This window comes from Crotalus tigris, unplaced genomic scaffold (assembly GCF_016545835.1).
Source record: "Crotalus tigris isolate CLP2741 ecotype Arizona unplaced genomic scaffold, ASM1654583v1 scf7180000017611.44802233496:7321179, whole genome shotgun sequence".
NCBI lineage: Eukaryota > Metazoa > Chordata > Lepidosauria > Squamata > Viperidae > Crotalus > Crotalus tigris.
The window spans coordinates 5,572,911-5,717,089 of record NW_024096511.1 but is presented as its reverse complement, the minus strand read 5'-3'; the positions used below and the strand labels follow the sequence as shown (position 1 = coordinate 5,717,089).

At 37.3% G+C, this 144,179-nt stretch overlaps 1 protein-coding gene across 2 annotated transcripts; it reads left to right on the top strand.

Annotated features, from left to right (window-relative positions):
- Positions 1–77,240: 77,240 nt before the first annotated feature.
- RSPO3 (R-spondin 3) lies at positions 77,241–133,514 on the top strand. 2 transcript variants are annotated; one of them, XM_039325139.1, is made up of 5 exons: positions 77,241–78,567; positions 110,729–110,920; positions 112,263–112,409; positions 113,317–113,514; positions 132,141–133,514. In XM_039325139.1, exons 1-5 carry the CDS (start codon positions 78,468–78,470, stop codon positions 132,323–132,325), a joined length of 822 nt encoding a protein of 273 aa, XP_039181073.1. In that variant the 5' UTR covers positions 77,241–78,467; the 3' UTR covers positions 132,326–133,514. The 2 variants fall into 2 exon arrangements, with proteins under 2 accessions (XP_039181073.1, XP_039181083.1); XM_039325149.1 differs by having other exon boundaries at positions 78,350–78,370.
- Positions 133,515–144,179: the final 10,665 nt, after the last annotated feature.

Sequence of the window (144,179 nt, the reverse complement as noted above, 5' to 3'; positions counted from 1 at the left end):
TCACACAACACCAAGCTGGCAGGAATAGCCAAGACTCCAGAAGAAAGGCTTAAGATACAGAAGGATCTTGACAGACTTGAACAATGGTGCTGTCTAACAAAATGAAATTCAGTGGTGAAAAAAGTAAGTTTCTACATTTAGGCAAGAAAAAACAAATGCACAGGCATAGCATAGGTGATACCTTGCTCAATAGTAGCAACTGTGAGAGGGATCTGGGAGTCCTAGTGGACAATCACTTAAATATGAGCCAGCAGTGTGCTGCAGCTGCCAAAAAAGCCAACACAGTGCTAGGTTGCATTAACAGAGGGATAGAATCAAGATCACGTGAGCTGTTAATACCCCTTTATAATGCCACGGTAAGGCCACACTTGGAATACTGCATCCAGTTTTGGTCACAATGTAAAAAAGATGTTGAGAGTCTAGAACAGTGGTTCTCAACCTGTGGGTCGGGACCCCATTTGGGGTCGAATGACCATTTCATGGGGGTCGCCAAACAAGGCTGTCCGCCATTTTTTCCCCTTTTCTTTGGCCACGCCCCTGGCACCCGGTGATGTATAAGTGGTTGGGGGTCACCACAACATGGGGAACTGTATTATGGGGTCACGGCATTAGAAAGGTTGAGAACCACTGGTCTAGAAAGAGTACAGAGAAGAGCAACAAAGATAACCAGGGGACTAGAGGCTAAAATATATAAAGAACGGTTGCTGGAACTGGGTATATCTAGTTTAACGAAGAGAAAGACAAGGGGTGACAAGACAGCAGTGTTCCAAGATCTCAGGAGTTGCTACAAGGAAGAAGGAGTCAAGCTATTCTCCAAAGCACCAGAAGGCAGGACAAGAAACAATGGATGGAAACTAAGCAAGGAGAGAAGCAACCTAGAACTAAGGAGAAATTTCCTGACAGTTAGAACAATTAACCAGTGGAGCAACATGCCTCCAGAAGTTGTGAATGCTCCAACACTGGAAGTTTTTAAGAAGAGACTCGACAACCATTTGTCTGAAATGGTATAGGTTTTCCTACTTGACTAGGGGGCTGGAGTAGAAGACCTCCAAAGTCCCTTCCAGATTCTATTCTATTCTATTCTATTCTATTCTATTCTATTCTATTCTATTCTATTCTATTCTATTCTATTCTAGACCTACATGTGAAATCATAGCTATCTTTTTGCTAAACAATAGGTGAAATAATCTAACCTAATTCTTTGCCTTTTAGTTGTATGACAGAAAATATATTTTAGAAAGAATTCTTTGATGGATTAAAGAAATTCCTTTCATTTCCACCTTGAAATTATCAAAGGAGAGCCTGGAACTGGATGGTGACCAGAGCAGTGGTGCTTGAGGGAAAATGGTTTCTGACTCACTGTTGGATTCGTGGGCTAAGAAACCACACAGGAAAATTGCACATAGTGCTCTGGCTTAAATATCAGACTTAAAATATCAACAGTGGAAAGCAAGTGGTGTGGGTGGCTGACATGTCAGCAGCCAGAGTAACAGATGTTAACTAGTTGGCAGCTAAATGACAACAGATGTTAAGGCAGTGGCAACTATTAAACATGTCCTGTCCATACAGATATAACAGAAGAAACAGAACATATGATGCCATCAGCACATCAAATAAATGTGAGGAAAAAGCATATGATTGTGATTGTTGGGGGCAGGTGAAAGACTGGCAAGAGGGCATCCTTCCATGCACATATGCAGCAATAAAACACATGCAGTTTTACTGAGGTGTTTTATCCCAGTCCCTCAAAATTGTTTGCTTCATTTGCAAGCTGGTGAATATATTTTGCTCTCTCTTTTTAAAATTCTTCCACATCACATTGTTTTTATTGATCTTGTTAATAATAACATCATTTATCATTATTATTTCAAGCTATATACTGCTGTTCTGTCCATCAGGAAAGAAACAATAAACTTACCAGTTTGCAGGCAAGAGTTTAATGCTCTAGGAGTCATCTTCTTCTATAAAGGGAACAGACCGGAAAGATTGAAAAAGTAAAAGGCCAAAGTGCAAAAAGAAATAAATAAAAGACACATCTTCATTCCATAATAATAGAATGAGTCAGGCACTCAGAGAAAAACAATGGAATACTAGAGAGCCACAATTATGTGAATTGAAGCACTTTGATGCACATCTAAGAGCTAAACTAGACTACATGTAAATTGCATGCCAGGCTGTTCCAGTTATTGATTTTATTGACTTAATTGTAAGCATATGGTGCCCCAGCTTGGATCAGGATTTCTGACTGGTGAATGGAAAGCCTAAAGTGTTCCTCCAGCCCAAGTTTTAAAAATGTTTCACATTCTTCATGTAGATATTGGATTAAAAACTCTGGGTTGGCATCGTTTACTTTTGCCCTGGCTCCCGTATCAGACTGTGATTCTAGTCTCCAATTGCTTCCATTCTTCTCGCAAGACAAAAGAATAATGTCCCAAATTTACTCAGCAAATTTCCACGGTTGAGGATCAGCCTGAACTTGGGGCTCACCTTGCCTAGTCCACCACCTTTGATGTTTTCAAATTGTGGTGTTGGAGAAGACTCTTGAGAGTTCCTCGGACTGCAAGGAGATCAAATCAATCAATCCTAAAGGAAATCAAGCCTGACTGTGCTTTGGAAGGGCAGATATGGTACTGAAGCTGAAACGCAAATACTTTGGCCACCTAATGAGAAGAGAGGATTTATTGGTAAAGACCTTGAATTTAGACCCTGATGATTGAAAGAAAAAGGAGAAGGAACAGCAGAAGATGAGATGGTTAGACAATGTCATTGACACAATGAAAATGAATTTGGGCAAACTCTGGAGGATAGAGAGGCCTATGGACCATACTGTGGGAAAGTCTTCTATTAGCCACATTTTTTTTTTACTGATTTGATCACAGAGTTATGTTATTTAGTGATAGTGGTTTCTTCTAAGTAATCAAAATCAATAGCTTGTCAGGATAATATATTACACTTTAACACACATATCCCTGCCATGGAGACAAATTAATTTTATATATTAAATTAATTTTATATATTTATATATTTTTATATATTCCAAGGTAAATAATAATGCAATCATATCCCCTTTCTCCAACATATCATACTGAGTTTATATATTATATATTATATTCTATAATTAAAGATACAAAAGTACTGTAATGTGAACTTTCATATTTTTCTTACTGCATGGTGCTATTATTTTGCTGCAGTTACAAACTTTTCTATCTTAAAATAATCCTGGCCTGCCCAACTCTTAAGAACATTTGATTTCTCAAGGAAAGGAGATTGTGGATTCCAGCATTGTCCAACTTAATGGTCCTGAAGAGAACTATCTCCTTTCTTCTGCCCTATCCCCAGCCTCTACGAAAGGCAGACGAAAGTTGGGCCAGGGAAGCATAGTAAGGACTGCTTTCTGCCAACCTTTAGTGGAAGACAGGTTCTCTTTCTTATACAGTTAGTCCTCAACCTATGACCATAACTGAATCCAGTATTCCTGTTGCTAAGCGAGATAGTTGTTAAGTGAATTTTGCCCCATTTTAATGACCTTTCTTGCCACAGTGGTTAAATGAATCACTGCAGTAAGCTGGTTGTTAAGTGAATCTGGCTTCCCCATTGACTTTGCTTGTCAGAAGGTCACAAAAGGTGATGCCAGAATACTACGACCATCATAAATATGAATCAGTTACCAAGCAGCTTAACTTTGATCACGTGACCATGGGGATGCTGCAATAGTCATCAGTGTGAAAAACAGTTATAGGTCACTTTTTTCAGTGCTGTAACTTTGAATGGTCACTAAATAAGCTGTTGTAAATGGAGGACTACCTGTCCTTCATGAGATTTTGTGTGCTATTGGAGTATCTAATAATTTCTATGGTGACCACCACAGAAGAGCACAGTTTGGTGAAGAGAGAATGCTTTAATCCGCTTGAGGTTTGAATGACAGCCATCAGGCAATGAAGATTTCCATATTACAGTATTCTTCCTGTGCACCATCCTGTCTCCCATTTCTTATTAGAATATGCTGTAGATCTCATACTTAAGTGTGTTTATTGATTATTTTTCATGAAACATTTTAAATTTTGGTTTTTTTAAAACTCTTAAGAAAAAGAATAGCCTTGGCATCTTTTTGCAATTTCCAATTCTCACTAATTAGGGATAATTTTCCCATTAACTGAATCCCTTTTAAAAACAGCCACAAACCTCTGCAAACCTCATTATTAAATTATCAGCTCTATGGGGTGTGTACTTCAATGTATTTCCCCATCTTTCTTTTGATGTAGAATTATGGAAAATTCAAAAAGTGGCCATGCTCTTGTACATTATTTGGGTGGTCTTCACAAAGGTACCACTCAGTTATGGTTTATGTTATCAAAATTGTATGGTTGCTATTTGCATGCAGTTAGTTAAATGCCACTCTGTTAATATTCAAAATGAAATTGCTATGTGGCAGACCCATAAGATATGATTATCTGTAATCTGGCATGGATTTTGTCTGAGAGTTAGCAAAACTAATGGCAGAACTGTGAGCAGAGGCAGAACATATTCATTCATTTACCCCCTGACAAGAAGTTTTACTGAAGCCTAAGCTTGTACAGACTATTAAGGAACAATCTATAAACCAATTCCTCAAATACAAACACAAAGAAGAGAGCCATTCTTTGTGTCAGTAGTAAAAGAGGGAGATGTCAATGTAACAGATCCACCGTCTGTTCCCTGTCATTGGTAAAGATGTCAGTGTAACAGATCCATTTTCTGTTTCTTGCTAAAAATCCTGGGAATTGTAGTTGCTAAATGTACTGAGTTTCCCAAGGCCAGTCTCTAAGTACAGCTCTAAGAGGTCTCAGAGAGAATACTGAACTTGTAATCTATGTCCAATGAAACAGCCACTGTACCCCAAAACCTTGGATTTAAATTATCTCATCTCAACTAATTGCTTTTTTTGTTTCCATCTTTGATCTCATAAGCCTGCCTATGGCCTGCCTGCCTTCTTTAGAGGGGCTATTCAGAGTTCTTGCTCCAGATAATTAGTTTTGAATAAATTAAATCAGTTATTTATCATGCCAAATATTAGATAAAGGATGCAATCATTATTTGCAAAGTCCAAGGGGAGTTTCTACTTAATGAAATGACAAGCTAGCATTAGTCTGGATAGGATAATGTTTTAATGCGGCAATGTTGCTCCATTTTTGAAGAGAGGATTAGCTAGCATTTATTTAACTTGTCATTACATCATAGTGCAGAAGCTCACTGTGTAATTCTAGAAATAATAGCTACCATTTGTACATATACCAATATTCAGACATTCCTTTCCTTTGCCCTATCCTCCAATAAAGGTTTTGCTTGGTGAATGAAAAGTCATCCAGGGTAAGCTTGTGATGCTAGAGGAGGGGAAAAAAAAACATTTCTCAATGCATATCTTTGATTACAGCTGTCCATCCATCAGACTTTTTGTTTAAATTTTTAATTACAGGCTTTGAATTGTAATGATCAATACATTTCAGACATTTGCAACAATATTAGGGTTTTTTTCCCCTGCCCAGCTTTCTTCTAATCTTGCCATCCAGAATTAGGATGAGTTTCTCTGTGACAAAATCCACTTTGTGTGATCCTTGCTGTTCTATACAGTTTTTTTTCACAGCAGGGATCCTTTCCACAGCAAATATTGTTGGATCAGAAAAGCCTATACAATACCAATCTTTGGTCTGTTTTTGTTCAAAGGTTACACTGACAAAACTCAGAAGCAAATTTTTCTCCATTTTTCAGTGGAAGCTAAGAAAATTGGGCATTTTATACTCCCATTAGGCCCTATTCTAAAAGATACATTTACTTACCTATATACATACATGCTCAGAATCCTATTCCCTTTTGAGGTCAACAATTTTGTGCAAAACATAGAAGATAAATAAGAAATAGTTAGCCATAGACTTATGCCTAACATAAGTCTCCCTTCTTTGCCTCTACCATCCACAAACTATGTCATACCTTGCCTTTTATTCTTTAAATTTCTCACTTCTTTCTTGCATGACCAAATCTTCTCACTGTATTTCAAGTAAACTGGTTGTTTACTGTTGTTTTCCATCTACATTAATTCAGCACCCATTCTGTTCTGACCCTATTTCTCCTTGTTCTACCAATCAATCTCACAGTGTGCAACTTGCTTTTATGTTTCTCCTGACATATGCAACATATAACAAAATGGTTAGAAGCATATTCTTATAAATATGTGGTTTTGTTTCTGTAGACAGGCTTTCCTCAGAACAAACCACATGCTAACCAATACTTTCCACCAGCACTTGCATGTCTTAACATTTTTCTATTCATTTTCCTACCTTTTGAAACCATTCTACCAAGTTACAGAGATTCATCTACTTGCTCTAGTTTTTCACTACTTATGTATAATTTATAATCATTCCATTTTCCTTGGCAAACACTATCTTGGTCTTTGACAAATTAATTTTCAGATCCATACCTCTTTTAGCATCATGCAATCCATCTAATATTTTCTACAGCTCATTCTCAACAAACAATAAAACACCATTTGCTAGTGGAAAATACACATTTCCTATCAACACACCTCCAGTACCATTGCAAGGATTCTTTTATTAATGTATCTTCTTGCACAACTAAGGAGACCTTGTGCATCCTTCTCTTACTCCCTGCTCAGTTGTTGTATCATTCAAACAAGCTTGCCATTTTATCTCACCCATGCTTTACCTACCTCATATATTATATGGTGGAAGTAAAGTCATCTTAGGACTTTCAGCAACCAGCTTTCTATTTTTCACCCAGGCAAAAATTCCACATTTCAGTTCTATTCATTTAATCATGCACTTTCATCAAATCAACAACACACAACTTTCTTTCTAACATCTCTACATTTCTCAATAAAGAGCAAAATGCGTTCTTCACACCCTTGCTGGGCCTGAAGCTGCATTGCATTTCGCAACCTCTGAATTCTTTTAGTCAGTGTTGCCAAACACTTTCCCAAATAGCAAACTAATCCCCCTGAAGATTCTGCATTCACTCTTAGTACTTTTTCTATTGTCATTGTTAAGTGAGGATCACGGATTATTAAGTGAGAAATCTCTTGCAACTTCCTGTTGGCTTCTATCAAGCAAAGTCATTGGAATGCTGGCAAGAGTTGCAAGTCCCTCGTGGCTTGCAAGCAGATAATGGCTGCTGCAGTAAGGCACAAGTGTAGCCCTGGTGGGGGTAGCTGCTGTCAAGTGCAAGAGAGCATGCTGGTTGGGGGGGCATGCGCTACGGTCCTGGGGCAAAAACGTGGAAGTAAGGGAGCAACATATAGGAACAATTTGCAACCTTCCCCACTGACTCTGCTTGTAGGAAGCCAGCAAGTAAGCTTGCAAATGGCAACCATATGACTATGGGGACATGGCCAATATTGTAAATGCAAGTTGGTTGCCATTAGGCACTGTGACCTCTTTGAAAGAAAGAAAGAAAATTTCTTATATCGGAAGACAACATATACAGCATATTCATTGATCTTTTGGCTCAAGAAACTCTAGGTAGGGTGTGATGACAGCAAAAATGCTTGAGAAGATGTCTAGAACAGGGGTGTCAAACTCGCAACATCACATGACGTGTCACGACGTATTGTGACTTTTTTTCTATTGCCGGCAATGGGGTGAGCGTGTTTCACCCTGATGCATCTGGCCCATGGGCTAGCAGTTTGACACCCCTGGTCTAGAAGATGTCTAGAGAGATGCCAGATGCTGACATAAAGCCAGTAATGGGTTCTCTATGCAAATAACATATAAAGTAGGATAAATATTTACTTTATGTATTTATTAAATTTCTATGCCATCTATCTCTCCTACAAGGTGACTCTGAGTAGCTTACAAGTTATAGAAACAACTGAAAAATAATTAAAAGATTTAAACTAATAGACATTATAATATGATTAAAAACTGCAAAAATTATTCACTCTAATAATCTAGAATTCCTAATACTGTGTTCTGTGTCAATCAAAAATATTCCTTTCTATGTATTAACATATTCTGAGCAGCACGGTGGCCTAGATGTGAAGACAGTCTCCTCACACTCAAGAGGCTGAGAATTCAATCCTAGACAGTGACAAATGTTTCTCTATCAGGGGGCAAAGAGTAAATATCTGCTGTGAACTCCACATTGGCATCAGGAAGGGCATCCAGCCAGTAAATGCCCAGCTCCATTCAGTTGCCCGGACTTCATCCCGATAAAAGAGATTACAGGGTCAAAAAATATATATTAATATATTCCATTGACTCCAGAGTAATTCTGATTTCTAAAGGTGGAAAAAAAAAAACCTTTCCATGTTTTCCAACATTATGTTTGTTCCCAAAATCTGTACCAGGCCTCTTTGCCACAATGGTGCCACCACTCTAGTTATGAAGAAGAATCAGGAAAATGCAGGACAAGGCTATCCAGAAGATGAAGTTATGGTAATCAATGTATTTCCACAACCTTCCCAAATATACATTCCATTATAGGCATTAAAACTTAGTATTTTAATAAACATATTCTAGCATACTTTTCAAAAGTAAAACAATTGTGCAATAGGGTACACATGAAAAGCATTACAAAGACTGAGGCCATTTCTGTTTTGGTTCTGTTTATTTATATTTTTCCAGACAGTGTTGGTTTAGCACCCTGGTAATATTTTGTTATTTTTTAAATTAAAATTTTTATAAAGCCATGAAAAGAATAATGGAATCAGCATGCGGTAAAAATGAGTAGTCATGCAATAAGGAAACATGTTGAAACAAATGATACAAAAATATATTTATTTTGTTTACACTGTTAATGTGTTTAGTTTTGAACCATTCTTTTACCTTTAAAGCAGAATCCCAGAGGATATCATTTATCTACAAACCTAGTAAAACTTTTCAAGTTTCTAAAAACATAATTAAAACAGTAAAACGATAAAAGAAAACCAATTAATAAATGTACACCCCCCCTAGAATATCTAGAAGAGGCACTTGAAATCAAATCAAACAGCTTCTAATGTAAAATTGTATAAAAATAATTATGAGATATTATGGTTAAAAGTTCAAAAGGACTTAAACAATTGGAAAAAATTGCAATTATCTTTGTTGGGGAGAATTGCAGCTGTTAAAATGAATGTTCTACCAAAGTTTCTTTTCTTGTTTCAAATGATACCAATTTTGAAAAAAGATGCCAATTTGGATGAATGGCAGAAGGGTATTAATAAATTTATTTGGGTGGGGAAAAAACCAAGAATTAAACTTAAGATCTTACAAGATGCACGGGAAAGAGGACGACTTAAGGCGCCTAATTTGAAATTATATTATGATGTGGTGGTTTTAACACTGGTTAGTGATTGGCTTAATTTAAGAAATAAAAGTATACTTCATCTTGAGGGATGGGATTTATTATATGGGTGGCATGCATACTTAATTTATAACGAAGAAGTTGACCAGGCTTTTAAATCTCATATTTTAAGAAGTGCTTTATTGCGTGTCTGGAAGAAGTATTATTATAAGTTAAATTACAAAATACCAATCTGGGGGATTCCTGGGCACATGATAGAGGGTGTGAAATTGGATAGGACTTCTTATAAGGAATTACTTAGATTGGTAGGGAATGAATGGCAATTAAAATCGTTAGTTGAGTTAAAGCAAGAAAATATCGTACAGTCTTGGTTTCAGTATAATCAATTGTTGGCTAGGTGGAAGTTAGATCAAAAGGTTGGTATTACTTTAATGGATGAGAATTTGGTAAAACAGATTAAAGATCAAAATCGAGCGCATATAAAGAAAATTTATAATGCTTTAATAGAATTGGATTCGGAAATGGATTTAGTTAAAGATTGTATGGTAAAATGGGCCCAAAATATTCAAGAACTGATTCCATTGGATATATGGGAGGTAATTTGGGTTAGAAATGTAAAATTTACCCAGGCCCAAAATTTAAGAGAAAATTTTTACAAAATGTTTTATAGATGGCATCTGGATCCTAAAAAGTTGTCTTGTACGTATCCTAATTTACAGCCCAAATGTTGGAGATGTGGTAGCTTGGATGCTACTTATTTTCATATCTGGTGGACTAGTAGAAATATAAAAGCTTTTTGGATTAAGATTTGGTGGAACATTCAAAAGATTTTTAGGAGAAAGATAAAGTTTACTCCACAATTATTTTTATTGGGTGTTATTGTAGATTGTGATGCTAAATAAATTAATTTGATGTTGAATTTGATAACAGCTGCAAGGGTATTGGTAGGGCAATATTGGAAGAAGGATTGTTTGCCTACTATAGAAGAATGGATGCTTAAAGTCTCAAATTTAGCAGAAATGGCTAAGATTTCTGCTTATTTGAAGGATCATTCACAAGAAAGATACATTTCGGTTTGGAGAAGATGGATAGATTATATTCAGAATAAATATGGGACTAAAAAGTTCCACTTACTTTAAGAGTAAATTTTACAGTATTATTATTATTAATAGTTTATTATAATGGAATTTTTATTAGTTTTATTATTATTTTTATTAGTATTGTTTAACAATTTGGATATTGTATTGTTCAAAAATTAGGATGTTAACTTGTTTATATTAGTACGTTTATTTTTAATTTGTTTATTTTTATGTTAAAGGGGAGTTAAAGAGCATTATGGACTTGGTTATTTACATAGTTGGTTAATGTTAGTTAGAGTATGATTATTATATTTTTTTACCCTGTACTCAACTCTGGGAAGTGGGGAAGGGAGGGGGGGTTAGGGTGGGTGGGTTTTGGGGTGTATATTGTAACTTTTATAAAACTTTTCAATAAAAAAAATAAATCAAACTGAATACAAAATTATAGAATCAGTAGGCTCAAAGGTGTCTCTTGCCATAAAGAATATAAGTAGTCCTTGACTTACAACCATAAATGAACTCAAAATTTCTATTAATAAACAAGACAGATTTTAAGTGAGTTTTGCCCATTTTTCAACCTGTCTTGCCACAGTTATTATGTGAATCACCACAGTTCTTAAGTTAGTAACCTGGTTGTTAAGTTAATCTGACTTTGCTTGTCAGAGGTTTGCAAAAGGGGATCACATGAACCTGCGACACTGCAACCATCGTAAATGGATGCCTGTTGCCAAGTTTCTGAATTTTGATCATGTGACCACAAGGATGCTGCGACGTCGTGTGAAAAACAGTCATAAGTCACTTTTTTTCAGTGCCATTGTAACTTTGAAAAGTCATTAAACAAGTAAGTCAACAACTACCTGTATGTAATATTCTTATGTTCAAACCAGATCAAGATATATAATGCAAACATGCCATTGTAACTTTGAAAAGTCATTAAACAAGTAAGTCAACAACTACCTGTATGTAATATTCTTATGTTCAAACCAGATCAAGATATATAATGCAAACATGCATACATGCACTTTGACAGAATGCTTCCCTGTCTATGTTTATGACCAAATGAAACGGCATGGTGATTGAAGTCACCCTTTCTTCCCTTTTCATGAATGCAAATATGGAATAAGATGTTTAAATTAATAAATACATGTCATTTTGAGAAAACATTTTATTTGACAGGTTCAGTTGTATTTATTTAATATTTAGTGGTTCACTAACAGGAATGGAAGCAGTTAGTTCCAAGAATAATTCCCACTCTTTCCAATCTGAGTGTCAGATAAATTTGGACCTGGCCCCAAAACTATAAAATCAGTACAAGAACAGAGTCAAAGAAACATATTTAACTTTTGCTTTTATTTATGTCTTATTCATATTTTTTCAAAGGCACTTTGAAAGATTCTTTTAATGTCAAATATGAGAATGAGATGAATACAAAAAGCCTGAACAAGATTTCATGTATATCTTAACTATTTCATCAGCAGAATCTGAAACAAGCCACACTGGGGCCAAAATGACAGGCACATTATGACATCACTGAGCAAATAACACAAATATGATCTGACATTGTAACTACAGTGTGCATAATTTGCGTGATAGTGTCATGACACACATTGTCAATTGCCCCTTTTCTCCTCCATCAGAGGCGCCCATGTTTCAGATATCTTTTCAAAATTGTAAAATCCCGCAGCATCAGATAAACAATGGCTGATTTCTCCAAAGCCTAAATTGGAGTATATTGCAAGGTATAGTGCAGTGATGGCGAACCTTTTAGAGACCAAGTGCCCCAAAACTGGCCCTGCCCCCGCTCCACCCCCACCCCACCTGCCTGCAGGGCCACTCATCGCCTCCAGGGCCTGCCGTAGATCACCCAGCAGCGCCATGGCAGCCACACCCTCTGCCCGTGCCCCGCAGCATCAACTGTGTGCAATGGGGCATGAGGGCAAAATCTTGTCCACTCTGCTTGGCTGCCATGTCCTTGGCTGCACTGCTCCATGTGGGCCATGCACAGGGGTGACTCTTCTGCAGGAGAGCTGCTGGTGAGGAGGGGGTCACGGGGAGGCAAGGCTGGGGCAATGGCAAGCGTGCCCAGAGAGAGGCTCCGAGTGCCGCCTCTGGCACCCGTGCCATAGGTCCGCCACCATTGGTATAGTGGATGAATGAAAGACTTAATGGCCATAGTGCCTACTGAGGATTCTGGTTTGAGGCCATGTATTATACTCAGTCACAGAGTAGATTGATTGCATTTTATGAATCAAACCTATTGTTGCTTATATAATAATCCAAAGTTAAGCAAACTATTAATCTGCACAGTGTAAACTCTAGAAATTTTAGAACTTCATTGGGAAGACTAAAGGTAGTCCTTGACTTACCACCACAACTGAGCCAAACGTTTCTGTTGTTCAGTGAGATATTTGTTAAGTGAGTTGTGCCTCATTTTACAACTTTTCTTGCCCTAGTTGTTAAGTGAATCACTGAAGTTGGTTAAATTAGTAACCTGGTTGTTAAGTGAATCTGGCTTCCCCATTTACTTTGCGTGTCCGAAGATGGCAAAAGATGATCACATGACCCCGGAAAACAACAACCGTCATAAATATGAACCAGTTGCCAAGCATCTGAATTTTGATCACATAACCATGGGGATGCTGCAAAGGTTGTAACTGTGAAAAATGCTCATAAGTCACTTTTTTTCAGTGCCGTTGTAATTTTGAATGATCACTGAATGAACTGTTCTAAATCGACCTGTGTTCTATTCAATTACTTATCTGAATCAGTTCCATGTGTCACTTTATAACAGTACAAAGATTTAATGAATTCTTTTATATGTTCAGAGATATAATACATTTTTATTAAACCGTATTAACAAATTCAGCTGAATTGCTCCTTTCAATTCAAATTGGATCATAGCTGACTTTCACATCCATAGTGAATCCCCTTGCAATGTTTCATGGAAGATTGATGTCAACTATCAATGAGATATCTATCCCTTACATTGATATTAGAAATTTATCTTATTCAGTGGATTTTTATTACTCAAAATTGCTATAATAATAAGTTGAATTACAATCTCTAAAGTGAACATTATGCTACTTTTCCATTATATAGACATTTTCTTGATTTCATCATTGGTTTCCAATCTTATGAAAAGAAAGAGGAAAGAGGAAAGAAAAATAAACTTAGCCAAGGTGATGATTTTTTTAATCTGCCATTTGGTTGGCTCATCTAGTTAAACTGCATGGCTGTTGATACAACACTCTGGAAAATTGCTTTCTAAACACATTCATAGCTTTATGAATGAAATGTTTAGCGGTTTTGTGTATATATTTGTAGGCCAATATATATTCAGGCCTGTATTGTGATAGTGTTTTTTCTTCTCTCTTTAACAGCACTTACATTTGTATACAAATTGGCAATACCTCTGACTGTTAAGCTATTTGCCTGAATTATTTCTATAGTAAATCTCTAGAAATGTCCACTTAAGCAGAAAGGGTCATAAATATCTCATGTTAGGCATAAAATGCAACAGAATTTTGGAAGTCATAATTTAATGGATCTTACTGTTCTGTAAAAGTGAAGCCTATGGGACGAGGGCTGAAGTAAAATTTATCCAAGTGAGCTACAATCTAGTCCATCTGCAAGCAATAAATTATCCCCTGTCCCAAGTGTGACAAATTATCCAAAGGATTTCTAGTGATTAAGGACACAAAGGTATAGATATGGCTGAGGCCCAAGTAAGCCCTAAGCAATTAGCAGTGACTGGAAATTGTCAACTATTCCTCTAAACAGTTCATAGTTCCTTGTTTTCACATTTGCCAGCGTACAAATTTTCTGAAGTCTCTGTGGTCAAGCTCAGATCTATGAGTCCAAATCTCAAGGACAGAGGCCTACAAACTGATCCTTGAAAGTGAATGGGTACATTTTCATGATTTCTACTAGCAAAAGGTCAGGGTGGTGGTATACAATGTGTGCAGTAAAGAGCTTAGGTGAATTTTGAAATGACACGCGGCTTTATGATATTGCACCGGTTCCAGTGAAATTCAAGGTAAGGCAGAAGGGATTGGGAGAGTCAGAGGCGTAGGGTTAGGTTATGGTTGCTTCCTAGCAAGCAAAATTTAAAATGCAATTTGTTGGGGTAGTGGAATTAGCAAAAAAATATCCATGGTAAGTGTTAAGTCCTTCCAACAATGGCAAATGATGAAGACACATCTTTCACAGAACACTTCTTTATTTCATTTCCAGCCAACATCAACAACGAACAAAGGCACGCAGGCCTCTTTTTATATGTGTAGATCCCTGGGCACAATGGCAACAACCCAGGTGCTTTCGCGCCTTGCGCATGTGCGCAAGGCTGGCACCACTCAGTCTGGTCCCGGGCAGCTTCTGGAATGCCTGGGACCGTTGCAATGTCCCGAGCCTGCTTTTGCATATTGTGTTGTGTTGGATGAACTTTGGATTTTGGAGAAGCTAGATTATTTTGTACATGGATTTATCATAATCAAAATAACACCACTGACTACTGCACAGGAAAAAAAAAAGAATAGATTTCAGAAGGCCTTGAGGCAAGTAATGTCTTCCCTGGGGTGGTATAACTGTGACTACTTCCAAACTCTCTGCATTCTGATGATGAGGTTCTAAAACTTCCTTATTTGCTGCCCCTACCAATTTCAACCCATTAAAAATTAAACTTTTCCATTTCCATACCTACACGCCACCATTTACATATCATAACTATATACTGTCAAATATTGTACTGTATAATACAACACAGTAAATAAATATTGCAGCAAATTGATGTTATCCATCCAATTTCTGTTTCTAATTCCGTCACCCCGATATTGGAATGCATGTGTTTTCTGAATCCTGTATTCAGTAGCAGTATTTTGTATGGAAGTATATACATGCATGGATTTTTTTAAAAAAAAATCCATGACATGTCCTTAATAGCTCTAGTTTAATAAGTATTCCCTGTATTTCATCACTGTATATATTTACACTCCTCAGCTAACCCTTGCTGTTGATTCCACATGGACATGTTGGTAATGAAGCAGATAACCAGACTTTTTTTAATTGGAGTAATGATTTAATTGCTTTTGCTATCTTTGGATCAATGCATCATTTCTTGCTAAATATTTTGGTAGCTTCTGGACATCAATTAAAATATTTGATGAATGCTTAAACTTACGTTTATGTTCCAAAAATGCCCCATGAGACAGTATGCTTTTCTTATTGGAAGTAGTTGCCAAATCCAGGAGATAATATAGCTAAATTTGTTTTTTTGTGCACAATCTCCACCCTCATATTAGTTCATTCAACTGGATGCGGTTATAGGTAAAACAGACAATGTATGACACCTGATTAAAGTTATATCTGGGCCTTTTTCAAACCCCATATTATTACAATTGTCAGTGTGTTTATGCCACTATAGAACATAAACAGTAGCATATGTTTAGCTCCTAACTACCAACATATGTGGATCTGGAAAGTTTTTCCTGAAGTTCTTGAAAAGTTCAGACAGGTATAGTCTATAGGTGAATGTTAGTTGGAATTACATCTGTCGGTTATATCTGAATGGCAGTACTAGTTCCCAAATGGTTTCTGTGTGCTATTCCTTTTAATGTAAAGCCTTAAATGGCCTTGATCCAAGGTTTGGTAGAGATTTTCTTCCTCTCCCTTCCCTACACCAGAGACCTGGTTTTGAACTTGGGTTTATCAGAATTTAGACAGAAGGGAAAAGAAGGGTTTTCTTAGTGGGGACACCCTTGCAATCAGGACTTCTTCCCATCTGTGCTTTGTTTTTGAAAGAAGCACTGCCCTTCCCTTTTATATCTGCAGCAAGAGGGATATACTTTTAGTTATGACAGCTTATCATAATATTCTGCTGCAGTGGTCTTGGTGCTGTTTAGATGTTAAGACATGGATCCAAAGAATTCCTCATTCATAAGGTAAAAAAAATATTCTTTTCTGGGCTATCTTCTTTATTTTTAGTTGCTGTATGACACATGATATGTTTCTCCAGAGAATCCTCTTTGTAGGATTGGTTTCTATTCATTTCAAACAGATTTTTGGAAGCTAACTCTAAAAGTTACAGGTTTGGTTTGGTTATAGTGGTGTTGTTTCTTTTTTTAATTGCCAATAGGCTTCATGGAAGATGTTATTGTTTCTAGTGTTTGTGGGATTTGCTTGTTTTGCACTGAGTTTGCTGTAGTTCTTATCTTAAAGCTATCAGTGCCTGATACAGCAAGGAGTTTTATTTTTCAGGCAGCTTGCTGAAGAGCATGACACTGATTAGGGCTGAGAGGAAAGGAGTGGTTCAAGGTTGCCCAGCTGGCTTTCACTGCATAAGGGAGGACTAGAATTTAGCCTTGTCTCCTCCGAGTGCAGCACCATAAGCCTTACACCAGTGTTTCTCAACCTTGACAATTTTAAGGCATGTGGACTTCAACTCCCAGAATTCCACAGCCAGCATTGCTGGCTGTGGAATTCTGGGAGTTGAAGCCCACATGCCTTAAAATTGTCAAGGTTGAGAAACACTGCCTTACACTATTCTGGCTCTTGACACACCGAACAGACATCAAAATAAAAATACTTGAAGTGGGAAAAGGAACAAGAACACTTCCAGCCACACGTTCCATTCGTATTATGACTTTTCCTTTTTGCTGCTGTAGAAGATGCTCTTTCCTCCCCCTTTAATAGGAAGTCCTTACCCCTGTAAATTGCCTACATAATTGGCCACATGCCATGCAAGGGATGGGAGAGTATGGTTCACACAGTCCCTTAGCTGATGGTGCTGCTGAATCTGGCAGATAACACAACCTACCACAGGTGATCAGAGGGGAAAGGACCACGTCTGCACTAGATGGGCTACATGGTGATCCATGCCTTGTCATCAGCTCTATTGCTATCAAAGTACTGTAAAGTCATGCATATAGGAAGGATGGCGGGGGCAGGGGAGGGGGGAGGAAAACACAAAATCCACAGAGGATCTGCAAAACCCATATCAGTTGGCCTTAGCAATGGTCTGGGGATGAGAGAAAGATGTCAACATTTAGAGGTGATCTTCAAGAAGGATTAGCAGCTATGTTGTTAGTGGGATATGTTGATATGGTTGATTTCTAGATGCTGTTGCAACATACTGCTGATTAATGACACTGATATTGGGGGGGGGGATATATTTATTGGAATGTTAATTATAACCAGATGACCTCTTGAGAGACATAAGTTGCTAGTTTATTTTCAGATGGGAAAGATCTCTTGTTTCCTAGAGGATGAAAGCATCTGATCTGGAGCAAAATTGAAAGTTGAATGCTGCTTTTTAAGATATTTACCTTCATCGCCAGAAAGAGTTAAATTTCATTTACAGAGGTCTTTCTACCAAGGTTGGTGATAAATTGAAAAGAAAAAAAAAAAAGAATAAAAGATTTTTCGACAATAGGTCATTATTATTATTATTAAAATTTATATGCCGCCCAATCCCTAGGGACTCAGGGCAGTGTACAAAATTAAAACAACAAGTATAACAATTAAAATTGAATACATTCACACAGCATGTCCCAATCGGATCCTGGCCGCCCTGGGATCATCAACGCCAGGCCTGCCGGAACAGGAGAGTTTTAATAGCTTTCTTGAAGGCCGGCAAGGTGGGAGTAGTTCGAATCTCGGGAGGAAGTTGATTCCACTACGTCGGAGCCACCACAGAAAAGGCCCTTCCCCGGGGGCCCGCCAGCCGACATTGTCTGGCCGACGGGACCTGAAGGAGGCCCAATCTGTGGGACCTCACTGGTCTCTGGGAACTATGCGGGAACTCATAACTTCCTATAGCAGATTGCAAGCTGGGATGCCTGTATTATTTGTCACATCATTTCATAATGAGCTAATTGCATTATCCAGTGCATAAAAATAAAACAAAAGACTCATCCAGTACTAATAAGGAGACAAAAACCTAATATAAAAATGGGATGTAAGCTTTCCAAGGCCTGTTCTAGCAGAAATATCTTCGAAGTGTTTTTTTAATGTGCTCAAAATAGACACTTGATTTCTGCATTCACGATCTCTAACCAACCTGCAACAGCTAGCTAAACAGGGTGTTAAGGCCGTTTTGGATGGGATCCTACTCTTCTAGACAGGTTGCATCTTCATGTACATTAACTGTTCCAGATGATTAGGGAAGCTCCCTGTGGTTTCCAGCCCCAGTCCTCAACAGATCACTTTTGCTTTTTGGGACAACTTGAATTTACAATGCAGAACTGACAAGCCCAAGACTCTGAATGTATAACAGGGACTGGAGAAAATAAATTAGATTATCAGCTATGGTTTTTAAGGTAATCACCCAAAACAGTGAAGAAATCGCTAGTTTGCATATTATCTCTTGTCTTCAGTTCACTGGATAATATGGACAAGATTTTTGATAAAAATACAAACAGTAAAGCAAGCCTCATTTAAAACTAAACATACTAATGTGGTCCGATCTTAGGGAAGTTTCCTCTTTCAAGTTTTCTGTATATTTTTGCTGCCATTTAGTGGTTATCCAGGTTTTTGCAGCCAAAATATCACAGCTCAGGAAAGACCCATAAACAGTCCACATGACTGACTACAGGTTGTCTTCGATTTACAATGACAACTGAGGCCAAAATTTCTGTTGCTAGATATTTTGCAAGCAAGGCAATTGTTAAGCGAGTTTTGCCCCATTTTACAACTTGTCAGAGTTGTTAAGTGAATCACTGCAGCTATTAAGTTAGTAACATGGTTGTTAAGTGAATCTGATTTTGCTTGTCAGTGATGACATGACCCACGGACACCGCAACTGTCATAAACACATGCCAGTTGCCAAATGCCTGAATTTTGATTACCCTGGGGATGCTGCAATGGTTGTAAGTGTTTAAAAATGTCACTTTTTTCAGTCTCATTGTAACTTCAAACAGTCATTAAACAAATGATTGTAAGTCAAGGATTACCTGTCCCCCAAACTATGAATACCATCTGGTAACTATTATCATATTCCCATGATGTTGCTTTTGTCTCATTCATGGACTACAACTGAGAGCTGATTGAGTTTTAATATAGCATCTTTTTTCCCAACACTGCTTTGGCTGTGGTTAAGATTTAGGATGCTTCCTCAAAGACACGGCTCCTGACACAGTCGACAGTGGGATCTGTCACCCAGGTTCTACTGTCCATTTTACATTCATGAGTTCATTACCCCTTCATGGCTCTCCAACTGGGAAGTAGCCTCCATGGCTATTTTAGCCTGTCTTCCACAGTATCTGCCTGAAAAATGTGTTTACTAGCACTCTTCAAAGCATCTGATATATACTCTTTTAAAATATGGGTTTAGCACAGACGTTGAAAGAATGCTAGACTGTACTTTAAGAAGCAGGACTAGGGGTTTCTTGGGGAGGGAGGAGGAGGAGGAATAATTATCAAAGGTCAAAGGACAAGATAAGAGTGGGAAACTTTACTTTGTGGACTACTGTATTTTTCTGAGCACCCAAGATGGGATATGCAATTGCAGAGAATAGTTGGGAAGATGTGCTCTTATGTCCTCTAGTGCATTAATTACTGTGATTATCAAATATAAAGTAGAATCCAGGAAATAAAAACCATATCAAATTATTTTTGGAACCTTGTACAATGTGTAAAGGCATTTCTTATTCATCATCTGGAAAAGTCCTTGGAAAGCAACACTTCGGAAGAAGATAAAGAAGTCTTCTGATTTTTTTTTCCTGAATTAACAAGTAGTAATAAATGAAAGAAGAAAGAAAGAAAGAAAGAAAGAAAGAAAGAAAGAAAGAAGAAAGAAAGAAAGAAAGAAAGAAAGAAAGAAAGAAAGAAAGAAAGAAAGAAAGAAAGAAAGAAAGAAAAGAAAAGCTGTCTAATGAAAATTTAATGTCTTGGGAATAAATTGAACTTTGCAACCAAATGCCAAAGTGGTGTGCAAAGAATTTTCCCCAAGGTTCCCAGTCCCTTTCCTCCCAACTCTTATTCATTTTACTGTGCATAGCTGAGTGCAAGCAATCTGTGCTTGGCAAGCATAAGATTCTGGCAGCATGTAAATCACCTCTTCAGCCTAAACCTTCCCCTGCACAAATACACCCCTTCCACTCCAGTTCCACATTATATGGAGGTTAGTTAATCCAACCTTTCCACTTTAGGAATACAAAGTAAGTGAAACCAAACAGCATGAATGCAAGGCCAGCTAGTTTTGAGCCTTTACTTTGAAAAGGGGCAGGAGGAGGGGGATTAGATATACAGTGACTGCTCTAACTCTGAAACCTTTCTTCCTTTTCTTTTCTGGACTATATAGAAATGATTGAAATTGTCTCCGCTCAATGCAGAATGCAAAGCTTTATCCATTGAACCTTTGCCAAATTTTAGCTGGAGTGAAATGAATCACTCCCTGTGGCGGAAATATAGCACCTGAAATGCACCCCAGCCTCTTTGTTTGTAGGCAGAGTTGGGCAATGACAGGTCAATGACATACACAGTGGAGCAGCATATGCTTCAAAAATCTGGCAGAAGTGCTTTGGATCTGATGTGAGCTTGAGCACAACCCCTTTCTCATTTGTGCTTATTTCTTTCCCATTAGAATTCCATAAACCCTTTAAAACTAGAAGAGAGTAAGTGCACAACTAGCAAAGGTACAAGAACGCTTGGAAACAAATTGTCCTTAACCATAGTTTGTTGACTAAGCCATAATTGGCTGAGTTTGCACCCCAACCCTAAATTATAAGCAGTGAATTGTAAAGCACAATAGTTCAGTTACACTATACTCTACACTATTCACTATACACTATACAACCAAACCTAATCACATTGTAACTTATATAACCTATTAAATAAATTGGGCCATATAATAGGATAAGTCCTTCATTGTGAAATGAGCTCGGATGGTGTAACATCTGCAATACTAAGAAAATATGAGAATAGAATAGAATTTTCTTTCATTATGGATAAAAAAAAAAAGTCCCAGCATTTTATAAAAGGTGAGAAAAGCTAGGGCTTTATCGTCTTGCATCTTTCTGAAAATGGGATCTCCCAAAACTTGTTTCATCTTTCTTCTGGTCTGAAATACACCCTCTTGATTTTCTCCCATAGAATAGCAAGGAGAAGGCCATCATTCTGTTTGCTAAAGGACAACCTTCATATGCATGCTGCCCCTCTGAGTCTGATGTCCAGCACAAAGAAAATAGTGTCCAACAATCAAGAAAGTGTAGATATGCTTATGAGGAGACAATAAGCATGTCTACATTAGCCAATTACATCATCATCTAGCTATCATTAATAAGAACAGATTTATTTCACTTTGAGAAGAACTGAATGATGCTATAAATCACTAACCATGGAAATCTTCCTCATCCCCTATAAAATGGCTAAGGCTTGGAGCAGGCAGTTTTAAAGTGCTTCATCCCCATGGTTGAATACATCAGTCACTGGGGCAATTCCCCCAATGTGGGCAGACATAAATCAGCCCAGTTCTGTTGCCTAATGTGTAGATTCTGCCTCAAGCCCCCACCGGCATACTTTTGCTTCAGGAGCAAGCGGCCCACCCATGTAGTTCTGTGGTTCACCATTTGGGGATTTGCTTCCTGTCCCAGCAGTGGCATGAATCTCTACTTTTCAAGACATTTTCTTTCTGACCTTATGCCTATAAACATTTGTGGCTAAAGTAGGCCACAGTGGATGCATCTTTACGTCTTTTAAAAACTGAAGTCCACTGGATTCTCTGAAGTTGTCGCTTTGGAATACACACAGTTCTCTACTTTGAACACTTTGAAGTCCTACAGTAACTAAAAATGGCAGAGTAGTTTGAGTGTATTCTTGGTCTAACCTTGGCGTGTGCTTCCTCTCATTTGGTACAAGGCTTATGAAAGTTCTCAGTGCCAAAAAAATAAACAAATCAGATAGTTCTTTGTCACTCAGACATTTGATTCTGGATTTGGCTTAGAAAGTGCTGGTGTTACACCCATGGTGTTGCACCCATGTGGCTTGCATTCTTCTGTAATATTTTTGGGGGTGGACAAATTGTTCATCCTAATGTCATGAAGTCTCAGTGAAGCAAAGATTAGGCTGGAATTATGAAGAACTACAGAGAAAAAGCCCAATCCTGGGTTATGATAGGTTAAATTTATATACTGCTATAGGAGAAATATATATTACAGATGATCTTTTGCTCTTGGGATAAGACAGTTAACTAAGATATGTAGACTTTGATTTCAATGATTGCATTGTATTGAAAGATTTACATTAGTAAATCTTTACTAATTATTGTATTACAATAAATTAGTCCTATACAGGTGGTGCACTGACTTTACCTGTCAGAAGTTCATAAAAGTTGATCACATGACTCCTGGACACTGCACTGTCATAAATATGAATCAGCTGCAAAGCATCCAAATTTTGATCACATGACCAAGGGGATGCTGCAATGGTCGTAAGTGTGAAAACTGGTCATAAGTCACTTTTTCAATGTAACTTTGAACGGTTATTAAATGAACTGTTGTAAGTCGAGAACTATGTATATTTTCATTTTCATTGTGGGAAAATAATGAATTGATGTGAAAGAACAAAGTACTTAAAAATCTTGCTCCAATTTAGATGGGCCTATACCTGCTTCTCTTCATCTCCATCTTTATTTCTATGCCCATCTCCATCTCCATGTCTATCTCCATCTCTCCTTTCATTTTGGATGATCTCCTAAAATCACCCCATACAGGATAGTTTTCTTAACACTAATAGAATGGATCTTTTCATCTTTTTATTCTGTTTGATGAGATTTTTGTTTTGCACTGATTATATTTCCATTTGTTAGCTTCTCTGAGAGGTTTATCCCTGAGAGCAAAATTTTAAAAAATATACTAAGTGAAATAACATTTTACTACCAGAGCAAGCATTTGAAGCAAAGTGCTGCCGTTTCTATTTTATAACTGTAAGACTGAGGTTGGAAAATGCTCAGCTGTTATGAAATGCAAAACTCTTTGGGAAATTTTCGAAGGAAACATATTATTTAGTCGATGTATATCTTGCCTTTCTGCCCAGTTACATATTAATGCCAATTAATATGTAACTGGTTTTTGAAAACAAGTAGTCCAGTCACTTCTTCCAGGTAGTATTCAAATATTATAGGTATGGTTATATTTTTTAATGCACTAAATGATATACATTCCTTCACATTCTAACAAGATGGCTTTAAAAAAAAAACTAGAGAGAGAGCACAAGCCCAGATGTATGTAACCAAAAATAAGACAGACTTCTTTTATTCTTGCCTTATAGAGAAAGAGGACTCATGGTAGATGGAGTTTTTTTTTTTTTTTTTTTTTTTAACGTCTTGTTTTGTTTTAGCCAGAAGGCTGCCTTTCTGTTTGGTTAGCCCTTGGTTATTTTGAAAGACAAAACTCGGACGGCTTTTACTATGCAAATACAATTAGAATTCCAGCAAGCCCAGTTTGCATTCTTCTAGCTACCCTCAAAATTCCTACAGATGTCTTGGTTTTGCCAATAGGGAAAATAATAATTAAAAAAAATTCTAATCATTTCTTAAGTTAGATTGGGTCAGAATGGTGTTGGTAAATCAAAAAGAAGAAAAGTTCATTTTAGATGAATAAGAAACCCAAAGGAGGATCCACTCAACTGAACTTCAGAGGAAATGAAAAATCCAGTTGCACTCTATTAAGAAAAAGTTGGCAACAAAACTGCCAGTGACGTAATGCCTATGGCAGTACTCTTTAAACTAAATTTGGAATACTGCTGATAGTCCCATAGTAGAGCTATAAAATGAGTGCATAGAAGAAAATTCAACACTACCAGAAATTTGGCACACCGCTGCCATTTCTCCTTTTGAACTATTGAAAAGATGGACAAGAAGAAATATCAAAGACATTGGTATGGAGAAATAGCCTTCCCTCAATCATAGTATTGAGTCTAAGGATCACTCGCTATACTTGATGGATAATAGAATGAGGACAGATAAACATTGCTGGGAGTATTGTTAGCTTTGTATTCTCAGGAAGGAAGAACTCATCATACACATCTATGGCAAAAAAAAAAATATTTCCTTTTTTGTGAACAGGAAGAGTTTACCCACTTTTTAATTTCACCATAACATTCTTCATCATGTATTTTCCTTGCAAGCTGCTAACCGCTTACTGGCTTATAGCACCTTCTCTGTAGCCAAGGGTGAATCTGGCAACAGCTTCATCCTTCCTAAGTTCAAGTTTATTGTGGCCACTAAGCAATGTTTTATACAAATCTAACATTATGAAGTACCAAGGAAATTAAACACCAAAGGAAAAGGTAAAATATATGTGTGTGAAAAGAACTTAAGTGCAGTCCTTAACATTCTAAAAAGAAAATAACATTAAAAAATAAGATGTTAACATTTGTTTATTAATAAAAAGTAATTATTTGGGTACTAAATTCTCCATCTGTTAGTATGTTAAGAAAACGTTATAAACTATAACATCCCAGAAAATCAGAGGTGACAGGGAACTTCCATAAAATCAAAATAAATCAATCAAGGTTGATCAAGGGTAATAGGGAAGCATAAAATCACATACTGTAGAGCAGTGGTTCTAATGCCGTGACCCCATAATACAGTTCCCCATGTTGTGGTGACCCCCAACCAGTTATACATCACTGGGTGCCAGGGGCGTGGCCAAAGAAAAGGGGGAAAAAATGGCGGACAACCTTGTTTGGCGACCCCCGTGAAATGGTCGTTCGACCCCAAATGGGGTCCCGACCCACAGATTGAGAACCACTGCTGTAGAGTGATAGTCTCTCTAGCATTTTTACTTCATGGACAGGTTCTTATACAAAGGGAGACTTTACTAAAAGTAGGGATGCAACGAGCAAAAAAATCATGCTTTTCCAGACCTCCTCCTGCACAGAGCCTTAGGCACTCCAAGAGACACTACTGAGCTGCTTGTCATGTACTGTAAGAGCCATAATGTCTTTCTAGGTGGCATATATGTTTTTTAACCCTGATTTACTTGGTGGAAGTTCTTGACCACAGCTAATGAAATCATCCTTGAAAATCCCTATATTAATAACTGCCTGCAAATAGAAAAGAGCGACAGCTTGTAAAAGATGGTTAGAATTCCCTGCCACCACTACCAGCCCCCTCCAGTTTGTTAGTTTTTATGTTCCCAGGTATTACTTAAGCATTGTTTTAAAATAGAGTCTCTCGCCTATGTATTCAGTGATACAATCATTGCTACTATCAAATTCATCTGCCAAATAGATTAGGCTTCTGAAAGACAGGAAACTAGAATAAGAGTCAGCCTCACAGCAAGCAATAGATTTTGGAGGTTGATTCCAGTGATCAAGGTCCAAAATATTTCCCATTTTTCCTGTTATCCCTTGTAGACTCCTATGCAGCTCTGTGAACTCATTGATCAAAGACTTTTCCATTTCCTTACTCTTCATTTGTTTCCATAAAAAGATTTTCAATACTGCTTTCAAAATATGATCTGCAAATTAAAAACATATCTCCACATATTTATGTTCATCATTTGAAAGCCAGATAGGGAAGGCTTACTTTGGAACCAATCTTTCCTGCTTTGTTTAGTTTCTCTCTTATTCATTTTGCATTTAAGCCCTGAACATTTGTTGAGGCTTCTGTACTTCACATTATATGTCAGTCACCAGTCCAGGTTCCTCAGCTGGGACTCTGCTCAAGTATTAGGAAACTTTGTTTTCTTGATCATTATTGCTTTGCTTTTTAGTGCCCAATGGCATTCATATGCATGCAGGAGCATCAGTTCATAAACTCTCTTTTTAAAATCCACAGCTCTAGAGTTGTATGGACCAGTACAGGGCTTTTTTTATTTTATTTTATTTTATGAGACTTATATACCGCTTTAAGTGCAAGCACTCTCTAAGCGGTGTACACAAGTAAGCAATGTATATATATATTTACATTGCCCCCAACAATCTGGGTCCTCATTTTACCTACCTCGGAAGGATAGAAGGCTGAGTCAACCTTGAGCCGGTGAGATTTGAACCACTGACCTGCTGAACACAGTCAGCTAAAGTGGCCTGCAGTACTGCACTCTAACTGCTGCGCCACCTCGGCTCTCTTTTGTCATAGAACGCCCAGAAAGGAGTTCCGGCACCTTTTTTGGGATGGAACCTTGCAGGGTAGGCAAGGCGGGTTGTATGACATGTGTGAGTTCTGGCACCTTTTTTTTTTTTTAATGCCGGTACATAACAACTAAAACACTGTAAACATTCTGGAACAGACAAAAATCTTCCCCACATTTATGGGACTGCAAGCAGCTAATTGAGTTGTTGAGCTTTATGGATTGTGGAAGGCAGACCCTTTAGTAGTTCATTAATTTTGGGACATATTGGGTCTGATGTAGGTCCCTTTTGAAGACAATAGGCATCTTTCATGGACTTTCAGTGGGGTTTGGATCATTCATGGCACTGAAGAAATCTGCTTAGGAAGCAGCTGTGGTCAGATTAACCAAAAGTGTGTGCAATACATTTGGAAATGACTGGAAAGCCTCAAGAACACCCACATAATGTTAACTAATTGCATGGTTGAGCAGCACACAAGAATTGGAAGAGTCCAATGGAAGAACAGCATTCTGCGTTTTTTGTCCAGGGATTTTTTAGACTTGGTTAGAGGTTTCATGTTTGCCTGGCACCTTTCTCTTTCATTTCAGGAAAGGTATGGAAGATCTAGGTACAAAGCCCTCCCTAAAGTTTAGATGGTTCCATTTACTAGGCCTGTTTATCAGGTAGAACACTGGGTTGCAGATTGGACAGAATGGTTTGCTTACGAGCTGGTTAATAGTAAGGTTAAATATTTATTTCCTCCCCAAGTGATAAAAAGTCCAAAGGCAAGACCAGAAGTTTTAAGTTCTTTGGTATGCATAATACTGGAGACAGATAATATGTCCATAATATTTAGTGACTTATGAACAGCATGGTGGTGAAAAATGTGTTCCAATTAAACACCCAAGACACCTGTTAATCTTACATCAAGCATCAGCAACAACTTCAACTTTCCCTTTTCAACAGCAGGAGAACAATACAGGCTTGTGTTCAAGTGCATAACAAGAAATGAAAATAATTGGCCTGGCCTGAATTTTTACATATCATATGTTCCATGAAAAAAAGGGGGGAAATGTACTAAAGTCTAGACAGCCTGGTACTTTCCACAGACTTATCCCCTGCTCTAGAAAAAGGGGAGTTGACAGAAACTTGTCAATTTCACCTTTATTTGTTTTTGTCTGGGACACTGAGAGGAAGAGGAAAAAGCCATTAGAGCAGTGGTTCTCAACCTGTGGGTCGAGACCCCATTTGGGGTCGAACGACCATTTCACGGGGGTCGCCAAACAATGCAGTCTGCCATTTTTTCCCCCTTTTCCTTAGCGGTGCTAAGGAATAGACTCTCTTGAATAGAGTTTAATTCTAATGGCTTTCAAAAGCCAATAGGAATTGTCCAGGCTGTCTCTGCCCTGCTGAGCCCGCCAAAAGTCCCAGTCTGCAAATGGTGCTGCACCAGTTGAGTAGTCCTCGACTTATGACTGGTTGAGTAGTCCTCGACTTATGACCGGTTGGGGAGTCGTGGCATTAAAAAGGTTGAGAACCACTGAATTAGATCATCATTCCATTTATAGAATATGCCAGGATGGGAGAACCGTGAACAGGGGTAAAACAATCAGTGGGAAATGGTGTAGCCCAAACTTACAGAGCTCTAAAATTTCCAGCTAAAAGTCAAGCCCATGATAGTTGTTCCTGTACTATATCTGAATTGCAAGTAACCTAATGTTTGTTTTTCAGCTCTTTATAAGAGCAGTTCCAATACTTCTTATCTCCTTTTCCATATAGGGCTGTAATCTGTATATGATATTTCTAAGCATTATTTAGTTTGCATGTGAAATTTCTGTAGGCAAGCTGTTCCACTGGTTAACTGATCTCACTGTTAGGAAGTTTCTCCTTAATTCCAGGTTGCTTCTCTCTTTGGTCAGTTTCCAACCATTGTTTCTTGTCCTGCCCTCTGCTGCTTTGGAGAATAGTTTGACCCTCTCTTCTTTGTGACAGCCCCTCAAACACTGGAATATTGCTATCATGTCTCCCCTATTTCTTCTTTTCTTTAGACTAGCCAAACCCAAGTCCTGCAGCCATTCTTAATATATTTTAATTTCCAGACCTTTGGTCATTTTAGTTACTCTTCTCTCAACTTTTTCCAAGGTCTCAACATCTTTTTTGTAGTATGGTAACCAAAATTGGTTGCAGTATTCCAGGTGTGGTCTTACTAGGTATTAATACTTCACGTGATCTTGATTCTATGCCTCTTGTTTATACAACCCAGGATTGTATTAGCTTTTTTGGTTGCTGCTGCACACTGCTGGCTCATAGTCAAATGATCGTCTACTAGGACTCCAAGGTCCCTCTCACAGTTGCTATTTTTAAGCCAGGTCTCGCCTAATCTGTACTTGTACCTTTGATTTTTCCTTTCTAAATGTAAAACTTTGCTTTTCTCCACATTAAAATTCATTTTGTTGAATAAAGCCTATTGTTCAAGTTTGTCAAAATCTTTTGGATACTGAGCTTGTCTTCTGGGGTATTGGCTATTCCTGCCAGTTTAGTGTCATCTGCAAATTTGATGAGCTCCCCTTCATCCTCATCTAAGACTTAATGATAATATTGAAGAGTACAGGGCCTAAGACGGAGCCTTGTGATACCCCACTGCTTACTTCTCTCCATGTGGATGTAGTGCCATTGAGGACTACTCTCTGAGTATGGTTTGCCAGTCAGCTACAGTTCCATCTGGTGGTGATGTTGTCTATCCCACCTTTTTTCAACTTACTAAGCAGCAGGTTGTGGTCTACTTTGTCAAATACTTACTGAAGTCTAAGTATATTACGTCCACAGCATTTTGCTGTACTTCATACGCTTCTTCTGTACTTTATTTGTGAACACTTACTACTCTTTGGGGGGCAAAAAATCAAAGACAGTGAGACAAAAAACAAAATGAAGAATGACCATTGGTTATAAAAAAATTGAGTCATATAAAATAAGGATCCTCAAAAGCTTCTTATTTACCATGGTGGTAAAGTCTCGTTGCCTTCTCTATAATACTGGTACAGTGGTAGTTCTACTTTCTGATTACAGGACGTTCTTGAGTTATAGACCATAATTAAGCCCAGAATTACAGTTGTAAGTTGTGATAATCATTAAGCAGGTCATCACATGACCCAGCCAATTTTATGACTCTTTGTGGTGAGTGATAAGTGAATCCATAGTTCACAATGGACAGTTTTTGCTGAAAACTAGAAGTAAATGCTGATTTCTGGCAAAAAAAAAAAAACCCTTCATAAACCGCAGGATGCTACCAACAATTATAAATGTGGGCCAGTTGCCAAGGGCCCAAAATGCAATCAGGTGATCTCAAGGGTGGTGGCACCCATCAGAACTTGGAATCTGTGTCTATTTTGGAGGGTCCATTGTAACTTTGAATGTTCTCTAAGCAGCCTGTTGTAAGCCAAGAATTACCTGTTCTATTTAATAATATCATCTGGTAATTATAATAGAAACCCAGAAACCTGAAAGTGAGAAAGCAGGAATACATTGTTATTTCCGAAACAGGAGCCCAAGACACTAGTTACAACACTGTGTAATTGCAGGGCTAGCCATGTAACCCCTGTGTCAGGAATGTACCCTGATCTGGAAGGTTGCAAACGTTTCTGGCTGCTGCACTTCATCCTCCAAAATAACCCTCATCAATAAGCCTTTACCAAGCTGTTCAAATAACAAATGGGAGTTCTTGCACTCCAAGGAAGTTGACTTTAGAAGCTATGAATGCCTTCCCCCTCTTCAGCCCTCCCTTGCTTCTGCCCATAAATAATGTGGGAATGTCATGTGAGACCAAATGGCACGCTCTGGACTTACAAATGCAGAGAAATGAGAGATACCATTGGATCTAGCTGACAGCACCACAGGCAGCTATTAAGGCCTAATCCAGGGTCAGTTTTCTACCTCCCCCTGGCAAGCCACCAGCCCAATTTGCTTAACTTCTTCCTTGCTGTGCTGCTCTTTTGTTTCAAACTATGCCGGGGCTTATCTGAATTACGGGTTAAGTCCCAGTCAGATGTCTTCCATTCGAGGCCACCATGGGAGAAGGGAAAGATATTCTCTTTCCAACAGAAAGCAAACGGCAAGCAGAGGCAAGGTGGTATCCATTTCACCCAAATGCTGTTTTATGTTACAGCTCTTTTGCAAACTTCTAATTGCTCCGTAGGACTGACATTTATAGACATCCCCCTGTTTTAAATGAAAACACAATACTGAGGTCAGGAGGAGGTTTGGGGACAGCACAGATCCCAGGTGAGGGCAAAGGAGGAAATTGCTTTAAAACTCCTAAATGCCAAGTATGTTTTCAAGGGGGAAATGGGGAGAGAGAGAAAGTCATGGGGAGTGTGGAAAGACATTAATCACAGCCCCAAAGGCATGGAGGAATATTAATGACCTTCTCTATCCTGAATATTTAGCACTTAGAGCAAAAATAATGTCTTTCATGATTTTCATATTATTTATTCATCTGGTCCTGGAAAGAGACAGGCCGAGCTCCAGAGGGGATACATAACATCCATTGGTGTGCTATATTTTTCCAATTGTTTTTGTTCTTGGGACCTGCTGCCAAGGAACCCTCAAATTGCATCCCAAAGTCATCTGAGTTGAAAAGGCAATTTAGGAATTTGGCACTGTGGGCGATTTTTGAAGGGAAATACGAAGTTTTCTTTTTTTTAAAAAAAAAACTCCCATAAATCTCTGTTTGTGTAGTTTTGCTTTGAATGTCTTGGGTGCTAAATTCCCCAAACTGGTATATTGTGATGCTGTTTTGATGGGTTGAAGAGGCTAATCCATTGAGCTGCATACATTGCAATCGCATGGCAACCAAATGTCTTCTGAAATTCCCTCATTCCTACAGCTAAAAAATGAACAAGAACTCTGAGGGGTTCTTGGTGTTCTCTGAGTCTGGCTGGTTTCTTGCAGACATTTCATTATCCCAAATAGGTAACATCATCAGTGCTAGTAAGGAGTGAGGTTTGCTCTCAGTTTATATGTTCCTGATAAAGATTATTTTATATCCCCATTTCCATTTTACTAAAACCAGATGCCTTGTTAGCATGAAAAGTCTGCTATAGTGCTGATTATCTAATGCTAATCAGCTGGTGAATCAACTCTTGGAAGCTAGAACCATCTTTCCTGTATAAATGTTGAAGATAGCTATTCTGTTTCCAAACCAAGGTTAATATACATATATCCAGAAAATTATTACATATGGCTTTCCATTAAATTCAGAAGTTAATCAGCTCTTGGCCTCTCCAGTGGCATTTTTCCCATGCCAATACACATTACTCTTTTTATCACCCAGAATGCAACTTTGGTGAAAGAAAAGCAAGGAAGATTGTGCTTTCCAACTGGCCAGCTGGAAGAAGTATCATTAGCTCAGGGTGAGAAAGTGAGGATGCTCACCGAAGGTTGCACATGAGTGCAATTCCACCAATATTCGCTTCTCTACTTTGTCCAGTGTAGACTCACAAATATGGAAGCAGATACAGTGACCATTTTCACATATCTTCCATCACCTCCCCCAAAAGCCTGAATATTCTTACTTGGTTCCTTCCCAAAAGTGACAGAACAAGCCATCAGTGTATTGTTCAAATCAGAATTCTTAGTTGGCATATAGTACTAAACTAATCAGAAGAGTTTTGGACAATATTTGTATTTTGACATGACTGTACAAGCAGTACATTCTGTTCACAAAGAGCAGTATCTTTTGAAACATTTCTAGCTTACATTGTCAGTATTTTCAGATTCCATGTTTACAATGGGAAAAACCTGATATGTAGCAAGGATTTTCTGCCTATATTTTATTGCCTTTTCGGCACCAGTTTCCTGGTGTATTGTTGCTTGAATTATATATATGTTATTGTATATTTGTATATGTTAAATCATTTTGACAAAGATTTTCTTGGGTGGTATTTTAGTTTTAATTTTATTCCTTCTGAAATTGCCTTCAATTAGTGTTCCTTTTTAATGGCAGGGTTACAAAATAAATACTTCCAATAAAAGCAAAGCTAGAAAACAGCTAATTCCAGATGAAATATGTCTTTGAGTCTTTTTGAGGAAAAGTTTCTTTGGAAAGCTTTAATACAGTAATAGCTCCAATGTTCTGTTTATGGGACACGTGTGCCTCTAAGAGTTTATGACCTGCTGAATTACAAACTGGTGGGAGAACCACAAAGTCAAAAGAGCCCAATCAGCTATACCACATATTATAAACAGAAGAGAAATTAAATACCTATAGTATTTGTGCAATCAATTTGGAATGATTAGATTTGGTCTCAAAATAAGACTTCCAGAATGCATGAATCACAAATTTGAATACAACCTCAATTCCCTTTGTGTACCAATCATTTTTTTATCAATTTGGGAAAAATGAAATGAAAGGAATCTGAAATGCCACTATACATTTGTGTCATCTTCTCATAAACATATAATAGAAGCCTGCACAATTCTAAAAGAGTTTTATATCTCTGCACTCAGAATATAATAGGGGCAACAGGCCAATGCTGTTAAAAATTCATTTCCATAATAGTATTTGGCTCATTTCTACAACATTAAACATTTCAGAGGTGATCAAAAATAGAGATATGAGGATTCGTTATCTGATATATCTGATGAAAAGCATATTTATTAACGAGACAGAGACATCAAATCTAGGGAATATTTTTTCCTGCTATCTTGGAGAAACAATTTTTGTACATCAAATTATTATTGTCATCAAGTGCATTTCAAGTGCCATATTATTACTATTCCTTGTCTCTCTTATGTGCTGCTGATGCATTTTTTTCACTGCTTCATTTTTCCTTTGCTACAGTCCATGGCTTAGGTTGTAATCATTCCTTTCTCGGTATTTGCAGTATGGAAATATCATGTTCATGTTTTAAACTTTCTATGGAAAAATAGAATGTGTTTTAGCATATAGTCTTTTATTATACATTTGTAAGTCTTTTAAATGTCCTGGTTGCTTTAATCTTTGAGGGAGATGGGCAGGCCAGAAATACAAAATATAAATAAAAATAAATAAAATATTTTGAAAAGGAGGATTTGTGCTTTACAAAAGTCCTAGTATACAGGGATGGCAGGCACATGGATACATAACCTACATAGATGCATATGTCAGATCTAAGTAAAAGATCATGTATATTTTCTAATAAGTGGCATTGAGCTTTTGTGCTGGTTTCCAAATGTTTCATTACCAGGCTAGGTAACATCTTCAATAGCTTTTAGGGGAAGTCTGCTTCAGTGCTCTTCTATTTATAAGGGCTTCAAGTGTGGGTGTGTCAAGTAGGGTCTTGTGATGAGCTTCTCCCCAATGACTCATCACAAGACCCTCACTTGACACACACACACACACACACCTGAAGCCCTTATAAATAGAAGAGTACTGACACAGACATCCCCTAAAAGCTGCTGAAGATGTTACCTAGGTCTTGTATTGAAACGTTCGGAAACCAAGCCACAAGCTTTGAGAACGAACCTTCACCCTCATCCTACACCCGAGCTACAGATATTCACCACTATTGCATAGAATGAAGTCTTTTCAAAGCACTATTGCATAAACTGGGCATCTTATTCACTTCAGAACAGTTTAGGCACAAATGGTTGTAAGCAGTGCTATGCATAAAATTCTTCTGCATTTTTTCCTACTAGTAATTCAATTCAATGGAAAGGAATGCATTTTTAAAAAATATTTTGAAGAGCAAAGGATTAGCAGTGAAATGTTCATGGAAGGAATGTGTGTTTGCCCTTACTTAGAAATGAGGGGGCCAGCACGTATGTGTGGATAGTTGGTCTATCATTATATAAGTGTCTCTCTTTCTGCACATTGGTTTGTTCCCAAGCGGAAATATCATTAAGGAATTCCTCCTCTTGAGATTCCCACTACTTTTCAGAGAGATGGAAAAGTATGTGGCAGAAAGCAATAATCAACAGTCACATCCTTCATCACCTCTAAATTCAGTCTAAAACCACCATGAAAAAGAAAGAAGAAATCCAATGAGTGTTAAGAGAAAGGGAGAAAAACAGCTTTATCTTGTAAACGTTCAAGAAACTGCAGTGCAGATTTTGGCACAGTACTGGATACAAGTAAATACAAGAGACTGGAGGACCCTCTCACACAAAGAGCTTAGAATAGATATAGGACTCAGATACCAACACTGTATTATTGGTAGCCAATGACTCATATATAATACCAGAAAATAGTTTTTTTTTCTTAGTATGAAATATGAACCCACTTACTCTGACTTAATTAAGACCCTTGTGCCTTGTTTTACTATCCATTGTTAACAAAAGTTCTAGCTTAGGATAACCTACTTAATGTGTACTTGCAAATGTGCACTATAAAAGTGACATCAGAAGGAGCATAGAAAAACTCAAAGATATAGTGCAAGATCAGAAGATATGGAGAGACCTGACCCACAGAATTGCCAAGAGTCATACTTTGCTGAATGGATAACATCATCATCATCATCATCATCATCATCATTGCAAGGAAAGACATTTATTCCTTTTATTGTACATTAAAGATAATGTACCAAATTCACTTGAACATCTTATGAATTCAGTTCTGACTCTAAAGTTGCATCATTCCAACCAATTGAGAAATCTCAACTTCGTTAAAATAATTAAGATTCCCCATAAATAAGAAGATGATATCAACTTGCCAGGAAAAAAAAATCTGGATTTTACAAACATTTTACATTGTTTAGAAAAATGGACAAGCATACAACAACAAAAAAATCCTAAACTTCAATTCTCATAATTCTCCAGCCATTCCCTAGCCACTCTGATGATAGCCATGCCATATTAAGTGGGAAGCAGGAAAAGTGAGCTGGAATGGGAATGTAATTTCATGTAATTAAATGCCATGGCTGGCTAGCTGCTAGCAACTTGCTTTTTATATTTCAACAGTGCAGTATATTCCCGAAGTAAATAACTTGTGACATCTAGTTAACTGTCCAGTCTCTTTTTAAAAACTTTTAGTGTTGGAGCATTCACAGCTTCTAGAGGCAGGTTGTTCCATTGATTAATTGTTCTAACTGTCAAAAAATTTCTCCTTAGTTCTAGGTTGCTTCTCTCTTTGGTTAGTTTCCATCCGTTGCTTCTTGTCTTACCTTCAGGTGCTTTGGAGAATAGCTTGACTCCCTCTTCTTTGTGGTAACCCCTGAGATATTGGAACACTACTATCATGTCACCCTTCGTCCTTCTCTTCATTAGACTAGACATACCCAATTCCAGCAACTGTTCCTTATATGTTTTAGCCCCCAGTCCCCTAATCATCTTTGTTGCTCTTCGCAACATCTTTTTTACATCATGGTGAGCAAAACTGGATGCAATATTCCAAGCGTGGCCTTACCAAGGCATTGTAAAGTGGTATTAGCACTTCACGTGATCTTGATTCTATCCCTCTGTTAATGCAGCCTAGCACTGTGTTGGCTTTTTTGGCAGCTGCAGCATACTGCTGGCTCATATTTAAGTGATTGTACACTAGGACTCTGAGATCCCTTTCACAGTGACAACTATTGAGCAAGGTACCACCTATACCAGTGATGGCGAACCTTTTAGAGACCGAGTGCCCAAACTGCAACCCAAAACTACTTATGTATTGTCAGTTGCTGGGTGGGCATGGCCCATTAAATGGGTGTGGCCAATTGGGGGTGTGGCCCATTGGCTGGGTGTGGCTGCGGTGGTAACAGCAGACTGGGTGGGACTAAAAGTTCAATCAATCAATTCCAACTTTGCAAGATCTTTTTTTTCCCACAAGAAGTTGAAATTGACTGATTGATTGAACCTTTTTTTTTTTTTTTTTGCACACGATGGCGGAGGCCTAAAACGAAAAGGTTTTATAAAACCCAGCTGAAGGCCTGGGACTGGGGCGACGGCGCACGTGCCCACAGAGAGGGCTCTGAGTGCCGCCTCTGGCACCCGTGCCATAGGTTCACCACCACTGACCTATACTATACCTGTGCATTTGTTTTTTCTTGTCTAAATATAGAACCTTACTTTTTTCACCATTGAATTTCATTTTGTTAGATAGTTCCCAATGTTCAAGTCTATCAAGATCCTTCTGTATCTTAAGCCTATCTTCTGGAGTGTTGGCTATTTCTGCCAGCTTGGTATCATCGCAAATTTGATGAGTTCCCCATCTATCCCCTCAGCCAAATCATTGATGAAGATGTTGAAGAGTACTGGGTCCAGAACAAAGCCCTGGGGCATTTGCCCTTGTCAGGCAGATCCTGATTCAACAAAGGACAATGTCAAGATGCTTATGCCAATGGGACACTATGTGGCAGAGATTTGAATGAGTCAAGATATAAAGCTATCTAAGTCAGGGGTGTCCTGTCCTACCTTGGCAACTTTAAGACTTGTGGACTTCGACTCCTAGAATGATTGACTGGGGAATTCTGGGAGTTGAAGTCCACAAGTCTTAAAGTTGCCACGGTTGGACACCCCTGATCTAAGCCCATGAGACAAGCTTACAGTATGTTTTGAGCCATAGTCTGCGTTTTTGGGGAATTATGTCAGGAGTTTTTCAATAGGAAAGACTGGAGTTGATTAGGCAACTTGCCAAATAGCCCATGCATCTCTGTTTATAGAAATGCTTCCTTGCAGCAATTCCTTTAATTAGAGCAAAAGATAACACACAATTGCCTAGGCTACTTATTTTAAATGTTCATCTCTTACATATTATGTAGTTCACCTATTCCTTCTCTCACACTGTAGAATTTTGCTTTTATCTTGTAAAAAGAGTTGTGAATGGAATAAATATATTGGATCTGCTATATTAACTACTGATGTTTGGGCCTGAATTGTTCAGTTTTATCCATACAGTAATGCAATTGTATGCGTTATATTAGAAGGTCATATTTGTGACCACATAAGGATTTGAATTCAGATATACAGATTAAATCTAATGCTTATCTAATCTATCAGACTAGGTTTCCAGAGTCTTTCTGTCCTCCTGGAAATATGGTGAGTGTATGTAGGGAATCAGGGTATATACGGCACTCAGGAAACATATCTTTCTCCTTTATATGTTTCATATTTAGTTCATATTCTGAATACTGCAAGGCACAATCTATTTCTGCAATGCATGAAATATTTGCTGGCATTGTTGCATTAGATACAGGAACATGACTCAAATGAAACATGTTACAGACTGGGGTGCCACTAAGAACACATCTGTCTTTCCTGAACATGTCACCATTCTCAAGAATGTCTGAAGTTAGATCACAGCAGAAAAACCGAGGAACAGAATTCCCCATTGCACTTTTCCACTTTAAAAACTGCTATTCATAGCTGAGGACTACAGAACCCAAAATGTTGACTGGGAAATGGGAGAAGTTAAATCAAAGGCAGCTGCCTTATTTTAAAAACTTTAGAAAACCAGTCATAGATCTCCTACATCCTGTGTGTAGCTTGGCTCAGAGACTACAACAACTGGCAACAGTATAATTATGTAGAGAAAACAGGTTAATATTGGAGGATTAAGAAATGCTCCCTTTGAAATAGTCAGGAAATCTGCTCAATTAAAGCTGACCAAAAATTAGGACCAACTTCTTTTGCCCATGATTTCCTAATATTTACCTCAGCCCTTTCACAATCATTTGGCCACTTATTGCACCCCCCACCCCCAAGTTTATTTCTATATTTATTTCCTAAAAATATCCACATGGGAAAAATTATGGCGGTAGCTGAAAAGGCAATACTCCCTGTGGGAGAAACCTTACATCCAAGTTTCATTTTTGTATATGTATATGTATATATGTGTATATTAATATCTATTCTTGTGCACCTTCCAAAGTCATATTTGCTGATATGGATATATAAATTTAATAAACAAACAAATAAATAAAAGGTTAAGGGTTTTCACAGGTAAGGACACTTATTTACTGTTTATTTGTCACAAAATCTGCTTCCTCTTTCCACTCCTTCTCTTTTTTCTCCTAAATCCTTGGGAGAGTCTTATTGCTTTTGGAAGCTTTGACATTTGCAGTTAGACCTTAAAACAAATGAGAGGGATATGAATCATCCAAGGCAACTCAGGATGTTCTCCAAGTCATCATTTAAGTGTCCTAAAGAAAATGCTTTATTATGCATATCCCTGATGTATTTCCCTTATGGCTACATTAATCCCAACAGAATTTGTGCATTTGCTTGTACAATATCATGGAATGGAATACAGTTATCCTAAGTACCCCCTTTTTTTTAAACTGAAAACTTTCTTGATAAAAAAATATATTGGAGGTACACTTTAATTACATGTCATTTAGTTAATTCTCTGAGCATACATTTTTTTTGTTATGTTGAGCACCCTTGCAAAATAGATACTAGAAATTGAGTTATCAAATTTCTCAAGTTAAACCAATCTTTCTTTTGCCTTTTGATACTGAATATATTGAACAGTTACTGTCCAATAAGATCAAATTATAGAAATATTCCTCTCTGGATCAAATACACTTTATTATTGTATTTCTTTATTTATATCCTGCATTTATTATTTTTATAAATAATTCAAGGCAGCAAACATATCTAATACTCCTTCCTTCTCCTGTTTTCCACACAACCACCACCCTGAGAGGTGATTTGGGTTGAGAGAGAGTGACTTGCTCCAAGTCTCCCACTTGACTTCCACGGCTAAAGTGGGTTGTCTCACAGTCTCCTGGTTTCTAGCCTGTTGAAAGTTATGTTGTACTAAGACCACAACCAAACTTTTAGTAGAAGTTCCTCAATTGCCCATACTTGCTTTGGCATATATTGAGCCTAGTACAGAATGACACCTGACAAACAAAGTAAAATGTGCTTATTTTGTAGGTGTGCAATATTTTTCTCTGATTTTACACTATAAGAGTGTGAGTGAGGGAACAGTCAGTGCAGTGACACATAGAGTTAAATTCTGTTACATTGAAATGTAGTGTGTTGTTCTGAATCCTGATATGAGAATTAATCCTATTTTTTTCTGGCTCTGAAATAGTAAGACATTCTGCCAACTACTGATACAGTTAAGGTAATTGAATGTCAAGATTCTCACAGCATCCCTTTATTCTGTGCACATAAAACTGGCACTTCCTTTGCAACATTTTTCAAGACACTTCAAAGATATTCCAGGAAAAGACTAGTTCTTTTAGACTGTTTCCCTGTTAGAGACTTTATCACTTGCTCATCCTTAAGGCAATGTAAAGGCTGACCTCATTACTATTAGATAGACACAACAATGGTTGGATGCCTGTAGAAGATACTATAAATCACTATGGGGAAAAGGACTAGTGCATCCCTCCCATCTCTACTTTCCAGAGGTGCAAGGATGACAGTTCCTGGAATTCTTCAAGAACAAATTTATGATTATGATTTATGATTAGGGTACTTTGTTGTTTTTGTAAATTGATTGTCAGTTGGCCTATATATTTAAGATAGACAATTATATATATTTTATAAATAAAGAATTTACGGCATTACTAGTGCATATGGTACATAATTACCCACTGTTCACCTATAGTTCATATGGTACATAATGGCTCTTGAGTCCCTCTGATAGATAAGCTAAGGTCAGGCATCAGTTGGCATGTACAATCATCAAAAACATCTTAGAAACCAGCAACAACACAACTATTACAACTTAATGGAATCAGCATAGCACATAACCAACCAAAGCCTTTCCAAACATCCTTATTAAACCAAAAGACCAGCAGCCCCAGAAGAAAAAACAGGAGTTATCTACAACATACAATGTAAAGACTGCAACAGCCACTACATAGGAGAAAAATGAGAAGATTAACAGACCGCATCCATGAACACCAACTATCAGTCAGAAGATACAATGAAAACTTTTTAATTTTATAACATGGATGGATACAACCACAATTTCAACTGAGAAACTGTGACCATCCTAGACCAAGCCAAGTCCAAAACCACTGGAGAATTCCTGGAAATCTGGCACTCTGACAAATCAGTCATCAATAGACAGCAAATAAAATAAATCTACATACCGTGCAAAAGAGACAATCAACAAGCCACAAGGGAACAAAAAGAGCAAAGCACCTCCCTGCCAGCAATCATCACTGAGACAAGCATAGATTAACACCAAGATAAACATCAGACCAACAATCAAGAAGTAAACGATACCCAATCAAGAAACTGCCAAACAAGCTAACAGTAAAGAGCCAAACCAAAGAACCTCCAAGACCACTCCCACTAACACTGATAGGGCATGCCACTAGAACTTAAACTGATAACAAACCCCATTCCCTACTAGCACTGATGATGTTACCTAGTTTGGGTAATAAAACTCTGCAAGGAAACAACCAAGCTCAGAGAGCACTGAGAACTCCTCATTTCAATCCTGACTACAAACATCAATTGGCTTGTGCTAAAACAGGGGTCTTCAAACTTGGCCCTTTTATGACTTGTGGACTTCAACTTCCAGAATTCTGGGAGTTGAAGTCCACAAATCATAAAAGGACCAAGTTTGAAGACCTCTGTGCTAAAAGATTCATACTTCAAGCTCAATTTCTGATGGCTATATGGTTACATCCATATCATGACCTTGCCAACCACTCTTTGAGTCAAATGTAATGCCTAGTTACTAACATCACAATGCTCATTTAACATACTCGGAAGAAATAGAGAAATGCCTTTTTCTGAGGTAAAGTCTAGTTTAGTTTTCAGGTCTGAGATTTCCTGGCATTTTCCCATTCAACATCAATCCAGTCCAATCCTACTCTTTGAATAGCCAAGGTCAGCTGGTTGCTTATGCTAATTCCAAGCATACCAAAAATACTGGTAAGAAATGTCTCATGCTTGCAGATGAGTACATGTACCGTCTACGATACAGAGCTGAATGATAACTTCTTAATCTTTTAAAAATAGCATATACAATGCATTGTGTTTGGGATACTTCTGAGGCCTTGTTAACATATCCTGAATTCTTGATGCCATATCTATGATAAATTTTCCCAAACAATGAAAATGGAATTCCTCCTGCACTTTTGTTTTAAGGGTCAAATCCCTTTTTGTGATTCCCATGCTTTAGCCTCTCAGTAACATTTTTCTTACTCATCACCAGAATATGAGTGCAGCGATTTGGTTTTCTCTAAACTTCTTGTTTTACCTTAGGCTCATCAGACTGAACATGAATATTTATTCTTTTTGAGGCTTATGGAAGTGGATAACAGTACTAATATAATAACATATAATAAAATGAATAGAGAGGAAGAGATGAAATAAAACAGAACTGCCTCTCAATATATGCCTTCAGAGAAAATGGGATTCTTGAGATCAAGTCTGCTTTCTGTTCTGAGTTGAACAGTATAATATTTGCTGAATTTCTGCCTCTCCTTGGGAGAATTGGACTATAATTTACCATTTGTGAAATCTCTATAAATTATCCAAAGTAGATGTTTATGCACAATAAATGTCATGGTTCTTAGTTTTCTTTCCCATAGACATTACAGATTTAGCATTCAATTCAGCAGAACCAACTAAATATGTGTGGCTCTCTTTTTCTCTCTTGGTGGTATAAGCCTCTCTCTCTCTCTCTCTCTCTCTCTCTCTCTCTCTCTCTCTCTCTCTCTCTCTCTCTCTCTCTCTCTCTCTCTTTCTCTCTCTCTGGTTCTTGTCATAATGATCTGCTAAATACTGAACCTTTAAAACCTGCCACCAGAGCAGAACTAAATATCATTCATCTTTCCTGTCATGCCAATGATATTTTGGGAAATAAATGACATTAAGAAATGAAATATGTCTTTGCACTGTTTATTTTCTTTTAAAGATGCCCATCTATTTGAAACTGCTTACAGAGCTAGAATTATGGAGAAATGGCAGATGGATGATGATGGGAATGTATGAGAGAAAGCCAGAGATCCATAGAAAAACCAGTTCACCACATTGTTTTCTAATTCATCACAACTCCATTGACATGTCTTATTAGATAAGGAACATTTTTTCCTTCTCTTAAAGCTTTTTCTTGCAATTCATTAATTTTAAAAGTTAAATGATATTCCACTTTTCTGCTTATTGAGAACCTTTATTGTTTGGTATTATTTTTTTTATAATTTGAAATTAAAATATCCTGTCTTCAGCTGATTAACCAGACTGAATCTCAATATTTTCATTATCTGCTCAAAGAACCTCCCAGACAAGGAGTCTAGAGGCAGCATAGGAAAGAATACCAGCAGATAGAGACGTACAGTTTAAACTACCACTGAAGATGAGAGGGAAGAATTGAAAGCTGACAATGAGCCAAAAAGATTGGGCGAGGTGGCTAATAAAGCACAGAGTGCAAGTGTGGACACTTTTTAGTGGCTAGAAGCCACACTTTTCATGTTTATTCTTTTGGCCACTTAGGGCTGCAGCAAGCCCTAGAGATATAAGGTTAGAGATATCATTCAAAAATGAAAAATCAGCTTTTTCTTCTTCTTTTTTAATCCCCAAAGTCCTGGGGAGAATTTTTGGTAAAATCTAAAACCAGAAAAAGACAAATTTAAATGCCACCTATAAAGTCTTCCCATATCCCATTTTAAGTCTGTGACTAAATACGGACTCAGATCTTCAATACCAGGTAGAGTTTGTTTCTTTGTTTTAATATTGACCCTGTCTTCATTTTTTAATCATTAAAATTAATTAAGAATTCTAGAAAACTCAAGAAAATTTAATACTGTTATGTGACGTCTTTTGTGAACGAGGAAAAGTATTTGCCCTAATATGGATTTCAGAATTACACAGTACAGCTTTCTTATTGCAACAGTTTTATCTTGGATTTCTTTTACTAATAAAGCAAACTATGTATGAAAATTCAGTGCAGACAGAATGAGATTTAGATAGCTCAAATCTGTTTGCTTTAGGCAGAGCTTGCTGTTAGCATATAGATAATACCCAAAGTACTAATATTCTCATGAAGTAATTTGTACTCTCTGATCATTTCTTGTGCACAGAGACTTTGCTCAACACTAAAAACATTTTATAGGTTGAAAGAAAGAAAGATTCCCCAGCTTTGAAACATCATTATGCATACTTTTCACTACAGATCCCTTGGTTTTAAAGACTCTCTCTTGCCATTCTGCAAAATATATGGTACTATGCTGATTAATTTCATGAGATTATATATTTATCCACCAACAAAATGGATTCATTGGATTGACTACAGGCGTAAGTGTGCCAGCATGACATTAAAGCAGCAGTCATGATTATTTCTAGGATAAATATATATAATTTGACAGATGGAGCGCAAGGAATGGAATACATCTCTGCATCCCTCTAGTTAGGCTAAATGAATATATATATATATATATATATATATATATATATATATATATATATATATATATATATAGGCCCTAAGAATTATGGCAGGAGTGGACAGGAACTATAATGCACAGTTTTTAGAAGAGTGAGCACAGCACAAGATACAAAGTGGAAAAGGCATGTCACATATATGAATTGAACCAGGGTTTTCTAATGTTATTTTTCTTGTCAAGGTGACAGGGGACTTTGCTGTTTAAAGCAGTCTTAAACATGATTTGAACACTGTGCTCCTTTTTCCTTCTTAAATAAATGAAATCATTTTACTGATTTTTTACAATTGCATCAGGAGATGGGGGGATTAGAGGTTGTAAACAAGGATGTTTGGGACTGTATAATAATTTATATAATTTGGTGGCTTAAATACACCACACATGTATTGCCATTTTGACATCATCAGGGCTTGTAACTGATGCTAAGGTCTAAGGGCTCATCTACACTTTCTATTAATAGTGACAAGAGAATGCCAAATTATTTTTTTAGTGGCATATACTCAAAAAAAAAAAAAAAACCCTTCATGTTTTTCCCAGCTTACACCTGAGGCAGCTATTCTAGGTTTAAAGTAATGGCTTCAGTGTTTGTCATGGACACGTTCAAGCTTTAGTGATGATGCACTCTGAGGTTTGGGATCTGCCAAGCTCGTATTGGCCACTTTAGATTGCTGTAGGCATGCCCCTCCCTTCCAATTCATGGCCCCTTTGACTTGGGTGGCAAAAGAGATTAGACACCTAACATCCACCTCTACCCATATAATATCTAAATGAAGCTTTATTATACACACAAATTTGGAGCCTTTCTGACAGAGATATGGATTAAGCATGCTTTTTAAACATGAGTTTAGCATTCTTAAAAGGTTGGTTTAAACCAGAAAATGGAGTTTCTGTCACCAATGAGTGCATTATAAGCATTTTTCTACTCCATAGTTTACTTCTATCTGTTATTGGCCATTGCTCTCTTAAAGCATCTGTTGGTGTTTGTTTATTATTGATTGCTTTTTTGTGCTCCACTCTATACCATTCCTCCATGCCTATGACCTGACAGTCAGGTTATTTGGGATATGATATGACTTTAGCACTCTTTCAGAGCATTCCATGCCTGCCACCTGTTGGGCAACTTGACAGGTGGCTGGACCACTGGTTTTAAGTATTTGTCTATGCTCAGTCTTTCTATCCACCATAGGTTAATGAAGGCAAATAATGGATCCTTCCACTTCTGCATGCACACTTTGGTATATGGTATTTGAGGGGTTGAGGAAACAAAGCTTGGAAAATCCACCGCTTTCTTTAACATGCCCTGCATTAAACCTATAAGGCAGCACTGGTCTCATTATTGAAGCAGAAGAGATATAAGGGCAATGAAATTCATTTTCTGCCAGCTCATTGACTGGAAGGTAGCACTTTAATGCTACCACCTTGCTTTGGCCTCAGAGAATGGCATCAGTTAGAGGCAGTCTTTTAACTTTTGATAAAAGAATATGACACACTGAGTTGGAGATTTAGAGCGAAGTTAATTGTAGCAATACATTGGGAGATGGAAAAGAATGAAACTGATGGTGTATTGTCAGACTAAAGTTTTAAAACTCAATCCCAAAAGACATTTTCCTAAGAAAGAATTGAGCTTGTGGGTGAAAACCAATGATCAATATTTGGTTACAACTTTTGTTGTATTGGTTTGATTTGGTATGGCTTTGGGTTTTTGTTTTTTTTTTAAAAAAAGGTTGGCTACTGCTGTCACTTCTTGTTCTACCCCATCCCAAGATCAAACTTTTGTTCTGAGAATATTAGATGAAAAGAAACTTATGCCATTAAATATACATATCAAAATATTGATTTTGTTGAATGAGAAATATATGAGTAAATTTGACTCATATAATTGACTTATGAGTGTAGGGTTTTTTTCTGGAGAAAAAAATAATTTCTATATTTATAGACTAGCTTTCATCTTGGGAGCACAAGGTGGCATAGTTGGACATGAGACAAACAGAAGGAATATTGGAAAGAAAAATTTATAAAAGGATTATATCACACAAATTGCATTTTATAGGGACAGAAGACATACAATTTTCACTGAAACCTAGGAAAATATGAAATGCATTCAAATGTAATCAGAAAGCTTAAACAGAAATAATCTGACTGATTATCTGTCTGTCTGATTGATTGACTGATTGACTGATGGATGTATTTTTAACATATTTCTTTTTCCATTTTATTTTCCCAGAATAAAAATAAAAATCTGATTGGAGGAAGTATGAAACGGCACCAGTTCTTTCAAAGGCTATCTGTAGTTCAATCTCTGGCTTGGATATTTCAGTCAAACTATCTAATCACTGACTGAAATAAACATGATCATATCACATGAATATCACACGAACAATAGCTGACCAGCAGCGTCTGTATATTTGCAACCTGGATATGGTAGCTCTAGTTATAGGACTTAAGATTGTTTGGGTTGTAAAGCAGCAGTTTTGAACTGAAGCTGAAAACCAGAAGTTGTAAGTACATTTATAATGAGCTAAGAGTGCCATGTCATTTGTTCTACATTCTATATCAAACCACAATAAGATCCTTTCCCTTTTAATGTGGAGTCTCCTACAAAATTTAATAATTGGGCAGGTTTGAAAAATGATTCCTCAGATATCAGATTCTAAACAATTTATACCATGTAAAGGTAACTCCAACATCTTGAACCAAGCCCCAAAATTAATTGGTGAACCTTTATAAGTACAAAACTTTTAAAATTAGAATAACATGACCACAAAGATACTCTGCTGCCACGTTTTGCCTTTTTCAAGTGTTTATGTGCTCTTCAAAGACAGTTTGACCTAGAATATATTTCTCTAGTCTAGACAGTATGTCTAGCTTAGACATGTAGTGAATTAGATGAGGTCAAAAATTATTGCAGATTCTTAATGCCATCAGCAAAAACTTCAGGAACAATATAAGATTAAGAGACACTGCCTAGCCACACACCTGATCTTCAGCGGATGGCACAGTCAGTTCTAAAATAGACTGAGACTCAATCTCCAAACTAGGCTTTCTAGATAAGATCAAAAGAAATCCTTATTGACTTAACACAGTTACCAATATTTAGGACTAGCCAGTTAAATAAAGGCAACCAAAACTGGCAATTTATCATAGTAATGGGAAGCTACCCTTTTTAAGGCAGCCAGCATCTGTGAAGTTGCTGGGTTCTAAGAATTTGGAAGGAACATCTGGTAGTCATCTGTACAGTACTTGTAATCCCCTCCTATGACTACCTTTAATTCTTTGCCACAAAAGGTTGAGAAGATATACAGCTGGATATATATATGTGTGTGTGTGTGTGTGTGTGTGTTCTAAACAACCAAAAAACACACGAGCAGCAGGAATATTATAAAACTATAAAAGTTTAATACAATAAATCACCTAGCTTTCGTCGGCAACTGCCGACATCGTCAGGGTACTATGTTAGTCGATGGGAGAGTTTATTTATAGGTAAACCGCTGCTTGCACTCAGCTCCTAGACCTTGTCACTGGTCCTGATTGGCCAAGTTGCATTCCAGTCGTAACTTCCGTATCAGTGACTGCTTTTCTTGCATCTTCTGCCTACATGTGTGTTGTTATGCTTTATTCCCTCATGTGATCCTAAGTTGGGGGAACTTCCCCCCTTTTTTTTGGTTAGTCAGGAACTCCGTATCTCTCAGCTGCCCTCTCTCCTCGCACTTCCCCCCCTTGTCTGGGTTGTCTCCTCTCACACTTTCTCCCCCCTTTTTTGGGTTGTCCTGCTATGATACATTCTCTCTCCCCTTTCTCCTCTCCTAGAAGCACGAAGCCAAAAACACCAGCCTGAAGATGATGAATGGGACTTCGTCGAAACATCGCCAAGACACTTTCAATTTTATGCAGGAGAAAACCCGAATAACCAAAGACCTACATACATACACACACACACACACACACACATACTTCTTACTTAATTGGGCACAATAATATATAAATAAAAATGTTCATTGATAGTGTGCTTTGTTTAAGCAACAAAAATTGCCAATCATCCTTTCAGCTAATATTTGTAGAATTGTAAATAGAGTTCTTTCTGACTAGCAAGTGAAGCACGTTGTTGACATAGGGTTCAGCAGGAATATTAATAATTTTCCACAGGATATGGGAAAAATCCATAAATCAGAAAGTGTGGTCTGACGAATCTCTTGCTCTCCGTAGCATAAAGAATGGGTGGGGTTCTTCAAAGGCAATAGGAAATAATATCTCGGAATACAAGTCAAGTCACATAGTTTTTCAAAGTTGGAGGAATCTTTGAATTTTAGCCTAGGATCTTATTATATAACAATGGATGGCTAGATTATTTTTTATTATTATGTCATTAATATTATTAAAACTGATGAAGAGTGAAGATGCAAAATGCTGTTGCACCTTGGATCTCATTATATTTATCTTTTATCCATTTGTCTTTTATCCATTTTTAGCCATCTATTCAGATAAACTGAGTTCAGAAGCTCTTTGCAGACAGAATTACTCTACCTATCTGTGATTACAATCATATGAAAGGAGAATGCTAGAATGATTTGGTTACTGTTTTATTTATGACAATCCCAATATATTAACATGCATAGAAATACTAAGGTCCCACTCAAAATAGACCGTTATAATGTTCTAAACCAGGCATGTCAAACTCGCAACGTCATGTGATGTCGCGCAACATATTGTGACTTTTTCCCCATTGCCAGCAATGGGGTGGGCACGGTTTCAGTATGATGCATCCGGCCTGTGGGCCAGCAGTTTGACATGCCTGTTCTAAACTCATCCTCGAACCTTCAACATACACACAGAGAGAGAGAGACTTGCACACATGTTGTGCTGTGGAGGAAAATATTCTAGAAAATAATCTGAAAACCAGAAAGTGCATTTCATGCAGTGGTTAAGGTGCCAAGTTAGAAACTGGGAGACTGTGATTCTAATTGTGCCTTAGGCACAAATCTGCCTAGATGACCTTGGGATAGTCACTCTCTCTAGACCTTAGGAAGAAGCAGGCAATAGCAAAGCCCTTCCAAAATTTTGCCAAGAAAACTGCAGGAATTGGTCTAGGCAACAGCCAGGAATCAACATTGACTCAAAGGCACAAAACCAAAACAAATTTGGAAAACACCTGTTTTGCCTTGTTATGCAAGATTTTGTTTTCTGAAGTAAAATGTTTAAAAAGCAATGTTTTATGCTAGCCCTGGCAGGATTCTATTTATACAAAATATATGGATGGGGGATGGTGGGGAAGAGATCTTCATACAATGCAGGCTTTTAGCAATTTTCAAGTTTCCTGGAAAAGTGGGTGGATACAGAACAGTTAAATGCAGGTGGAACCATGTATAGCTTCATCATTTTTCACATTAGGCCGAGCCAAGTGTAGTCACAGTCAGGATTCAATCAGCTAAGCCAAACAATAAAGCCAAAACCAGGGACTGCAATAAATAAAATAAATGCAAAAAGCAGAATGTTCAGAAAGAGTTGCTCAAACCCATAACAGAACAATTTAATAGTACCTTTTTTTGCATCTGGATCCTACTGTTCCAGCTTCCAACAATAATTCATTGAACTGAAAAAGCAAACAGGGGGAAAATTAAAACAAAACTCATGATTTTGTATAGAGGGAAAAGAGAGGCAATGTTTATTGATCAAGACTAGTCATCAGGTAACCGCAAGGAAATGAATGCAGAGCAGATTTAAAAAGAGAAAAAGAGAAAGAAAAGAGAAAAATCAGAGTTACACAGCTCCCAGAAGATTCCTATACAGCCATGGTCACTAGCTTGATTAATAAAAATAAAAGAACCAGCGGGGGGGGGGAGGAATGAAGCATTAAAATAGAGAAAATGAGGGTAATATATTGCAATAATATTAATATATTCCCAAGCTTCCCACTTAAATAAAAATAAAAGTTAGCAAAGAATCTCCCAGCTGCCCCCTCCAACAAATATACAGCTGCAACTCAAAGAGCAAGCAATAAATTTTATAGCAGCTGGATCCTTCTGGTCTCTTCTGATGATGTAGGAAGATCTTTTTAATGCATCAGTTTAGTCATGGTGTCTTGCATGAATGCCCTATTCCAGTGGTGGCAAACCTATGGCACATGTGCCAGAGGCGGCACTCAGAGTCCTTTCTGTGGGCATGCGTGCCATGCCCCGGAGATGGTGAGGGACTGGCCCCGCCACCCTGGCTCCACCCACCCAGTCTGCCATGACCACCGCAGCCACGCCCACCCAGCACCCGGTGATAAATAGGTGGGTTTTGTGTTGCAGTTTGGGCACTGGGTCTCTAAAAGTTTCACCATCACTGCCCTATTCAGAAGTAAACACCTAGAACCTGATTCCATATCCAGTTGATGGTCAATTCCATTCGTCAGAAAGAATCAATCCTTGAGATTTATTTGTCAGTTTTGCAGATTAGGACCTACGTTCACAAAGCTAGTAAAGCAGTTCTTCATTGGGAAAAAAGCTGAAAAGTCCTCTTCTGCTTAGGCCAGGGATGGACTTGACTCCTGCTGGTAAGCACAGTATCAATGATTAAGAAATAAGCATTGATATTGGAATGATTTTACAAAAGCTTCATTTGTGCAACAGGACAAGGGAGCAAAGATTAAGAATATGCCAGCAATGCAAAAAACAAAAAGCAAAAAAGCAAAAGAAATTGAAAAGATGCCTTACTGATAACGGACTCTTTGTAAAAAGTGAGTGACAAGAGGCAGAAATTTATTCATAAGAATCATAATATGTATGTTCAAGGTAGGGATATTTCTAATGTCTTTAAATTATAAAAGCTGACATTTAGAAAAGAAGTATATTTTAATTAATATTTATATCATATTTTTCTTCCCATAATTTATAGGTAGTCCTTGACTTATGAGCACAGTTGAGGCTGGAACTTCTGTTGCTAAGAGATGTAGTCATTAAGTGAATTGTGTCTGATTGTGTGTCCTTTTTTTGTTGCAATTGTTAAGCAAACTACATGTACGTGGTCATTGAGTGAATCTGTTCCTCCCTCTCCCTTTGAATGTGCTTATTGGAAGCCCCCTTGCAAATGGTGATCACATGACCTAGATATGCTGCAACCATCGTAAATAGATGCCAGTTGCCAAGTTCCCAATTTTTATCATTTTTACCAAATTTTTACCAAAGGGGTATTGCGATAGCCGTACATGCGATGATAACCATAAGCAACTTTTCTCAGTACCTCTACAACAGGGGTCTTCAAACATGCCCTTTTATGACTTGTGGACTTCAATTCCCAGAATTCCTCAGCCAGGCACACTGGCTGAGGAATTCTGAGAGCTGAAGTCCACAAGTCATAAAAGGGCCAAGTTTGAAGACCCCTGCTCTACAACTTCAAATGGTCATGATGTAAATCAAGGACTACTTGTAGAATTGATACTATTGTCAGGATCCATTTTAAAAACAAATTACTTTGGGCAAATTTTAGAAAATCCATATGATATCAGCCCATTATTAAGTCATATTGTAAGTATAGAAGGGAGTTGTCATTTGGAATGGGCCAAGAGGCCAGAAAGTTGTCTGCCAATCCAAGCACATGAATTAAATCGAATTAAGCTTTTAGTGCTTGCATTAGAGCACATAGTATTCCCTAATTTCATTCTTGAAGTACCTCTGCCTGAATTAAATTATATCTTACCTGCCATTAGAAATCTCTTTACATGAACAATAGCAATGTTAATTTGGCAAAATGCCCTATAGAACAATCTAGACAAGGCTGAACATTTTCTGATCTGTTTATAGCAACGGGAATGTTAAATATGTACTCAACTGTCAATGTAATGCAATAGTACTAAATTACCAGTATCATGTCTCGTGGGTCTTAATTTTTCTTTTCTGAGGGAAAATATACGATGCAGTGACAGTACTTATTTCTGACAGATGCTTTCTTAACATTTGCTTCAATGGGGGAAAAGTAATAAAGAACAGACATGTTAAAAGAGGAGAAGCAGCCAGTAAGCCTCATGGTTCAGTGCCAAGGGTTTTTCTAAAAATACTCTTTATTTGACACAGTAAATCAAGATTGATTGGTTTATCAGCTATTATTATTATGTGCTGACAAAATAACTTGCTTATCTTACATAAAAATCATTGTTTCACAAAACCCTTACAACTACAGTTCATAACCGTGGGCATCCATCTTTTCACCACCAATATTTATATGAGGTAGGGACCAATTCATATTCTTGTTTAAACTAAGCCCCCCCCCCCCAAGACTCTGTTTCTTTATTGGCGACTTTAAATATCCTGATTTGTGACCGCAACATTGGGCATATTTGAAATGCAAGTATAATTAATTCTTGAATTTAGATAAAAATAAGTCATATGTAAATATCTGTGTATGTGTGCATGAATAAATGATTAACAATGCTTTTAATATATGCTGATTTTCATTTGCTTGTGGATTCCACGGGGAAAAAAGTCATTGCAGTACACATCTACTGATTTTGTTTCTGACTGATCTGTAAGGTATAAATTATAGAGGGAGGAAGGGAGACTTATTATAAGCATTAGGACAGATGCTTTGAACTTCAGTGTTGGAAAAGATTCCTGAAAGTGCTATGGACAGCCAAGAAAACAAATGGGTCTTCAAAAAAGTCAGTTTAGAGTACTCACTCAAGACACTAATGACAAGATTCAAATAATTATACTTTGGATATACTATGTGGAGAACTAGCTCTCTCTCTCTCTCTGGAGAAGTTGATAATCGTTGAAAGAAGGAAAGATAATAAGATGATCAGCAATAAGGTGATCGATCACAGTGGCAAGAGATGCACTGTTGGAAGACCTGAAGGTTGAGGTTAGGGAACAGATCTTCCTAGAGATTTCTTATGATCCAAATGCCTATTTGTTTAGTATTAGGAACTGTATAAAGATCTGTCAGTTTGATTTTTTCCAATGGCTGAAAAATGCTATTATTGTATCCTATAATTGGGAAGGTAGGTTAAGTTGCTACAGTGGGTATAAGAATAGAACCTAGAAGAATTTAGCAGCTTCTATTGCTCTTATCTCTGCCTTACCAATAAATGATAGTTACTATCAGGGCATTCTATGCTTTCCTGTATCTTCACCTAGATTGAATACAGTCTATCTCTCTTTTAGAATATGAGGTCTTAATTAGCCATACATGCAGACCACACACAAAAATAGACTGCTAGCCTAAACTTCTTCAAGAAGTCATAGGTGACTTTACAAAACCCATCCACCTTCCTTGCTAGAAGTTTCAGTATTTTTAGATGCTTGGATTCCAGTAATCCCTTCTCAGTCTCAGGATACTAAGACCTATGTATACTGTCTAGAAGACAATTTTCACCAACAATTTTCAGCAATTCCAGTATTATCTCTATAAATGCAAAACCAGTACATATTAATCCATACAGGTGAATGCATAGGAAACAAAGCTGAAGGTCAGCTTTGATATATTACCATATTAATTATATCTATTTTCATTTCTCTAAGTTTATAAATCTATGTTCATTTTCTAGTAATCCATAAATTGTTTTTTGTTTGATCACTTTAATATTTTACCATTTGGGTCACAGTAACACAACTTTTAGGACACCAGATATTTCCAGCGTTCCTGGAAAGCATGGTCAGTCATTAGGAAGTAGTATGCTAAAACATTAATGGTCAAGTGGTATACGCATCAGGCTAGAAACTAGGAAACTGTTAGTTACAGTCCTGCTTTAGGTATAAAGGCTAGCTAGGTGACTTTGGGCAGTCACTCTCTTATCCCAACTCAGCTCACAGGATTGTTGTTGTGAATAAACTAGGAGAAAGAAGAAGTATTAGATACATTTTCTGCCTTGAGTAAAGGCAGGAGAAAAAACAATAAATAAACAAACAAACAAACAAACAAAGACTGACTGAATGACTGACTGACTGAATGTATGAATGACTGAATGAGTGAGTGATTGAGTGAATGAGCAAGCAAGCAAGCAAGTAAGCAAGCAGGCTATGATTCAGAAGGTAACATGCACCAATTGTATTGGCCATGGGTAGCCTGATTGTCTATGAATCTGCTCAGTCATTATCATGACTGCTGGCAGCAAATTCCATTGTAGGTTTCGGTGAACTATACAGCTGAACTATTTCATTTTAATTTATTGTCAGGGTGCCTGAGAACTTATTTAACATTTCATTTGGTTACATTTTTGTCCTCATTTGATTTTGCAAGGTGTAGAATGCTGATGCTGTATTTTTCTTGTCCTATTGCTTCAGCATCAGTCTTTAGCTTCCTGACTGTTGATGTTTCTCCTTGAAATGTATTAAAACAAGTGAAGAAGCAAAAATTAAGTTTGAATGAAAACTAGGAAATTCATCTACACTTTTAGGCTTTTCACTTCACCCTTGAACATTTTTCTCTCCTTGAAAACTGAAACACTTTCCCTACTATATTGTCTGAGAATGATCGAAATAGAAGAAAATCTCAGCATATAAAATGCTGAACTCTTGGGAGTTCATTTATCTAGCAGCATGTTTATCTAAAAACTACTATGTATACAAGACAGGAAAATACTTTATTATTTTTTTATTTATCAAATTTATTTGCTGCCCAGCCTGCAGTTCAGACGACTCTGAGCGACTTACTGTACATCAGGACCATAAATCTCTTGCAATATGTATCAATAAATTTGAATCACAAAGGAATATTTTTTTCAATATCTGTGTATGTGTGTGTGTGTTCACAGGCATTAAAAAGTAACCCTAAAACCTGTTTCCAACCACCTACTAGAGCTAAACATTTATTTTCATAATATCCTTAAATACCCAAAGGGAGCGACCTAACTTGAAAATAATAGCCTCACGCCATTTATTTGGCTTATTCTTTTTTAGCTGACAAAAGTTCTCTTTAGTTAAATTTGAAGCCAACCCTTGCTCTCTCTTTTTTTCAAATGCTATTTCATCTTCTGAGAGAGACATGCAACTTTAAATAATGTCTTTTTGTGTGCCATGAGTACTTGTCCAATCTGAACATGTACAAATACGTACAAACAAAAGCTACTTATTAATAGGCAGGGATAAACTAGATAAACAGGAAGCACACAGAATGTGTTTAGAAAGGCGCAAGAGCTGAAATGCATGAAACATAAATAAACTTTCTTAGATTTGACTCCCTCTAGAGTATTTTTCAGGCAAAAGCTCATCAGAGAGGTTTCATTTTCATTACAGAAACAATCCAGCAGCAATCCCACAAGAATGTCCTGTTTTTGTCTTTTCTGGACATTTTTTAAAAACTTCACGTTTCATGTGTGTGTGTTTATGTGCATGTGTGCTTACACATACATGCACAAACCCACATGTACAAACACACATGCTAAAGTATAATTACAGAATAGAAATATCGTAAGCAATTTAAAAAGTCATATTCTTGATGGTATTATTAAGTATTCATACTTGTACAACAAGCAGTAAAGGATACAATCTGTTACTTTAGGCACACCTAATGCTATTGTATAGTCACTTATGACTTAGTTCACTTTCTCCCTAGATAGCATTTTTCAAACATGTTGAGAATCTGTAGTTGCAAGATATCTAAAGGGCTCAGACTGAGGAAAAGGAAGATTAAACAAAAGTAATGATATTAACAATCCAATGATTATTCCATAAAAATCAACTATATGAAACCCAGGTATCTGAAGCAGACTAAAGTATATTTAGCTTGTGCATACAGGACATGCATCTCTCAAAAGCTGCAGTGGGAGAAAGCTGTTTAGTAAAATCAATCTTTTCGTTACCACCTTTTTTCAGTGAAATTCCTTCATTTTCCTTCTCCCCCAGTCCTGGAGTATCAGAGGGGAAAGTTAGGAATAGTATAGTATTCCAATTTCAATAGCTTTGAAATTTGTGGAAAAATTAGCTTTTCTAACTTAATCACATCGCTCATCTCATACTGATTACCTTGGTAATAGCTTCCTGAACTAATCATCTAGCCTAATCACCACACTGGCATGTGGTCAAATCTTAATTTATTTTAAAGGATTTTCCCCCCAAGTTGCTTTTGAAACACTTTCATGGGTTATTAGGGAATGTACTACATTAAATATATATATAGCCGAATTAACAAACAGCTTAACTCTTGGACTGAGAGAACTAAAATAAGGGAACATAATCTTTGGGTGCATTACAGTAGCGTTATTGAAGTAATTTCAGTAAACCAGACGCTAATATGGGACTCAATCTGATGTAATGGTTAAAGCATCAGGCTAGAAACCTGGAGCCCATAAGTTCTAGTTTCCCCCCACCTCCCCACCTCTTAGGCACAAAGCCAGCTGGATGACCTTGGGCCAGTCATTTTCTTTCAGCCCTGGGAAGGAGGCAGTAGCAAACTACTTTTGAAATCTTACTAAGAAAACTGCAGAGAGTTACCCAGGCAGTCAACAGGAGCCAATAATAATAACAATAATAATAATAATAATAATAATAATATTTATTTTTAATTAATGAAAGTTGTTATTAAAATAGCTTCTTCCAGATCAGACTAATCTTTATTACTACTACTGACCAAGCATAACTACTGTTGCTGCAAAATGGAGTTGTGGCTCATTGCACCTTTAAGCTGCTTCTTCCCTGTGCTGATGCCAGCTGGGGTCTAGGCTAATTTAGAACAATTCTGACCAGATTGCGGCACTTTGACAGTGACTTGGAGGTGTTCAGTCTTGACTGCTGAACAATTCCTCTGCATGTGAGGAAAGCAATTACCAATTTGTTTCTTTTCTGGGGCTGGCTTTTACTGTTGTATACACACATCCACATATAAAGTTAAATTAAATTTATATATACGAAGTTAAAATATCAAAATACACACAGACGGTAAGCATGTGAAACAACCGGATTTCACATTAAAAGAATCCTTTCTTACATTTTCTCTTCTTTGGTTTGATAAAATTTGCTACAGTTTCTGTTACAGGAAAACTTTTAGTAGTACAGCAGCTAAATAATGTTTGCCTGCATGTAAGCACTGGTTCAAAACATGGCAGAATTTTTGGCAAAACATGGCAAAACATGCCACTGGTTCAAAACATGGCAGAATTTTTTCTATTTTAATTATTATTTTTCTTTTCTGCAGCTATCCATTCTGCTGCTTAAATAATAATTTATTATAGCAATAATACTGATGTCACCAGCACATCACCTTGTCCAGTCACTTGAATTAAAAGAGTTTGACTCTACATTCCATACAATCCCAATCTGCAGGTAGTCCTTGATTTAGGATCACAATTAAATCCAGAATTTGTAAGTCACTGTGGTCATTAAGTGTGTTACCGTGTTTTTACAACTCTTCTTATGATGGTTGTTAAATGGGTTACCATGGTGCTAAGTGAATGATTTGGTCTTTAAACAAATCCAGCATATCCAATGAACAACTTCTTCTTCTTCTTCTTCTTCTTCTTCTTCTTCTTCTTCTTCTTCTTCTTCTTCTTCTTCTTCTTCTTCTTCTTCTTCTTCTTCTTCTTCTTCTTCTTCTTCCTTCTTCTTCTTCTTCTTCTTCTTCCTTCTTCTTCTTCTTCTTCTTCTTCTTCTTCTTCTTCTTCTTCTTCTTCTTCTTCTTCTTCTTGTTTTTTTTGCTGAAAAAAGGCAAAAAATGACACAAATTACAGCCATATGACTGCAGGATGTTGCAACCAGTTGTAAATGTGAGCCAGTTCCCTAGTTTTTTTTTTTTTAAGTATATTGTAACTTTGAATAGTCATTAAGCAAGTGGTCATTAAGTGATGACTACCTCTATTTATTTATTTATTTATTTGGGATATTTGAGATCTGGAATGAATTATTTCAGGTGACTAAAAACCAACAAAATAGCATTAAGCAAGTAGGAAGAATAGAAAAGTAGGTTGCTCATGGAAAATCTCTGCCTGCCTGCCTGCCTGCCTGCCTGCCTGCCTGCCTGCCTGCCTGCCTGCCTGCCTGCCTATCTATCTATCTATCTATCTATCTATCTATCTATCTATCTATCTATCTATCATTTCTTGGGTTTTGAATGTGACTTTTTGAATGTATCAGGCTAATATTATACTTGCAATACCATTGGTAATAATTCCTGCCTACTGATTAGAGAAACAGACAGTGGTGACCATTGGTGAACAGATGTTTGTGCCTCTGCACAGTAGCCGATCAAAATGCAGAACTTTGTATAGAAGGAAGTAAAACATGGCTGGAAAACTGCACAGCACTGCCAGAAAAACCAGCAAAGTCCACTTCAATGCAGAGTGGAGAAGCACAGATGGAGGTTACATTCACAGTGAATGTGAATGTACTTATAGAAGATGATATTGTTTTGTTCCTGCCCTGTAGAAATGCTTGGTGAATGGTACTTAGATGAACAACATGACTGTGTGGACATACCCTAAAAGACTGGGTAAAAAATAATAAATCATGAAATCCTTATCTGAACATCATGTCTGTCATACTCTGTCATACATACAGCAAATAATAAATTACACTAATGTTCCCATCTGTGCTTTGGGATACCGATAACAAGTTTGCTGTAATATATAACCATGTTATTCTTTGATGTAGGCTTTTTTTAATGTAGACTAATGTAGACTTTGGAAAAATGTTCAGAAAAACAGATATGTTCAGAATAGATATGTTCAGAAAAAAGATATGCTGGATTTCTTTAAAATAGCAATTGAAACAGCACATTAGACTTGTATATCATCCCATAGTGCTTTATAGTACTCTCCTGGTGGTTTACAATGTCAGCACATTGCTCCCAGAAATCTGGGTTCTCATTTTACTGACCTTAGAAAGATGGAAGGCTTAGTCAACCTTGAGCCCATCAGGATCGAACCCCTGGCTGTGGCCAGAGTTAGCCTGCATTCTAACCACTGTGTCACCAAGGCTCTTATTGAATTGAGTAATTCAATTAGTAAGTCACCTATTTATTCTAGTGAAAAGTCAAGTGCAAGATATACAAATGTGTGTGCATTATTGTGTATACTGAACTGGGATGTACTTTTATCCCTTACACAAATCTTTTTTTTCTAGAACAATCTTTATCTGACTCACAATTTCTTGTTCAGAGTAAAAGAAAAATAATGCTAAACTCACCTCAAGTAACTTATGTCGTTATGGGTAGGCAACATTGCCTTTCTCCACAGAGGAAATTGACAGTGAAAGTTGTGAGGATCAAAATGCCCCCTACTTGGTTAGACCTTGCTAGCTTACATATGCAAAAGCTTAAGTTTGCAGTGTAAAGTTTTTAACAATGCCCCATGCCTTAACTGTTCTAAGGGTTCAGAGTAACAAATAGAGAAAAGAAAAATAATAGCAATGGAGAAAGAAGTAGCTGAGATAACTGAAATTACAGGCTAATTTTTCCAAGAACAAAGTACACACTCTGATTATAGGCCCTTCCTTATTTATCCATAACCATGGCATAAGCATGATCCAGGAACATTTAAAAAAAAATACTACAGCATTATCTTCATCTTATCCCCATGTGGCTGAAGAAGATTACATTTGTCCTTAGCTGTCCACTTAACAGGATTAAGGAAGCATTCTCCTGCCACTGATGTGAATGCATTCCGGCATGCTTTATTAAGCCTTTGGTTATGTGGTCAGGATTGGGATTGACTACATCCCACTGACTACTTAAAGCTGCCATGGGCCTATGCCTCCCCTCTGGACACTGCCCTCCATGGTTATTTTGATTTGGCTGCCGGAGAGATCAAAAACTGATGTCTCACCAGCACTTTCCCAAAAACTATTCAGGCCTTACCAGGGCTCCTTATAAACATACATGGTCAGTAGTCTTTCAAAAGAGCACTAGATTTGTTTTTCAAGCAGAGATTTGGTGGTCCTTTGAAAGAACTCTGAAGATTGATTTAAACAGGGAAGGAAACCCAAATTCTGCCAATGACGTGTTGCTTGTTCTGACGTAAGTGGGTGCATTACAAGTTTTCCATTGCTTCTGCCCCGAATATCTTTTTTTTCTTTTTTTTTTTACTGCTTTTACTTTTTTTTATTATATCACAGGACTCACAGAAAGCATTGTACCTTGTTCCAGTCAGCATTCTCGGGACTAATCTCATGAAACTGCAGTTCTTGCAGCTCTTTGTGACACATATAGTTATGTTACTGGGAGCGGTAGGGGTCATTTTACCGATCTCGTTTCCTAGTTAGGCAGACTGAGATGCTGTGATGATGATTACTGTACTATGGTTAGATGAAGCCAATCACAATTGTATGAATCTGACATACTGCTCTGGCATTTGGGTTGGATTGCTAAACCCTTTGCTGCAGCACTGCCATTTCCTTTGCAACAGTAGTCACAGCTCACTTTTTCTCAAAAATAGTCTGAATGACAGCTAAGAAATAGCCTGGCAGATGAAAAAGAGGAACAATGCCAAGCAGAAGCATTAGGACAACTCTTTCCCATCTCTTTGTCTTATGTCCTCCTCTGTCAGGCATTTCTGAACCTGGTTAGAATGCTTCTATGTTCTGACAGCTAAGAGGCACAGTGGGGAACTGTGAAGAGCATTGGGAGTTTCCCCCCCCCCTCACCCCATGCCTCTCCTAAGTGCCTGCCACTTGTTAGTTTTCCAACTTGACAGATGACTAAACCTGATATTCTGTCTAAACTCATCCCACCCTTAGAAGTAATGGTTAGTGGCTGTTTTCACAAAAAATTTGGGAGAGGAAACAGCCCAACAATCCCTATAACACTGGGCTGTAAATTTGCCTACCTGTAAAGAGGGAAAAGAAAAAGAACTAAAATACATCAAGGAAATCATCAGAATTTGTGGCTTTCCCAACTGGCCCTCCATCAAATTCAGAAAAAGACCCAGCAATAGCTCCTCCATAACAGACAAAGAAGAGAACAACAAACAAAGCAACATTATCTTTCCATGCACTGCGGGAATATCTGAAAAGCTCAGGAGGATTTTCAACATAGACGCACACTTTAAATCCAAGAATACACTAAGGCAGAAGCTTGTTCACTCCAAGGATAAAACACCCAGACACAAACTGAGCAATGTGATATATGCAATGCAATGCAATGCAATGAGATATGTGCAGATCTGTACATCGGTGAGACAAAACAACCACTTCACAAACATAGGGCACAACATAGCATAAACCTATCAGGACAAGATTCAGCAGGCCATCTGCACTTGAAAGACAAAGATCATTCTTTTGAAGACAACAAAGTCCACATTCTGGATAAAGAGAACCCCTTGGTTTGAAATAAGGGTAACAGAGGCCATCTATGTTAAAACTGAGCAACTCTCTCTCTCAACAAAAAGGGAGGGATGAGACACCACCTATCTCCTGTCTACAATGCTCTCCTTTCAGCAGTTCCAAGAAGATTCCACACCCGTTTGCATTCTGATTCAGGTGACCCTGAGAGCACAGATAATCCCCAAGTGGGCTCAATGGCTCTCAGAGAGAGTGCCAATGACCAGATGACTGCAAAGAAATATGATCCTTCCATTTCCTCCCCACCACCACCATCACCACCATGCTATCAGAACGGATGAAGCTTCTTGGAGGAGAAGCAAAACATCTTCTTCAATGAAAAAATATTTCTTCTTCAAGAAAAAAACATAGTCCAGTTGTCTTTGGGGGGGGCAAAAAAAGCACCTTTGAGACGAGCATAGAAATCCCTTGCAGATGGAGCTCCCACTCAAAGGATGTCCCTCCACCTACTTTCCTCCTAAGACCCCCTATACCACAATATATTCAGATATTAATTAGGAGTCACTAATCTTAAAGAGAAAATTTGGGAAAGGACTCAGAGGGCTTCTGAGGGATGTCTGGAGCAGGAACTCAGACCCAGTGATCTTCATTCTGTTGGCAAGGCATGGCTACAACTCATTATAATGGATCTAAGCATTCTTGGCTCCTGGACTGGATGGTTTTCAGAAGTTGGCCACAAATGAAATGTTATGAAATGTTTATTGGAGAGTTTCTTTTCCCCTGCCACATATTACATACTTCTAAAATTGTTGACTTCATTTAAAGATTAAAGTAGACTCCACTTTTTTTTTTTTTTTTTTGCCATAGAAAGGATTGTTCTGTGTATCGATAACTAAAGGTGCTGAATACTGCTAATGCTGTTACACATATCAGTAAGTTTAAGAACTGTGTGGTGACTGTTAATGCTAATAGAGCCTCTACACCAGGCTACAATTGCTTGTCTTTTCTGTTTATTTAAATGACACTGTTGTTTGAAATGATGGGGTGGGGGCTTCTTCTGATCCTGAGTCATGCATCCTTTCTCTGGGATGCTTTGCTTAGCCACTCTTAGCACCTCATTAATTACCAGTGAAGCAAAGTCAAACTGTTTTGCAATTCTGGTGCCTTTGTTAAGAGATCCCAATCCTGCAGTGGAATGTTAAAAAGGTTGATTATCTGCCCTATGTCCTACATGCGACACAACTGGCATTTTAATCCCTGTAAATATAAATATAGTTCTTTCTAGGTCTTTTGCACCCATCTTAGTTCAATTCAAGGCTTCAAGGACTTTTTACTTTTTATGCAGTATCTCCTTTTCTATGCAATTCTATATATTCTAACTTAGTTTACTAACCAATGGGTGCATAATGGGTGCACAGATCTGGAGATGGTAGATAAGCTGCTGGTTTCTCTTTTTAAAAAAAACAAAATATAATTTAGCTAAATCTACTGTATATCATAATACAAGAATGGCAGAGAAGAAATAAGTTGTGAAAATTTGCATTTATTTAACATATTTTAAAATAAAATTACATAAAATACACTTTGAAAGAAAAAAATAAAGGCCATAAAGAATTTTATTTTCTAAAAAAAATGTTCACACAACCAGGCATGAAATGAATCAGAATTCGAATGATATATTTATTATAATAATAATATTATAATAATAATAATGATAATGATAATGATAATGATGATAATAATAATAATAATAATAATAATAATACAGTTGGAAGGGACCTTGGAGGTCTTCTAGTCCAACCCCTGCTCAGGCAGGAAACCCTATACCATTTCACATAAATGGTTGTCCAGTCTCTTCTTAAAAACTTCCAGTGTAGGAGCATTCACAATTTAACAATTGGCGATACACATTTTATTTATGGTAGCAATGATTTTTTCTATTTTTCATATATCAGTAATTTTTCATCGAGTTTATGAGATGACCTTTTTATAATTATTTATTATTAAATCTCATGGTTCAAGGGAACTCTGAGCAGTTTCTCCAGATTCCATTTTTGGAAGATGTGAACTGTGGATGAATAAGATACATCTAACACGACTGTTGTGCTGACTTGTTTTTTTATTTATAACTTTTGTCTGAAACTGAAATTTACTATCAGAGAAATTATCTTAATATTCATAGAGTTGGAATTCCATTTATTTTTTTATAACCAGCCCAGGTGCATTAAGAACATTATTACTTATGATCATAAGAAATAGATTATTTTGTAATGTTACCTACCTACCCCTAGGTGGAAATTGACTATCGTGCCCTGGCTTTTCCAATTTTGGAGCCATCTATATGTGCAGGATTAGAATTTCTGCAATTTCTAGAGTGCCAGTTAAATTTTTCTAGAAGAGTCTACAACATCTGGAACAGATTTTAGAGGCTAAAGGAAGCAGAAGGGAAATCTGTGGAAATTGCTCTTCCCTCTGTACTGGACAAATTGGGTACAGGTTGTGTTCTTGTTACTATTTGTGGCACATATTGTATACTATATGATTCTTGTGTTTCTCATAAGTAAAACATTAATTCCTTCAAATTGAATTTGGCTAGTTCAGTATGATTTAATGTACAAAAAGCTAATATTACAATCTGCAGTCTTAGTTCCTTGAACATCCATCCACATATTCTATCTCTAAATGAAGAGAATCAACAATATAGAATTTTCTTTGCTTCTTAAATGTATACTCTTTCTTGCTTCTTAAAGGTATATTCCTCCAAGGCTGATTTCACTTTTCCATTTTTTTTTTTATGTTCTAAATAAAACACAACACAATTTGGAGAAGGCATGATTATCCTTATCAACCTTTTGGATTGGGGGGGGGTCTGTTTATTTTGCTTTGTTCCTTCATAATATAAACTGGGCTACAAAAAAGTGGGAGTATAATTATTTTTGTGATCATATACAGATCAGTTGTTGACATAGCTGTAAAATATCACTGTCACCAGGTTTAAACTTACTTCATTCCCTGCAGTTGTATCTCTAGACATATAATCCAATCGAAAACTGGTGTTGGAAACTGCTTGAAAACTTTCCAGAAGCTCAGCACTTTTGCTGATCTTGGTGAAAAAAAACCCCCATAAAGCAGACTTAGTAGGTAGTAATCTCAGAGTTGTAGGCTAGATTAAAAAGTGAGAAAAATAACCTAAGGCAAAAGTAAACCACTTTGGCTTTTTGCCAATAAAACTAAATAGACTTGTGAAAAGTGTCTTTATATTACTACTACTACTACTACTATCGATCATCGCACAGTCAGCCAGATGTTCAGACTGGATTTGGCATTTTGTCTACCTATCGAGTCCTTACCCAGGACCTGGGATAGGCAGATGTGGATGTTTGATGGTATTACAGATATCGTCGCAGGATGGAAGCAGTTCCTAATAAGGCCGCTTTTTGCAATTGACTAATAGCGAATTTGTCAATGCCAATGGTGTTCAAGTGGTGCTCCAGTTGTTTTGGGATTGCACCCAAGGAGCCTATCACTATTGGTACTACCCTTGCTTGCTTTTGCCACAGTCTTTCTATTTCTATTTGTAGGTCTTTGTATTTTGTTATCTTCTCCAGTTCTTTCTCTTCTATTCTGCTATCTCCAGGCACTGCCACGTCCACTATCCAGACTTTTTGTCTTTCTTATCGACAATTGTTAAGTCTGGGGTGTTATGTTGCAGGTGCTTGTCTGTTTGAATTCTGAGTCCCAGAGTAGTTTAATTTTATCATTTTCTATGACTTTCTCTATTTTATGATCCCACCAGTTTTTGCTTACAGGCAAATGATATTTTTTGCAGATCTTCCAATGCACCATTGTTGCTACTTTGTCATGCCGCTGCTTGTAATCATTTTGTGCAATCTTCTTGCAACAGCTTACCAAGTGGTCCACTGTTTCTTCAGCTTCTTTGCATAGGCGGCACTTACTGTCTTTTGCTGTCTTCTCAATTTTGACTTTGTATGCATTTGTCCTTAAGGCTTGGTCTGTGCAGCCAGAATTAGTCCCTCGGTCTCTTTCTTCAATTTTCCTGCTCTTAGCCATTGCCAGGTCTTGTTATTATCTGCTTTCCCAGCTATTTTTTTTCATGTATTGGCCATGTAGTGCTTTGTCTTCCCATGCCTCTATTCTGTTCTTCATTGGTCTTTCTTGTAGGCCAGTTTGGTCTCTCCAGTAGTCAGTAAGCCTTCCTGATATACTATTATTATTATTATTATTATTATTATTATTATTATTATTATTATTATTATTATTGTTATTATTATGGATCATCGCACAGTCAGCCAGATGTTCAGACTGGATTTGGCATTTTGTCTACCTATCGAGTCCTTACCCAGGACCTGGGATAGGCAGACGTGGATGTTTGGTGGTATTATAGATATTGTCGCAGGATGGAAGCAGTTCCTAGTAAGGCCGCCTTTTGCAATTGACTAATAGCGAATTTTTCAATGCCAATGGTGTTCAAGTGGTGCTCCAGTTGTTGTTGTTGTTGTTGTTGTTGTTGTTGTTATTTTCAGCTCTACCTATTCTAAAATAACACTTCTCTCTTTCTGCAATAGAGGTATGGTCTAAATTAGCATTTTTGGCTTCATAAATCAAATAATACTATATATCTACATAAGCTTTTATTCTTACCCATTGATAAAACATTGTCATAAACTTTCCCAACAGCTTATTGCTTTTAAAAATTGCACAACATTCTTATCTGAAAAGATTACACAAGGCTATATAATACAATAGGAGCTAACTATCACTTCTCCAGCATAGGGAATCCAAGGTTGCTCATGCAACTGCAGATAAAGGATGCCTAAAGATAGGGGGGGGGGGATAATTTAGAGCACTTTCTCTATTCCAGTTTTAATGCATATGGAAATAAACATACTTACATTTTAAAGTACTTTGAATGGTATTCAAGTGAAAATGTTGAGGAAATCTTCATCTGGAAATTTTGCCTTTGTTGACATTATAATTTCTCTTTCTCTTGACTCTCTTCCTCCAAGAGAACCTGCCATCATATTTTTTTTTTTTTAATGAAATGGGCCAGCCTTTTCTTGGTCCATGATACAAAATGCAATTTGATACCTGCAAGACTTACTAGCCTAAACTATGAGCTTCGTGACCACAACATCAGGCCTAATTTGGAGATTTTGTGTATCCTTCTCAATGAAGAGTTCTGGAAAACTCAGATGTCTGAATTCCTGTAGTTCTAATTATCGATTTAAAGTAATATTTTTTTTAAAAAGTCAAAGACCAAAATAAAATACCAAAACAGTATTGTTGTTGTTAAATTTTGATTGTGTCTTTCTTAAAGATTATGTTAAGTTTCTATTTTCTAGAGTAACTCGGTTTACTCAGAAACAAATTAAATAGCAGATAATTATGTGTAAAATTTGCACCCAGAATATTTTAAATTTTAAGCCTCAATTAACTTACCATAGTAGTTGCATAATAACTTTTACTAGGTTTTATTATTTTTGATAGATATAAAATGCATCCATTTTGTCTTTAAATAATGAAAGGGCCCTTTTAAAGTAATGATCTCAAAAGATCATTGGACCAAAGCTCATAATTTGCAGCTACTCAATTACACTGACCAGTTTTTTAAGGCTCATTAGACAATGAAATCTTGTTTTAATTCTTTGATTATGGTGCTAAGTTAATAATACTGAGATTAATTCTATCATTATAAAATATTTTGCTCAGGACCATACAGAAATGCAAGAAGATAAGGAAGAGCGGGGGGGGGGGGACTGGTAGGTTACCTTAATAATATTATAGCTAGGTGTCTCACAGTTCAAAGAAAACTTTTAGTTATAATAGCAAAATAGGACACAATGCCTGTGTTCTGAGATAGAATGCTTCTGAATATCACAGTTGTGGACAATCAGCAGAAAAGAACCAGCTCCCTAAAAGAGCCTAATTATTAGAATGGTGAACTTGGGGCTTATCCATCAAGGCCTTCCTTCCTTCCTTCCTTCCTTCCTTCCTTCCTTCCTTCCTTCCTTCCTTCCTTCCCTTCCTTCCTTCCTTCCTTCCTTCCTTCCTTCCTTCCTTCCTTCCTTCCTTCCTATTTCAGGAAATTCTGAATAGAGGATTAGCACTGATTTTGACAATGGTAATGGCAAATACGAATGCTTCAGTCATGGATTGTTCCAAAAATCTCTAAGGCTTTCAGTGTCAGACACAGGATGAAAACATCAGTAATTATTTTGTGTTAATCTTTTTCAACAATCACAGTTCCCACTTCGTCAAGATCACAGTGGAGTGTTGAGAAATCTTTAGATCAAATCACAGCTGTTCTCGCCATGCCTCTTCCCAGCTTTACTGTGATCTTTGCTGTACCTCCTGGCATTATGAGATCAGAAATAGCCACCTAGGGAAGCTGACTGGCACGCATGCACTGCAAATGGGATGGGACTAGTGCCTGCATGATACTCACTAGCCCTGCCCCGTTCTTACATGGTGCAGCGCCTTGTATCTGCACCCCGCGGGGCAGCAGTGGCCATTTTGGTGCCTTGCAGCACGGCCCATTTTTGTGGCCCCGGGTTTTGTGTGCCAGAGGTGGCACTCAGAGATGCCTCCCTGCACCCCCCAAGGGCGCCACAATGCTGATGCGGCCCTGGCACTTTGCAATAAATAAGTGGGTTTTGGGTTGTAGTTTGGCACTCAGGGAAATTAAGTTTGCCTCTCCTTGAGCATTGTGTGGTGAGTTTGTTTTAGGAATATAATCCAACTGCCCATCCTCAGATTGTGAGGTCATTAGTAAGTTTTAAATGCTATTTTAGTGGAAAATTAAAGAGAAAAATAAATTAAGATATATGTTTAACTTTGTTTTGCACTGGTATAACTAGTTATTTTGTTCTGGGTTATATAATAAAGTCATTGTTATGTTTATAGCAATTACAGTTACAAACTATGAACTGAAATTGTATATTAGGCATACGACTGAATCCTACTTGAAAAGCGGAAAATTATCATCTAGGATAATTATATGCATATATAATGTTTTCCTTTTTTATTCAAATCAAAATACTGTGTTGATTTCAATTATTTATTTAAAATCTAAACAACTAAAAGCCAAATTATTCAAGAGAATAATTATAGAGTACTTAATTTTGGATAGATCATACCCAATACACCATATTAAAGCTCTACATTGCTTGGGATCTGGTTACCTGAAGGATTGTCTTTTTCCAAGAGTTTCTACCTATTCAATACAATCCGACAGACTGGACATGCTTGCAGATACTCTCAGGTAAAAAATATTGAGTGGTTGATGGTATCTGCAGCCAACTAGTGACGGCTTTCTCTGCTGTAGCCCCTGCCTTATGGAATATTCTCCCCTCAAACATTAGAATGGCCCCAACCATGTTGGCCTTTTGCAAGGCTTTAAAAACTTGGCTATGTACCGGGGCCTGAGGCTTCGAATGCATTAAGGGTCCCATTACTTAGTGTTAGTTGATTAATCATCATGGCTGCTGTTTGTATTTATTTATTTTGTGGATATTTTCACTTTTAATGTTTTTGAATTGTTCAAATTGTTTTATGATTTTAGTATTATAAGCTGCCCAGAGTCACTTGGTTGAGTTGGGAAGCTATAGAAAATGAATGAATGAATATTAGAAAAATATTAGAAAAAATTTCAGATGTTAGAAATCATTATTTATTTGCTTTAAAAATATGTATATAGGCTACCATCTTATGTACCATAATTCTGAATGGCTTACAAATCATAATAAAACAATGAAAACCATAAAAAAAACTGATAGAAAATTTCTCACCAAAATCAACACATCCTTGAAAACTAACAACTGAATTTCCTGAAATGGAAAAAAATGGATAGTACCAGATTCATTTAAAATGTAATGTACTCAAGGTGTTCTGGATTATGTGATAAGAGTGAACCAGATTGTGGGACTCCAATTTTGAAGATGTCTCTAGTACTTGCAGAGTCAGAGATGAACAATGCTTTGGAAATGATAAGACGTTTTTAGAGTTTTCATCCAGCAATAGCAGTGTAGCTGCCCTGCAAAGTAATCTAGTTCTATCATCAATGTTGTTGAAATTCAATGGATGATAACCATCTATTATTATAAAGTTGCAATCCATAGTTTTGGAATATTGCAATTTTTAGAGAAATGTAGTGGGGTTAAGACAGGAGTGTCAAACTGCCGGCCTGCGGGCTGGATGTGTCATGGCAAAACCGCACCCACCCCATTGCCAGCAATGGAAAAAAAGTCGCGATATGTCACATGATGTTGCGAGTTTGATACCCCTGGGTTAAGGTTTAAAATTGATGGAGGTAGCAACATGGGTGATGGGGCTAGATGTTTCCTGATTATAAGGGGAATAGAAGAGAATTATATGGGTGGATTCCTGCTGGTATACCAGTTTATTCTGCAACAAAGAGCCTGTGTGACTTCCTATTGCTATGTCTTTGACATCACATATTATGATATGTAAATTGATTCCCAATTATTTGGCAATAATTTGTTTTACTGAAGGAATATGAGACTCTGAGTATTTTTCCTGTAATTTTATATTCCATGGACACATGAAAGTTTGCAAGGTGAATAGTTTCAGGAAAAGAGACATTGCCGTAATGAATGTGCTTATTTGATTTTATTTTACAAAAAACAGATGTTACAAGCTTTCAATGAATGCCTCATCTTAATGTCTAAAATTTTCACAATTGCAGTAGACATCAGGTGCCGCTGCAAGATTCTACACCATTAAGATGTGTATGACATATTTTTATAACTTTATAGGCTTCAACTTCTGATCTCATTCTGAACTTTGCCACTGCTACTTTAGCACGATGGCTAACATTTTAAGAAATCAACTGCTCCATGCCTGATTACTGCAGAAACAACTCCTTCACATGCCACAGCCTGGCTTTAATAAGAGTTTTCGCTGTACAGTCACATAATTACAGTAATGAATAACAGTAGTCCAGGCATGCTCCAATATGGAGAAATTGGTTTTGTTCCATGTTTCCATGAACGTATAATTGGCAGTGAAATAGTGAAGGTGGTAGATAATTCTTGAACTTCAGACTGAAGATGGACAGTATTCTGGAAAAATGAAGACGAAATTAATTTTAAGGAAGAAGGGAAAGACAAACTTAACAGGAATATAATATGTGTTATAAGAATATTTCAGTGACAACAAAGGCCAAAATAACTGAAAATGTCTTTCTTGAGGTAATATTCAGCTGTAAAAGCTAGTTTTACAAAGAAGATGGATAGCACTGGAGACAATTACTAACAATATTAAAGTCTGCAAGCTAGATCAGTCAATCAGTCTTGGACCAAATAAAGGCTGACTTATTCCTTGAAACAATGGTCTACAGGTACATCACATATTTTGGGGATATAATATAAATTGATGATGGAACAGGAAAAATTATTATGGTTAGGTTAAGGGAAGTAGTGAGAGAAAAACAATGGATAATATGAATGGATATGACAAGGATTCTTGGAATGCTCTGGGAACAGGTATAGGTTATTAATACAGACAGACCAAGACAGTGAGCATTTGTCCATGCAGTTTTGAGGAGCTGAATTTGAATAAAGGCACATAACTTCTATACTTCTGTTCAGGGTGAAAACATTCTCTTTAATCAACTAAACTTAAGATTCAGTTTTTCCATAAAATCATGTTTATATCCACGCCTCCTTCTTTGTCTTTTCTAGGCATTCTGAAGTATAGAAAGAAAACAAAAAATGAACATTTTGATGTTATCCATATATGTATTTTGAGACACATCTCACTTACTTTGGCCATGTCATGTAGGGAAATTCACTGGAGAAAGCAATTATGTTTGGAAGAGTTAGCGGTAAAAGGAAACCAGGCTGTCAAAGAACATGGTAGCTGGACACCATCAAAGCTGACACCAGAGTATAGAAAAGCTCAAAGAAATAGTGCAAGATCAGAAGATATGGAGAGATCTGGTCTATAGACTCGCCAAGAGTCAGACTTGATGGGATGGATAACATTGTCATTATCATCATGATCATCATGATCATCATCATTATCATCATCGTATTTTAGCTTATACTTCCTATTTCTATTGGAATCAACCTTCTATCTATAACTCTATTTGTAATTATCTGATTGTAATTAAAAAGTTCAGTATCTGGTTCCCTTATATTTTTTGTTTTACAAAAAGTAATTTTTCTAATTTACAAGAAGGGGGGTCTGGATAATTGTAGAAGGATGAAAAAAATCTAACACGTTTTCTCTTTTGACAAGAGGGTAGATCCTTTAGCACTATAGACATCTGCAGAAAATCAAGCTGGGCAATGGGGACAAACGATGAAATGTTTGTCACAACATCATGATACAAGCATCATCCCTTAACATATATAAGTGTTGTCTTGTGATGTCACAATATATGCATAGTTATTTCAGTATCATCGTGGTTAGGAACAGATGGGAATGCTTAGCATCACAGATACAAGCAATTTGTATGATTGGCCAACAGTTTTATTTATAAGAGCACTGATAAATTCAGAAGTAATCAGTTCCAAGATAGATCAGCTGGTTAGAATCTGATGTTGGCACAATGCTTGTTTTTCAAAAACAATATTTTATCTAGTTTTCTCATTCGATAGCTTTGCAATGCTCAAGTTAATTATTTTTAATCCAATCAAGCAGTTTCTCAAACAATATCTTTCAATCTAGAGGCCAGCTATTGATTTTTTTGTTCTACTATATCTGAGGCAAGCCTTGGAGATATTAAATTCTTTGTGTAATCTTCCTTCTGTGGTCAATAATTGTTTTTTAGTGTAGGCATTTCTTCATTTCCATGTATGAATCTATTAAGGGCTTACTTGACTTCCATGATCCTGTTTTCATCATTTATAGTGCTTTCTCCACTTTATCACAACCTTTGACTGCAGTTCAAAAGTCAAACTAACCAGCTTTATACTCAATGAGCTATATTAAAATTAATGATTTTACAACAAAATATTAGTGATTTTGAAGTCACCTAACCACAGCAAGATTGTTTTGGGAATGGGGGAGAGAGGTCTCCCTATTCGTACGTAAGTGCCGAAGTTTATCCTGGACTGATTGGCATGTTTTACGTATTAGCTGTTCTTGTCCAGTTTTGTACTTAAGAGTATCTAGATCACTTGAAATAATCATCCTGTTTGAAAAGGCTGAGTACTGAAAGGGAAGCATATGCCTGCTGAGAGTAACCAAGCAGATTTCTATTTTAAAACAATTAAAAATAGTGCATTCCTCCATATGGTAGAAGATTTATATACTAACCAAAGTATTAGTTATTCTTTGGTAATATATTTACTCTGTGATTTGAAAATCTCCCCCAATATTACAGCTATATTCTTCCCCAAGAATATTAGAGTAATATTCTTTCTATTTTTGAAGAAAAGTACATACTGTAAGTCTGCTACGGGATTGTCTGTAAAAAAAATCTTGATATATATGCCTTGACATGTGTACAGTTGTGAATTTATATGTGTGGAAATGTGTACCAACTAGCATTCAGTCCCTATGGCAAAGATTAATACAGATCATAGAAAGCCAGCATTATTTTATTCAGATGGACATCATGCTGAATATTATGTTAGTCTTGTTCAACAGTACTGATTTTAATAGTAATATCAAAGTGTAAAATATTTTCAACTTTCCTTTTAATAGACAATTACTAATTTTAAATTATTGTTTTGAGGTTTTTTCTGATCACTTAAATATATTTCCTATACCCTGACCAATATCCAGCAAATAATTCTCTGAGCTCTAGAGACAGCCAGTCATTTAAACTGTATTTACCTTTAACTTTTTTTTTTTTTGAATCCTGCGTTTTGTGAATCCAGAACACACTTCAAAAGCCTTTTGTGTCATCTGAGTTATTAAATGTTGTGTATAAACAGTGATACAATAAAACAGTATCTGCAACATCCTTGGGTGAAGTTTGTCTAGAATACCTTGTCATTAATGTGAAAGTTCTCTCTATATATAATGTTTTCCTTATAGTTCTTCAAAATCCATCTTTAACATTTACGCAGCTGAACTGCCCAGGTTTGCTTTGAGTTGACTGGTCTGTACACTTTTTTTGCCTTTTATTTTGCTTCTCTATTAACACCATCCCTATGGTCAAAACTAACAATTCATAGGCTGAATTGCTATTTACTTATATCTACCCTGTGCTCCCTTCCCATCTGTCTTAGTAAACTGGATTAGGAGGTTTTTCCCTGGAGTCCCGTTCAAATAAAATCTCCCACAGAACTTTAAATCCATTATATTTTTTTGACAGAGATATTTGTCAATACAACAAAAAGGAGAAAGCAGAATTCTAAAGATGCACTTAATTTAACTGAAAGATTTCTGTATTATTTAAGTGTGGTCAGTAATAATCTTATTTTTTTTTAATGGAAGCATGTTGATTATAGGTAAAAGAGAAGTAATATTATTGTTTATTTGCAAAAATACTAATTGAATAAATATTGATATGTAAAAACTAGACCAGTCTGCTAAATAAGGAAAGGGGTTAAAATCAGTGTGACTTCTGAATCAATGAATTGAGGATTAGAAACAGTAATCCCATTGATTTATAAAGCAATCTTCTACTTTTGGTGACTGTTCTGACTCTGTTGCATTAACTGAATATTAATGAGCCGGCACAGATACTTTTTTCTAGTTTTCAGACAGTGACTTTGTTTCACAAAAACGTACATTTCTAATGAAGGGGGAAACCACCTATAAATGTGATTTTAATTCATTTCTTTAAAAATGCATGAATTATACTATCCATGAAAATGAAATTAGTTAGATGAAATATTCTCAATAAGAAAGATGGAGACAATTAAAACCCTCATTTCTGGACAATCTGGACTGCAAATAAAATGCAGCCTAGCCTAGAAAAAAAAAACACAGTTCTGACTAAATTATATTGAAATAAACCAAGCTTAAGTTAATCATTAGCTTTTTCTTTCAAAAGATTCAACAATACAATTTTTACCTCAGTAAGCTTTACTTCCAAATAAATGCACATAGGATCGAAAAATGTTTTAGGACCAGCTTTTGCTAAAGAGCACCTTTATACTAGAAGCATTTCCTCCAATATTTCCCATACAATTTCAATATACCAATTACTAAGATGTATAGTAGTTCTTCCATCCTCTATTGTAGAAGTTTTTAATGACGTGCAGGTTGTAATGAAAATATTACCCTTTGGTTTTAAGTTAAGAATTTCAAAATTAAATTTTAATTTCACAACCAAGTTATTTTTCAGCCCAGTTATAAGGACAAGAAACATAACTACACACCACTGAATGCACATGAAAATATTTTATTTCTGCTTTCTTTTTAAAATCTGTTGTCCCAAACTTAAATGTCCTGTAAGCAAAACTTTTAAGCTGAAAAGACTGACAGCTAGTCACCATTTGGCATGCTAGGAGTTTTATGTTTGATTCCCAAGCAGAAACATGGAGATGTTGTGATGGAAAAGGGAAAACTTAACTTATTCAGTAGTCTATCACAAGTCTATTAATAGTGACTTATGTGTATGAAGTATGAAGTATTAAATTATATGCAGATGACATTAAAATTTTGGATCTACCTAAAAATTAAAGATATAACAATTACACAAGTCTATCTGAATGTGAATTTTTAGTTTCAAAGGTGGCAAGATTCAGAGAAATTTGATCTAAAAACAAGAATCTATTTGAACCAATATATTCTATTGATAGAATAGCCTATTTTGATCTTAGACTAAGACACAAAAAGGCTCAAAATGTGGGTATCCTCCCCCTCCATGCGATGGGATAAAACTGGCAGATGGCATTAACACTGCACAATTTTGCCCTGGGTGTCATCGAAATAATGTTTAAAACAACACCTCCTTTAAGGCAGAGATAGCAAGGATGAGGAAAGAGGATCCATTCCAGATAATTCAATAAAGTCCCTATAAATAGTGTTGCACCACTGCAGAAAGTATCCTACTCTAATTAAAAAATAATGAAAAAAATATGGTAGGTTTTTTTTTAAAAAAAATTCTCACTAAGCTTTCCAAATGTGGCATGGTATTGAAGAATGCCTAAGGACTTGCTGATGGGCGAGTACAGCTTTTCTGCCTCAAATAATGGCTTAATGCCTCACTGTTGGCTTGGATTGGATGTAAAACTATGTAAAATACATGTGCAAAGCTTGGCAACTGAGTCAGGATTGTGAGTTGCTCACAATGTTTACACTTATTAGCAAAACTAAAAAATAAAAATAGGATGCCATCATACAATAGGATGCCATGGAGACTATGACATCCATAGAATCATTTTTCACAGTTTCAGAAAAAGTAACTGTTTGAGCTAGAGTCCGTAATCAGGCTGGCTTCCATATCAGAACATTTAAGCCTGCCCCACTTATGAAAGAGTGCTGATGACAATATTGGACCAAGACTAGGAAATCATGGTGAAAGATGGCTGAAAGTCCATCTTAGCCTTAGAAGTTCAGTGAGTGACTTTGGACTGTTCCCTCTCACTTGGGCCACCCTACCTTACAGAGTTGCTGTTATAGGTAGAAAATAAAATAAAATAAAATATTTACATAAGTAATCTTGTACTCTAGAAGAAAGCCAGGTTATAAACCTAATGAACTGACCAGATACTAGACTGGTCGGCCTTGGTCCCATTTTCAGGGCTGAACTTCTAGTTGTGTTTGCAGGACAAGCATAGAAGTGTAACCTTCTGTCTGCACAAAGAAAGTCAAGATAATGCTTGTGGGTTGGTCATTTTAAGAAAGTAATAAGAAAGTAAATGAAACTCCAAACAATACCAGCTTTGCTATCTTAACAAAATTCTGATAAGTAGATAATTTTACTCAGGGGCCAACTATCTAGGATATCACAGAGAGCAATTATATTATATGAAATTAAACTTGTAACTTCACTTTCTACACATTCTTTGTAACAAACTGAGAAAAGCAGGAAAGTTGTATCTAAAGTGTTTTGCAAATATCACAAATCTGTTTCAATTAAATTATTAAAAAAGATAATTAAAAAGACCATTTTTAAGAGAGAAGGAAAGGGTGTAATAGTAGAAAAAACTGAAAGAGCTGAAGAACCATAAGTTCTTGAAATTGAAAGAGCTGAAGAACCGTAAGAGTAGAACTATATTATGTCAGACAAAGTTAAGAATGATATGGTTAACAGGTTGTGAATGTGGGGAGAGTTAGAGAATCACAACAGAAGCACAAAAAGCAGCAGAATAAATCTGACTCTGGCTTCTCCCTGCTCAAGGAAACCTGCCTAACAAATTCTATCAGAAGAGCAAGAGACAAAAATGTTTGATAAAGATGGATAGGTAGGATTTGTGGAGGTAATAAAACTCATTGACCAGCAACTTAGTTCAGTATCAGTATCAGGCAACCCAGCACAACACTGAGCATTCTCTGCCAACTTGGTTCATATAGAGAAGGAAACTTACAATCTGAAGCTCTAGAAACCCTGAAAATCCATTGAATATCCAAATCATTTGCAATTCTAGTTCCTTGTTTGATTCAGCATTTTGCATTACTTCTAAGATTTGATTTCAAGATTCATTGGAAGGAGAAATTGGACTGAATTTTCTCCAGATCAAACAATCCTTTTGAACATTCACAAAGCCCTATTAAACACAGAGCTGCTTTTCAAACATATGATAAAAACTAAGATGGCAGCTGCTAGAATAAAATGTTAGCCACGTCTCTAGCCGTTATCAAGATTTTATAATTTAAACTGTTTTTGCAAAGGCACTTTTTCTATATTAGGAGGGAGGATGAGTTTCAGTAAGTCACAAAGTCATTAGAACAAATCAATGACCGCTTACTTTTACATTTGCAGAGCAAAGTATCCATTACCCTTATGTTACTATCTGTTCTGCTGCCCCGTGAAATACTTTGCAATGGGTTCAGCTTATTCTCCCTAATCTGAGAGAGAGAGAGAAAATCAACTGTTCTAAGTTATCCTCACATTAGCTGACCGAGCTTCTAGCAGACCATACCGCGGCTTCATTTTCAATCTCCAGATACGGTTGGGAATGATCTCCCCTCTTAAGATATTCTGGAGAGATCCCTGTCACAGCAAAGGAGATAATTCGGAACAAAACAGACCAGGAGCCTGACTTGCTGTATCAGACATTTTCTGTTCTGTTCCCTCCCTCTTTAATTCCTTTTAATGTTGTGCAGGACAAAAGGCGTCTCTGAAACATGAAAGGTCATTCACCACAGCTTCCCCTGTTTGCTGGTCTCAAGTTAAAAACTCGAGTAAGGCTTTCCTCAACGAATATTGTCCTGGACAAGGGGGAGGACGTGGCCCGGGGCGCTCTGTGGAGCCACCACTTCGGAGTCTCCCTCCCGCGAAAGCCAATTCGCCAGGCAGAAGGAGTGGCAAAGGGCGAGCGCGAGGCTCCCGGGCACGCTCGCTCGCTCGCTCGCGCCTCTCCCCTCTTTTCCCCTCCTCGCCCTGCGCCCCTCCCTTCCCCGGCGGGAAGCAGAGCCGCCCGCCCGCCGGCCGCCGATTGGAAGTTCCTCGCCCAAGCTGCCGCGCGTCCTATTGGAGTCGGCTTTCCACAATGCGGGCTTCAAAAATGGCCCTGGGCAGCCGGGGAGGGAAGAGAGGAAGGGAAGCGCTGGCTGGCCGAGACTAGCGAGCGCGGCGCCGAGGCAGTTTATCCCTCCCAGCGGAGTGTCACACGGCCGGCCTTTCGGAGCGGAGGGGATGGTCGCCGATTTTTGGCCTGACTTCGGTGCCGCTGGAATGGAGCCGTTTTTCTAACGGGGCCGCCTCCGTCCAGGGGCAAAGCGCGCCTCCTCAGGGCTAAGTCGGCTTATTCCGCGCGGCTGCCTTTCCTGCCGGAGATGCGGTGAGGAGGCAGGATGTCCGAAGCAGCTCTCGGGACAGCCCTGGGACGCGCTCGGCGCTGAAGGAGGAGGGCCAGCCGGAGCTTTTGGGCTGCTCTTCCGAGGCGCTCGCCTCACCTGCCCAAAGCCCTTCCTCCCCATTCCCCATGTGGGATTCTCTCCGGGAGTCCTTCGACGGGCGTGAGCGCCCGAGCGCCAGGCGAGGAAGCACACCTGCCCATGGAGTTCCCGAATGGGACCGCCGTCCCGTAGCCGGAGCAGAGCGTGAACCCCGAGCAAGCCTGGCTCTCTCCCTCCCACCTTTTTATTAGACCCCCACGTCCCGCTGCCCCCCTCCCAAACCCGTCCCCCTCCTTCGGCAGCATGGTCTCTGCCCTGCGGTCGATCGGGTCTACCGCTCCCCTATCAGGGCTGCTGCCATTCCTCGCCACCCTTTCGACGAGACTGTCAGGAGGAGATCACCGTGGGGGCAGTCGGAAAATACGCTAATCGATCGTCCTCAGCGAGAATTTGCTCCCCCCCCCACTCTCCCCCTCCCCCCTTTTTTTTCTTTTAAAGAAGAAGATCGGGAGCCGTTTCGCAGAGACAGGTATTTCTGCTGCTCTTCCGCACCCTCTTCCCCCTCCCCGCGTCTCCTCCTCCTTCTCCCCAAAGGACACTAGACGAGAACTTTTACAGGGTTTACTATGCAATTGCGACTGGTTTCTTGGTTCTTTATCACTTGGAACTTAATGGAATACGTTGGCGGCCAGGAGCAACCTTCCAGAGTCCGACGACAGGGAAGAAGTAAGTGCGCCTTTTTCCAGCGCCTCTCTTGAAGCGGGGCTGGACGTCTCGCTCTCCCAGCGGACGCGTTTAGTCTTAAATAAAGATCGAAGCATTCTGCCGCGACGGGTCCGCTGCTACGATGTTTATTTAGGCTTCTGTAGTGAAGAATCACTGTTAACGTTCAGTGTGGCCGCTGTGCCAGGTAAAGACGCCTGGGACTGCAGCGTCTCTTTGCCGGGCAGAGCGATCCTATAAATACACCGAAGCAAGTGTAGTGGTGGGATTTGATGTGGAGGAAGTGGTAGGAACCGAGACAGGTTTTTCAGGAGACTTGCTTCCAAGTAAGTACGTTTATGACTGTGATGCCTGAATCTTGTTGAACTAGTGGAACAAAGCCTACCGACTGCAGTAAATTTGAAAAATGGAATTCGCGGTATGGTCTGCGAAGGAAAAAGCTTTTCTCGTCCTTTCTTTGTTCGTCAAAAGCTTAGAAACGACCCAGACGAAGTTTGATTAACGAAAGCTTAACCTCTTCCTTATGTATTAGTCTACCGCTTTCCTCTACTCTAGCTGGTGTATCATTCGGGATCCGGGAAGTCTTACTGTGCCCCACACCCAATTATAGGATGTGTGGCTGATTAGCTTCTGCTCCCGATGCAACGGAGCACTGGTGAGGCCCAGCTGGGATCCAGCAAGTGCCTGCTGATTCTTTTGCGGAGCTATTGAAACGAGGTCTGTCTTCCTTCCGAAGCTCCTAGTGGTAAACTGGTGTCCGATTTGTCAAATGGTTAGGTGCTATAGCCAGTAAAAACGAAAAGAGAGAGAAAGACAGACAGACAGACAGACACATTGGAGATGTATTGGGGGGGGACTCGGAAGGCTTTTCTTGAACTACAACATTGGAATGTTGAAATAAATACCCTAAGAGAAGATTCTTGTCAAAAATCCACCTCGAGGCTAGAGGAAGGCAAGGATCATCCAATCTATCTCACATCTCTAAGGAAGGAGGATAACTGGTCGGTCTAAAGGTCACAAAAATATCCCAAATGAATATTGTGCAACAAACGTAGTTGAGCCACAGCACATAATCATAATTGAGTACTACTGAGCAGTACAATCTCAAAGTTTTCACTGAGAAATAAGTTCAACTTTGTCACATGGAAGTATTTGTAGATTTGTGCCTGATTTCAATAGTATATTTTTATTTATATATCTTAAGTACTGCTGGCTTAATTTTGGCTGGATCTTGCCTTGCTCCTACTCAGAAATATGCAGAGGCCTGGGAACATTGTAGAGACAATGATGGGTGCCCTGTTTCCAAACATAAGCTACATCTAACTTTGGTGTTTCGGTTTAGGATATCAGTAGATGGTGTTGTCTCATGGCTTCGTTTCAAGGCAGTGGATGAGGCAGTCTCAAAACTAAATAAAATATATGACTTAAAAATGTGTCTTAATTGGTTTGTAGTGTTAAGTCAGGTGGAAGAAGAGGATTTAAAAAAAGGTAAGTTCAGAAGAGTAGGACTCAGTTTGGTCTTGCTTTTCATTTTTTGCAATATATTGAGAGATAGTGTTCTTTCGCTCATTATCATCCTCCATTCTGGTATATCCCAACTAGTACAGATTAAAAGTTATGCAGCAGAGGGCTCCAGGTTGGAGAAGGCAGAATTATTTTTTTCTATCTCTCTTGTGAACAACAGCACCACTTTACAGAAAATAAAACAGAAAACAAAGATGTCCATCTGGCCTAGTCCTCCCTCAAGATTTATATTTCTAAGAACTTTCTGAAAGTGTCAGCAAGCCCTCTGGGCCCCGCTTCATCTTCATGAGTATTTCTCCCTCTGCCTTCTGATACTATAGTGAAAGGGGCTGCTTATTTCCCTCTTGCTTAACGTTTCTATTCTGATAGGGAGAGGGAAATGTCAGAACACACAGCAGTCTGTATTCAGGGTTTTTTTTTTTTTTTAAAGTACACTGGGTTATTTCCTAGGTTTTGCCCAACCTTCCCTTTCCCCACCATGGCATGCATATCTCTTGAAAGGCTTCCTTTGTAGAAGTGGACTCTGGAAAAGAAGGCCAGTCTGATTTCACTGAAGGTTCCCTGGAAACATCACTTTTTGCAAGGGATCTTCAGACATTCTACAGTCCAGTGAACTGAGAGAAGGAAAGGTAATCGGGCTTTGACAAACCACCCAGGTGAGATTACCTTGGGCAATGTTTTCTTCAGAGCACCTCCGCTCTTCTGCAGTCTAGCTAGCAAGACTAGTCCCTAGATAGATTTGGTTTCAGAGTTTTTAGACTGAGTTGCTGAAAGGTCGCCAAATGGATGTGGGGGTTCTGCCCCTCTCTCAAACAAAAATAAAACAAATCATATCCTACAGAGTTAAATGTGTCCGATGAAGATATTTAAGTATTTATATGCGTTATATGGTTGCACGCTAGTAAATTCAGTCATCTGTCCAATAGGAAGGATGAAATAAATCAACTTCTTCTGATTTCTCACTTGTTCCTGCTCTTACAGTGGAATGGGGAGTTTATTTTATACTTGCTTGTGGGTTGATTCTGAAAGATGTCCAAATTGGCAGTCAGAAATCAAACACCAGAGTCTACATTTGCAAGGCAAAGTTTTTATCTGCCGTTGTCTTACATACGCTGACTTGCATTGGTACCTTGCTAGCATCCTCTAAAATTGCTGTGCTGATTGATTACAGTGATATTTAGGTAACAGATCTCTATCACTGCCCATCAGTTAAGTTGGCATAGGATTACAGTTTCAGTTTATCCTTGCTTGCAATCAAAGATCAAGGCTTAATAGGAGGACACACAGGCGCAGCTTAGACACTGCAAAAATACCTATATATGAGGTATTGAGATTGAAAAAAAAATATGAACCAAGAAATAGGTTCTTCAGGATCCATGAGGAAGAAAGATACAAAACCAAACTAGTTTCATTTTTCCATTTGCCCAAATGAACTGATAATTATTTAAGAGGGAGGAAGGACTTCCCTGGGCATTACCTACTCAATTCAATTTTCTCCAAGATCTTCCATCTCTCCCTAAATTTTCAGTTGTTTGCATGGAGCTCCAAAACTGTGAGAGGTGCGACCTCTGGTGATTGCTGCAGAAATCCATGCAGTACTCATATACACAAGTCACTCTCCCCTTTGCAGATGTGGGCTTGCTCCTACTTGCAAGTGTGCTCAGAGGCTACAAGGATGAGGTGCTACCTTGAATTCTGTGCAAGTATTTAAAAGGCCTATATTTTGCTTCTATCAATGTTTTGCCTTCAAAAGCAACAATCACAGCCCCTCAACTTGTATTTGAAGACAATGAACATTTGGGTAGATGAGATGATAATAAGATCAGCAGATTTTTAATCAGCATGTTAGATAATTGTTTATCATCTTTACAAACTAATCAGGTAACATAAAATTGTCCACTGTTGGACAAAGATTTGCTTTAAAGGCAGCTACTCCTGTTACTTGGGTTCAGAGCAAAGGGAAGAAAAGCATACAGTGAGAGTAGTTTTGAAAGATAACTAAGAAGAGATTCCATTTAAATTAATGGTGGTAGATGTCCAAAATTAATATTTATCACTCATCAGCTACTGGTCTTTTCTAAATTCAGCAGCACTGCTGGTGAAACACAACAGTTTCAGCATATGAAAATCCTGGAGTTGTGTGTCCTCTATTCTTTTTATTCTTCCATGTAGTATCTGCATCTGCAAGAATATTTGGACAAAGCATACTGGTGAGGAGAATGGAACCTGGGTATGTTTCAAAATTGGCTTTGAATTTAGGATGGGGTTTCTCTCTTTATCCAACTGTAAGCCATCAGTCTTTTTGCACACTGTATATAATAGGTGAGTGCAGGAAGACAGGAAGAGAAAGAGAAATGCACTCACTGTCCACAAGAGTGAGGGGGAAATTGGGGGTGGGGTCGGGTGTGGGCTGCACTGTCCCTTCACTGGACTTCTCCTAGTTTTTGCAACCCTTCCCAAGAGAACAGAATAATTGGATTTGATATTTCCTCCTTTTAAATTAGGCCAATTAAAAAACAACTTTTGAGTTTCAGACTCTGAGGCTTTGGCTTATGGGTGAAGAAACCAGAAAAATAACAAGAGAAAAACAAGTTGTGGTGAAAAGACTGCTGGTATGTGGTCACATTTTCTTCTAGTGGGCAGACTTCATGAGAACCTTAAATTTCCTGTGTAAACCAAAAATGATATTTGGTAATGTTCTTTCCAGAAAACAATGTTCATGTAATCAAATAGTTTATTCATCATGAATAAATTAATGGAATACATTTAAAATGGAAAAAAAATGTTTTTTTTTCCTTTTCTTAAAGAACACAATTTTCTTTTGTAATCAGCCTAATCCTGCTTTGCCCTGCATGAAAGAGAAGTGAAGTAATCACCTTACAGGCATACAGTATTCATATTTAACTTATAAAGTATTTTTCTGTCAGAAAGAAGACACTTATGTTATCATTTCTGTAATGTTTGCTGTATTCGGTTCATCTGAGGATCAGTTGAGGACTAACTTTGAAAAAGTCAGTGATATAACTGCACTGTCAGCAGAAACGCACTTTTTTGGCAGATAAAGCCAATATTTCAGCTGCAATTTATTCAGATAACATATAGCAGACAATAGAAAGATTTAAAGACGTTAGCGATGGAACATTCTGCGTTTTATTTGGGTAACATTTTGTAAGATTAACACAGTTTGAGAATTTAGAAGGATAATAGTATAACAATGAAAGAGCCAAAACACATCTTTTCAGAAATATATTCCATTTAATTCAATAAGTCTTATTTTCTGTCATTTTACACGGAGAAATAATAGTTATATATTAAATAATTTCAAGAGAAGCTCTGTGATAAAATCAGTCAATAAACAGCTTCTTCTGTTTTCTTACTAAGATAGGAATTAGATGAAAAATAAAGAAGCTCAAGAGACATATAACAGACATTTTCCCCAAATCTGTAAACAACAAACAAACCAATACAGAACATAAAAACATTATAGTCTTGAAGTGAAATAATTAATGCAGCTGCTTTTTGTTTGTTGGTTTGCTGCTTTTGTGTGTCTGCGGCCATGCATGTGTTAATTTGCCTGATCTTGAGACTGATTTTTACATGTATTGTAGTAGAAGCATTAAGTAGGATCATTGTAGTAGAAGCATTAAGTAGGATGCAGAATCAGGCTTTGTTTTAGGCTATTATGTCTTTTGATGTTTTGTCTTCTCCTTTTATAGGACATCACTCATGATATCTCATAGTTAAATGGATGGCTATTTTGGAGAAAAAGGGAGGGAAGCACCCCCCTCCCAACCTGTTATATATTATATTTCCAACTGCTCCAACCCATCATTTTTGCTGTCATCCATTCTTTTATATCTCATTTTGTTTTGTTTACTTAATATTATTTACATTGTACATATCTATTTGCAGGCTTCTCATGTATACATTTTTAAAGATTGGTTAGCCATTTGGGAAAGTTAGGAGGTTGAAAACAGACATCCACTATGAATATATGAATATTTTTCATCATTTTTTCCCCTCCCTTCTCTATAAATGTAAGAGCAACCTAAACAATTGGCCAGGACATTACTTGGTTTCTGCTGTACCTGGCCTAGAAATATTTTTTTTAAAAAGGCGAGGGGGGGGGGCTTCTCTACATGCTGGTAGCTATTTCAACAGCATAAATAAGGAAAAGAAACAAGACATTTATATTGAAAAGAGTCCCAAATAAATGTTCTTAGATTTGGGTGGGCAAAACAAATTCCACATTATTCTTCCTATCATAAGGAATCCTTCTCTAACATATCAGAACTATAGTTCTGCACTATCAAGTTTCCTCTGTACTTGTGATCCTCAAGTGGGGTGGGAAACCATGGCCTTTTTATGACTTATGGACTTCAACTCCCAGAATTCTGAAGTACACAAGTCATAAAAGGGCCGTGGTTCCCTACCCCTGATCTGTATGATTATGTACAGATTTTCCTAGCTATACAGGAAGTGACTTAAAACCACAATGTTTTATTTTTTATTATTTATTTATTAGATTTATGTGCCACTCTAAGTGGCTTTCAAACATTAAAACAAATAGATATAAAAATAATAAAACAACAATAAGTAATAAGTGATGAGAAGGAGGGGAGCACAAAGTACACAGGGTGAGGTGGGGGTCTTTTCTTAAGCGCCCTCCCATTGAGGCCCCAGAGCCAGGTCTTCAGGCCTTATGGAAGATCAGAAGAGTGGGTATGGATCTCACCTCAGGGCATACAAAATGGTCCTCCAAAGGGTTGGAGCTGAGACTGGGTATACTGAGATTGCAGTCTCGGTCATTGAGCAAAGCGGTTGTTAACATGACAGCTGTGTGACTGTTTCGTTCAATGAACTGCAATCCTGGTGCGCCTGCTTGTGGTTGTGGTCATTAAGCAGATGGACCTGTCTGCAGAATTCAGCTTCCCTCTATCTGCAGAAGGAAACTGCACTGGATCTTCAGGATCTGAGCTCTAGTTCTCCATTCTGCCAGAGAAGTTTGCTTTCATTCAGTGCATGGATTTGTTGTTATTATTGAAAACAGAAACTAATCAGTTTCTATGGGAGGGAGGGAGGGAGGGAGGGAGGGAGGGAGGGAGGGAGGGAGGAAGGAAGGAAGGAAGGAAGGAAGGAAGGAAGGAAGGAAGGAAGGAAGGAAGGGAAGGAAGGAAGGAAGGAAGGAAGGAAGGAAGGAGCAGTTACAATCTTTTCAGAAAATCATTTGCTTGGGTACTTTTTTTTTACTTTGTGAAACAAAACAACTAAATCGAGACTTCTCCTTTTAGGAAAGGTTATTGGTAGAAAGGCAGTGGAAAATTATCTCGTATCATTTCTCCTAATTTACTATTGATGCTACTGAGAACGTTAGGCAGATATGACCTACTATCAGGAGAAATCTACTGACATTGTCTCTGAGAGAATATCAGTCTCTCCAGTTTCCATAGCATCTCAATCAATCAAACGATTGATATTTCCAAGGCCATGCATACACCATACATACATACATTTAAAATTAAAATAAAACACCCAACCCACCCTCATCACGTATTCAGGAAAGCAACTGATGGTCAATTTTCCTGCCATAAATAATACTGGGCGAGAGGAGAAAAGATGGCAGTGGCTCTATCAATCTCTGCCCTGAAACTGTCTTTCAATAAAAACTTTAATGGCAGTGTGGAAGAGCAGGCTGCAAATAAAATTGCAGGTATCTGGGCAGCCTTTCCTCCCTTCTATCTGAGCCTTCTGTCCAGTGGAAGAATTTGCTGGCTTCTTTTAAAAATCAGAATATTAAGACATAAAAAACAAGATGATACCAAAATATATAAAACAAAGCCAAAATAATTTGTATTATAGCTAGCATGCTAAAAAAAATGGAATAGATCCAAATCTAACTTTGCTCATGATCACATACATCCGCCATGTTTTCTTGGCAACAGCATGGAACTGTTTTTCCATTGCCTTCTTCTGGCATTTTTTTGACTTCTCAGTTCAGCCTGTAGCTTGGTAATTTCCTAGAGGTCTATGTTCCATATTTAATTAGGCCTGAACCTGTTGACCTTCTAAACCCATATAAGTTCCTAATAAGTTTTAAAAGGACAATAGAAGATAAAAACTTTTTAGGTGTGTCTTAACAGATTTCTGTTCTGTTCCTTGTTTATTTATTTCCTTCCTATTTTAATAGATTTTCATATGAAAGATTAGTGCACCAGCTGGAAAGTAATTGTGGATTGGTCTTCATTTGCCACTATGAATTCAGGGCCACCTAACTATGAAGTTAAGACTAGACTGGAAGAATCCCAAGGACCACTAGATGACAGCAAAGAGATACAATAACAGGACTTCTAGATACTTAAGTACCAAATGATTGTCATAGATTATTTCTTTACTATATTCTGATCATTTTCTTTCCTTTCCCTTTTTTTAACTTGGTACCACTGTCTCTTAATATTTGCTTCTCTCTAAGATCACTTCCTTTTCTTCCTGCCTTCCATATACAGTAAGGAAGTAGCCAATTTATATTCTAGTTTTTTTTTAGTACAATATAACTCATTTATGACTTCATCATAAGACCTACACAAAAACTTTAGAACTTGAGAGAATTCATGCCTGAAGGAGACAGGGGAAACAAAAACTAAACAACAACAACAAAAGGAAAAATCTGATTCTTATATGTTGACAGATTTTTACATTTTCCCTAGCTTTCACATCTATTGTCAGGAACATTCTATAGTGAAGTCTGTACTAAGAGTAACTATGTCTCAACTGTAAAATCTTGACCCCCAAGAAACGGCCATAAATAAATATATAAAACTCCAACTCTTTGCTGCCATCTTATGGTCATCCAGATTTTTGCAACCAGATCAGATAGTACTTACTTTAAGTACTCAGTCTTGATCTAGTTATTATAAAAATAAAATCAGAAGAAACAAGAAAAAATATGCCCATTTTTAGTGTGACTAGCAACTAAAAAAATATTTCTAGCTTGGTTACTGAACGCTTGAAAAACAACTGATCATAATTGATGATAAAATTGTAGACAGAAGAATGTTTCAGAGCTGGGAAGGGTTAATATTTTCTTTTAAGCAGTGACACATCTCCTCAAATGTATTCCTGATTTAAAACATTAACAATAATATTTATAATAACTAAAATCTGTAAGCCAATTAAATGGATTTTACCTGGTGTTGAAAACATAAGACAGGTACCTGTCGAGTCTCTATGGAGAATGCATTCCAAAAACAGAGCACCAACTCTAGAATAATCTTATTATGGTTTACCATCTACTTCTGAAAATAGGTTCCCCCTCCCAATCTGCCATGAAAGTTAATGTCTTAGCAGTTGTGTGTATAAGCAATGCTATCTGAATCTATAAAGCAAGACAGTGTAAACATTTTCCAGCCTTGCTTACCATAAGGATTGAACGTGATTCAAAACAAACAAAAATAAAGATAAAAAATGTGGATGAAATCTGGGGAGATGTCATACGATAAGTCACCATTGACTTCCTGTAAAAATTCTCCTTATTTTTTAAAAAATAATATGAAGCCTGTTGTTTCTTGCCACAACAGGCTAGCATAATTATCTATCGAGTGAATTTAATGAGTTCAACAATTATCCATCCAATTGCTAATTCACACTTAACAGTCCTGGTCTGTGAGTTCTCATATTCACCTTCAGGTTAAAGTCCACCTCAGCTATAGAAGCTCATTGTCTGATTTTGGGCTTGTCACTAGGGCTGTCTTGTGTGGACATTGAGTAACATAGATTGATCTGCAACTTCTTAAACAAAGCACTAATTTTCCAGTTGGAAAAATGAAGTCGCATAATCTCAGAGGAGTGATGGCGGTAGAGCAGCTGCTTTAAGCAATTCAGGGCAATACTATTTTGCTCTCAAATCAGAAGTAGCTCTATCTGCCACCTTCTTTCAGACCAACATACCCCAGAGGGTGATTGTTGTGAGAGTAAAATGATGTAGGCCATCTTGAGCTCTTGGAAGAAAAGTAGAATATAAAATTAAACATGACTAAATAAACCTTACCCAATATATACAGAAAGGGAGAAAGACAGACTGATTCACTCATAAAACAGAATGTTTCTCAAAAAGATTGCCTTTTTCTTTCCGATGACTACAATAACATCACTTTTGTCATGAATAACATCACTTTTGTCATGACAGGCCTATAACTTATTGAGAATTAAAAACTAGCTCTATTAAGAATTTGAAGTTTAGGCACTATTCATATAGCTAAACATATCTGACGTTACCTGGCAACACCAGATTCTGTTATACTTTGGAGAGTATTTGAACTGAATCCACATATAAATCACAAATGTAGAATAACTAGCTAATGTAAAAACACCTGCATTGCATCTCTGAATCCCTTTGCACAAATTTAAGCTGGAAAACCGTGACACTTTAATGTAGTTTATGAAATTTATGTGTGTTATCAGCATATTCACTGAACCAACACAATTTATTGAAGAACATGATATTTGATTCCTATCAGCTCTATTGGTCAGAGGAAAGAAAATTAACTATATTCCATGAAGCAAATCTCCCACATAGCAACAGTAAATATTAGTCTATTGCTTCTTCATCAAAGGTACAAATGTCAGAATCTGGAAATATTTTATGACTTGCATTACTCCACCTTGACATTGTTATAATTCATCCATAACATTTTCTCTCATTCCTAAGTTAATGCTTGAAAAAGTTGACTCAACCCTAAAATTACTTAAAATTACTTTAGGTTCATGGAGATTATTGATACAATGTTAATAGTATAAAATACCATAGTTGTCTGCTTAAAGTAAAACAACTGAATCAATAAAATGTTCAAGAAAACTTGTAGAGGATTGCAATATTATGTTGCCAATCTATGCCTGTTTCTCTTTATTAGCTTAACATGCTGCTTCAATCACCAGACGATGCTGAGCAGTTCACAAACCTTATTCAATAACACAACTTTTAAAATGATAAAACTATAATAATAATGACAAAGCAGAAGGAATATCCAACATGCATTCCCCTATCAGAAGGAACCAACCTATCCCTCATATACCTAAATCAGTGGTTCTCAACCTGTGGGTTGGGACCCCATTTGGGGTTGAACAACCATTTCACGGGGGTCGCCAAACAACGCAGTCCGCCATTTTTTTCCCCTTTTCCTTAGCTGTGCTACTCCCTTTTATTCTATTGGCTTTTGAAAGCCAATAGAATAGACTCTCTTGAATAGAATCTAATTCTATTGGCTTTCAAAAGCCAATAAGAATTGTCCAGGCTGTCTCTGCCCTGCTGAGCCCACCAAAAGTCCCATTCTGCAAACGGTGCTGCACCAGTTGAGTAGTCCTTGACTTATGACTGGTTGGGGGTCGCGGCATTAAAAAGGTTGAGAACCACTGACCTAAAAGTTCCTGAAAGAGATTTTTCATGGTTTTACAGAATTACAGAGTAACAGAGTTGGAAAGGACTTAGAAGTCTTCTAGTTCAACCCCCTCCTCAAGCAGGAGACCCTATGCCTTTTCTGGACAAATGGCTATCCGATCTCTTCTTCAAAACCTCCAGTGGTAGTGTACCTACAACTTTTGGAGGCAAACCATTGCATTCATTAATTGTTCTCACTGACAGGAAAGAGATTGGATCTCTCTTTGTTAAGTTTCCATTTCTTGTCTGCTCTCAGGTGCTTTGCAGAATAGGTTAACCGCCTCTTCTTGTGATAATCCCCCAAATATTGGCAGACTACTATCATGTCAACCCTACTTGCCTGAACCGTGAGATGGGCAGCAAATAAATTTGATAAATAAATGTCTTCATTAAACTAGACATTCCCAGTTCCTGTAACCCAGTGTTTCTCAACCTTGACAATTTTAAGGCATGTGGACTTCAACTCCCAGAATTCCACAGCCAGCATTGGAATTCTGGGAGTTGGAATGGCTGTGGAATTCTGGGAGTTGAAGTCCACATGCCTTAAAATTGTCAAGGTTGAGAAACACTGCATGTAATCGTTCATCATACAGTTTAGCCTCCAGTCCCCTAATCATCTTTGTTGCTCTTCTCTGCACTCTTATGGAACCTCAGATGAATAGGGAACAGTAATATTTCCTAGGGTTGCTATTCTAAAAAGGGGGGAATATAACAAAGAATGTGTTTCGCTAAAGTCTCTGTATATGACAGTCTCTAAGAGTAGAGACACAGATTTATCAATTAGGCAAAGGTTACTATGAGAAGAAAGCAGCAAAAAGCTGACAACCAACAGGAATAAACTGTAACTAGCACAGCTCTCAAAGTAATTGTTTTCCATGGTAAACTGACTAGTATTCATAAGTAGATAAACCATTCTGGATTCACTGCAGATTGTAATGCCATTTAAGGGCAGTCCCATGTAGGGGGTGCTGCCGTAGCCCAGATCAAGGCATGAATGACTAAGAGTAGGGTCTCCTAATTCAGAAAAGGCTGTTAATTGGTGTATAAGATGAAACTTTGTAAAGACACTTCTAGGCACACCTGTATTTGTACAGGAACTAAGAGTCCAGGAAGAGCACCAGATTATGGAGCAGTTCTCCCTAACGCTATCTATGACAAAGATGGGATATCACCAGAAACAGAGATCTTCCAAACTCAGCCCTCTGTGCTAAGACTGAATGTGAGCCTGTTTGTCTCATGTGATTCTAACAGCTTCCAAGCATATGACAGAAACTCATTTGCATCTTCTGTTGTGCCTGGATTCAAGAGTTATATGACAGATGTTACTAAGTATGAGAGGATTCTGCCCAAATGAGCACTTCTTTACCTCTGTGCTCTTTGTTGCATTTAGGCTACCTTGTTGTAACTCTGCTTCTCCTCTTTTTTTTTTAACCATTGCCTGATTGCCAAGCATCAGTTGGCCTGCTCTGTAAAAATCCTATATCATTCAAAGCTGTAGTAGCTACATAAAATTTTTATGAAAAGAATTTAAGGTATGAGTAACAGAGAATTATTCAAATACTGTTTTTGGAACATGGGGCAGATGAGGACTCTGATAGTGAGGGTGTTTATTTGTATTTTGTGGCTTTTGTAGTGTAAATACTGAAAAGATAGTTTATAATTAATTCAATTGCATATCGTTGACATTTAGACAAATTACATGCAGTTGATACAAATGTGACAAGGTGGCAGTTATAGTATATCCTGTTGGTTCCTGCCTCAAGGATTTTTTGGAAATACTCCAAGTTTGCAGGGCTCTTGGATTATGTCCTAAAGTATCCCTGTGATTATTTGGAGAGAAATCTGTTTATGTTTAACTGGGCTTACTGCAAGAACACCCAAAAGTAAACTTGTCTAGAACTATAGTGTTGATTTCACAAGAACTCTAGAATTGAAATATTGTGGTTTTTTTTTAAGTATCAGAATAAAAGAGGAGAAATATAATTGACTTGTTAAATGAAATCTACAATTTCAGTGGAAAAAGGATTAAAAATCCCTCATATTTATTTTTACTACAGCAATGCTTCTAAGCTGCTTCTGAAAGCAGGACATTCTTACATTAGATGACTATATAAGGATACATATTAGGAAGTATTGCTTGAACTGAAGCCATAAAATCCAAATAGGTTGCAAAAGCCAACACTGTGTTGGTTCATATTATTCAAGCCTTTTTTTTTTTAAGAGCATTTGCTTAGGAACTCACCCATAAAGTGGGTGTGGTTGAGATTAACATTGACAAAAATCACATTGTAACCAAGGGTTGAAGAAATATGGATCCTCTAAGGTTCCATTAATTTACAGAACTCTCAGAATCCTGAACATTTCATTTTTAACAAACTTTTTTATACCTCAAATGCTAATACAGTAAATTTGCTATTCTTATTTCAATAAAGTGCTGTCATTATGTGTGTATAGTCAGAGCTATGATTTTCCCAGGAATAATGTATGGTTGGGAGAACTGGACAGTAAAGTCTGAGGTCATATAGAGTTGGACATGACTTAATGACTGAATAACAAATCCTGAATAGATGACATATACACAGAAAATCAACACAAGAGCAATGACAGAGGAAGGAGAAATAGAAATGGGATTAATAGGGAAACTATTTGCCATTGTTTCAGTTGCACAGATTTAGGGAATATCTGCACCACTAAGTTTTCCCCATTGGGAGGGGGTGCACCAATAATTTCTACTTGCCCCAGCCCATTCAGAGTGGGCTGAAAGTCATGTTTCCAGTTTTGATTACTTCAAGTATTGCTGTCTAGCTGGCCTACTGTGAGCTTTTTATTATTTATGTATAGGGTCACCTATCTAATGATTCTAGGCAGCTCACAACCTCCATAGCTAAAAACAAAAATACACTTCCCCACAGACACCAGACCAAACAGCCACTCAGCTCAACCTTCATCCTAGCTATCCCAATGCTTGGGGGAAGAGCTGAGTCTTCACAACCCTCCAGAATGCTAAAAGCATAGAGAGCCCTCCGATCTCAGGTGGAAGGCTGTCCCAAAGGGCTGGGGTGCCACCTAGAAGGCACAAATTCAGGAATTTTTTTTATTTTGGAATAGGCTAATCCCTGCACTTTTATTGCCTATTGGGCTGAGATAGAAGTGCTCATCATGATTTTCCAAGCTTTTCTTTCTTACAGCTTCTGTTAGAGGTCTTGTCATTAGCATAAGGATTATCATGTTTATCTAGCCCATAAAATATATTTGTGACAAAGAGGCCCTTTGCAAATTTCTATCTTGTGCATTAATTGTGACCTTTCCTGGAAGAGGAGGGTATATTCACTTCCACTTCCACTTTCACCTTCATCACCCCTCAACTGAAAGTGGGACTGCCCTTGAAGAATATTTGGAAGTTATAGCTGGACCAGAATGTGTTGACTCAGATAGTTATGAGTGCCCTTCCGTATAAAAACCTCTACTTCAAGAACTGTTTTGGTTGCCAGTTGGCTTCAAGGAGCTGGTAATCATCTTTAAAACTCTTCATGGTTCAGGATCTGGATATTTGCTGGTCTGCCTTCTCGCAGTGACATCTGTCCATCAAACATTAGCAACTCAGAACTAAATCTATCTAAAGTTAAGTTCTGCTGAATTACCTAATTTTAATATAGATAATAAAAACTAAATTTCATTGAAGTTCACCATTATTATTCTCCATGCTGGGAATTGATTGCCACTGGAATTTAACAAGGGGTCCATTTTGTTTTTCACTTCAGTAGATATCACTAAACTGGAATTTTGGAATAGTGTAAAATTAATATGCACCAACCAACATGAAAATGTATAATATTAACACTTAAACAACAAAGGAAATACCCAAAGCCCCAGGAGAAACCAGCTGTAGGGGCCTCTGTTACTTTCACGAATCGAAGGGACTCTCCCTAAAATATTTTTACTGTTGTCTAAAGTACAATTTCTTTTTCTTAAGCCATAAATATATTCCTCATGCTGTAAATAAGTGGTTTAAAAGCATCATAAAATTAATATATAAGAATAAATCTTAACAACCTAATGTCAGGTCAGAAGTATAAATCTTATCTAATTTGCTAGGTCAGAAGGGGAAACATAGTTTTTAGTGAAAAAAATAGCAAGCATGTTACACACACACACACACACACACACACACACAAACACACTCTCTCTCTCTCTCTCTCTCTCTCTCTCTCTCTCTCTCTCTCTCCTCTCTCAAAATACAGTATGCTGTTGCCAATAAGATTATTTAAATGGTCTCCATTTAGAATTTCTAAAAGAAAAATAAACATGTGGAATAGAATTAATTTATAAAACTCTCTAAGGTTTATCTTGGCAGAATTCTTTTCAGCAGTGAGATTTTTCTCTCCCTTGCTTTCTTCCAGGCATACACATTTATTTTCATCTCTCTCTTCTCATAAAATGGTCACATTATTTAGCTATAATAGAGCAACAGTAAATTATTTTAGACCTAATAGGAGAAGCCATAGTTTTTCAATGCAGAAAGCTCTCGTTTCATTTGAAATGGAATTTGCTACCACAAGGAGTCCCACTCAGACCAATCTTCATTGATTTCAGTAAGCTTTGAAATTGGATTCATGCTTTCATCTTTCCAAGAAATCATTACAAGGCTTGAATAACATTAAGCCCATATTGAAGAGTTTTGTGGGATCTGCAAATGGGTCAGTTCTCGTCTTTCCACCTATGAAATTCTTGCCACATGGAATATGTCTAGAGTTTATTTCTTGTATTGCAATTGGCATTCCAACATAAACCTAAAATATGACATGGGAAGAACTGTCTATATTTCTCCTCACATTCAAAACTCTATTTAAAGTTAATCAATCTACATGTCTGTGTCTATAGGATTATTCAGATACTTCAAATGGCAAATCTTAAACCCCTATTTTGAAGTTTGTGTTCTAGTCTGATGTATCACAGTACAAACATACCCATTATGCTGTTTTCTTTTAAGGTAAAGTAACATTATACAAAGTACAGAAAAGGTCTATGAAATAGTAAACAAAGAAATTAAGTCACACAATAGGAGAAAGAAAATGTAGTAGAGATAAAACTAAAACAAATTCATTGCATTTCCCTGTAATTTTTATATTTGCAAACTGTACTTCTTTCCACTAGGCCCATACACTTCATACATTTCATACATTTTCATTAAAATTCTGGTTTTTTTAGAGGATCTTATCAATTCCATCCAGCCATGACTTTCTCAGTATTCTCCTTAACTTATTGGCTTGTCTTTCATATACTTATTTTGTGGTTCAGTCCACATTTATGATCAAATCACCACAATATACTTCTTTTATGTATGTCACTATCTTTGTTCCAATGTTCATAACTTCATCTACCTATTGTAGGCTTTCCTCATCTCAGAATAACTTCTAGAAGTTCACCCCATTTTTCCTATTATCATCTACTTTGATCTGATTCCTCATCTCAGAATAACTTCTAGAAGTTCACCCCATTTTTCCTATTATACTCTACTTTGATCTGATTCCTCATCTCAGAATAACTGACTCCCTTGTCCACAACTCGTCCGGGTCCCTGGTTGCGGCCTGGAATGAGGCGGCGTCCAGGGCCCTGGATCGAATTGCGCCTTTGCGACCTCTCTGTGGTGGTGGTCCCCAGAGGGCCCCTTGGTTTACTGAGGAGCTCCGGGAGATGAAGCGCCACAAGAGACGTCTAGAGCGATGTTGGATGGCCAGTAACTCTGAATCTGACCGATCACTATTAAGAGCCTATCTTAGGACTTATTTAGTGGCGATAAGGGCGGCAAAGCGTGTTCACTTTTCCGCACTTATTGCGTCCGCAGAATCTCGCCCGGCCGCCTTGTTTAGGGTGACCCGCTCCCTTCTTAAAGTGGAGGAGGCGGAGGAACCCTTGCAGGGGAGAGCTGAGGAGTTTGTTCAGTTTCTGTCGGACAAAATCGCTCAGATTCAGAGAGACCTGGACTCCGACTGGGCAGTGCCAGCCGAGTTGCCAGGGGCTGGTCTTAGTCATGTTATCTGGAGCGAGTTTGAGCCTGTGACCCCTGATGAAGTGGACAAGGCCGTGAGGGCAATGAATGCCGCCACCTGTTTATTGGACCCGTGCCCCTCCTGGCTGGTTTCTGCCAGTAGGGAGGTGACACGAGGCTGGCTCCAGGCGATAATCAATGCCTCCTTGATGGAGGGGTCTTTCCCGCAACCTTTAAAGGAAGCGGTGGTGAGGCCCCTCCTCAAGAAGCCTTCCCTGGACCCAGCTGTTTTGAAGAACTTTCGTCCCGTCTCCAACCTCCCCTTTGTGGGGAAGGTTGTAGAGAAGGTGGTGGCGTCTCAACTCTTGCGATCCTTGGAGGAAACCAATTATCTGGACCCTTTTCAATCTGGTTTCAGGCCCGGCTACAGCACTGAGACTGCTTTGGTCGCACTGACCGATGACCTCTGGCGAGCCTGGGATAGGGGTTATTCCTCTATCCTGGTGCTTCTTGACCTCTCAGCGGCTTTCGATACCATCGACTATGGTATCCTTCTGCGTCGTCTCGGAGAGGTGGGGGTGGGCGGCACAGTATTGCGGTGGTTCTCCTCCTACCTCTCTGTCGGTCGCAGTCGGTGTTGGCGGGCGGACAGAGATCGACCCCTAGTCGCCTCGATTATGGGGTGCCTCAGGGCTCGGTCCTGTCCCCCCTCCTTTTTAACATCTACATGAAACTGCTGGGTGAGATCATTCGGCGACACGGGGTGAGGTATCATCAGTATGCGGATGATACCCAATTGTATATCTCCACCCCGTGTCCTTTCAGTGAAGCAGTCGATGTGATGTGCCGGTGCCTGGAAGATGTGAGGGTCTGGATGGGGGTGAACAGGCTTAGACTCAACCCTGACAAGACCGAGTGGCTCTGGGTCTTGCCTCCCAAAGGTCAACTGGATGGTCCATCTTTAGTCCTGGGGGGGGCAAATTTACCTCCCTCAGTGCAGGCACGCAACTTGGGTGTCCTCCTGGACTCACAGCTAAATTTGGAACAACATCTATCGGCTGTGGCCAGGGGGACCTTTCCACAGGTTCGCCTAGTGCACCAGTTGTGGCCTTATTTGGGCCGGGAGGCTTTACTCACAGTCACTCATGCCCTTGTCACCTTAAGACTGGATTACTGTAACGTGCTCTACATGGGGCTACCCTTGAAGGGCATTCGGAGACTGCAGTTGGTTCAGAACGCAGCCGCGAGAGCGATTGTGGGCGCGCCAAGGTACGCCCACGTGTCACCTATCCTCCGCGAGCTGCACTGGCTTCCTGTGGGTCTCCGGACGCAATTCAAGGTGTTGGTTATCACCTTCAAAGCCCTTCATGGCATAGGGCCAGGTTACTTACAGGACCGCATTCTGCCGCACAGCTCCCAGAGACCGGTGAGGTCCCATAGATTGGGCCTCCTTCAGGTCCCGTCGGCCAGACAATGTCGGCTGGCGGGCCCTCGGGGAAGGGCCTTTTCTGTGGTGGCTCCGACCTGGTGGAATCAACTTCCCCCCGAGGTTCGAACTACTCCCACCCTGCCGGCCTTTAAGAAAGCCGTTAAAACTCTCCTGTTCCGGCAGGCCTGGGGCTGATGTCCCCGGGGGGCCGGGATATGATCAGACTCGCGGTATGACTGGATTATTTTATTCTTTTATGACTGTTTTTAACCTTGTACGCCGCCCTGAGTCCTTTGGGATTGGGCGGCATATAAATATTTGTAAATAAATAAATAAATAAACTTCTAGAAGTTCACCCCATTTTTCCTATTATAATCTATTTTGATCTGATACATTAATTTTCAGATCCATACTTCCTGTTGTATCATGGAATCTATCTGACATTTTTTTCCAAATTATTTGGATTTTCAGTTTACACTATTGAATCGTTTCCATAAGTCAATAATCAACATACCTCTAAAGTTATTACAAGCACTAATTAGACATTTATAAATAAATATTTTAAATATCCAAGGGGATGTTAAATATCTTTGTTTTAATCTCTGCTCAGTATTGAACCATTTGTTCGCTATTCCATTTATTCTCATGCACGGTTTACAGCCATCATGAATTGTTCTTATCATATACAACGGACCTTTTATTACATACTCATGGAAAATATTTCAAAACATACTTCTTCTCTTTATTATATGCTTTCTCTAAATCAACAAACATACAATAATAATTCTTTCTTTCATTCATACATTTCTCAATGACCTACTTAAGAGCAAAATTCTGCACATCCGTTACTGGCATAAACCTTCATTGTACATCCCAATATTTTCTTATTGTTGCCTCTTGTAGCTTTTCAACTAGAATTCATCCAAACATTTTTTTTCTGGTCTGCTTAACAAAATAATCACTTTGTAGGTTTTGCCCTGAAACTTGCTTCCATTCCTTTCAGGGAATAGCATTCTTCCAATAGTCAAAAACAGATACTGACTTCACACACATGTTAAATAAGTCACACAGCACTTAAGAAAACCACAATCATAACACTTCTCCAATTACACACTCTACACCTGCAGCCCAGTCATTTTTAAAACACTCACTGCATTTAGTATTTGTTTTTTGTCCTTTTTTCTTTTGACAGTAAAACTTCTTTCAATTTTATTCTTAACATAGCACTATTATTCCTATTCTCCTCTCTAAAATATATTTCCAGCGTTCTCTCACTTCAGTTTTATTCCAAATGACTTAATCCCTTTTATTTTTAATCCCATTTACTTTTACAGAGGCTTCTTGGCTAGCCCTCCTCACCCAATTTCAAAACTATCTTTATTTCCATTAAAACATCATGCATTTTCTCTATCTCCTTTAATCCTTTTTTTCCTTCCTTTGAATACATTCTTTGAAGCTATCATTCATCCTCATGTTGATGGTAATTATTCTCTTATAATCATATTTTTCCTATTCACAGCCTTTTTCATTTCCTTATTTCATCCAGCATCTTTTTTCATTCTTCCCAGTCTAACTCCATGCCTTTCTATGTTTTGCTGTGGTCAAACTAGGCTCACCTAAAGCAATCAGATGACTTTGAAGATTCAACTTAAGGTTCCTTTCCCTCTGACTACTCAGGGCCAATTTAGTTTGCAATAAAGGTTTTCTTACAGAGGCACTAAGCAGTTTCTATGTATGTGGAGATGGGCATCTCATAGGTTTGATACTGAATGCAGATCATATGTTTATGGAAGGGGGCAAAGACCTTCTTATCCTCTGATTCTTCATTCTTGTTGTTGTTTTTTACTTCTTTCTTTTTCTTCCATGTTAAGTCTTTTTTAAGTACTGATCTAATGTCATATTACACATTCAGGACCTCTCATTAACCTTGTATTCTTCACTAATTTTCTCAATATTTCATTATGACAAAAATCAAGCTTTTAGATTTATATTCAAGTAGACTTATACTCACATCATATTTTCAAAACACCCATTTTCAAAGCAGATGCTCACCAGTCACTATTTATGCTTGAATCTCTTAATGGTCCAGTCATTTTTCTATATCTCTGATCTTATTCCCATACATTAATTCATGTCATCTAAAGTATTTTCCCACTCGTGGATCACGTTAATTCAGAATATTTATCATTTTTTCACTCAAAACTCATTTCTGATCATTTCATTATGGTCATTCATGGAATATAACATACAACTAACATTAGCCTGTGGATTCCTACTTTCAAACACCCACAACAACTACTTAAGATAGCCCCATCTCATTTCATTCAAAATTAAATGTCCACTGTCACAAACTTACATGTATTTATCAACTCCATTCCCAAGAATCAGTCCACTTTCATTCAGTTTGATTACACCCTTCCCTGTCTCTTAATTATATAATCACCCAGTGTAACTATTTTTATTTATTTCATTTTTGTTATTTAATTGCTCTTTATCATGTACTCTTCATGTTCAAATCACAATCTCTCATATGTTGTGGTTGCCAACTGATGGGCTCTTCTGTCTGTCATGATTGTTGAAGCATTCACAGAAGATTTTTTAATAGAAAAAACAGATTTAAATGAAAAGAAAATTCAATAAACTGATTTCACTGAAGCTTATTTCTCAATAAACAAATATGACGTTGTGCCTTCTTGGGATGTTGAAATCACTGCCAAAGTTTATTGAGCAAAAGTCAAGACAATTAGATATGTGTCTACTTGAACCCACCAAACTAAACAAAGCCATATATGGTGGATCCCATGGACTTGCTAAAGACCTTTGCTTAGGTTTTCTGTCTGGGGCTTTAAAAATAAGTGAGAGTGTCAATATGTATCTAAAAAACCATAATACATAGTGGACTGTTTTCAGTTCAGTGGGTCTGACTGTTCAATTTTTGTAATAAAGCTAAATGATTGCATTAAGTCTTATTTCTTTCACAAATAAGCAACATAAAAAAAATTTGAAATAGAATTACAGGATTTTGTGGTATGTACAGGAATAAGAATAGAAGGTTTAAACTAAAAAATGTCCCTACTATTATTTCTGTGGCTTCTATAAAAAAACTATGCGTAACAAAAACTTAGAAGGCTGTAAGAGAAACTTGCTACTGGTGTTTCCTAATGCAAATGGTATGAATTGAATGACTCCCCTATAATTTGAGAACCGATGAGGAAATATATAACATTTAACAATGGAAGTTGTTAAATTTTTAACCGAGTATTTCAACTTAGCTTTTGGTTACAGTGGTGCACAGTCAGTGATTTCATAATGCTTTCCTAATATTGCATTTTTTTACATTGTGCAAATAATGAATGACATCTGTAAAGTCAACTCAAGCAAGAGCTAATAACAATTGATATAGACCTTTATATATATTTTTAGAAATGATCACTGAAAGAAACACAGAATGCTTATTTCCCCTGCATTATTTAGTTCAGGTTGCACATATGAATCTATAACCAATGTCTTGTTTTAAACATGGTTTATGAGCAATCATCTGTTCACATTCAATAGGTAAGATATAAAACATGCTTTACAAGGCAACAGTAGCTCAATTCATATATAATGTAAAAGCAAAACTAGTCAATTCGTACTTTGGCTTGGTATAGATGGGGCAAAAGCTTTGTATTACCTGATCATTTTATAAATAAATAAACAGAAACTGCCACGCTGCAAAACAACTGTATTTACTTGCAGAAATAACTTTAGTCCTATGAAGCTCTTACTGGGAGCGTCTGAAGAAGCTTATTCATTTGGTGGTAGATGCGTGTTTGTAATTAACTATAACCACCAGGACAACACTTTTGCTAGTATGTTGATCACATCTACACTACGTTGCAGATCTGCCTCAAAATTATTGCATATCCTTGGCATAACATGAGGTATGGATGCACTCATACTCTAACATCTGAGAGGCTCTAACATGTGAAAGGAAACTGTGGTTTGCCACTATATAATTCTGCCTTTTGAAGACTAGACCAACATCCTTTCCTTACTCCATTCTTTTTCCATGCCTTGGACGATGATTGCATCTGCTTCTGATTTGAAATCAGGAGTAAGCAATTTTTTCTGACAAGGGTGCACAGATTGCATTGCTGGTGATGTGAGAGCATCAGGGTGAATATATTCCTCTTTGGGGCTTTCAGGTTTTGTGGGTATTTTTTTCAATAATGTCTTTAAGCTCTGCAAGGCTCAAGGAGAAAATTGGATTTATTTTGGATTTTCAAGGACCTAAATTCTAAATTGGGTTAGATCAGTGGTGTCAAACTCAATTTCACTGAGGGCCACATCAGCATTGCGGTTGCCCTCAGGGGGCTGGGTGGGTGTGGCCATGGTGGGTGCGCCTACTGGGTTGGTGTGGATGGAGTGAGTGTGGCCTATTGGGTGGGTGTGGCCAGCTCTATATCGTTCACATCAAGGGTGCCTGTGGGGGCCTAGGCATGGGTGGGACAGATCTGAGCGTCTCTGGCAGAAGGGGGTGGGACCAGGGCAAGTGCCAAGGCATGGTCCACTGGAGGAGCCTCACTATTCCTCTCAGGCCATGCGGGGGGGGGCTTATGGAGCTAAGACTAAATGCGTTTCAGCATAGATGGCCACCACAAAATTGTACATTGGCTCCCAGCTGGCCTGGGCCAGGGCCAAGACAGTGGGGGCCATTCCCTGTTTCCAGGATAGCTTCGCGGGCCACATGAAACCACTTCACGGGCCGCATCCGGTCCCCAGGCCTTGTGTTTGACATGTCTGGGTTAGATAATCTGAAATCAGATTGGAAATTTAGAGTTCTGTTTCATGAGAATCAGTTTCTCTTTCCATCTATCAAATTGTTTATTAAATTGGAATTTTCAAAGTAGTTCATAATTGCTACAGAAAAGGAATGTTGTGAATTCCAGAATATTCAAGCACTTGGGAATATCCAACAGGTAGTATATACAGGATAGAAGTAATAGATTAATTAGGCATCTGTTGTAGTAACAACATTATTATTTCTTGGAGGCAGCTGAAGGAGTTATAGAAAGAGGAATAAAGAAACCAGGTGGTAAAACCTTAGCAGTATCATGAAATCAGACCCAAACCATTCTTTCTGCAGTGCCATGGTGGATGTTTTTCCTCCTTGGTTAATGTCATGCTGACAGGATACAAGTACAGCCAAAAATAGTATAGCCAGTAGTACAGTAGTTCAGTAGTACAGCCTATTATAAGCGGTATACTCATGAATCAAGGGGATGCCATTCAACATTGACCTTGAATGAATACAAACTAAAGATTAGCAAATGGGAAAAAGGTTTTTTTATGACAGCATTGTGTGATGCTGTTCAAGGGTGGGTAGATAGCACCTCAATAGCCAATTTAAACACTCTTCCCAGTAACATAAGGACAGAGAGCAAAACCACGTTAGGAACATTGGCATGGTTCTTAATTAACCAGGTATAGAGATATTGTATGTGTATTCTGTCTGAATGGTAACTACCTATTAAAAACAAGACGGGTTGGTACAATCTAACTAATTAATCTGCTTTTTCACAATGTGCAGCTGCCAAACTTGTCTGAATCAGAACTTACTAACTAAAATCTCATTGTTGATTTTATAATCCTTTCCATTTCTGCATAGAAGATTACAGTCTGATTGAATTTGGGGGATAGATAACTGTTAAAAGTATACACAGGGGTGCTATTTATTTATTTATTTATTAAATTTATATAGCAACCCCTCTTGCCAAAATGACATTTTGTGCAGAACATAGCTCTATTTTGTGAGCTTTTCATTCAAATAAGCCCCAAGATACATTGACTTAATCAAATACCTTTATCTTAGCCTCCTTGTGCATATATGTATGTGTGGATGCACATAACTTTGCCAAAATGAATTCCTATAAATTTTAGAAGAACAAGGAGGAATGTACGGAGGGGGAAAAGAACTGTTCATTCATTCTGTAGACAGAAAATTCTTCTCAGTTTATTTATATGAAATATTCTTGGATGGAAAGCAAACCACTGGCGGCTCATGTGGCTGATCTGGAGGTTATTTCTGTTGTGCCAAAGAAATTAATAGACTGAATAAATTTTGCATCCTTCCATGGTGGATTTCTCTTAATCTTGAAACAGTTTCTCAACAAATTCAGGATGCATGGGGGGGAGGCAGTATAATTTTCATACTCAATGAGTCTAGTATATTCTCTTTAATATAGAACTGCATGTGGAATATTCATGTATATTTTTTTCATAATATTGGATATTTTCAGTTAAGGATATAATTTTTTATAGACCCATACAATATTATAGATTCTTAGAACATAGAATAATGGGCAGGAAGAGACCTCCAAGCTCTTCTATTCCAACCCCCTGCTCAAGGCAGGAAACCTTATACCACCTGGACAAATAGCTATCCAGTCTATTTTTGAAAACCTCCAGTGATGCAGCACCCACAACTTCAAGAGGCAAGCTATTCCATTAATTAATTATTCTCACTGTCAGAAAAATTCTCCTTACTTCTAGGTTAGATCTGTCTTCAACAAGCTTCCAGCCATTATTTCTTGTCCTGTCCTCTGTTGCTTTGGATAAGTCTCTGTTTATCCTTCAGACCCTTCATCATATTTGTTGCTCTTCTCTGCACACTTTCTAGGGTCTCGGAGTCTTTTTTATATTGTGGTAACCAGAACTGTATTCCAAATGTGTGGCCTCACTAGTGTAACATAAAGTGGCATTATTACTTCTCATGACCTTGATGTTATCTCTCTGTTGATGTAGCCCTGGGCTGCATTGGCTTTTTTGGCAGCTGCAGCCACTGCTGGCTCATACTTAAGTGACATCTAGAGTTCTCTATCACAGTTACTACTGTTGAGCCAGGGTACCACCTATTTTTTTCCCTATGCATTTGGTTTTTCCTGCCTTAAGTGAAGGAGCTTACTTTTATCACTGGTGAACTGCAAATTGTTGGACAGGGCCCAATGCTCAAGTCTGTCAAGAGCCGTCTGAATCTTCAGTCTATCTTCCAAAGTGTTAACAATCCCCTCCCCCAATCTTGTTAAGACATAGGTTGTGGTCTACTTTGTCAAATGCCTTATTGAAGTTCAAGTATACTATATTTATAGCATTTCATTGGTCCATTAATTTAATCACTTTATCAAAAAAGAATATACGTTTTGCCTGGCATGATGTATTTTTAACAAACCCATGCTGGCTTCTAGTAAATCACCTTGTTCATTTCTAGGTGTTCACAAATCTTGTCTTATACCTCTATAAATTGGAATGGCTTTGAATAAATATTCCCAAGGCATACCTCTGATTCTTAGTGAGGTACTTGAGTAAAGTGATTAAATAAGTCAGAGCAGCCTTTTATCAATATTAGACTGTCTCAGACTGCCCCACAGTCTATCCCTTGGTATTAAGTCAAAAGCAGATTTAAAATTAACAGTGACAAAAAAAGGAATCTCAAGGGACCACTGAATATTTTTCTGTTAAATGATAGAGAACCACATATTGATCTAATGCTGATCATTCCCCTATAAATCCAGCCGGTTCTTCAGCAATATTATTTTGTACCCAGTCTACCAATTATACCTATAAAAATCTGGCATAAAGATTATTTTTTGTGTAATGGCACAACAATAGTCTGATTCCAATCAGATGGAAATTGGATGTGTTGTTAATATGTGTGAATATATTAACAACTGTGTTAACCAATTGTAAACTAGGCCCCATCAATCTTTGCTTTTCTTTATGAATTCTACAGGCATGTAATCACCTCCAGATGATTTACCTGGTTCTAATTGGACAATACTGTAAATTCTTTAATCTCAGCTATGGATATTGGTGACCAATCCAGGAGGTCACTGCAAAGGGGATCACAGATTTCTTTTTAAAGATGTAATTGAAGTAATCCTTTCATTTCTCTGCAGATATTTGTGTGAAAGGGCTAAAACCTTTATCTATAAGGGATTGATTAAATGTCAAAACCAAATGGCATTAAGTTTTGCTGCTGAAATTAAATGCCTCTAATTCTAAAGTAAAAACGAAACAAATCACATTGTGGTTTAATATAATGTACTAAACCAGCAAAAGCTTTGACTTATTTTCTTCCTCTCAGTCCATATTATTAGAAATCATTAAATCAGCATTTCCCAATCTTTCTGGATTGGCGGCCTGGCATGGGGAGGGGAAGAGGGGATGGTTTTCTGCGAGGGGCAGACGCACACACACACACACAGCTTCATTTGTGTGAGTGATGGGTACACATACCCACAGCTTGCACAACTGGGGCTGTGAGCACCAGTGCCCACCGCTTGTGCAAGTTGGGCTGTGTGCCCACACACATCTGAGTTGTGAATAGTGCACGGCCCACTAGTGGGCCACAGCCTATAGGTTGGGGACCCCTGATTTAATTTATTTATGCATTCACACTACTTATGGAAACTAAAATAGGAGGACAAAGCCAGGAATATATAGCCCTCATCACTGGCTATCTTGGCCGGTGCTAAATGGAAGTAGGAGTTCAGCAATATCTGGAGCACTGCATGTTCCTGTCACATGCCTTCAGAGAATTTAAGTGTCTAGAGATATGATGAGAAGACCAATTACCTTGGAATGTATATTTTACCAGATTCTACCTTAAGCTTTCCTTTGCAAATTTAACATTAGGCTTGTAGTGTATGGTTGGTTACTAATTTAAATTGGAGGATAAACAATTTCTCTCTTGAGGATGAAAGTTCGTTCTCTGAGCTTGAGGGTTGGTTTCTGAACATTTTGTTACCAGGCTAGATAACATCTTCAGTGGTGTTTAGTGGATGTCTGTGTCAGTGTTCTACTTTTTATAAGGGCCTCAGGCATGAGTGTGTCAAGTGAGGGTCTTGTGATGGGGAAATTATAACAGATCAGGGTCATTGGAAGGTGAACTGCTGGGGACAGTCAAATGCCACGATCTCAATTCTCTAATAGCTACCCACACTGACATCAAACAATGCCAGTTCAATTGGAGCAACACTAAAATCATTGGCCATGCTATCGCCCACCATGCTCAGGAGTTCATTGAAGCCTGGCACTCCACTAGCAATTCCATTAACAGGCATACTGATCTACAACCAGCATACAAACCCCTCAGAATCCAAATCATTCGAACAGCCATCCAGGGACAGCACCAACCCTCAAGCCCCCCCCTCCCCTTCCAAGTCACCTTCCAATGACCCTGACCTGACATAGTCTCCCCATCACAAGACCCATTACCAGCCTCCCACTGATAACTCACTCCTGACCCACTGATAATTCACAAATCCTCCAAAAACCATGACTTCAAGTACCTCCCCACCACAAGCCTCTCTCTGATGACTCACACCTGGCCCATCACAAGACCCTCACTTGACACACATCCACACCTGAAGCCCTTATCAATAGAAGAGCCCTGATACAGACATTCTCTAAAAGCTGCTGAAGATGTTACCCAGCCTGGTAACAAAATGTTCGGAAACCAACCCACAAGTTCAGAGAACGAACCTTCACACTCATCCTATACCCGAGCTACAGTTATTCATCACCATTGCAATTTCTCTCTTGTTTACAAATTAATAGCTACATAAAACAATTGCAGGTTATATTGAAAGAGAATGACTCCATAGCTGGAGTCAATGATCTTCATGCTTTTTGAAACAGAAGCTTAAGTAATATTTTCCATCTTATTTCAACATACGCCTAGTTGTCGTTTGCATGATGCTGTACTTTTACAGCAGTTAAATAGATGATGCAACAGGATGGGTACTGCCCACCATTTTTTGGCCACTTTTAGCTACTGCCTTCTCTCCAATTCATTGTGGTGGGCAAGAAGGGGTATGACTCTTTGAAGTCATATTTACGCCTTCCTCCCATATAACCAGCAGAGCACGTTGTAGATGGTTGCCACATTGGCTAATGTGAGAAGAGAATTTCCCACATGCAACACGCAACCATGGCTGCTGGTTTTGTTTTTTTTTACAGATTTTGTCATTCTGTCCTGGTGAGTATAGGTTCATGAGGTGATTCAGGAAATGGGTGAGGGCTCCTAGTAAAAGCAGGAGGGAACTACGTGGTAGTATCCTAATATGGTTAACTTCACTAAGACTCTTTTCTCTAGGCCAAAGGCAAGTCAAAGACTGGAATCTGGGACATAGCTGTTTCACTGTGAACCTCCACAATCATTTTTTGAGCAGGAAAAATAATGATTAGCTGAACAAGAAAATAAAAGAGGAAATGATGATTTCATTTTCATACCTATGAATGGCTGCTCCCCTTACTTTCTTTTCTTTCTTTTGCAAAAGAACGATCCAAGCTGTGTAGCAAATTGGCTTCATAGACAAAGGAGGAAGTCCGAACAATCTAATCTAACAATCAAACATTTTGTTATTTAATCATAACTGTCCACTATTATACCCAAACCATGAATGTTTAATTTGATACTCAAGTTTAAATTAAAATGCTTCCGATGCATGTAGCTGAAGGCATATAAACTAGAAAAGTTAAACAGTTTGTCTTCTTGGGGAAAAAAGGCTGTTATCATTTGGTCCTCATTTTTCTTTTTTATTAGGAAATTCTGTGCTTATGCCAACATAAGCTTTTGGGCAATCTTTTGAAAAAAATAATGTTGTGGAAGAATTTATGAGCTAAAGTTACCAATAAATTAGTTACTATCTCAATACCATGATGTTTGTTCGTATTTGCAGTATTCTATAATTCAAAAGCTTGGATTAATTTTTTTAGAGAGCTATACTAAAATTCTGAAAAGAGTATTTCACAGTAGACAGAATTGCCAAACTGCACGTGGTGACTTATACAGGCAGAACCAATGATAAAATTTCTAATCTCCTCATCTAATCTCTTGATGAGGAATTGCCTGAATAGAAAAATATGATACAATTATTTATGGCTGATTTATTCAAATATGTCGCCAGAGCCACATGGGTTAACTTCAGAACAAAACAGTTTTTAATAACTTAATATGTACATGTGTGAATAAAACCTAAGCCTTCAGAAAATAAATTGTTAAGTTATAAAATGGTACAACTACAAAAAAAGAACTTTATTCCATCTCCTAAATACTTTGATTTTAGTTCTTGTGAAGACATTTTTTTAAAAAAAATAATAATTATTTTTTACTTGGTAGCCTTAATCATTTTTGAGATAGTCCTTGCTAATGGCAACAAATAAGTCTTTATATTCTAAAGCCGATGCTATAGTTCAATGCTAAACTTACTAAACTGAAACCAAGTTACAGTTGTGAATCAAAAACCATGTGGTAGAGGATCAGGACTGTGAGGCCCCTGAAGTCTGTGATATGTAGTAAGTCAGTGTCATCTTTAGAATGTATGATTAAATTATCTCTGACATATTGATTCTTGTACTTTTCTTTAATTCCAAAGTATTCTTTTTTTTCTCCTTCCGTTCAATTACATCTAATTCTTAGAGACTGCATGGACAAGTCTCTGCAGTTTTCTTGGTAAGATTTTTCAGAGGTGTTCCCTCCTTCCCAGGGCTGAGAGAGGATGACTGGCCCAAGGCGACCCAGCTGGACTCATATTGAAGGTGGGATTAGAACTCACAATTTGTGGGTTTCTAGCCTGATGCCTTCATCACTACACCAAACCTGCTCTCAAAATATTCATGTCAAGTCTCAAAAATGTGCTCTTAAATGCATTCAGAAACAAGCTTCAAGTCTGCACTAAAATTAAGTTACATTTTAAAAAAAACATTGTATGTTTTTTTTCTTCTTCTTAAATGCATTATATGTAAGATAAAAATGTTCCTGGAGGAATAAGCATATAATAGTTTCAGACAGATAAAATTGTGGCTTTCATGAAACATCCATTTCACTGATTATATTGAAATAGGAACAGACAACTCTTGGTGATTATATTTAATGAATATTATGGGGCAAGGAAGATAAGGGCTTCTTTGGTAGGACAATGGCAAAAAAAGGAAGTGAATTTTTTTCTTTAGTTTTTTTTTTTCTAGTGTGAGACCATGTGTGTAATGTCTGGCAGTTTTATTTGTGTCAGCTCTTATTTTATTCTAAAACTACATTTTCCAGGTATTTTCTACTTAGAAGCAGCAGAAAACTGAAAACTCTTGATGCGTATGGTTAAAAATGAAATTCATTCTATTTTGTCTGCTATTAAGATTCTGAAGAAACAAATCTAGAAAGTATAAATTCACAGTTAAAGTATTAGATATCATAGACCTTTCATATTTTTGTTCTGCTACTTTGACTAAAGATAATGTATTAAGATAATAGAAAAATCTTATGAATATGTTTATTTTTAGATCTTATTGGTATTGATTGAGTGTTCATGAAGCTACAGAGAATTCAAGAAATCCTTACCAGTTTTTTTTCATTTACCTTCCATGACTTCTGATGATTTACTGAACAATTCCAAGCAAGCTTATATTAAAGCAGAACATGCTTTAGATTTTCAAGGATTTAGTTCTATTTTAATCATCTGAATACAGAAGCAAAATGCAATAAATAAATACATAATAGATACATAGACTATGAAATGAGACTATGAAATGGGAGCCAGTTTGTTGTAGTGGTTAAATCAGACATGTCAAACACAAGGCCCGGGGGCCAGATGTGGCCCGCGAAGTGGTTTCACGTGGCCCACGAAGCTATCCTGGAAACAGTGAGGGAACGGCCCCCTCTGCCTTGGTCCAGGCCAGCTGGGAGCCAATGTACAATTTTGTGGTGGCCATCTAGGCTGAAACGCATTTAGTCTTAGCTCCATAAGCCGCCCCCCATGGCCTGAGAGGAACAGTGAGGCTCCTCCAGTGGACCATGCCTTGGCACTTGCCCTGGTCCCACCCCCTTCTGCCAGAGACCCTCAGATCTGTCCCACTCCTGGCCAGGCCCCCACAGGCACCCTTGATGTGAATGATGTAGAGCTGGCCACACCCAGCCAGTAGGCTACACCCACTCCATCCACGCTGACCCAGTAGGCTGCACCCACCCTGGCCACACCCACCCAGCCCCCTGAGGGCAACCGCAATGCTGATGCGGTCCTCAGTGAAATTGAGTTTGACACCCCTGGGTTAAATCATCAGACTAGACAGCGAGAGATCACGAGTTCCAGTTCCACTTTAGGCACTGACCCTGAGCCAGCCACTTTCTATTATCTCAGAGAAGAAAGAAAAAGCAAATTATTTCTTAAAATCTTTGCCGAGAAAACTGCAAGGACTAGTCTATTCTAGAATATAACAGACATAAACATAGGCTATGATTACTATGATTTAGAAACTACTATTATTCATATGAGTTACAGTTGTAACCTAAAACCTTATTTTCTAGGTTATTCTGTATCATCGGAAATCTGATAATAAAGTTGAACAAAATTGTCCTTACTATTAATTAGAAAATGTTTCAAATAGTTTAAGTATTTCCTGGAACCAAGTTAAACATAAGTGGAGGAAAATTAAGTCTATATTCTCACAATGCAATAGAAGTCATTTCTACTTACTTATGAATAATATGCATATTTTCTGTACACCATTGAAGCTGTAATCTATATATTGTACACATATTGCAACTAAAAGTAAACTGCATTGTACCCAATACAAAATTTCTTTCAAAAATCCTGACTTAAGACCAAAATATATGCATTTTTGCTACCTTTCTTCTTTCCATAGACATTGAAACTCATTGTATTAAACGTATTAATAACAGTAAATAAATTATGAAATACAGATAAAAAACTATAATATTGATGCTAATGATAACACTCGTGATTTTTCTTTTTAGTGCATCGCAATATGAACCAAGCTTGTCAAGGCGGATGTGCAACATGTTCTGAATACAATGGATGTGTGACATGTAAACCTAGACTCTTCATTTTTCTGGAGAGGATTCGCATGAAACAGATTGGGGTGTGTCTTTCATCCTGTCCTCCTGGGTATTTTGGACAACGATCCCCAGAACGAAATGAGTGTATAAGTAAGTTGACAGGATATTGCAACCATTGCTTTCTAAATGTAGCTTAATATCTGGAAAGCTTTGGATTTGAAAGCACACACACAAAATAAATTGTTGGTAAATTGACCATATAATAATAGCAGATATGAATGCTCATTTGAGCTCAGTTCAATAAGCTTGTACTATATATTTGTGTGACTTAAGTATCATAACCTGGTTTATTCAATATCCTCACATTAAAAACCATGTTTTTCCAGGGACAGCATAATGACAACAATAAATCAAGGTTTAATTAGAATCTGAAACTAAAATACAATGTTTCATAGATATTATTATGTGGGTAATCTACAGTTAGATTCACTGTCTAAGACTGGTAGAAACTTAATAATTCAAGTCCTAACCAAGGACCTAAGAATTATTAAGTTACTATCTAAGATTTATTACTATTAAAGTGTGCCTAAGATTTAATATTATTAAAAATATTGTTATTGTTATTTACATTTATTATGGACTCCCTTTCCAGTAAATTCTAATGTGTATTCAGGGGATCATCTCCAGTCATCATTGTAGTTGATGCTCTTGATTATAATAAATCCTAAGACATAAGATGGGTTTTAGAATTATTGTTAAATCTTAAAGCAGGATCAATTTAAACTTCATTTTTTATGTATTTAAAGTATTTATAAATTGTTGATTCCATAAATCTTATGGTAGTTTACAAATACATACAGTTTATAAAATACTACCCTTACAAAACCACACAAATGTGGAACCCTTCTTAAATTTGTCATTCTTACATAGAATCTTCTTTCCAAAGAATTAAATTCATCTATTTCAGCTTCACTGTATTTACTCACATCAGTTTATTTCATTCATTCATTCATTCATTCATTCATCGTGTTTCTATACCAATCCCTTAAGTGCTTCTGGGTGGTTTATAATAAGAACATGTCTGTTTGTTCTTCCTCAGATTAAAATGCATTGAACATCATCACTGTAATTTATCAAAAGGTCACTTTAAAAATATCAAAAATTAATATACAGATAGATGGAAGGGCAACTATTACAACTACTGATCAAACAGTGCCATGCATAATCTTAAACAAAATGCAAACCCTTATTTTCTCAGCACTTGGGATATATTGGGATGCTTATTTCCACAGATATTTGATCATTTAAACAATTTTTATGCACCCAGTTTTAGAAAAAAGCCAGTTGATAAGGTATCATAAAATTTTATCAAAAGGCATAATTAGATTTTTGGCTAGACCATACATACACACACACACACACACACACACACACACACCAGGTAGGGGATCGAATGTGACCAGGAACTGATTGGTTATTTATTGTACTTCAGAATGTAAAGCTGATTGTGAAGCCTGCTTTAATCAAAATTTCTGCACGAAATGTAAAAATGGATTTTACTTACACCTTGGAAAGTGCCTTGAAAATTGCCCTGACAGGCTGGAACCCAACAACCACACTATGGAATGCAATGATATTGGTAAGTATATTGCTTATGCTAACAACTTTATCCAGTAAATACTTTCCAGGTGAATACTGTTTTGCTACTGTTGGCTCTCTTGTAAAGGCAGGCAGTTTAAAGTTAGCAGGAAAGAGCATCACACAGTATGTTTTACAAAGTAAAAGATGTTTCTCTTTATATTTTAGAATTTTGAACCTCAGAGGGATTAAAGGGAGCAAAGTGAAAAAAAAAACCCACTGAAAACCACAGGAAGTATTATTTGCCCAAAATATTCTGCTCCAGCTTTCTCTTTACTCATGCTAGGAGTGGTTTTGTATAGAATATTTTATTATTATTTTCAGCCCAGAGCTTCATAGTAAGGGACCCATCCTTAGCTGAATTAAGAGGCCTCTTTGCTGGTGCAATGCAATGATATAGTCATCATCCTACTTATTGTCCTACTTTTGCACTGTCCAGTACGTAGAAAAGTTCCAAAAATCACAATGCAATTTACAAGACAACAATATTGTCTTTAGATCATTTCCACTAGCAACTCATAGCCAGCAGTTTTCAAACTTCTTTAGGCCACATGTTAGTTAAAAAGAAGTCCTGAAATTCCTGATTAAGAGACAAAGCTTTAATGATAGAAAACTGGTTGTTTTTAAAATTTTTGTTGGTTTGTTTCAAAATCTCTGACTCCTATGGTCCACAAGATCCTTTATTGTGCTAAGAACAGATTTTATATTACTTCGGTGATTGCTGGGTGATGCTATAAAGAGGTTGCATGTCACCAGTGGGAAAATGAGCACTGAACAAATAAGAACTGCAGCCATATTTGAGTAAAAGAAAAAGGCTCTTGAGAAGGAGTAATTCAAGATGATGCAAATGTATATAGAGATACTTTTTTCCTGTCTATATTTAATTTCATATCATGTTTTTGTTACAGTGCATTGTAAAATTAATGAATGGAGCCAGTGGAGTCCTTGCACAAGGAAAGGAAAAACCTGTGGTTTCAAAAGGGGAAATGAAACAAGAGTCAGAGAAATCCTACAGCTTCCTTCAGTAAAAGGCAAATTATGCCCACATACAAGCGAAACAAGAAAATGTGTTGTACAAAAAAAGAAATGTCAGAAAGGAGAAAAAGGTACATATATACACACATATATATATATACACACACACACACATACACACACACACACACACACACATACATACACGATGTGTTTGTATTGTTGATTTATGCCTTTGCCTCTTTGCCTCTTTGCCTTTGCCTCTTCCAGCAAGCAAAAATATTTTTTGTTTTTGCCAAAATACCTTAGAATCATATTTTCTCTTTATACTACTGTACAAACATGGTGCCATAGCTTAGCATGCAGACTGTAAAAGAGTTTCCAACAGTTAATTGATGTGTTTTTCAGTTATTTGTTGGCTACACTGGAAACAGCATCATTTGCTGTTTAAAACTTTATGCTTTAATTTTTTTTTCAACCTTTTAAAGTATGTGCATTTTTGCAACGTTCACGTTCTTTTAATGATTACATACTTCAAAGAACCTTACATTTACCGGCTAAAATGCAAATTTCAAAGTAGGTTGCACTCAATGATTACAGTAAATGAATATTAACTGTTTTATGATATATTTCAATTTTATTTCATTACTTAACAGCAATTCAGCTATATGAAGTTATCTTATGTGATATGCCTGTGTATCTGCTTACAATTAATAAGTTTTTGTTAAATACTATTGGAAAACATGATGCAATCAAGCTGTAAAATATCATTTCTCACTTGCCTTCCAGGAGAGAGACTATGCATAGAAGGGACTCTGTATACATGTAACAACTCTTTTTGATGTACAATGCCACATTGGATTTCACTGTGTATAGTATAGGACAAACAATTTTTAGTACTGACTAGTATTGACAATTACAGGTAGTGCTCGGCTTATGATCACAGTTGAGAAGAGAATTTCCGTTGCTAAGGCAGGCAGTTGTTAAGGGAGTTATCCAATTTTATGTTGTTGATGTTTTTTGCCATAGTTGTTAAGCAAATTTCTGCAGTTGTTAGGTAAATCCAGCTTCCCCCATTGACGTTACTTGTCATAAATTGTCTGGGAAGGTCACAAATGGTGATCGTGTATCCCAAAATCTACAACTGTTGTAAACACATGCTGGTTGCCAAGTGCACAAATTTTGACAGCATGACTGTGGGGATGCTGTGATGGTCATAAATGTGAGGATCATTTGTAAGTCAATTTTTCAGTGCCGTTATAACTTCAAACAGTTACTAAATGAATGTTTCTAAGTCAAGGATTACCTGTATACCTGTTAGGTCATCATTTCTGAGAAATAGATTGCAAATAGCTAGCTGGTCAAAAATTGTATTTGAAATGTTGGGATCTCATGGGTTGCCATTTGAATCCAAATTCTTTTCCCTGAAAAATATAATTGGTTGCTGAATATTTTTGCATGACAACTGAAAAGTAAACAAGTGCAGATCAGAAAGTGGATCACTACTGTCTTCTGCCACTCACCACAAATTCTTATACATAGCAAAAGGTTTGAGTGCACCTATCATAAATTAAATATACTTCTCAATTTGAATAATCTCTGAACTAAAGCCCTAGGCTAAAGAAGATGCTTCTTTGCTAAAGATGAAAAGGGAGAGAATTTTATTCTTAGACTTTCTGCCGTTTCAGCAAATCTAACAAGATTTCTTTAAACACAAGATTTAAATATTTAATATTCGCTGCATGAGGCTTCACCATAATCCCCACAAACCCAGTATGAAATGGAAGTCTAAAATGGGTAGGCAATCTTGGCTCTTTTATGACTCGTGGAATTCAACTCCTGTAGCTGGCTCAGGAATTCTGGGAGTTGAAGTCCACGAGTCATAAAAGAGCCAAGGTTGCCTACCTCTGGTCTAGAATGTACCAAGTGCTATCTTACAGGTGTAATAGAAGGATACTAATAAAGAAAAGGCTATCTTTCAAAAAGCTATTATTTCTGATTGTATTGCTCAGAAACTATAATACCCAGATAACTCCAGGAACATATGAAAACCATTAATTCATTTATTATAATACAGCAAAATGATATTCTTAAATGACAGGGCAAATGTAAATACGTAGAATAGAAAACGTCCAATTAACCTTCTGCCATTTGTAAACCCAGGACAGAGAGCAGAAACTTAAGTACACTAATCTATATTCTTCTGAAATTCTGCCTGCATTTTTCTATTTCTATGGATATCCCTTAGAGTATGATGGGCAAGAATTTTAATTTGGGACTATAGAAGGTAACCCTAAGTTGCTTTTTCAAGAGGCAACTGGACTTTCTTGTATTTCTTTGAAGACATTTTGCTTCTCATCCAAGAAGCTTCTTCAGCTCTGACTGGATGGTGGGGAATGGAAGGATTTATATGCCTTGCAGACAGCTGGTCATTTGCATTTGTCTTCAAAGAAAAACAAGAAAGTCCAGTTGCCCCTTGAAAAAGCACCTTTGGGACAACCATGACCTGGACAACTGAGAATATCTGTAAACACATAGAAAGGGATTGAAGGAGCTTTTAATTCTGCAGACCCAAAGCTATCTCAGTTTGCCACCATAGGTGGGATTTTGGATTCAGTCTGTATCCTTAGCAGTATTACTGTGTCTACAGAATTTTCTACTTCATTGGAAGAGCACATCTTCATCATGGCAGACACAATTCCACCCTTCCAGACCAGCAGAAGGAGATTAGGATAACTTTTTGTTATGTTTAAATCATGTCTTTGAAATCATAGGAACATCCATACAATGAAAACATGAAGAAGTATAGTAATACAATAAATGTATTTTAAACTACAGCAGTTGAGTCTTTTGTTTAGAGCAGAGGTTTCCAACCTTTCTGGGCTCGAGGACCAGAGGGAAGGAGAGCAGCTTCAAAATTGGCATGTGTGAATGCATGCGCATGGAACCACACACACTGGTGCAGCATTAGCAGCCCCATTCATGCATGCAGCATGTGCTGGTGTCTTGCACAAGCATAAATGGCCACGCATCCCCCATGGCAGCTAGCAGCCTGTTCATGCATGCGCAAACAGGCCACACAAACTGCCCAGGCTAGTAGCGCATGCGCAAACGGGCTGCAGACACCCGCTCTGTGCTACCATTCCCATTCGTGCCCGTGCACAGGTACAAATAGGGCCACGGTGCTAGTGCAAGTGGGGGGGGGGGAAATGCACACCCATGCATGCGTGCACCAGCCAGCCATTTCCATGGCCTTCTGGCCAGCCATTGCCCGGGCTACGGACTATAGGTTGGGGACCCTGGTATAGAGAATCCAGTAGGATGTCCTTTGAAGTTTTCTAGAACAGGGGTTCCCAACCCCCGGGCCGTGGACCGGTGCCGGTCCGCAGCATACCAGCAAATGGGCCGCACAAACAAGCAAAGCTCCATCCTCGGGATGCAGGCAGTATTCAAAACCACACCCACTCTGGTCCGCAGAAAAACTTTTTTCCATGGCACCGGTCCCTGGTGCCCAAAAGGTTGGGGACCTCTGTCCTAGAACACTCTTGAATTAAATTCCAATAGCCCAACCATTCATATAACTGTATTTCTACGTAATAACAATGTGATATAATATAAACAGACTTAAATTATTAATATATTAAATTAGGTGATTTTATTTACTGTACATCTACTTAGACACCACCCAGATGCAGACATCATTAAAAGGTAACACAAAGAAAAATAAGCTACTTATTAATTTTTTCTTCTCTGTTCATTTTCCTCTATTTATAATCAGAGTATTTCTAGCAGTAATTAACATTTGAAGACACATTGTGAGGCCCATTACAAGGAGAAAAAGCTGGAAGTCTTAAAAAGTAGCTTGCTCATTATACTTAGCTTTTATTGTTTCACGCTTATTTGTTAATAAGCTATTAATTGCATAGTAACACATTGTATGTTAAATCATGATCATAGTATTGGGTTTTGGCTTGAAATAATCTGCTGCTGTTAGCCAGTTTGAAATCATGTTTTTATTGTATTATAGTGATTGCAACAGCAACTTAGTGTGATGTACAAATAAGGTTGCATAGTTTCTTTGCAGATTCTTGGCTTGTTCCTGATTGGATTTATGCCATATCCACTTAATCAGAAGAACAAGGCAAAAAAAAAAAAACCAAAACCCACAACACTCCTAAACAAAATATTAAAAATAAAACTGAAATTGGCCAAACAGGCTTGTTCTTTAGTTCTGGTTTCATCAAATAATGGCTAAATAAAAGTTAACTAGAGGAACATATGAACTTTCTGCAGCCTTTGCAATTTTCGTCCATTGCAGTATCACACTGCAAGCTCCACCTTTAGGGCAAGCAGGTTACCTCATGATGCACATAGACAAGGGGCTGCCATCACTCGCACTCTATCACTCTGATCCCATGTTCGCTACTGACTCAACTTATAAACAAGGACCTATATGCCATGACACAGCATATAGTGGGAACCCTACAAGTGGGAATGTAAGGAGTTTATTTTGTCCTAAGCTCTAATGCATCTTTCATAACCCTTGCAGAAATGGCAATATTGTATTTTGCAATCGAGAATAAGGTTGTTAATCCGTTCAGATATATTATATTTATAAATAGGAAGATAAAATATTTCACTCCCAGAAAATAAATATAAAGCTTTGACATGCTGCAATAAATAAGAAAGTAAGTATATAAAATTCCTTAGGGACTCTGCAGCTGGAGCATACCATTGATGCATGATTCTCTAGCAGCAGCCTGTGAATGACACCATTATAGTTATTGTTAATGCTCTTTCTTTATAGTTATTCTTCAGGCTGTAGAGGATTCAAAACTAACATGAAAGTAATGATTGTATCTTAATGTTGACATTTTACCTACACTGCTGGGTCATAACTTGGATCTGTAACTGTATTCTACTTCTACAAACGATTCGTTAAGTATTGAGCTTTTAATTGTTTTTTTTCCCTGCCACCAAATCTTCTTACTGCATTTTTTTTTTTTACTTTCTCTTGCAACGAAAATGGCCAGTGGTGGGATTCAGCCAGTTGGCATCACTTCGGCAGAACCGGTAGCTAATTTTTGTTGCCCAGGCCCAGAATGGACGTTCGGAAGTGGCATCCACACAGAGAACTGGTTGTTCACATATTTGAATCCCACCACTGAAAACAGCATATTTCTGCTTCAAATGAACCACTTTGAAGTAGTGAGGTTATGAGTTCCCAATATAAAGACATTTAGCTGAATTGGCTTTAGTATTAGTCATACTTATCAGCATAACTAAAATGCAACCAGAAGGGGAACAAAAAGAAAGGAACATTCTGCTATTGTTCTGGGCATCCATACACATTATATATAATTTACTATAATTTTAATCTGCCCAATAACCCAGGTTTCTGGGAATAATTACATCAGTGTTTAAAATACATTTTTAAACCACAGAAAGCAAATGAATGAATAAATAGAACAGGAAATATAGTACATAAAATAAAATCCAGTGGTCACTTAGAATCAAATTAAATACGCAGTTATAGAAATGCTTCAGGATGAAGCTAACTGCCTTATGTGATATTACTTGCATGGATGCAATGAATTTTAAGTTTACAAAATGTAAATAGTAACCCTGAACAGACTCCAGCATTTATGGAACTGCATAGATGGAATTGTTGATTAGACAAAAACTGCTTCTCCCCAACTGCTTTTTGCATTAACTGTGTCAGGCTGCCAGTCTGTCTTAATACTGAGCCAGAATATTCATCCTTCTTGTCTAATGCAACTGTTTCACCCAGTAATTATCCATGGCAGTAATACTGCTGCAGACTAAATTTACACTATTACTATAACGAAATTGGTCCTTCAATTTCCTTCTCTTTTGAAAATGCTTTCGGTTTATGCTCCCTTTTTCTCAGGGAACTTGAGAATTTCTTTCACATTTCTTTGATATTGTTGATTTTTTTATTGCCACAAAGTAGTTATGAGTTGGGGAATGTTATATTTTATTACACGTTTGTCCACTATATCATAGGCACTCTGCTCTGGAGAGGAATTCCAAGCAGACAGTTTATTTCTCCTTGGACTTCTTTGAAGTGTGCCAGAATATATTGACCATTGGAGAGATGATTGTACACTGATGGAAACTCAGCTCTGTCTCTTAGCCATTTAATCCATCAGAATTAAACTAACATTTCTCTTGCAGTTCTTAATATCTTTATCCAAGTCCATCTGTAGTTTCTACGAAGTCTTAAAGAGAAGACTTGAGATCAAGGAAACTTTCCCAAATATATCCACACAATAATCTACCTGATCTACTAGATATTATCTTCACCTGGCATCTTTTCCAAGAAGATAGTGCTGTTGTTTTCTGTTAGTTTGTTATAGCTTTATAGTTTGCAAAATTGTATTTGGGACTTTTTGAGGGTTCCTTTTCTTGTACCTTCACTATGTGTGGTAGAGTGCCTGTCAGGGACATCATCAGGATTCACTTTTGGAAAAGATGTGGATGATATGCTTGGTATTGTGCATTAGACCAGTGCTATTGCACATCCTTCCGCTCATTCCTTTTCTATCTATTCAAGAGAAGAGAAATTGCATATATCTTTCTCAGAGTAAGTAAAAAAGCACTTCCCGTCCCACCTTATTGCATTCACTGGTTCTTTAAATAATTAAGCAAACAACAGAAAGCCTAGAAAGTGTGGCAGCACAATGCAAGAGAGTTCTAGGAAGAGTTCTGGTTCAGAAAAACTGAAGTCCACAAACCAGGGCTTTTTTTGGCATAGAATGCCCTGAACGGAGTTCCGGCACCTTTTTCTTTTTACAAAAAAAGCACTGCTACCAACTATAGAAGAATAATTTCTATCAGGAACACCGTTGTTTTGTAGTATTGTAAACAATATTGCAATACACAATCAGATTATATAGACAATATTTAAGGCAGAGTCATAAAAATTACAAAATTATATCAGCTTTCAATTATTCTGAGAACAAACAAATGGAGAAAAAAATAAGTTAAATATCTACTATATGATTATAACAACAGCATGTTAATGATGCCAAAAATACTCTGGGTTTAGAATTACATTGATCAGGTTGTATGGATTTTAATCAAACGAGTCAAAATAAAGCACCCAAAACATACATATTTCCTGCTAGTAGAAAATGTACATTTATACATCACATTTCTTCCAATAATCTACCTGATCTACTAGATATTATCTTCACCTTTCCAAGAAGATAGTGCACCCAGCTACAGAGACAGATGCAAGCAACTCAGCTTCCTTCATATGTTCCTATAATGCATTAGAATACGCTGCCACATAGTGCTGAGCAAGGGAACGTATTAAATGGATGGAAATGTCTTTGGTTAGCATTTTAGTATTTGAGTACTGGAAATACTGTAAGTGGAAGAGAAAGGAAAGGCAGGGAGCATAAGAAAAAGAAATAATATATAAGCACCTCTATTAAGCTCAGCCAAAATATGAAGAACACATGGAGGAATATTTTTAAATTCAATTTAATACGGCTTAATTATTTTTCCATGAAATACTTCCATGCATAGCAACACAGTTAGGACATTGTTAACCACCAAGCTCCAGAGCGTTTATTTATTACTCTATTATTAGCCAGGATTTTATGGGACTCTTTCAAAGTGGCATTGAGTCATTGGCATCTCTCTTCCTACAGCTTATTCCAAGTATCACCTTCAGTGCAGTTTTTATAAAGGAAGACTGGCAAAGTACAGTCATTTCCATTTATTAGGAAGTGGCTTAGAAAGCGTCCAAGTCAGTGAAAGCATAGGAAAAACTATTTACATCAGATCCAAAAGTTTGCTATATCAACTAGTCTAGACTCCTACCTTATATAAACCACATTTATCAAATTGTCGTGACATTACTAACAGTTAACTCAAGCACAGTTAAGCAACTAGGATGCAATAAATTATAATTTGGTCTTTCCTTTGTATGATCTCCAAGGCTGAATTAATAGAGAACAAATCTTCATCTTATACTATACAGTGGTAACACTGTTATAGATTCCTTTAAAAAAAGATTTCATAGCTCACATTTATTTACAGCATTAATTTACAACCTTCATTCCTGTTGATTGGGCATAAAATATTAAAGGCAAATAAACATATTCTAGAATAATGTTGCAGGATCTAATCTGGGTCAGTCACTGGGACTTCCAAGCTTTCAGACTTGTGCTGGAGCCCATCCTCAGAGAACTTCTCTCTGGCAGAGTGTGTGCTTTGGGCTGTGTGTGGTATTTATATGGTGCCTTGGAGGTGGGAAATATTTCCAATCTACCTGCATGGATTGCCTCTATGACTATGTAGGACAGATGGGGAGAAAGCTAACTACCAGACTACCAGACTGCAAGAACACAAGCCTCCTGTTGCAGTAAACAAGGACATATATTCAATTTTGCAGTTAAGATTGTTGGACGAGCAGGGACAAAAATAGCCAGAGAAGTGATTGAAGCCTGAGAAATGGGTCCCTTGTAAATCAGCAGGAGTCCTGATTTATCCCCAGCTTATCAAGTACTTAGGAGGTGAGGGCTTGGCAGCACAAAGAACAGCCAATGACTTCATAGCCAGCCATCAACACCACAATCTACAACTGAACAGTGACAAACCACAGGTACCATATAAATACCACACATAGAATAGTCCAAAGCTATTCTGCCAGAGAGAGGTTTTCTGAGGATCGGCTCCAGTACTTGTCCGAAAGTTCCAAATTCGAAACCTCTGGTCCCAGATAGGCTCCTGCAAGAAAATATTAAAATTAAACTTAAAACCATGGGACAATGGTGCAAAAACCATGCAGCAAATGCTGAGTTTGGCATTAAAACTGGAAATAACAAAGAATTAAAGTATTTATATGTAACCCAATTGTACAAAACACCAAATTTAAATCAGAAGAAAAAGCAGCCTGTCTTATCTACATTAGAATTCCAACTTTGCAACTTACAGAGAGGGATTCTGCTTCTAGTGGTACATGAAAATACATTTCAAAATAGATAGATAGATAGATAGATAGATAGATAGATAGATAGATAGATAGATAGATAGATAGATAGATTTATTTTATGAACAGTATTCTAACAGGTATTAAATGACATGTGTTTCAAACATGTTTGAAATTGAAAAAAAATATGTTTCTTCATAACACATGCTGTTTGGACTATTTGTGTGTATCCCTATAGCAACTAACAATTGCACATTCAGTTGCATCCAATAAAACATTTATTCAAGGCAAATTGAAACTGATTGAGAAATAGTTACACCATAGCAGCTGTTTAGGTAATATATTATCACAATACTAGTAACCAAACTGCACTTATAAATGTAGAAGAATCATATCATATATTAGTGTTTTAAGTACAGGATTTATTGTATCTGGTCCTATTCTCATAAGATACTTAACCCACTCAGTAATTAAACCAATCAAATTGCATCACTGGTGATTCTGGTAATTCAACCAAAAAGTAGTTTTTTGAGAATATTGAGATCCCATCTCCTTTCTTCAGATGGCACCAGAAATCTGAACACTGCCACCAAAGAAGCATTGGTCAACTCTTGAAAATTAGCTCTATCAAATGGAACAATCACTGGAATTAGCTAATCTAATTACACTGGAATTAGCTAATCTCATTACATGTGTTATTATAGGTATGTTTGGGGCTAAATTCAGTCTCCTGAAAACTTAGCTGATGGTGTTTCTTGTTTCTTTTTTGATGTTCTCATACCACACATAAAGTTGCTGCTCTCCACTTACCCAATTACGAGTGTGTGGGAACAGGGCCACTGGTTCCAGAAGAATTTAGGAATTTAACTCATTAATTAATAAAATGAGTAGTTGATTAGAAATGTGCATAAATTAATAAAGAAATACTAGTGAGTGATTCAAATGCTAGAACATCAAAATATGGATAATGGCTCACTTACTATTTATTATAATTTCATCATATAATTAGGGTTACAAGATCTGGGCTGCAAAAATCTAGATAGATGCTAGACAGAAATAAAAATTTACAGTTTTTTTGTACCTGTTTGCTGCCATCTAGACATTGTCTGGATCTTTGCAGCCAGATTGCATAGTCCAAATGTTGGGCACACCATTTACAAATTTTCATAAAAATTGTGATTGATTTATGTTGCATTGATCTTTTACCTGTTTTAAAAATTCAGTTTCTCAACACATTTTTTGCACAAATTCTATGAGATAATTAGGCTGAAAGGTCACAAGATGAGATGAGTTGAGATGAGATGAAAAGTTGAAGCTGTGCCTTCTCATTGAAGACAATCTTAATCTAGAATAACTATGTTACACTACTCCATTCCTTCATGAATAACTTGGCTGTCCTTTAAATTAAATTAAATTAAAATTAAATTAGCTCTCCATTACAAATAGGCAGTTCTAATCTGTTCCATCAAACTTTTAATGGTATATGATCCTGCAGCTTTGATTTTTGGACTTTATTGAAGTGAACGGTTCTGGTTCTTGTTATATTAAATATATGGTACTTTTATTGTATATTAGCAGTGCTGAATAGACAGAGGAAGTATTATTAATTAAATGGAGAAATCAGCATGATTTGGGGGGAATAATTTTTTAAATATAAATTAGATTAGATCACCCTTGATCTTAAAAAAGCCTATATATTTTGTTTCAAGATCAGCACTCTAATAGAAAATGCAAAAGAAAGTGATCACACACAAAAATTCTAAAAAGGGTTGGCATATCCAGAGCACACTGCATTCATTAGTGAGGTATCACAGAGACACAAATACTGTAGGCTATGTGAAGAAATACTTGTGTGTTTTGAACCTCTGGACAAATCATTAGCATGCCAATCCATAATAGGCTCTGAAGACAGAATGATTTGGAATCCAATACATTATGAAATGTGTAATGTGGCTCTTCATGGTTTCCTGCCTGCTTAATAGCACTTACAGTTTTAGGAAGAAAGAAAAGGAGAATATAGGACAGCAGAATTTTATTTGGTATATATTGTAAAACAAAGTTGAATAGCCAAATCCAAGCAGAATGTATTACTATAGTTTAGATTCCTATGAAATAGCTACTGTGGCTTTTTCTTTGCATGATTTCTACCCATCATTTTATCGTAATGATTATGCTGATCATATTTATAGCTATTATGTTTCAGTCTAACTTTTTACACTAGAACAGGATATGTCATCCTAAAAATTAAACTTTCTACCATCACTTCAGTGCACAGGGTATCACTAGAATTACATTTGACATACAATACATTCACACTGTAACTAGAATAAGTAATATTCAACTAATCGTAGAAAAAGCTGTAGACTATACAGTATCCCATATAGTCTTAACATTCCATTTCCATTTCCTCAGTGCTTGCAACTGAGCACATAAATACCTATGCTGCCAGATTCATTAGCTAGATTTTCATCCATTGTAACCAATGTGGCTTTTCCCTTTTAATGGTAGCATTTGTCTTCAGCAAATCTCCTTTAGCATTTTGTGGCACAGCAGCAGCAAAAATTTTTTTGAAATGCCTGTTCAAAGCTGTTCACAGTATAAAATCTACAGGCCTCCAAAGCATAACTGGGGGAAGACCCTGAAAAGAGAAAAGGGACATTGTAAACATAGCTGTCAAAATGTTCCTCTTTGCATTATAAAAGTTCTGGAGTTCACCCCAGCCCCATAAGACTGCCATGTGCCAAATTGTGCTCTACATGGCTCATTATAGTAATATACTTTTTTTTTTGCTTTTCTTTTTTGTTTTGTTTATAATGAAAATGTGGCTACTTCTTTAAAAGTGGGGTTTTTTTTACAGTGTAATGGTGTTATTTGTTTTTCGTTATTGTGCCTTGCTGAGGTTATTTTGCTGGTCTCATGCATGAAAAAGGAGAGGACTCAGCATTGCATATTTATATGTGTCAATGTATATGGCTTGGTGCAAATGCAGACATTATTACACATTAAATATCAATATAGTACATTTTACCATGACGCAAAGAACTGTGACTAGATGTCCATGTATCCGCTTTATTTGACCTGCCAGTGTTAATTTCCAATGATTTTTCATCTCTGAGCCCTGTTATCTGTGAAGAGTGAGCCAGTTGAACCCAGGGAAGTGGGCGGGACTGTGAGCTTGGCCATCTGTGTTCTGTGTTCCTGCTTGGACAAGGCCTTTCAGGAGTGGCATGTAGTTGAGTTCAACCGTTGTGAGAGGCATTGGTATCACCTGCCTAGAAGGAAGCAGTAGTTCAGTTCTCAAGAGGCCATCCTTGGACCCAATGGTGTTAGATACATTTTCTCAGGTCTCCAACCTTGCCTTTTTAGGAAAAGTTGTTGAGAGGGTGGCTGTTTGCATGGTCACTTGTGCCTTGGTTATTTCCTAGTTGGATTACTGCAATGTAGTCTACATTGGGCTGCCCATGAAGACCAACTGAAAGTTCCAATTAGCACAGAATCATCAGCACTCAAAGTGAAGGGTGCTTCTAGGTTCACCCACATTATACCCCTGTTGCACAAGCTGCACTGGCTCCTGTTGTTTTTCTGGGTGGAATTTAAAGTGCTGATTATTATCTTTCTTTAAAGCCCTATATGGCAGAGGTCCCCAACCTTTTGGGCATCAGGAACTGGTTACATGGAGAGAGATTTTTCCGCGGACCAAAGGGGGCGTGGTTTTGTGTGCTGCCTGCATCCCGCAGATGGGGCTTGTTTGTGCGACCCGGTTACTGGCATGCCATGACTCGGTACCTGTCTATGGACCTGCTATATGGCATCGGACCAGATTATTTGCATGACTGCCTCTCCTAAGGACATCTGCCTGGCTACTAGATCAGATAGAATCAGCTTGCTCCTAGCCCCTTCCCTTAAATGTTGCATGTTATGGAATCTACAAAGTTTCTGTGGCAGCCCCTGCCTTAGGTAATATCTCTCCCTCCCCCCCCAAAAAAGTTGGCTGTCTCCCACCCGTTTAATCTTCTGAAAAACACTCAACACCTGGCTTTTTCCTCAAGTGCTGGGAAAGGGGGAACTAAGTTTACTTATGGTGACATTTTGGGGGTTTTATTGTCTTTTGGTTTTAATATTTTTATTGTAGATAGATGTGGCTTTGTCTTTAACCATGATTTAACAAGGTACATATTGTTTTCTAGTTCTTTGTGTTAATGCTGGATATCAGCAAATAGTCTTTGGATAAAGAGGAAATAGTTTCTCTATCTTTTTTCCCAATATAAAGTTTGACTTACTTTCCCAATTCAGATGGAGGCACATGCTTTGAAAGTGCTATGGCATAGTAGCTTGCAGATTTCTAATGTAATAGTTTAATACACAATGCACACATTATTCATGTAGCCAAAGAAATTATTATCCTACAATTATGGAAAGAAAAGTGTTATTGGCATAAGAGAAAACCTATATTACATTACAAATCATTTGAAATATGTGTATTTTATTGGAGAAGGATAAAGCTACTTCGATTTTTTTTAAGTGAATTTTTTTTTAAAAAATAAACAATTTAGAAGTGTCTGAATTAAAAATCATTTAAACATGAAACCAAATAATTTCATCTGGCTGCTCTCTTACTATAATATTGTACTTGAAATAATTTAGATATCTGTGGGATAGGAGCATCTGTACCTTATCATGTATAACTTTTCCTGATTATTTCTTGAAATGCAGACTAAACACGAGATTCTGACATAAGGCAGCATCACATTTATATTCCTGGTTTACTCAAACGAATCCACCAGCTGAACTAATGTCTCATAAAGAACAACTATGACCTCAAGGGAATCTTGCAGGAGGGGCTAAACTGTTGAAGGTCAAAAAGAAGTTACAGCTATTTATACCAAAATTCCTGATCCTAAGTCATACTATATACATATATCATCCCTATCTTATATTGTATACAAGTCATATATACGTGGAAACTGTTTAAGCAGCAAATCCCACTATCATATTTTAGAACTTTTCAAGTAATTCCATCATGTTTAATGTAAGATTCAGCATACTGCCCATATGAATACAGGTAGCCCTTGAGTTACAACCACAATTAAGCACAAAAATTAGGTTGCTAAGTGAAACATTTAAGTAAATTTTACCCTATTTTACCATCTTTCTTGCCAGAGTTGTTAAGTGAATCATTGCAGTTGTTAAGTTAATAACACTGTTGTTAAGTGAATCTGGCTTTCCTATTGACTTTACTTGTCACAAAAACTGATCACTTGATCCCAGGACATTGCAACTGTCATGCATATGAACCAGTTGTCAAGCGTCTGAATTTTGATCATATGACCATGGGGATGCTGCAATGGTTGTTAAGTGTGAAAAATTGTCATAAGACACTTTTTTCAGTGCCGTTGTAACTTTGAACAGTCACTAAATGCACTGTTGTAAATCTGTACTATTATTCCCCACAGAAACAACAGCTTGATTACACTTTATGTAATCAAATGGGTGTCTACATGTGCAAAAACAATCTCACTTGCAGGAACATGGTGTTAAAGGTTAGGTTGATGAGAATTGCATACCTACTAACAAGCATTTTGGAGATGACTGGGCACAAAGCTGGTAAATCTGGTTTCCAAACTCCATTTCAACCTGAAAATTACTGGCTGACATTGACTCAATCCTATGCACCCTCTCACCTTTATCTCCCTTTTATCATACTGTGATCTCCCTTGTATAATACAGTGTAATTAATACTCAGAACTGCAAAATCCCAAAAAAAACAAAAAAACAGTCATTTGGAAAGTATAGATTCTACTTCCAGCAATTGTGGGCCTGTTCTAATAAAAACGGTCCCATCATGATAACATTTTTTAAAAGCAGGGAGTCTAACATTTGCTCTTCAGTAAAAGCACAAATCTCTGTACACTTAAAATACTATAAGAAGCCAGAGCTATCTGTTGACAAATGAAAATAAAAACTCTGGACAGATACCTTGCAATAGAGAGGAGTGGAGTCCTTAAAATTTTGTTTGGGCCAGGATCTGTCAAGTTCATCGTCAGTATATTTTCTGTGTTCAGAAAAATGGTCATGCTTTTTGGAAATGAGAAAAATGCTAGAAATATGCATAACACTGCATTAATGGAATGTAAGCGGCTTGAAGTGACCTGGGGGGTAATCAAGAATTGTATCAGTACTTTTTTTTTTTGAAAAGCTGATCCTTCTGGTCCATGTCTTCTTGAATTGTTACCTGTTTTTTTTTCTTGTTTGTGACACAGTAGATGTCCTGGTAGGATGGACAACTTAAGTCCTACCAGGTATGCAACCTAAGTACACTGTTTCACACAGACCTGAACTACTACCATGTCCAGACTAAATTACAAACCTTTTTTTTTTCAGGATATAGGCAAGGAAAGCTGAGCAGAAATAAAATAAAAATAAAATCAGAGAGCTTCAAATAACATATTATGCCTCTTAATCCTGTGATTAAAAAGTCAGAAAATATAGTTTGACAAGTACAATTAGCTTATTTTTAAGCATTATGCTTTTCTTCCAACACATTGATTTGCTAATAAGAGATAAAGAGCTGTGATTAAAAAAAAAAAACCTTATCTGTGAAGGCTCATAATATTGGATCAATATTAAATCATAGTGAATAATTCTGTCCATCTTCTCCAGTGCATAATTCTGTCCATCTTCTCATTCTTGTATCCAAGAATCATAAAATATGATAGCACTGCACCTGTTTATTCTCACTCATTCTTCTTTCTATAGCATAACCTATAGGACAACATTACATTGTGTGCCTTATGATGTCTGTCCCTTTGATTGTATGATAAATCAGATGGACTCAGAGAGTACAAACACTGTCAAAATGAAACTGAACATAGAATTCATACACTCAGAATCAGAACAGACTATGTCGCAAAACAATGAGATTTACATTGTTCATTAAAAAGATTATATCTTTATTTGAAGGATTTCAAAAGACGGATTTAAAAAGCACAAGGGTGCCCCTTAGTGGAATTTTAGCTCACATAAATAAGTGCAATGCATTACAATCTATTCAGAAGTACAGCAGTTCTTCATTTTATTTTATTTTGAGCACCTGAAGAAATCTACATTCATATTTTCTCCAACTACATTAATCACATCATAAATTATTCTTTTATTTTTTAAGTCAGTTTAATTTATTCATTTTTCCTTGTCCATATTTCTTTGGAAGAGAATATGTTCAACTTTAGTATCAGATTATAATTATATTAGCTGTATTTACCATTTTTATTAAGAGCAAGTATAGAGTGGTCAATAAACTTAATGGTTTAAGTTCTGGCCTTAGATTTGTCAAGTTTTAACCTTATTTCATTTATTTTAATTAGATAATTCCTTTAATAGATTGTAAGAATATATCTTGGCCTAAGCAAAGCATTTGTAAAGGAAGGTAGAGATGTCTTCGGAAGGGAGGTTTTCAAGATTCTGTTATTATACCCTATAACAACAAAGTAGCATTCCAGGAATCCTTATGGTTGAGAAAAGGTTCTCAAACTTTTCTTCACCCTGGACCCCCTTTAAATACCTTTTGTGGTCACAGATAATGGCCACGGACCCCCAAAACCTAACTCAAGATTTGAATCATAACATTTCTTCAAGCCTTTGCAGACCCCCTGTGATGACATTGTGCCCCCCCCCCATGGTTCCGCAGGCTGCAGGTTGAGAAACACTGCCTTATGGTACTTGTTTCTTCACCTGATCTACTTGAAGGACTGCCATCAACTTTGAAAGCCACCAGACCAAGGTGATCTCTAACATTCCTTTCCAGGATTAGACAATATATTCCATGATATTCTGATTAGCAACCAAGAGTAACCTAAGCGGGATGGCATTAACAATTATGTAGATATACAATTTTCCCAAACTTGTACTAAAAGACATCATCAACAAGTCCTAATCAAACTGGAGCCACTGTTTGTGGCTGAGTTCCAACAAGCTTCAGCCATAGATTGTCTATGTTTTAATATTTTCTTAATCATTTCGATAAAGGAATGGAAGGGATTTTTTTTTTTTGCAAATGATGCAAAATTAGATGGGATTTTGAGAAAGAGGTTTCAGAGATATTTGATAGGTTAGACAGGTTGAAAAATAATAGAATGAAATAGACAAAGAAACTTATGCACTTGGAAGACAAAAATTACATGCTCATATTATGGACAGAGATATTACTTATAAAAATAATTTTAGAATAGTTGATTGCAGACTGAATATTATTCAGCAGTGTAATATGGAAGCAAGAAAGGCAAATATAATTCTATTATATAAAGTATAAAAGTGTAATTTCCAGATAATTGGAATTAACAGTTACAGTATTCTGCATTGGTCAGACTCCATTTAAGTGCTGGGTCCTTTTCTAGCCACTAGATTTTAATAAGTTTCAGCTAATAGTTTTTCTGAAATGCAGATGAGAATGATTTAGAGCTAATAACTAATACAATGAAGACTAAAAGAATCTTGACAACACTGAAGGGAATAGAATCCTTCAAATATCTAAAACTTAAGATTTATTCTGATTTATTCCAGAAAGCATTTGAAAGTTTCTTGACATAAGCAACAGTCAAAATTTGTTCTGTTTTATTCCAGATAGGACAAGGAATAGTAGTTTAATATTAAAGGGCAGATTCTGGTTGAAAGATAGCCAAACTTTCATTGTCAGAGCAGTTTAATAATGGAATCCATTACCCAAAGGAATAATGGATTCCTTCTGCCTGAATGTGTGGGTTCTAGAGTAATCTGGATTCCTCCACTGAGCAAGTGGGGTAGATATGATGACCCTTCTAACTGGCAAGATATAAATTCAAGTCCCTATTCAGACACGGAACTCTCCAAGTCTTTGGTTCAGTTATTCTTTTTCAGGAAAAGATTCCTTGCCATTATGTAGATCAGTGGTTCTCAACCTGTGGGTCGGGACCCCATTTGGGGTTGAACGACCATTTCACGGGGGTCGCCAAACAACGCAGTCCGCCATTTTTTTCCCCTTTTCCTTTTATTCTATTGGCTTTTGAAAGCCAATAGAATAGACTCTCTTGAATAGAGAGACTCTCTTGAATAGAGTCTAATTCTATTGGCTTTCCAAAGCCAATCGGAATTGTCCAGGCTGTCTCTGCCCTGCTGAGCCCGCCAAAAGTCCCATTCTGCAAACGGTGCTGCACCAGCTGAGTAGTCCTCGACTTATGACCAGTTGAGTAGTCCTCGACTTATGACCGGTTGGGGGTCACGGCATTAAAAAGGTTGAGAACCACTGATGTAGATTAATATTCCTGAGAACAAGATGTGACATAAAATGCAATAAATAAAAATGTTTTATTTAATTTTAAATTCTGGCTTGCTCCCCGTAGGAAGGACACAAATCTTAGCATAATTGTAAGGTATTGCTAATTATTAAAATATATAGAACAAAGCTAAGGCTGCAGTTTTACTCACCTAATTATAATATTTGGTATAATGAACAATCTTGACATGTAAGTATAGCAATCTAAAGGCTTTTTATATAAAAATAATATATATGCATAATGCCTCTTAAAGCACTGTTTATGACAGAGGCTATAATTTGTATTTTGAATTAGTTTGTCAAAATGTTGAGAGTGGACTGAGTTCTCTATATTTCCAGTTCTGCTTAACCTTGTTCTTGGAAGAAACCAACGTCAGAGGTTTTTCTTTATTTAAGAGTTCAGAGTTCGAGAATGCCAGGAAAAGAGAAACTGATCATCTCTAAATAAATGATATACCGTGTAACGTACTGTAGTTTTTGTATTGCAGGGAGAAGAAAGGACAGACAAAAAAAACCAAAGAGAGAAGAAAGCAAAGAAACCAGTCAGGAAAACAGAGATCAGGAATCCAGACGTCAGAACAGAGATCCAGAGAACAAAAACAAAATGCAACTGAAGAAAATAAGGGGCCAGGATAAACAGCAGAAACTAGTTGCCATCAGCACTACACACTAGCCACCTTACACCACTGTTTAAGACTATTGCTGCTGCTATCACTACCAGACCCCACCCCCACCCCCAGGGTCGGTGTTCCCCAATTATCACCAATAGACATTACAAGTTATACTTAAACAACATTCCAATACTTATTATATTCTTCATGCAGTCAGAGTTTAATTGGAAGACTGACATGAAACAAGATTTTTGTTTAGTTTTTTTTTTCTTCTTTAAACGGGATACGTTCAACCTTATATTACATGCTTTCATGCATCTCTTAAGGGTGTTTCAGCAGGTGGCACTGCCTGGTTGATCTTGTCAGGCTTGGAAGCTCAGCAGGATGCAGCTTGGTCAAGTTCTATAAGATTGGCAAAGCGGTAAGCAAAACTGGGAAGTGATAAAAATAATCCAAAAAGGGAGTGGTAAACCAATTCTGTACTCTTGCTGAGAAAGCTACGTGGATGTGTCTCTGAAGTCACCAGGAATCAAGTGGATTCGAAGAGACTTTAGCTTTTATCTCTAAGGGTCAATTTAGAAGCTTGTATATAATTATCAATATGGTATAAAGTATAACAATATATTGGACGACTACTTTTTCTTCTGTAAAGTATTTTTTCAACCCATTCTTTATGAAGCAAAAATACCTAAGTAAAGATACAGTATCCCTAGGTGCATCATTACAATATATATGTTGCATATGAATTAAGAGAAGAAAGAAGAAAATGTCTTAAGAATTGAATCTTCAATACTGCTGTCTATCAGAACTACGTTCACTGGATTTTGCCACAGATTCGTATTGGAAATTCCAGACTAAATAGTTCTGAAGCTCTTAAGCAAAGGCACAAAAGAAATGGAAGCCTCAGTAAACACATTTGAAAGACAAACAATGGCATTAGGTAGCGCTATTATTTGCAAGATAGCAGAATATTTTCTATCAAAACTTTGATCATACAGCTGTTCTATGCTTTATATCATTCTTGTAACTGAAATCTTCCAGTGACTGACAAATTATATGGGGGGGAAAAAAGCAAAACACTGAGAGAATAAAGAACAGAGATGGGACATCACACAAATAGGACATTTGCACTGATGACTTTTTCATCCCTCTTGTAATTGAACATTGTCACAGTCTGCTTTGTAAATGGAGAAAAGTATGCTGTTCTTTAGAAATATTTTATCTAATAAACTAAGGCCACTTTACCAAATATACAGGGGAATATCCAATTAACTCCTCTAGCTGATGGAATGGAATGGAAGAACAGGCACAATGGTGGATATCATGCTATCAGCAGAGTGGGCAAGAATTCTTTAGGACTGGACAAAATAAATATTTGTACACTATATCTGAATTTACAGCATTTGCAGAAGCACAATATCACTCATTTTTCTTCTCTCACATTCAATGAGTGCCAAGATTGAGTTTATTCACTTGCTATGGACACAGACATGCTCTAATATTTTTCTGGTCTGTTTTCATAACCTGGCCTTTCTCAGTTCCCCAACCCATTCCCAAGGCCTTGAATCATTGTTAATGATACTCATTAGAGTGTGATCATCATATCTCCCTTATCTTGACACAGCTTTGCAACCTGGTTGACTAATTTGTCAGTGCTGCAATAAGGTGACCCATGTCTACTAGTTGACCTTAGGCTGATACTAGCATGCCTTCTTCCCCAATCTTCAAGGACTATTATGCTTTGGACAGCAGAACAGTCTGGTTCTTTAAAGTCAGGTCCCCTGTACCACATTTCTGCCAGATATCTGAGTCAATCCCCTATTCTGCTTATTGGAGCACCCTTAAACAGCAGCTAACCTGTGGTGGTAGGAGGGGAGGCACTGCAGGATAGCTATCTATCTGTGCTGCTTCGTGGTACACTCCCCATCATGTCTGTCAGTTGTCATTCAGGCAGGCTGCTTTGGAACATTGCTTTTTCTGGAATATCTCAAATCTGCTGATGATCACTCACCTACTGAACATGAGTTTAGCATTCTTCTAGAATAGCACTAAATCTGTCTCCAGTTTCATTCAGATACGGGTTTAGCAGACAACAACACTAAACTCATCCTCCAAAAAGGAGCCTATCTTCTGTTACTTCTTTTCAAATGCACAGAGAGAGAAAAAAAACACTTACTAGTCTAACCACTATTAAATTTGCTTCCTTCCCAGTCTTAGCCCATATTGACTTTTATAGGGAACTCCAACAATGCCTGCCTTAATGTGCCTTGTACACTGTGAATAAGTGTCAGCTATCTGTGGTAAATCCAGTCAGGACACAAACCACCACATTATTATGTTTAGACCATAATAATAGAATCCTGAAAGCCTGATACAATTTATCTTTCCTTCCCTCTTATATCCAAGAGTGTCAAGGTAGGCCAGTCCCGAATTTCTCCCTCAGACCCTACTGTTTATCTGGGCTTTATTCCTGTCCAATAAGGACAGTTTCATTTGTTGGCATCACGCCTGTATCAAAATAGGAATTGCTACTAAGGACAGTAGATTGTATGCCAGTACAAAGACATATGGGTTACACTTCAATTCAACCATGAGAAAGAACCCTAAATAAGCTATGGGCAGAACAATTCTCAGAATATCACAAATTAGGAAAATTAATTTCAATTGATTAATTTTAATACTACTTTATTTTGTGAAAGGCCATTTATTTATTTTTCCTCACAAAATAATAGGCCATCAGCTAGGAAATTGTTTTTGAATAGAGCAAATCAATTTGTTCTAACAACTAAAGCTAACCAGGATTTCTCTTGATCTTGGTCAGATTTTGCAGTGTTGTTTAATGAAATGTCAACAGTTCTTTTAATTTAATCATGTTTTCAACTGTATAACATAACTAGCACCTACTCTAGAGATTTCATTTCAAGTTACAGTATCTTGTTTCAAAAACTATTTTACTGACTATAATAATGATACAATTGATTTGGATATCCACCTTCCTTTTTCTTCCTACTTCAGTTTTAGTATGAAGATCAAGTGGCTTTGGAAATTACCCGATATTTGGCTTCCATATTATTAAATAAATGTAATATCCTAGTTAAATTAACTTAGTCTTGAAACTGAATGAGTTCACTATGATGATTAGGACTTGGCTTTTTCTTATCCTTGCCCTGAAATGGTAAATGTGAATGAGATTTTATAGCTTGGCTGGATCCCAACATTTAGCCACCTGACTCAGAAAATCTTGTCCATTCTTCATTTTCAGTATGTGATTTATGCTTCTCATATAGGAGACGAGATAGTTGCCTTGGCATGAACTAATGACGATTATGATTAACAATTTCTAAAAAGAAATGCAACAAGATTTCTTACAAGTGATGTCAACAATCACACTGCCATTGCCCCTGGCTGCATTTGTTAATTAATAGCAAGGTATCACAGGAGACAGAACACTGCTGATTAATGTATGCCTTGGGTGCAAAAAAAATATCATGGTATCATAAATGTCTCAAATGTGCTTTTTCAAAAGGCAACTAGACTATGTTTTTTCCTTGAGGAAGACATTTCGCCTCTCATCCAAGAAGTTTCTTCAGTTCTGTCAGAACTGAAGAAGCTCTTGCATGAGAGGTGAAAAATCCTCCTCAAGGAAAAAAAAAACATAATCCGGTTGCCTTTTGAAAAAGCATCTTTGAGACAACCATGACTGAGAATCTCCATTGACAGGTTATCATAAGGTTAGCATTACCAAAGAGTCTACATCTCAAGAGAAATCCCAGCTGCAATGTTTGTAATTGGAAAATGGGCATAAAAGTAATATTATTATTATAAACATGTATTAAAATCTTAATTTTAATCATCTCAATGTTGCTTTTTCATAGGATTGGGCATTTTCTAGTAACTAACAATTGTTTCTTCTATCTCACTTATGGCAACTGTGCTAATTCCCTAGAGTAGAGGCGTGTACAAACTTGAAAGCTACTGATTTAAACAATAATAAGAAATATTTGTATGTTACAGTCCTTTTGTAATTATTTCCCCCACTCAAGGCCACACAGGCAGAATAGCAATGCTATTACTGAGGAGAGGGGAATATCTGTATTTTTAATCCATTTCCTCCATTTTTAGTGGGATTTTTAAAAACCTGTATAGGTGTGCTAAAACTGTCAAAGCTGTGCCACTCCTTAGCTACCAAACTGTGATGGCACTACCTTGGTTTGTTGTACAGACTGGGGAGAGGAGGGAGTGCTAGAAAATCCACAAAGCCTACAGTTTCCCCAATCCAAGCCAAAACTCTGTAAAGATTTTAAAAAGAGCATTAATATCTGTTCCCATACATTTAAAGTGCCAGCTCCACTTCTACATTATTGTATGGGCAATTAGAAATGGAAATAACTATCTGCATCAACATATTCTTCAAATTTTTAATATAGTAGGACAATCAAATTTGAAAAACAAAATACCATGAGGAATTTAATTTTCCAAGGAATATTTTATAATTGTTGTCATTCACAATACTTCCTAGGGAAGCTGGATGTTGCAGTTCAGCAACGTGTTGAGACCCCTAAAGCATGTGAAGAATGACAGCAAATTTGTTGTGTTTTGTTTTTCAGAATTGATTATCCTATAATTTGGGAATTATGATTGACAGAGAATGTTTGCATGTCTCCAAATTAATATGCGAATCAGTGTATGTGACACTGTAGACATAAGGAATAATAAATTATTTTGATAATTACTTCCATTTCTATCTATCCATGCAACGCTGTGGAATTGGAGCTGGTACTTAAAATATATAGGAACAGATATTAATGCTCTTTACCTCCATCATTCCACTGTTGTTGAAATTATGTTATGTTATGGCATCAGATTTTTTTTTCTTTTTGCTTGTTATATTCTGCAAAGGGACTTATGCTTTGATATATGAAGACTTATGCTATGTAAGCCTCCATTAAACAATGCCTAACTTGTGTGCCCTAATCTACTGATTAAAAATTCTTCTGATGCCATATCATTTGTAATTCCAACAACAGTGGAAAGGAAGAGATAAAGGAGAAATGAAAAATATCAAAGCCAATTACAACCAAGATGATGTGATTAAAAATAAGCTGATTCAAATGTTAATTGTGCTAATTTTGCCATATTATCTGTATGAACCAAGTGCCATTAAAAGGGCTTAATGAAGGAAATGTTCAGCTTCCCACATATTTTTACCCATTGGCTCCATACACAGGAGAGGCAAAGTCTCACGTCATCAGACCAGTTGTGCCTCATACAACAGCAGATCTTCATTATTAGCTCCCAAAGAAACCGGCTATTATAGATTCTGCAATTTTAGGCCATATATGAGACCTCAAAAGGTTATATGTTATTAATTTTGCCAACTTAGATCAGCCGCAAAGCCAAAGGAATACAAAGCCAATTGGAAATTGAAACCTTAAACATGACTGGCTTCCAAAGACAGCATTCTGTGTCCCAAGCTTTATGGCAAACAGCATGCCAAATACAAGGACAGAATTCTACTTTGTCGTTATGCCCTACAAACAATACTTTAGTGCCAAAATCATCATATTTCATCACTATCGCCGAATACAGATTAGTTAAGGATATAAGGACAAAACAATTACGGCCTATTAAGGACAGGTTAATGGACAGCAATCCATTCCTATCAATGCCCGAGATGAATTCTTCATGATATATTGATACAATGAGTGCAGAGAGGGAAAAACTAATTAAGGTTTCATGTCCTATTGTGCAACATACTGCATATGCATAAGTGCATCCTAATTAGTCCCACTGAATCAATGTTACAAAGAGACAGAGGGCTTGAAAACAACCTCAGAAACAGCCACAGATGTTTCTCATTTTAATTATAACCAATATAACTGGCAAAACATCATTGTCATGGTTACATGTCACACGATTACTTTTAAAAAACAAGAGCCAGTGGAATGTCAAGGAAACGAATGGACCAAGTAGCCCTGGACCCTTTTTCATAATAGTCATTGTTGGCAATTCTTGAAAAGAAAGTCTTGGATGCCTTGCTTCTTGCTGACTTTGATTCCCTTTGCACAAAACTCTCAGGCTTTTATGTCACTAGACATCTGAAACGTTATATAGGACTCTAGAGACTGAAACTGCCATTTCTAATTAGGATTTCAAGATTTAGTTTGGTAACCAAAAGATTTCATCCAACTCTTTTTAGTTTTTCAGAAATATCATGTTTTATAATTCTTTTCTACAGAGTGCAAATATGTTTTAACAACTTAATAAGAGCCTGCCAGCTCAACTCTTGTCTAAGCCCAAGGCCTGGGGGAAGAGCCAGGTTTTCATGACCTTCCAGAAGCCTAAAATAGTAGGGATACACCAGATGTCAGGTAGGATGAGCTGGAATGGCTAGAGCTTAATACCTCCAAGATCGCAAGAGATGACAACATTTAAGGGAGTTCACCCACCCTATTTAACCTAGTAGGATGGATGAGATGGAGAGATGGTCCCATGTGCCATGTAGGGCTTTAAAGGTGATTAAGAAAACTGGCACTTTGAATTGCACCTGGAAAGCAACTGGGAGCCAGTACAGCTCACACAGTAGTGACATAACTCGTGAACCATGGAACACCCAAAACTATGTGCCACTAATTTTTGAACCAAATTATCTTCAAGAGCAGCCCTGTGTAGAATACATTGCAGTAATCCAAATGGGAGAAAAGGCACGAGTGACTATGAGCAAGGGACCCCTTATGAATGCTTCAATGCTTTGCAGCACTGTAATAAAACGTGTTTGTAAAAATTGGTGTTCTATTTGCTTCCGTTTCTCCATAAAATGGTAAAGATGGTGAATACAGTGTTGAAAAACAAAGAAAACAGAGCCTTTTTTAAATGGGGGGAATTAAAAAAGGGGCAGATTTGAGAATTATATCTTCAAATTTAGAGTTTATACAATCTGGAAAACTTAAGGCCCCACTCTTTCGCGTTTTGCAATGCACCTACTACTGTACCAACACAAAAGAACAACTCTATGTATGGCAGAATAAAAAAAATGTTTTTGCTAATTTACTATTTTACCATGCATACTTTCATCTAAGTCTATCTATGGATAAGCCAATCCTTGAATTTTTAACTGAAATACGATGAAAAATGCATTGTGGAGAAGTCGACACATTTTTGTCGTATTTGGATTAAAAATCTGAGGGTCTGGTTATCCTCAGATGACTTATAATACATACAGGAAACATGTATACTTTTTAAAAAGTATTGCTTTAAGTGTATTTTGGCATCTAAGATTCTCAGTTTATCCATAAATTTATATAGTATAAAAGACATATTTCTTCTTTCATAGCAAAGTATGTTTAAACTAAGGTGTCAGTTTTTCATTATAAAGGAGGCAGGTAAGTAGACCAAAACTCAACACAAAGCCTTTGTTACAGAAAACCTTTCATAGTGATCTTCATAATCATAATCTTCAGCTGATTTTCAACAGCATTGCCAGATTAGATTTTTATTAAAATTGATTTTTTACAATCCCATCTTTATTACTGTATAAGTAATTCACAAACATATATAAACATGTATATTACTCCTTCATGTTGAGTTAAGAAAAAATATCTGGCCAAAAATCGCCCATTTGTTTTTTGTTAATGTCCCTAAGGTGGAAAAAGAACTCAAGTCTCCTGGTTTCTAGACCAGCACCTTAACTACTACACAAAATTGGTTCTCTGTGGTACTCTGTTTCTTTCTTTACACACACACATACACACACACAAAACCATAAAAGATAACAGGAAATCCAAACAACTCCCTTGCTTTGTTATTTTTCACCAGAAGAATACATAGGGTAAAAATGTATGCTGATTATTTCTTTGTACCCAATTTATGGGGAAATGGCCAAATAAATGAAACATGATGATAATGATTGATGATGATAGATGATGACAATGGATGATGATATTAAAAATTAGAATCTGTTGCCAGAAAACCTTCTGGATTTTTCTTTTCAATTCTTAAAATAAATTATAAATCTCAAGTAATCAAATTAACATTTTTCTCTTTAGTAATCATAAAAATCTGTCTTTTCAATGACCACTTTCTGGCCTGAATACTGGAAGCAGTATTTTAAGTCTTAGTCAAACTCTCATTGTTTCCAACAGTTTTTATGTTTTTAAACAATCAACTTTCCTGTGAGCTGACAGCAGTGAGTACGGACCCTAATCTTCCTTCATACTAAACTGAAGTCACATATCTGCCATATCTGTTGGGGGGGATGTGCAATCTAGCAACTGCTATGCTCTTTGCTGTATCTAACATTGTGTAAAACAAAGAAACTACTTGCCCCCCAAAAGGTGTGCCAATGTATTATTGCATGGCTAACTCCCTGAATTGTTACACTTATTACACAACAAAGTACTATTCAGTCAGGGTCTGCCTACAATATCAGTGATTAAATGCATTCTGAAGGCTCATCAACTACAGCTAACATTCAACAAATTAACCAAAAAAACCCCATAATTATATTCATGTTTAAATGCATCTGAAACTCAACAATAGGGAACAAGATGAAAGCACAAAGAGATTTCATACTGTGATGTTCAGCAAACCACTCTCACAGCATTTCAACAGAGTACTAGTAATGGTCTTTCCAGCTTACACACTTAAGAGTAGCAAGTGGGCACTGGGCAATCAATTTCAGAAGCCCTGGTCCTCTTTCTTCAGCAGCAAAGCATAACCCACAATAGGTCTTTTAGCCTCAGCCATGCACTTAAGTAACTGAGGTTTGTCCCAGAATTCTATAACTAACAGCAGCAATCTCCTACTGCGGATGTACTGACCAGACTGGATAGGTTTGGGGGGAAAATAACACAACAACCTATAAATCATAGCACTTGGAACAGTTGGAATGGTGCTGCTTGAAAGAGCTGGGTTTTGATCAGAGATGAAACAAAACCGCATTTTGTCCCAACTGTACAAGAAAACTCTCTGAACATGCTTTATTTCAAGCCTGGAATATGTGAAATAGCACTTTTGAGGTTGAAGCATTTTGTCTGTGCTATGATTCCACAGTATAGACAGAATGGCCAAGAACCACAGGTTGCCATTATGTGCAATCTTTTCTGATCTTCATGCTGCTTTTCACTGAAGATATTTTTACAAATTCTGTCCATGTTCTTTTAACTATAATTATATTCACATAAATTTTGAAGATTTTTTTTTTCTCATCACTTAGAAATATGTGAAGTCTAATATAAAAGGACAAGCTTCCTCAGCAAGGCACTATATCTACAAACCAGAATTGTTCTAGTTTTTTGATATCTCATGTATCTTAGGAACAAATCAACCAACAAAAAAAAATTGTATCACTACTAATTCTACAATACAAATCAGTGATTCATCAACAAATTACTGGTAGTAAGCTGAAGTCTAAATTTAGATATACACCATCAACATTTTTCTTTTTTATTACTATTTGCTCATTAATATTTTGCCTGGAAACATCTGACTGCAAATATAACTTGAATTACAAGTCAAATAAAGATGTGTAAAAGACAAGAGAACTGACATCTGAATTGCAAAAAAAAAATACTTAAAACAAATGTTAATGGATATTTTTGTAAATATTGTCTTTGTAAACAAAGACACTAATGTAGATGAGACAAAATCATAGTCAGTTGCCAAATTTATTATGAGAAGAGAGTTATATGAATATTAAGCTCACACTGATACAGTATTATTTAATTAAAAAATTTGCTATAGTGGTATTTAATTCTGTGATTCTGATACTGAGAGCAAAACAAAACAAAAATCTGATTGGTAAACAACTAAACCATATAAGAGTAGAGAATGCCTGTAGAAACAAAAACAATTTTAATTTTGGACACAGTTTACAATTTCTACCAGAGTGATGAAATCATAATATTTGCAAAAAAAAGTCAGACTGATAACGGACATGGCAGCAGCCTAATTAAGATACAGCTTGGGTCAAGAAGACAACTTCTCACAGGAATCTATAGTCTTTGAAAAGACTATAAAAAGCAATTTTAGAACCTTCCTTCTTTGATTTGTTGCAGTGGCAGAGAAGTTCCTTCCTAGTAACATCAGAATAATCATTTGTGTCAATGCTACTATTTATTCTACAGTAGATAAGTCAAGTAAATGTTTGTGACATTTTGATAGATGCTGTATTTTCATAATTAAAACACTATTTAATGCAATCGGGGGAGTCCTTGGTACTCTCTGAGTTTGGTTATTTCCTTGCAGACATTTCATTACCCAAACTAGGTAACATTATCAGTGCTTGGTGTAGAGAGCACATGTCAACCCTAAGCTACAAATGTTCTTCTTTATTGGTAAGGCAACCGGGTTCTGAAAATGTACAGCTTTTCTACTTTGCATTTACTAATGAAGATTACTTAAAACATTATTTTTAGGCCACAGAAAAGAGCTAATTTTAAATATATGCACCTTATTCCATTACACATTTTAAATATTCATTCTCTTAACAATGCAGCTCTATTTTTCCCTAAGAGTTTGTATGATAGATAACTATTTAAGTTGCCTCTCCTTGGCACATCAACAATTATCAACGTGACTCAAAAGCTGTCCTACCAAATTATATCTGTAACTATGGCAGCTAAAGTAATTGTGAGACACCAAGGGGAAATATGATGAGGAAGGGAGGGAGATCAATTTGAAAAAGCAGGGAGTAGTTTATTTAAAATCTTACAGCATTTCATTAAAATGCCCAGTTTTTCTCTTGACATCTTCTAATACAGGAATCAATGAATAAAACTGCAAAATCAAATGAGAAATTCAACTCATCAGAACTCTTCTCCAACAGAAAGCCCCCTTACTTCTTAGCAGATTCAGGGGTTAATAAACCCATACTTTCTTCTAGAGTGTCTATGGAGATTTCAGTCATCCAGGTCATAATTGTCCCAAAGATGCTTTTTCAGGAGGCAACTGAACTTTCTTGTTTTTCTTTGAAGACGTTTTGCTTCTCGTTCAAGAAGCTTCTTCAGCTCTGAGCAAATAGTGGGGAATGGAAGGATTTATATTCCCGGCAGACAGCTGGTCATGTGCATTCTTTTAGAGCAGGGGTGTCAAACTTGCAACATCACGTGAACTGGCAATTTGACACCCCTATTTTAGAGAGTAGTTGGGGCCATTTGGAGGTTTTCTATGTCCTCAGGTATCCTTTTTTCTAGGGCAGGACTGTCTGGCTCAGGAATTCTGGGAGTTGAAGTCCACAAGTCATAAAAGAGCCAAGGCTCCCCACCCCTATTCTAGGGGATTGTCAGGTTCCCTAAAGAAAGATTTAAACTTTGATTAAGCTTTTCAACAATTTAACATAGCAAGTCTACAGCAAGAAAGGATTAGGGTGTGACCGGAAATGAATTGTTGCCTACAGCTGCAGTTCCTACATTTAACATTTGAGGCCAAGTCCCAACCTTAGATCCTCTCTGGTTCAGATCTGGTGGCCTCCCTATCAAGTAACCGGCTTACATTTTTTACCCTCAGATCTAAGTGGCAGTTGTTTGTTTACATTTTCTTTATTCCCACTCTGTGAAACTTCAGGTTGTAATATAACCCTACTGCTATGCTACTCATCAAGGATGGCATACTAATTTCGTTTGCTTCTGAGAGCCTTTTATTCTTCTTCTGCATTTATTCTCTCAGTGTTCATCACCTGAGAAACTGTCCCTGAATACAAGCATTGCAGAGTTGAACTTGTTTTCATCGTTCAAGGTACTTTACTAACATGAACTCAGAAACATCAACTCAAGTTTTGTTCTTATGACTGTGATATAATTTGGGAGCTCAGGCAGCCCTAAAATAGACCCCTGCTTTCGCAAAGGTGTAAATACAGAAATGGCTATGTGCAATTGACACCCATATTGCAAAATATTCCAGGTAAACAAGAACAAGATC

Bases quoted from the DNA above. Each gene is read 5' to 3' on its own strand.
- RSPO3 (XM_039325139.1), top strand. From the start codon at position 78,468: ATGCAATTGCGACTGGTTTCTTGGTTCTTTATCACTTGGAACTTAATG. The intron at 110,921-112,262 runs GTAAGTTGACAG...ATTGTACTTCAG, and splicing joins AGAACGAAATGAGTGTATAA to AATGTAAAGCTGATTGTGAA. The intron at 112,410-113,316 runs GTAAGTATATTG...TTTTTGTTACAG, and splicing joins TATGGAATGCAATGATATTG to TGCATTGTAAAATTAATGAA.